Source organism: Perna viridis, chromosome 3 (assembly GCF_037379345.1).
Source record: "Perna viridis isolate PV_CMFRI_1.1 ecotype Kerala chromosome 3, ASM3737934v1, whole genome shotgun sequence".
NCBI classification, from domain to species: Eukaryota; Metazoa; Mollusca; class Bivalvia; order Mytilida; family Mytilidae; genus Perna; species Perna viridis.
In genome coordinates, this window is record NC_142447.1 from 50,947,773 (window position 1) to 51,090,725 (window position 142,953).

Genomic DNA, 142,953 nt, shown 5'->3' on the forward strand with positions numbered 1-142,953 from the left:
ACCAAGTCCCAAACTATAAAAAAAAATTTAAGATTGTCACGTAAAATTATAAAATTGTAAAGCGGGCTTACACCAATCGGAATCAACAATTCCCCAAAGTTGTATGAAAAATGGCATTAGTGTCTTTATGCGAAGTGTGAATGACAGATCAACAGTATACCATATTATCCCTGTTCTAGTTAATTTCTAGTATTTTCATTAGCTAGGATGTCCCTTATACTCGGTTGTAACCAACCCTTTACAGTGGTGTGTCACAGGCTATTTAGCACTAAAATGTCCATTTAAAATATACCTGTGAGATTCATGTTTTATGTTGACTGTTGGGTAAAATAGGAAATGCTTGAAACAAGAAAAACATTTTTGAATGTCCTTTACTTGAATCATCTGTTACAATACATGTTGTCAACAAACTGTATATTTCTCCCTAGTATGTGAGAGTAACTTTATTATTAATGTCATATAGTTATGACCACATTAGCTAGAAATAATCTGTCAAATCTAAATAGTAAAATTCAGAAAAAGTGACCCTTTTAAAACCTGGTATTTTCATAACCCATATACTTCTATCTAAAGTAGATCCCTACACCTGAATAAAAATAGCTCAATTTTCTCACATTAACAATATCAAAATAATGCAGAAGAAAACGTTACTTTCAGGTCGTTTCATTTTGGCCCTTTTGAGTGAAAAATCAGGGATGATTGATATCCGTAAATATGGGGAATTTTTACACAGGTCATTACTCAGTATATCCTTCAGGTATGTCTCATGGTGAACTTAAGCAGATATGAATGTATGCAACTTATTAAGGTTTCTGTCTTTTAAAGATGGGTGTACAAATACAGCATTGTGTCATCATAACTTAGGATCAATTTTACAAATGTTGTAGATATAAAGGCAATAGAAATCAAGAGTTGATAACTGTATTTTAATCACAGGTATCTTTATAAACTATACCAACATATAAAATATACACAATGTAATAACAGATGTGTGTAACCCGTTGGTAATCCCAATTTTCTGGTTCTACTGAATATTTTAACATTGTATGACTAGAATATCATTTCTGTTATGAATGCAGTCTGACAGAAAAATGAGAAAGAGTAATTATTAGATTTTATACTGAAGGCTAGCATCATAGTTATTTATCCTTGAATTTTTGTCTAACATTTTACTGCTTCATCTTTTTAATCTTGGACACTTATCATGAATTCTGGATTGAAATTAAGACCAATAATATGTAACAGTTTTAAGTAACTTCTATGAAAATGAACCCTGTGTCCCAGAAAATTGAGATGTACCTATCAATTTGTTGTAACAGTCGATGCTACAGACAAAAATGTAAGTGATATATATCTGTATTGCTAAATATTATGCTTTCAATCAGCCTAAATAAAAATCACGTTAAATAAAGCTGCTATTTAATGAATTGAACACAAATTATAATAGCTAAGTAATGTCACAGGAATATCTTATCGTGCTGCTGAAATGAAATAGATTTGAAATAAATTAAGTTAAATAGTAAACTCGGGGAATACAGTTAGTCTGTACAATTAGTTATACTGAGTGTAAAATTAATAGCCTTAATTTGTACAACACTTTAACAAAAGAGATGTATTTTTTTCTGAATTATGTTCTTGTCCTATGTACATTATTTAAGACTAACAATTGTTTCTATTAGTTTTTTCTTGAAAGGTTCAGAAAGTTAAACAAAACGAGAAGGGCAACAACTACTGTAACATTATACTTTTTATAAATGCAATCAGAGTTATTATAATAAATGAAATTAATCAAACTAAATATTATTGAAATTATGCTCTTTATCATACTACAATCATGTGATCACCATTAATTGCTTCATCAATCCTGTTTAGATAAGGATAGGTTTTCTGTCATAAAATATTTACTATCTTGTTTGAAAAATAATTTCTATCACTCCTACCTGACTACCTGAAGGGAAATCTATATGTACACAATAAAGAAACTGGTACCTGTTGATTTTCAATAGTGAATATCATTTAATAACAAAATAGAAATTATACTGGTATACACAGGCAAAACAGAGACTGAAGTGTTACAGATGTTTTACATCCGTAAACCATCTGTACCGGACAGATCGTTTACAGCCGTTTAGGACCACTGCATTTTACTTCTGTACAATTCATCCATAAAACGGATGTGATGTATCCATGTAATGATTGACAAACAACCGTATATCTATAACCTATTAAGAATGTTTGAATACTCATGTAAAAAACCATGGCTTATAGCAATTTACATTTATGAACTGCAATGAAATATTTTCATGATCAACATACTTTGTTTTTTTTAAAAACACTACCAGTTAGTAGAACGGACGTTTAACACACGTGACCTTTTTATCCATAAAACATATGTAATACAGATGTAGAATGGATGTTATTTTACATGTCTGTAATACATATGTCACTATTTTGGCTGTATACATCAACTTTCACGAGTGTTTGTTTAATTTAAACAAGATACAGTTTCACTTTGTAAAGTAAATCACTTGGGCAATGAAAAAAAAATTTTTAATCTTAAAATAGATCTGGACTTTGTATTAAAGAGAAAGATTGCGACTTAAAGTATGAAAAATGAATAAATCATATCAGTACAAAAATTGTTCTTTTATTTTTATTTGAGTAAAATGTCTCTATTGCATAACTAAATGCAAATTTGAACAGTGAAAATACTTCAATGACATATTGTAAAATTTCAAACACATTGACCAAATTAAATGTATTTACTCCCTTAAAAACAATTTTCAGATGCTTCTCATTGTAAATCTTTAATCACTTATCTATTAAACTGAAGTTCAAAATAATTTCCAATGTTGCATTTCCAAAACATCTTGCATAAACCTACGAACAGGCTTAAAGGCACTTTCTTAAGTAGACAATGAAATGCTTCATTAGAACTCCCAATTTCTGCTTAAGTCACAAATACTAAAAATACAGATGACAATGTTTATGTAAATGTTTCTTGTAGAAATAAGTAGGTATATCATAATTGTTGGAAGGATTACAGCAAGTAATATAGCTAACTTCAGTTGGTCTTTCCTTGATTAAATGACTATCACTTGATGATCTTTCTTTAATAGTAAACTGGACAAAGAGATTTTAACTTCTAAACAAACTTAAATTACTAGTAAAGTACTTTTGAAATGACAGAATGTTGTATTCTCTTTGTTAATTATCCAGTTAACTACCTAAGACATTTCATCGTATCATGGTCATTTAATTAAGGGAAGACCAAATCAATATCCTGAAGTTAACCATATAACTCACTGCAAGTTAAGTGAGATAAAATTGTACAATAATTGTGTCCATTAAATATCAAAGATACATATATAACAATATGCTGCCTATTTTCATACATTCTTTTTGTGTCAGAGGAAATATTACAACTTTTGTTTATATTATCCAAACCACAAACCAAGATTGGTACTACAATAAATACAGAATAATGGCTGTTTTGAGGTCAAGACAGAAATATCACAGCAAGCCCAATAGATCTGATGTTTTGTCAAAACTTTCAAAACTGGTATTATTCTGTTTATTGGTGATATCACAGTTAATTTGACGTAATGTTGTCGTTTGAAATTGCTGATATTTTCTGATATCATGACAATAGCCAGATAGAAAATATCTGGTTGTAAGAACATTAATGGAAATATAGAGTTGTTAGTTTGAATCACTTTTCAAATTTATCATGTATGAAATGATCTGAATCAAAGAAAACTTTCTTGAATAAAAAATCAAAACTCATTTTGTAAAGTTGTGTTTTTTTTAATAGCTTGCTATGAGATAACAATCAGAGACAATTAAATAACAAAAAAGTTTGCCTTCAAAAAATACTTTTAAGCTCTTTCAAATATTATCCCTCCAAAAAGTCCATATTATTTCTAAAATATAATTATCATGCATACTTCAATGTATAAATGGATTTCATCACATCATAAATAAAATCTACATCAGTCTATACATAACAAATGAATATAATTTAACAGAAAAATAAAAGATCACCGTATTTGCACTATAGCTTGTTATATCTCCTATATTTTAACATCACAACTGAATGTAGTTTATCTCACTTTATCATCAATAACTCATTGTAAGTTTGCTAAACCAACATGGAATTCTATATATAAATGGACTAGATGAAAATTGAAACATACAAGTAAATGAGAAGTGTTGAGTTCACAAATGAACAGATTTATCAATTTATATACCATAAATCATTTTCATTCTATGGATACAGTTTAAGCCATTTCTTTCTATGGTTCATGGTTACAGCATAAAATTCTGGATTAACAAAAAGATATGTGACAATACCTTAATTAATCTTTTATTTCTACCCTAAAAATATTCAAAATAAGTTGGTTGATGAAAGTTTCCTATCTTCTGTGGCAGTTTAAAATCATACAGCTATATAATACTATCAGTCATGGAATATTGTAATTTTTCCATTTCTGACCGACATTCAAATTTGCATACATTAAAAATAGTTCCATGTTTCAGTAATGTAAAAAAAACTAAGGTCAACAAGGTCTGGATATAATATCAGTACCAGTATTTTGACCTCTGAGATGTCACCATTTGTATGGTACAGCTTCATAGAATTTGTCTTGGGTCTTTAATAGTTAACTTTTGAATCAAAACAACCCAGCATAATCAGTTTCTGGAAACAATATCTTATAAGAGATTTATTAGGTTAGTATCATTTTGTACTGTATTTCATACTCACAATAACTAAGTGATAATCAAGTACTTGAGTACCTGTTGATATCTTTACAAAAAAAAAAAAGAAACTAAAATGCAAGTTTTAATTATTGCATACAAGTCCGTTTGTTACATTTGTTGTAATATAAAAAGCATCATGATAATTTATGAATTTACAATACTTTTTCCAGATGCATGCAAAATCAAAGTGCTTATAAAGAGACTATGCTAGAAATATTTCCCTGAATAACAAATAGTAACTAACAAATTTACATGAAAAAGTGTTTCTGATTATAGCCATGCTACCTGCATATATAATCTTACTGAACAACCTCTTATGACAGTACTAAACAATGGATAACCTAAATACATCCATTAGAGTAGAACTAAGTTCTCTCAAAATCAAAATCTTGAAAACGGACACAAACAATTAAAATGGCCTATTGCTTCTGCAATATTCTCAGGCATTGTAGCACTGACCCAAGATCAAAACAAAAAAATCTGAATAAATTCAAAAACATGTACCCTTATAATTTACCAGAAACAATTATCAGTTACAATGAAATAAAGAATTCCATATTTTTTAGACTTCAAAGTGTAAATAAATACATGCTTAACAAAACATGGCAATCAATAACAACAAATAATATAAACCAATTAACAACTATTTTGCGTGTGCATAGCTATTTTTATCCTTAGCGCTGTTCATAGGAAGTGGCACCTGTGGCATAAACATAGGAAATGGCATTCGTGGATACATAGCACGGTCTCTTTGCATCATTTCTTCCAAGGCAGCAACTTGTGTGGCTCGGATTTGTGCTTCATATAACTGTTGCAGTTGTGACGGGAACATATTAGGCTGGGGTACTGGTGGTCGTAGGAAGTTTGGGAATGCTGGATGAACTGGAGATAAAACACCAGACTGAGAGTTGGGGGATGGAATCAGAGATGATTCTCTCTACAATGTAAAGTAAACAGTAACAATGATGAACTTGTATTTAAATGCCATTATAAAATTAAATGAGACCAATACATAGAAAATAATACATGGCAAAATCTGTATCACATGCTGTATCATCTCTATATATCTATTTTAGGCCTCTGTCCCAAGGGATGGTATTGATCAAGGGTATTAAGAAATTTTGTACAGAATTTGCCATGTACTATACACTTGGTCATACATTTAAATAGCAGACTATCACAGTAGTTAACAAGGAGCATTACAAGCTTATCTAAATTTATCCACTGCTTAGATATTCTCCTTTAATTTGAATAATGCTACTAATAAACATTAGATTTACTACTTACTATATGACAAAAATTGTACGAGATACTCCACAACAAAATAATAAAGATTTCTGAGTATGGGTGCAGTTCAGGTTCAGATAAAGAGGTGATCGAGCTAAGCTGATTTAATATTACAAATAAGATACAACTTCTCATCTTGGAACATATTCTAAAGAGGCACATTCAACAATGATCAAAATAAAAAACATAAATTAAAACATTTCAAATAATGTGAACATCACATCACTAACTACTTTTTAAGTGCTGTCTTAGTTCAAGTTTTTGTTGCATGGAATAGCACAAAAATTAGCCAAATTGTTCAAAAACAACTCCATTTATTGATTTAAGAAAGACAGAGTATATGTGCCAAGCTCATTCATACAACAAAAGACATTCGTATTGTGACTTCTTTGAAAATAGTACTTTGTCAAAAGTATGCACTGTATCCCAGGACTCTATTAGGAAACATCCAAAACCTCTTAGTTTTATAAAAGCAATATTTTTTTAACATCAAACCAACATTTTGTTTAAACAGTAGACAGTAAATTAAGTATTCAAAGGTTCAGTTATTATTTTAACTTGTAAGAGATAAAAAAAATATTACCTTTCAGAATATAACTCTCACAAAATATAAAGCCTGAAACTGGCGCAGGTGAAGTTTTTTTAAACACTACAGCTTACTAAACTTTTTTCCCCTGTGAGTCTAATAAAACATACCTTTGTAGATGAATGAGAAGACATATTGTTAGCTGCACTGAACACTGGAGACTTATTGCTGAACACATCTGGAGGAGAACTCTTCCGTGAAAAGGTAGGAGTCTTCAAAATGTTAGTCACTGAATGTTTTGGCATATTCAAAGTCATCTCAGATTTGATGGATTTCATTGCATTGTCTAAGGATGTGGAAGGTTGCCTCAAATCTAAAACACTACAATCTGTTTTATTTTCACTTTTTTTGCATAATGTTTTCATACTGAGATCCTGAGGTTGGTCGTCTTCCGCTGTATTCTGTTTCACATTCAAGTTTGTAGATGAATCACACTCCTTTTTTATTCGCTTTGGTGCTTCATAATCAAATAACAATGACTTATTTGATAAAGATTTTGGATGACTTGGAATGTTATAGTTTGGAGAATACAATGAATCATGTGATCTTTTGTGATTAGAATGAGCTGCTGGTGACTTTCCATGTAAAGGTGATGGCACATTCACATTGTTTCTGTGACTATGAGCTGGTTGCTGAAATAATGCATTAGCTGCCATTTTGTCCTGCTCATTATGAGCAGATGATACTGGTGAAGGCTTTGATGTACTAGGAGAATTTCTCAAGATGTTTGGTCTGTGAGTCTGTTTTGCTGCTGCTGGCATTGATGATGGAAGATATTGCTGCATTGCCATGGGAATCTGGTGAATAATGGGTAACCCAAGTGGATGCATAGATCCTAATTGCACATATGGATGAGGGAAAAACATTGAAGAAGATGGGTAATGAGGCCCAAGTGGGGACAACATTGGATTCTGAGGGGATAAAAGTTTATCATCAGATTTAGCACTAGAAGATTGCACTTCAGGAGGTCGGAATAGTTTTGATTGGTTTGCAACATGTTTTGATGGTGAAGTTGTAGATTCTGAAGATTCTTTTGCTACAATATTTGCATTGTTTTGGATGTCCAGTAATCTATCTGAATCCTCTTTTGTCTTTTCAGTTTTAATTTCAGTAGGTGACTGTGTGTCAGAGTTTGACTTGCTTGCTATAGCACTATTTAGTATATTTTTCACTGTCCTAGGGTTAGCACTAACTTTCTTTATCTGAAATAAAAACCAATGTGGGATATAAAACAATAATTAAAACATGTGACCTAAGAATATAAAACAAACAACAGAATCAGATTTCAATCAACTCATCAGCTTGTTAGACTTCCAGCAATAAATTCAAGTCTTTAAAAAATTGACTGATTGTCTACTAAATAAATTTTTTTCAAAGTTGTAATTACCAACATTGTAAGTCTATTATCACAACATTTCAATGTTCATCTAAGATAACAAACAATTAACAAGAAAAGTCATGTTGGTAGTTCAGAGTAATTCTCCATTCATTCTAAATTTGTCTATGAATATGTTAGTTTCAGACCAATATAGTGTATTGTACCTTATCTCTGTCTTTGGCTTTCTGAACCCTCAATTCCTCCCATTTCATTGCTTTCTCTTGAAGTTTCATTCTAAATTTCTCCCTCTACAAAAATAACAATGTGATTGGCAAAACTAGATCATTGTTTAAAGGTAAAATTGGACTTACCCAGAGTTTAAGGAATGTTCGAGAAAATAAGACCTCTATTCACATGTTATTTAATAAAAGGGTTCAGCTTGACTTCATCATGTAATTATCAAAAGGTTTTTAAAATAACTCTAGATATCAATTGACCTAATAAAAATAAATAGGACCATTTAATTCATTAAAATAAGTTGTAATCTGTTTGAAGCTTTGGTTAATTTGACATGATACTTTGGATGGAACCTTTAATGATAATTCTTTCCACAAAATTCATAAACTTCAATTTTTCCAATACATTGTACCTTACTGGTCTTAAAATATAACTAACAAAATTAATCTACACAATTTAAATCTATTGTTATTAACTGTAAACATCTGAAGATACCCTTACCATGTTGACTTTCCTGTGTTTTATAACTCTATCCTCATCTCCATCTTTAGGAGATTCATTCTCCTCCTTGGGAGTCTCTTTACATTCTGGTGTGGTTTTCTTGTCCTTTGGTGGTCTACCTAAAGGCTTGCCTGGAGGTCTACCCATTATCTTGGACTTTTTACTTTTCAGAGGCAGAGGTTTGTTCAGATTATCACCCATTGTATGTCTCTCATATGGCAACAATAACCTTTAAAGGGAAATAATTCTACTTTAGAAATAAAAGAAACATTGAGACATTTGAAACACTTATCAACATGAAAAAATCGAATTCATCAAATTTAATTAAAGGTTAAGTGTTATTCCTTCTTACTGGTCCATTGGAAAGATTATAATCTATAAGTTTTACTGACAACTATATTTTCTTTCAGATTTTACTGATTTGTAGATGGAAATTATATTCAAAACAATATTATTAAACACATACTTTTTCTTGCTTTATAAGAAAGTCTATATTACATTTCTTGCTTTATAAGAAAGTCTATATTACATTTCATACTTTATAACAAAGTCTATATTACATTTCATACTTAATAAGTAAGTCTATATTACATTTCTTACTTTATAAGAAAGTCTATATTACATTTCTTACTTTATAAGAAAGTCTATATTACATTTCATACTTAATAAGTAAGTCTATATTACATTTCTTACTTTATAAGTAAGTCTATATTACATTTCATACTTTATTAGTCTATATTACATTTCATACTTTATTAGTCTATATTATATTTCTTACTTTATAACAAAGTCTATATTACATTTCTTACTTTACAACAAAGTCTATATTACATTTCATACTTTATAAGTAAGTCTATATTACATTTCTTACTTTATAAGAAAGTCTATATTACATTTCTTACTTTATAAGAAAGCCTATATTACATTTCATACTTTATAACAAAGTCTATATTACATTTCATACTTTATAACAAAGTCTATATTATATTTCATACTTTATATAATTAAGTTATCTATTAGTACGAAAAATCTGTAATAAAAAAACTGAAAAGAATTCCTTACTTTTCATAGTGTCTCCTTGTACAGGTAGCAGCACTTGTACTTCCAGGATTTCCTCCCAGTATATCATATAAATGCTTCCACATTCTTTTTTGAGTTATCTGTAAAAAATAAAAGACTTTTTCTGGTAAAACATATCAGTTTTTTATATTTAAATTGTACCATGATGCTCCACAAAGAATTTTTTTAACATACCATAATAATGTCCTAGTTGTTTGCATAACAAATTCTAAGTTACAGCTTTGAGCTAATTTCATACTTGCAGAGTTGGAATATGATTTTATTTCCCTGCACTCATTACCCAAACAATAGTTTGTGAGGAAGTTTCTTAGTTTCCATATCACTAAATCCATTCCATATAACCCATATAACTCCAAAAACTATATAACACGCTCATCTAAGTGATTATGGTAGCTACAGAAATAGCTATGGCAACTTACCGCTTCATACCCTCCAATCTTCAGAGCATGGGACCAAAAAGTGTAGAGATCAACTGAAATAAGTAGGAATTCCATATTATATCAATGTAAAACCTTCATAACAGAAGGGCACTCTATACCATATGATGTGTTATTTTGGCAGATATATTTTGTGATTTTTAAGCAAAGTGTACACAAAAACTGTTGGCACTTTTTATTTTCTTATTAGTGTATACTAAGTACTTAAGCCCAAAGTAAATATTTTGCAAAATATTTTTGGGGGTTTATAGAGAGACTACTAAAATACATCAAAATTGGTACCCTGTGAAAATTATCCTCTATACAGTATATTCTTAATGTAGATACATATTTATATCATTATAGTACTATTTTGAATGGAGTGGAAGGTATGAAATATATATTTTTACTGAAGTCATAGCTAAAATACATCATGTAAAGTTTCATTAAATTGGTGCTGTAGTTTAAGAGGTAATCAGAAGCTGAAATAGGATACTTTGTTCATCATGTTCAAATTACTTGGGTCTATCTGAAGATCATTTGTAGATCTTGTAAGAAGTAATGACTTCTATACCAGTCTTACTTTGTTTGAAACCTAAGGAGGGGATTCTTCCTATTGGCGTATTCCTTTTTTTCATGAACTTGTGGAGACTAAAGAGGAATTCCTGTTCGTCCTTACTGACTTTCATCTTATCTAATCTAAAACCATTCCTTAAGGCCGATTCCCTCTTACCAGACTGAAATACAAAATAAGAAATACATTGATGTTGTACAAGGAGAAAGAAAACATGCATAAATCATCTGTACAATGAGTACAGTTACACTGCAAAAACAAATGGAAAATAGTGTCTTGGACTGAGACGAAAATATATAATTGTGTGCGTACAAAACACATACTTTCCCTATTCCTGCAAAAACACTGCTCTTTTTATACAAGAAGTCTTATGGAGAACAGATAACAATAATTACTGTCTGAATTTTATTAACATGCTTTTCATAAAATAAATAGTAAGTCATAAATATAACTGTTTTCATGTATTTTCGAAGCATACAAGAAACATGTGTTTAAATTTTTTCCTGTTCAAGGTATATATTTAAGTACCATGACATAAGAACATGAAGTTGCATGCATAGCTGTGCTAGGCACACTCCCATTCTAACAGGAAGTTGATATCACTTACTACGTAAGTCTCATCTATAAAATCCATCCATTGGGAACTACGATAACTGTGATGAAAGACAAGGTGATTCCAATATACCAACCATTGATTGAGTGGATGTATAATTAAATTTGTGTGGCATACAATTGGATCAGATTCCTTTTTATTGTGTTTTAACATTTTTTCATAAATTTGAAGTTTTCCGATACACTTTTCCCTCAGAGATAACTTTTACTTAGAATGCACTAGGAGTTTGTGTTCGATCAATATTTTGTGAATATTCTTTGGAAAATGTTTTTGTTGTAGAAGGGAAGCTTTTGAAGAACACATAATAATTATTGCAGATGTTTGCTTAGACTTGTTATACTAAATACTATCCTCTTTAGACAAATACCTTTCTGCTCTTTTTAGATATATTTTACAAAGAAAGCACTAGGACACTATGTCATGAAAGGAGATTATTCAGAGAACGAAGAAAGCACTGGGACACTATGTCATGAAAGGAGATTATTCGTTGAACACAGAAAGTTACTACAAATTAAACTGATTAAACACTTTAAATTAAGTGGTACATCATATTGTCATTTGCTAATATTTTAATCATTTTATATCATCAATTAAAAAGCCAATTGAATTACAATTTGGAAAGCATCAAATTAAAAATTTAAAATAATTTCTTATACCAATACAGCACATTCAATTCTTCAGATTGATTTTATAGAAGTACAGTATGAACTTATAATAGCGTATAGCTGATAATTTTTGCTGGGTGCTAATTTTGGGGTATTTAAGCAGTTTGTCTAAAAATGCAAAAATTAATTCCGCAAAATTTTTACCCTGAGATAAAGTATTTAGTACACTACTTAGCATACACCAAAATCAGAATCTGCAAAATGTTTGGAATACTTTTTTGTCTCAAAATTGCCAAATTTTACACCCACAAAAAGAACTTGTCATATGGTATCATTATAGAATGCACCACTGACACAACAATAAATTATCAGTGCTTGCCTTTAGCCACTAGCCCAAAACCCAGGGCTAATAAAAATTGGCTCGGGCTAGTGAAATGATATGTACTTTTCATGTTTTGGACTGGTTGAATCCTATTCAGTCTATTTTTCGGGTTAGTCATTGAGAATTTTGAAGGAAAGGACTGAATTATAATTGACAACTCTGTTTTAATTTCATGTTTCAGTAAGTATGTATCATGCATTTGGTTTACTTGTGCAATGAATTTGCTATCATTATTTACCTTAATAACCTTATCTTTTTGATCTTTATCCTTTGTAGATACTGAGTACTCTGATGATACATCATTACTATCAGATTCAACATTCTCTCCTGTCACTGAAAGCTTCTTTTTTCTTTTTCTCCCTTTTAAATTTGGTGCTGAAAAAAAATCTCAAAAATAACATGTGAGGTTTCTTTTGTATTTTCAATTTTGTATTTTTTTTTCAGAAAAATGTAATGCATTACTGATGACAAAAAAAAATCAAGGGAACCAAGATTCTAGCGGAGACACAAGAATGTCATTCAGGGACAAAGACCAGATGGGGAAAACAGACACACGTAACAAAGAACATAGAGTAACCAAAATAACACTCAACAAAAGCAAATGAGCAACTCGGACTCATCTAAAAACTGGACAAGTCACAGCTTAAGGTATAATCTTAATTTCTTAAAGTACAGGAAAAACACTCAAAAGGAAGACGATTTTTTTATAAACAAGTGAGACATTGAGTGTCATGAACCTTCAGATATTGAATTTTTTAGTACAAAAATTATACAAGCACCATCGTGAAAAATTTACCTAAATGTTCACAGTTAATTTCTAAATCATCTAGATCAGCATCATAGAATGTATCACGACAGAACATGATACGGTTGTCTTTGGACTTAGATATAATTCCACCAATGGCACAGATAATTGTACTTTTTAACCATTTGTCTGTCACATTCTCTAACCTCCTCATCACAGCACGGTAACGGCAATACTGAGGATAAGTCAGAATCGTCAAATGTGTTGACAACTCACTTTTCTCATACCCTAAAAATATATTAAGATTTAGTCAATCAGAAAGCTATAACAAAATGCAGGAATTTATTTCTTCCATCAAAGTTACATGTCATGGTAAAATTCAAAGGTTAAATTGACAGAGAGCCCAACAATCAAGTTTAATCTATATGGCTTCAGTATATTGCTCTTGAAAGTGCATAAAAGCAGGCTTTCAAATGATTTTTTTCGTTGATTTTTTAACTTACGAGTACAAACAATGATTTTAGTTTGTAGCTTACCTGTGACAAGACTATACCTAAAAATTTCCTTATACCAATTTAGCATGGCACTACACCATACTGCCCTCATCATGAATTTTACAATGTATCCAATATTGGCCAAATCCAGGTTTCAGTTTTAAGATTTTACCTCATATGCAATTAAAAATATATCCCTGTGGGGTTGGCACCAATTTATGACAATTTTATATTATACTAAATTGAAGGCTGTTTATTGCAGGTTTAAAAAAAATAAATTGCCCTCATGTAGTGGGATGCCCCAAAATAACCTTTTGTAAGGTTTAGTGCCCTCAAAATACATACAGGACCATGCCTTCACAAATTACTAGGGAAAACACTAGTACCATAACAACATGTACATATAATATAACTATATGATATATCAATGAATGGTCACCATTCCTAGAGACAACCGAGAGAATGTCAAGGAGTCTAATGTTAATTGCTACATTATCTTAGAGCTGAATTTTCCTTTTTTCCCCCCGATTGTTATCTTACACATCTCTGCCAGAAATAATACACGTACTTCTATTTAAACATATAATTTCATTTATCTTGTAAAATATTTCCTAGATCAGTCTTATTTTTATTATCAACAGGAAATTTTACATACCGGTATTAATATAAAGGGGATTATGATTGCCAAAAATATTTTTTTTATAGAGACAATAGGATCGAATAATGTTGACGGGTTTATTACTACATGGTTTTGGCGCTAGGTGGAAAATTAAAATCTCCAGTTTTAACCAACATGATAATCATTCAATAGGACACAACATTACATGATAAAAGACAATTATAGCTGTGTTGTCTTAAATTATCTGGTCAGGAAAGAAGTAAATCTATCCTTCTACAGAACCTCTTATGTTTAAAGTGATCATTTTACACAACACATTTGACAAAAATCATTAGAATTAAATGCCCTTCAGTAATGAAATGACAAGAAAATTTACTAGTAAACAAATCAGGTATTCCTACACAATAATTGAAATCCTGCTGTTCTCTATAGTGAATAAACATCTACCATGTCCTCATTGTAAATATAAAATTTAAAGTGTAATATACAATATGTCATTTAAATTGTGTTGCAGAACCCAAAAATATTACAGATTATATGAAAACCAATTTTATTTGAGTTTTATATAGAGTTACCAGAAAACAAATGTTGTAATAAAATGACTTTTCAATTCACTTTTTATCTATTTGATTCTAATTTCAATATGAGTATTTCAATCTGGCCTTAGGGAGCTCAGGTGGCTGATTACTCTTGTGTTATGTTACAGTGATCATAATATATCACCATTCTATATGTAACATACAGTACACACCTGCTTTATCTGTAGGAACATTTTATGATATGTATGTAACTTGAAACATATAAATCATATACAGTACAATAGACATTTATTAAACATGTTTTAATCAAACTTTAGTGGGAGTACCATATTTATTATAACACAATGGACTTGCTAACTCTTTTTTGTAGCTATTCCTAAATCAAATGTCTTAGTTTTCATCAGACTTCATGTGTATGCCCCGTTGTATTTGAATCAGATTTTACATTTATTATACTGTTTTATATTTATTATTTTTCTTATAGTTTGGAAATGCTATCATTTCATCACTTTGTATATTGACTCATGTGACCGGACACTTTAAACCTAATGTAAAACTAAGCTTTCTTTTAACTTTAAGTGCCAGATGGTGATTAGATCTTTAAAGAGAGCTTGCCTGACAAAACGTAAACACAGTGTTTGATTTCACAGAAAGTCTTAGAGAGGTCAGAAGTTAAATCTTATATCCCTACCTATAACTTCCTTTTCTTTGTCAACATCCATCATGTTGACCCCTAAATCTCGTATTGTCATTCGTTGATCAAGTTCTTCGCTGTTAGTTATTTCCCCTTCCAGTTCCTGCTCATGATACAGCCTTCGCCCCCATGTCCACCGTACTCCATCCTCCAAGAGACCAACCAAATCTTCAGCTTTAAGTATAAGCTTCTCCGAAAATGCAAACAGCTCATCCTGCAATTACCAAATTGTATTGTTAATGTTAATGCATTTTTTTGTTTGAGTGACATGATAGCTATGTTCTACTACAAGTTGTGAAATCATGACAGACATTGTAACAGTACCTAATAGTTAATGGTAACTCAAACCAATCTTTTTTAAACCGGGCAAAAAATCTGAGTTCAGGAAATAACAACTAACCTTAAATATAAACAACATAAGGAAAAAAATTCATTGCAATTAATTTGTTAGATATTTTTAAGGCAGTAGATATATACCCTGTACTCAGATGCATAATAATTTTAATCTTTTTTAAAGTGTCAACAGATAGGTCTTTTTAATTAAAAAAAATAATCTATATCAAGAAGTCTCATAATAATATGATGTAAGTTATACATTTATAATTAAATATTTCCTTCAATGTTCTCCTTGATAATAAAATTTGAACCCTTTCAAACATACTTGTAATTTACAAATCATAGTTACACATTAATGTAGTTGTTATGAAATCATTCAACAGTAAAATTAAAAACAAGTCTTATTTTACATGTTAAATGACCTCTCTGACAAGAACATTATTTATAGTTTAAGAGACTTTTATATTATTTGATACTTGTCTAATTATGCAACTTCTTACGTTTCATGGGCGAAAAAAAAAGGGAACAACAGTGATCAATTGAATTCAGAAAATAAAGGAAGTTAAAATGTCTTATAATGTACACCAATTAACATACAGTTAATGATATCATACAAATAAGTTAGTAAAAACTTAATTCAATGCTTGTTAACTTATATTTAACCAAGTAAAAATACCTCACGTTCATATACATGTACATGTAGCTAATATATATATATACACATACAAGAATTGATAAAGCTAATGCTCATTTGCTGATTTCCAAGCAATATCCATTGGACCTTGATTTCAAGTAATTTCATTTATATTTTACAGGCTGACAATAATTGATAAAAAAAAAATCATCTCATTGGAGTAAAACATGGTAACAGGTGCTTGAATTAGTCGACATGATAATTCAGAAACAGACTATAACTAGTGATAGTAATCCAATTGATTTTTGCCTCAAGGAAAACTTTAACCAGATGTACAAGTCTATAAAATAATTATAAATAGCTATTCTACAATAATGTGATTAAAATATGCAACAGAAGTTGTGTGTAAAACATAAATTAAATTATCAAAGATACAAGTATTGCTGGCAAATGAATTCAAATTTAAAATATCAAGGACAAAAATTTTATGTCACAATCATTTAAAAATTGTACTAAGTTCCTTTATTCTGAATTTCATGAAAAAAAACAAAAAACAAAAAAAAACAAGGTAAAAACCAATAATCCACTTATCAAGAGGATAAAATCTACAACAGATATGAATAATGTTTAAGCATGAAATAGAGTGTGTATGTCAATGTACCACTATAATTAACTTAAGTTTACATTTCCCTTACATATATATAATTTATTCTGATAAAACCGATGTAGTACAAAGGTATGCAGAAAAACATATTATTACAAATTGCATTGAGTTGTACAGTTTTGGAGGGAAATACAATCAGTTTTTTTAGAGGTCAGAGGGAATCCAGAGTGTCATTTATAATTCTAATGAATTTGCACAATTTTCTTAGTTTGGATTGCTGTTTTTGATTCATAACAGCACTAAATTTTAAAATATTACAGTTAGATATGAATTTTTTATCAATGTAAAGCTTTCTATCATTTTGAAAATTTGGACATTCCATCCGGTAGTGGTACTTGTCACCAATATCAAATAAGCACAAGATGAACAATAGCAATGTCTGTTTAAATACACACTTGTCACATATGAACAGACAAATTGAGACAGACTGACTTACTATGAACCAATTTTAATGTGACTGATATTCTTCTCAGATTTGCAGACAGACAGACCAGGTAAATGCAGTGAATTGAGTCAAATTGAAAACATTCCCATGATGCTTTCAGGGGCAGATCCAAACAATAAGTCAAGAGGGATGTGAGAATTAAATATTTGTGGAACAAAGTGAGGTGGGAATTTTTATGGGTAAAACCATAGAAAAATTAAAATTCCATTATCAAAATATTTTTGGTCAATTTGAATCATTTACTGGCTGTAACTACCGGTATCTTGAGAAATAAAACACATATTAATAAGTCAATGATTTCTAAACTGATCTCATCTTCTGTGATATAGTCAACTGCAATGCTTTAAATATCACTGGCTTTCTCAGACATTCATGTACATGTAATAATATCTGTATTCAGTTTCAGAAATTTGTGTAGACCAACCCTAAGGTATGTAACAATTGAAATGACCTTTTAAATTCATGTTATAGCACATTTGTTTCACAAGACTATCATTTCATACCATGTAATTTACTGAGGATTAATGCACAGATCAGAGAATTAACCTAACTTTAGATATCATTTATCAATTAACTATAATCCTTTAAAAACAATTACTGTAAAATATCATAAATAAATATAAGTTACATATTTGAATAAAATACCTTATTATAATAAGGCTGGTATATTTTCTATGTAAATTTGAATAGAATTATTATCATTGAAGTTGAGATAAACAGGTCTGTGATCTCAGGTAAAAGACAGGTAACTTGGGTGTTATCGGGAGATTTACTTTACACAATTGTTTGATAGCTAATAGCTTAAGTAGAATATTTACATGTAAAAGTAAAGTAATATTTAAGTATTAACTTTTATTCCTGAACATCAGTGAAAAAACAGGTTTGGTTAACAATATAATCATAAAAAAGACTTCTATGAGTACAAGGATACAAATGTCCTACTAATATTGAAATTTATTGGTGGAACATAAATGTGAATAAAAACAGTGTGTTAAAGTTCTCAGGCAGTCAATAATAGAGAAATAACTCAAATAAATGATCTATCAGGAACAATTATCATAAAAACCATGAAAAATACAGAGAACAAAGAAATATTTGTATCAACTATTAAAACATATAAAAAAGGAAAATCCAAAGATCAATGATCTGTACTCTATTGTTGTACATGTAGTACATGTAATAAATTAGATTAAGTAAGTTATCATATAAATAAACTCCTAAGTAAAAAACCTGAACTATGTTTTGATCACATCAATAAACCTAATACATGTATAACTAATATTTCCATCTAAATAATTAACACCACATACATAAACTTAATCTTGTGAATTCCTTTCCTAAAATCAATTTTCAAAATATAAAAATGTGAACAAACATTTGTGTAAAAATCATGTGAAAGCTTAAGAATTTTCTTTATTTAAAATGTTTATGCTGTAATAAAGCACATCCATATGTGACTAAGAAGAATTTTATAATGATTTTGACACACCAATCAATAATCTGCTGCAAACAAAGTGAAATTCAATTTACTATAAGTGTTAATTATCTCAGATGGAATTCCTCATTTACGAAATGTCCATTATTTTCTTACTAAATCAAATCTTCTATTCAAAATGTACCTTATCTTAACAGTTTATATGAGATTGAAATTATTGGTATGGAAAAAGCTTGCACATATTAGGAAGAATTAGTCAACGTGTGTGATTGAGGTACAGAATCAATAACTACAGGTGATAAATAACAACTGGTAAAATATGATAGAACTAACATGTTTTATTAATTAAACATCAAAATATTGGGAAATTAAAGTATTATTTAAAGTCAACCTAACTGAAACAAAAATAAGAATATATATACATTTACAAAGAAAGAGAAAGTCTTACAGGAGGATAACTTACACGTATCATCAGTCTACACTGATAAACCTACATTCATATGGTAGAGATATAGTTCATCCAATTCATAAAAAAAGTATGTCCAGTGCCAATTACATCTTTTCCATCTCAATGCTTTTACAAAATTTAAAAGGAATTATTCAATTTCTCTCTGAAAATAATAATACCAGACTGGACCCACTCTCTCAGAATAATACCTGATTGAGCCAACAAAATTTGTGCCAATTCAAAAGAATCAAAGAAAAAAAACTTTGGTGTTATAAGGGATAAAATATTTGCACATAAAAATTTTTATAAAGCAATATGGGAGACAACTCAGAAATGTTGTTTCAATCACACTTTAAAGAAACAGTTCTGATATAAAAAGGCCACAATTAAAGTAAAGTCAGATGGAAAATAAAAGTGCAGTCATGATATATGCACATTTTTTATTCAGGTCCCTGTCTTGTTAACTGCAAAATGAACATGGAAAGAACAATTAATATCTGGTCTTTGTCAATTAAGTTATAAATTATGTTTCAACACATGATTACATTAAGAAATACCTGAAGGAAATTTACAATATTCACTATGTATCGGCACTCAAGCGTTGAGAACAACAATAACAGACTTAACCCTATACCACGACACGCTGGATAAAAGGATTCAATTCAGATACAAATGCCCTTTTTTATGTATACATAGGTGATTTAATAAATATTGAAAGAAATTAAATGATTGCTAGTAAAACTTAAATATTTTTATTTTATAAAATAAAACCCTTGCTTTCTAAAATCCATGATTAATGGACATAAATATCCCTACAATGATATCATAAATACATACAATTATACATGTATTACAAACATATTAACTTAGTCAGAACATATTATTTTTTTCATAAAGTACAAGCAACCAATTAGAATGGTAAAATATTTGCAATAACTCTTAAGAGTAGACAGTCCCCTTTTTTAATTCTTAAGTTTTCTTCTTTACAGCATCATGCATGGTTATTAGAACAACAAAGTCAACTGATGCAGCTGAATATCAATCAATTAAAGTAATGGATATCTGTATTTCATTGAGACACACATGCAGCACACACTTGATAAATCAGCTGATTAGATTCATTGAGAAATTTCCCTGTACATACTAATGAGAAACTCTGCAGTGTTTCAGTTGATAAATCATCTACTTGATGGAAATATAATCCACATGAAATGTTTACATAATACTAAGTAATGCTGTATGGCGAGGTCATCTGTCTTATCCATTCTTAGTTGGCATAATTTGTGTGCCTGTGACAAAATCTTGCATCCTCTTACATTTCAACAACTAAGTTTTCACTACATTCTCTATAAACAGGAGCACACTTTTTAAAGTACAATGTAACAGTCTGCTTACAGACCCATTAAAATGGTAAAAGGGGGAATAACACCTAAAATTTTTACTCATTTAAAGATTTTCATATCATTATTATCAACTGTATCAGGCTCAATAATCTCCCTCATGTATTAATATTTTTTCTTCTTTTAGACCAGATGAAACATTCACCTGCAGCAAATCTTGAAATATATGTTTGTGAAATATGACTGTTAAATCCTTTTATTTTCACAAATAAAATATAAAGTATTTTAGAATTGAATGAACAAAAATATAAATTTCATGGTAAGTAATAAAAAACAAAATGATAAAATGGAATCAAATTAGACTTTTTTTACTGCTAAGTATAATTACATTTAAAGTCTGAATCAATACTGATATTTGATTCAGTGGTTTATTGTCCAAATGAGACTTCAGATAACATTACCTGTACTCTGCTTTCAATCTATTTTAAAATAGGCTTTATTATTCTCAAGTAAATTCCTTTGAAAACTTGATTCTTCATATGAATGAATTTGTTGCTTGTGTCAACCTTTCATGCTGATTAAACCTCCATCCAAAATTCATAACACGAATTACAATAATTGTTTTTACTTTAAATCTTTAACTTAGAAATTTAAATTTTTACCTACAAGGACCAAGAGCACTATTGTTAGAGCATATTTAAATAAGTGAAGTCAGTTTATTTTTGTTTAAACAATACTTGATTAAATTTTTTCTGATAATTTCAGCAATTATGTTTAAAGTGATATAAAATACACACATGTGACCAAGTTAATCTCCACAGAGGAAATAATCAATACAACAAGATGTAAAAATTCAATATGGCTACATAAATTATCTCAGTGCTCAAGTATACATATTACACTGAAAATATAATTATCTTCTTTGCCACTTCAGTTCAGTCATGCTTCACAAACTCAAATAAAATGTCATTTCATAGCAAATTTGCATATTAAAAAAAATATGTTTTTTGAAAAAAGGAAATGTTATAATGTTGATTATGACTTTGTGAACAGTAATTTGATGGTATATTGGGTTGTGTTATAATCTACTGTAAATAGATTTATCTGTTGTTTAGATAGTTGAGGCTCAATATGGGTGAAGTGTTTAATAATGAATACCTGTTACCTTATAACTATTCGTAAGATTTATTAGATGAATACACTAATGTTTTCATTACACATTTAAAATAACCTTGAGGTAATTACCATGAGTAATAAAAATAATTTGAGTGGAATACATCACATTGCAAGTGTAATACAACACATGCTAATACATTACATGTCCTGTTTCACCCCTCAGGGTAGCCCATATAATTTACCATGGTCTGGGCTAAGTCAACAACATCTCCAAGTTAATGTAAAATCATCTTTCTTGACCCAGAATAATTGACATTTAAATAAAATAATGAAAAAACATAAAATTCTTAATCTAAAGAAATGAGATATAATAATGTTAAGGTAGAAAATATTGATAATCAATGAAATTAAATGGTCACATACAGTAGAGATGAATTACATACTTAACAGCAATGCATACATCATGAAAATACAACTGCGTATCACATTAAGTAGTAAACTTCTCTAAAATAAGCTCTTTATGTATTTTATTACCGGTTGGTTTATTGACAAATATAAATGGCTCGCACAAATTGTACTCATTTTTATCTGCTGTGATAAATATCTGCCTTCATTAAATAATCTTATGAAATGAGATATTTTTGTGTTACAATGTAGGTAAGTGTATGTAAATAAAAAATGGGGATTATTTAACTTTTATCTTAAACTACTTTGTGACGTGTCAGTACCTATAATAAAATAAATTAGTTGAAAGATTATTAAATGTTGAAACAAAAATAACCCCTTAGGAGCCTGAGCACTTTAGCAATACAGATTTGTCAATATTCACTCAAGTGTAAAACAAGTTTAATTTCCTGCTTAAATCATCAGTTAAAAAATAAAAAAAATCTATGTATACCTCTCCATGGCTTTCCTGTCTCCCCTCTGGAGTGTGTTCTGGTAAAAAATAGGCCCTTACACTGGCCATAACACTATCATCTTCTTGGGACTTAATAGAATAAATCATCTGTAACTCCCCAACACACACTGGGCTCATTTTACTTATCTTCATGAAGAAAAATTCTCCAAGTGTCAAAATTTTATATTTCCCATCATGAAAATATTTGAATGCTTTATAAAAAGTATTTTGTGCATGTCGTCCACACGGCGCTCCAACAAACTGAAATAAATACATAACTATTACAATTGTTAGAATCTTGTTAATTTTCCACAATGTAAAATAACTCCACTAAATCGGTGATAAAATACTGCCACCTTCTTATCTAGGTCAATTCAATAAATATCAATTCTCATAAAATTCACTCACCTTTAAATTTTACGAAACATTTGTAATAATGTTAAAAAACATTTTAATAATAAAATTTCGTTATTACCTGAACGTGATGAGAGTCCATTTTCCTGAAATTTTATCTTTTCATTATCGATATTTTCTCTTGGCATGCACAACAGCAACAATACTTTATATTTAGGACCTAATTAGTGACGTCACATTGTTGAAGAGTTTCCTCATTAGCATAATTTATTCATGAAATAAAAATTCAATCAAAACATTATTTTTATTCGATTATTTAATACTTTCTCGGTTAAAAATTATTGTTTTTGATTATTGAAATGTAATATGATAGATTGTACATTTTTAAAACAGATAAAATGTCGATTGTTTGGGTATTGATATTTAGAGATTGAGATCAAGTTATTTTTGTTTTGGACGGAAGTAGGGAGTTTGAAGAGAAGTCACATGGCTGTGAAGTCCTTTATCAGAAGATTTTTTAAATCAGATGTCATATGAAATTATACAGATCTGTGTGCGATGTAATTGTATGTGTTTTAACACAAAAGTCTATAGACGAACAAAAGCAATTTTGTCTTGCATGATTTGTGGTAATTTTTAAAACGAAACTTTAAAAAGGGGGAGGGGCAATTGTCAGAAAAGTTATTTAACCTACTCGGTAGTTGAAGAGAGTAAGACAGTCATTTAATAATGATATACGTTATGTTTTAATCTTTTCACTGTATGAGTGTTAAATGGTTGAGGGAAGAACAAAAATAAAATGGAACAATTGGGGGAGATAACACACACCAAACATGTTTATATTGAAAACATATACAATGTTAACCCTGTGCCTGTACCAACTTTCCCTACTACTTTGATGGTATTTTGCAAAAGTATTGCAAAATTTTAAGGTATGAAAATTGCAAAAGATATGCAAATTTAGTTTATTTCAAAGAGTAATCAAGGGAACCAAGATTCTAGCGGAAATCAAAAGAATGTAATCCAGGGACAAAGACCAGACATAGAAAACAGACAAACACAACAAACACCTTAAAATAACCAAAATGATACATACAAAGTAACAAAAGTAAATGAGCAACTCAGACTCCATTAAAACTGGGAGTATGGACCAGGTGTACCGATAGGGTAAGTGTCCTCTGCTTTTCTAGAAATGCTGGCTGAGTTGCTCATAGAAAGTCCAAGGTAGATGAAAGAGAAAAAGAAAACTATAACATGTTGAACAAAGCCGTTTTCATGGTGCAGATGGATACACCGTAAGATTCACAAGTTTATGATGAGGACCATAAACTTTGTAGTGATAACGTGTAATCTTGTAGCAACATAACCCTGTTCCAGAAGCTTAGTTGTAAGATGTCTAAGGCGATACAAAAAGTCTGCGAATTTATGGTAAGCTCTGGCATAACATATGAGGTGTGTTATGAAAACTCCATATGCAGGAGTAATCAAGGAAACCAAGGTTACAGCGGTAATCAAAAGAATGTAATCCAGGGACAAAGACCAGACATGGAAAACAGACATACACAACAAAGAACATAAAGTAACTAAAATCATACATACAAAGTAACAAAAGCAAATGAGCAATTCGACTTTGCTAAAAACTGACAGGTGCTAACAGGTTACACATTTATTTTGTAGCCTACTAATTGGATTACATTTGAAATATACCTCTGCCTCTCACACAAATGTTGCAGTCAACTGCAGGTGAGACAAAAGAAACTCTCAATTATAAGTGAAATGGTACGTATATCAAGCAGGGTTTGACACTAACTTTTTTAGCTAGGTAGCCCAAAGGACTTTCTGATCAATAAATTAGGTAGTCCTTACAATTATCTTGCGGCCCTGTCTTTAGATATAGCAAAATTTTAAGGATTAATTTAGGTAGCCCAAAGGACTACCAATTAAAATTTCTAGGTAGTCCTCTCTCACATTTAGGTGGCACAGGACTTCCGGACTACTGTTAGTGTCGAACCCTGTCAAGGCCTTCAAAAATTGGCATGGTTGGAAGTTATAAAACAACTCTTTAAATGAAATCCCTTGCCGTTTTCGGTCTCCATCTTGAAAGTATGATATAGACTATCCAATATTTATTAAGTTTCTGGTTGGTAGCTTCCTGTAGACTTTATATAAAGAAATCTATAGGAATAAGATGTTGCTCTATAAGAAAATATGAATAAGAAAAAAATTCAGTCAACTAATGACCTTCTCCATGTTTAAGGCACTGAAGAAGGCTTTAAGCATTCAGCCTTTCCAGGCAGTTTACGTAAATGGTTAGAAGCTTTCAATTTATGTTTTAATCTCTTACACAAATCTTGTTAGTTGAATTGTAAATTTTTGAAGTGTGTTTTTTGTCTTCTTCTTGTCTTTTTCTCCAGTAGTGTTTGATGACATGCTGTTTCTGCATTGTTGTTTGGTGGTATACTTTTTCTACAGTACTGTTTGGTGGTATACTTTTTCTACTGTGTTGTTTGTTGGAATAATTTTATAGAGTTGTTTGGTAGTATATTTTTTCTACAGTGTTGTTTGGTTGCATATTTTTTCTACAGTGTTGTTTAGTGGTATATTTTGTCTACAGTGCTGTTTTGTGGTATACTTTTTCTACAATGCTGTTTGCTGGTATACTTTTTCTTCTGTGTTGTTTGGTGGAATACTTTTTATAGAGTTGTTTGGTGGTATACTTTTTCACATTGTTGTTTATTGGTATACTTTTTTATAGTGTTGTTTGGTTGCATACTTTTTCTACATCTCTCTAAATTTGAATTACTCCATCCTTCTCAATCAGTTTTTTGACCTGGTCATTTATGTCAGACATCCTTGATCAATATAGTTGATAAATTTCTAGAGGAAAGGAATGAGGGAAATATTAAAATTGCAATTCTCCAAGATTTGAAAAAGCATTTGATGTTGTTGACCATTCTATACTGAGGCAAAAATTAGAATTATATGGCCTTGACAAAAGCAGTGTAAACCTTTTTTGAATCATTTGGAAAATAGAACCCAGCAAGTTCAAATAGGGAATGTTAAGTCAAAAAAACTGAAGGATCAATTCTTGTTCCCTTTTTGTTTATTTTATACATAAATGACCTTCCTTTTCACATAAAAAATTGTAGTAGTGATCTTTATGCAGACGACTCAACAATTCATTTATCTGGAAAAGATATAATCAAAATAAAACGTAAAGTACAACAAGACCTAGTGGAAATAGAAAAATGGTGCAAAAGTAATAAGATATTTATAAACTGTGCTAAAACAAAAAGTTTGTTAATTGGAACTAGACAGAAAATTTTGTCACAAAGTGATGCTCCATCATTTACAATAAACTCTAATATTATTCAAAACTCCAATTGTGAGAAGTTACTAGGTGTTATATAGATCCTCAATTATGCTGGTCAAAGCAGATGGAAGATGTATGTCTAAAAATATCCAGTCACATTGATCTGCTATCTAAGGTAAAGAAATTTCTTAATCTTGATTCAAGGAAACTTTTTTTTTTATTCAGGTTGTATTTTACCTCTTATTGATTATTGTATAGTCAACTGTAGAAAATCTGAGCTGCATTTTTAAACTGCAAAAAAGGGCTGCAAGACTAATCTTTCATACCGATTTTCTTGTACTATCTGTACCCTTGTTCAAACAATTAGAATGGTTGACGGTTGAAAATTGGATGATATATCACAAATGTGTTCTAATTTTTAAAAGTATAAGAAATGAAGCTCCATCTTATCTCTCTAATAAGATAAATATATATCTGATAAAAACTCTTATACTCTCTTACGAAAAATGATCAGGGGTAACTTATCTATTCCTAGAATGAAAACTTGACTCTACCAAAGATCTTTTAGTTACTCAGGTCCAACTCTGTGGAACAACCTACCAACAATTATAAGAAATTCCAAAACTGTCAAATTTTTAAAAATAGATTAAGATCCTATTTACTCAGCAAACAGAGTTGATACTTTTGTGTGACTGTATATTAGCATGTATTTTAAAAAAAATATGTATTACTGATATTTTTGTATTTGTTTACTGTTGAGGGCCTCAGGGAAGATTAGTGTATTTACTAACTGTGTTACCCTCAATTATATTATTATTGTTATTATTGTTTGGTGGTATAGTTGTTTGGTGATATACTTTTTCCACAGTGTTTTTTGGTGATATACTTTTTCTACAGTGTTGTTTGGTGGTATACGTTTTCTACAGTGCTGTTTGGTGGTATACTTTTTCTACAGTGCTGTTTGGTTGTATACTTTTCCAACTTTGTTGTTTGGTTGAATACTTAACCTGACAACAGACTGGACACACTGTTGTCTTGTAAGACTGTGATGTTCCCAGATGAGAATCCTAGCATGCTCATATCTGGTATGGATAGTGCCCTGACAATTCCAACAAAGAGTACCCGATCGCATGTTCAGTCTGCAGACCATCTTTTCCAGTAAAAAATTCTGACTATTTCAAAGTAATCAAACCATGTTCCATCACTTTAAATAACCGACGCTTTCTTCACTAGCACTGTTAGGAACAAAACCTTTCACACAAGGAGTCATGATGACTTAAGTTGCAAATTGACAAACTTAATCTACGGATTAGAATGCAACTTATGCAGTCTAGTATATGGCGGTGAAACAAAAGAATGATTAAATAAATGAATGTGTGATCATAGTTCAGGAATTAATGCCACCAAAATCCCAACAGTTTATAAAAAATTTAATCATTCGATCTTCTCTATGATTGTTCATATTCTGGAAAAAATTAACTATCCAACGAACAGTCCTGTCCTAAGTAAAAGCTATCATAGGGAAAGAGAAGAATACTGGATATTCAGACTAGGTACTGCAATACCTTGTGGTTGCCATGACAACACATCAAAAGTATAGAAACCTTTCAAGCCAATATAACAATAACATAAATGTGATGAATTTATTTGACAAAAGTCCAAGATGGATAAGGAGTCATGACCATTGCCAATGTACATGACCTAAAATGCATGATGTCTTCATTGATGGTCTTCTTCCTTTCATACAAAAAACTCTTTGACTTCATCACATTCGAACTAAACTCTATTTTATACCTCTCGCTCTACTACACTCCCTTTACAAACCAAGTTTTGACACTGTTTCTGAACCTACCTCATCATTATACAGGCTTGTTGCTATCATTTTGGATATTGGTTTCTACAAACTCTTTAAACTAGTTTGTATGAAAGGTCAAGATGAAGAAAAAAGATCATTTTTTCCACTACCGTTTATCAAGGTATAGATGCAATTAATTTGGCTAACATCCTCCATTACAAAAACGTAACCAACAAAATTCCCCCACATTTCAAGGAAAAATCAATACCGATTATTTCATATTCCTATACTTCACCCATTGCACCCAAAATTTTCAATTATAAAAGGCTATTGCAGAACTTCAAGATTGAGGACTTCAAGGCTAAACCACCTGACTGTTCTTGCAAAAACTCTCCATTCAAATATATTCCTTCAGGTCACGTCGTGATGGGAGATTTAAGCATCATCGAAAAACAAATTTCTCAGTAAGGTCCTTTTTAAAGGTCCCAAGTATCATGAACTATGCTCCATAAATTGGAGTTATAACTTGAAAGGTCTTATGGATGCCATGGAGGACTATGCAAGAAAATGGATAAAACATGAAAACAGGAAGAAATTGATTCTCTGTCTGAATGGGTAAAGGCAGTATGAAACTTATGAAATGTATGAAAGTTTTAAGTAGGCCTATGAGTGTCAATGTTACATCAGTTTTCAAAGACCCCGATGTAGCAAAAACATTGTCAACTATACATGACAAATATGTTGTCGTACCAGCAGACAAAGCCCCAAACAATATGTTTTTGTCTGCAAAAGGTATTACATCTAATGTTTACTATCAGAGGTAGACATATAAAATAATAGCAGTGATAAGACCTATACTGCCACTGCACTCTCCAAAGAAGAGATAGTGGAAAACCATAAATCTTTGCTATCCTCTAGTTTTCTCTACCAAAGACAATGATTGTGATTTACCGTTTCTGTACTGGATTCCTAAAGTCAAACTTATTGCTCTGGTAGTGGTATTAATTCAATGTGGAACCTGAAAAATTCTAAAGATCTTCTGGAAGCCCTCAATTCAAGATTACTATCAGAAAATAATAGCATTAAAACGTATGATTTTTCAACTCTTTATACTTCTATTCCCCATACTCTGTTAAAATCCCAACTCAAAAACATAATACATCGTTGAAACTCCAAAAAAGACTTAACACCTAGATACAAATATATAGTTCTTGGTAGAGATTCCTCATACTTTGTAAAAAATAATTTCAAATCATCTATATACCGAAGAAGATGTTTTCAAAGTGCTGGAATCTTTTATTGACAACATATTTGTCCTGTGTGGTGGATGCGTTTTCAACAAATGGTCGGTATTCCAATGGGAACAAATTGTGCTCCTCTTCTTGCTGACCTATTCCTTCACTGTTATTAGGCTGATTTTATAGCTGATCTGATCCGAAAGAAAGAACATTATTTAGCTAGATCCTTTAATCTCAGTTTCAGCTATATAGATGAAGTATTATCGTTAAACAATCCTAGTTTCAGGGATTTGATCACATCTACCCCAAAGAACTTAAAATAAAGGATACTACAGACACTGTGAATTCAGCCTCATATCTTGACCTACACTTAGAGATCGATGGTAAGGGAAAACTATTGACCTAACTATCTGACAAATGAGATGACATTTCATTCTGTATTGTCGACATTCCTTTCATCTGTTGCAACATCCCTTCAGCACCTGTATATGGAGTTTTCATATCACAACTCATACGTTATGCCAAAGCTTGCCATAAATATGCAGAGTTTTTGTATTGCGCTTCTTACAATTAGGCTTCTGTATGTTGCTACAAGATTGAAGTCATCACTACAGACTTTTTATGGTCGTCATCACGAACTCATGGATCATTACAGTGTATCCATCTGCACCATGAAAACTGATTTGTTCAGTGGGTTTTAGTTTTCCTTTCCTCTTTTTTCTACCCTGGCTTGACTTTATAAACAACTCAGCAGGTGTCTCTAAAAAAGCAGAGGATGCTTATTCTGCTGGTGCACCTAGTCCATGCTCCGAAGTTTTAGTGGAGTATCGTTTACTTTTGTTACTTTATATGTATTAATTTAGTTATTTTATATACTTTGTTGTGTTTGTCTGTTTTCTATATCTGGTCTTTGTCCCTGGATTGTATTCTGTTGATTTTGGCTAGAATCTTGGTTTCATTGATTACTCTTTTTATACAAATGAAAATTACTTGCAGCTGAATAATGGTATTATCCTGTTGCTTTATCTGCAGCATTTAATTTTGTTTATTTTTGATAACTCGACTCATTCTTTTTTGAAATTTCGACACATTGTTCCTGATGACATGGCAGAAGGCCTGATTGTGCTAGAAAATAAGGGGCTAAATGGGGGGAAAATAGATGTTGTCATTAGAATTGATAGAAAAAGTTTATTGTTAATCTGATTTTTGATGATTCTGATGTCAATGTGTTCTTTCTAAAATTCTGTTGAGAAGAATTTTACATGGTAGACTTATCTAAGATTGTTTTGTAGTTAAAGGGGTACAATATTGGGCAATACCAAAAAAAATAACTCTTTGTTCCCTGCAGCTATGTGGAATGGATCATACCAGTGTCTATGTGTCCATCCGTGTGGTGACACTGGTCACAGTTTTGGATGCAACTCCTTGGAAACAAATCGTTAGTCATCATAACTATGTGTTGATCATCTTACACTGCAATTTTGTTTTGACAAATTTTACAGGAGTTACACTGCAATTTTGTTTTGACAAATTTTACAGGAGTTATGGGGCTTTTGCTCTTCAACTTTTTTACGGCAATGGGGACGTATGGCTTTGAATAGCAAATTTGTTTTTTGAGAATCCTCATAAAACACTGCCTGCATTTTTCAATTAGGTTTCAGAAATCCTGTATGGTTTTTGAGTTATAAGGTGCCCAAAAGGACCATACCTTTCATTCAAAAATCATTGTTTAAAATTATTTTTGTCCCGTTTTAATTTTTTTAATTACATTCCTTATGAAAATCCTGCTTGTGTTTTTCTATGAAATATATCTCTAATGAGTTTTTTTTAGTTATAAGGAACTAAGAAAGGTCATGCCCCAAAAAATCACTTTTTAAAATTTTTGCTTCCATTTTATTTTTTTTACTAGATTCTTAATGAATGCCAAAACAAATTGAACTATGTGAAATTATTAAACTACAACAGCTAAAAAAAGCCAAAAAGCAACTATCTTTAAAAAAAAAGAAAGCTGACACATGTTGTTCTTTTAACTTAAAATTTTCTATATCTCATTCAAGAAGCACGCAATTTCAATTTCCGATACAGTTTTTTTGAACGCCACTAAGTTATCAGTATTTGGCCAATCTGGAAACAGAATTGCGATCAGGTGACTTGCATTTCCATAGAAGAGCATCTTTAAGGTCAAAGGGTAAAAAGTGAAACTATACTGACTGCGTTGGAAAAAAAACACTGAAGTTTCCTAATTAGCTGAATTTTTCATTTATTTGTTAACCTGAAGTATATACAACATTCAAAATATCAACATTGTTGAAGTCAAGGCAGGAAGCTGTAAGTTCCTTCCAAATATTCAATGCATTTCTATTCATTGATGATGTCAGAATTTAAAAAAAGATGTCACATTGTCTTCGGAATTAAATCAAGGCATTAGCTTTAGATAGAAAACATCTGGTAATGACACAATGTGAAACAAAACAACAATTGTGAAACAACTCAAGTTGCAGATAAAATAACATATTGTGTGTAAACTAATGCATGTTCATATACATGTACATACTCACCTGTAACCACTCTCCAAGTCCAGTCACCTAATGCCGTATGAATCTTGGGATATACATGTACCGGTACTTGTCAGAACCAAAGAATTTAAGACTGTCAGATGTATAATATTCTAACAATGCTGTTGATGTTGGTGTCTTTTTGTCTTTAGATATTTGGGTAGTACTGTAACTGTAGTAGTGCAAATTGTTCTTTATAAAATCCTTATCACAATAGGGAGCTTTAATTTTGATGGATCTATTCATTTAGAAATCAATGGAGAAAAAAAACTACTTTGTATATATATGTAAACATAACATGACCATCATACTTGTTTGTAAAACATTAAGTTATAATTTTTTTTACCAATATCAACCTATACAGTAAAGAGATGTGGCCTTTCTTTTTCACCAATGTTTTACATTATTTGACTTCTACCCAGAAGTATGTAATGGTATAGAAAGATTTAAGTAGCAGTTTTTATAAAAGATAAGACAGGAGGTGATTCATGTTGAAAACCATCAACATAACTGTTATTTCTAATTCAGAAGCAGTTATAGACCACATAACCAGTCTTAGTTTGTCATTCTGTTATAGACCACAAACCAGTCTTAGTTTGTCGTTCTGTTACAGACCACATAACCAGTTTAGTTTGTCTTCCTGTTACATACCACACAACCAGTCTTAGTTTGTCTTTCTGTTACAGACCACATAATCAGTCTTAGTTTGTCAGTCTGTTACAGACCACATAATCAGTCTTAGTTTGTCAGTCTGTTACAGACCACATAATCAGTCTTAGTTTGTATTTCTGTTACAGACCACATAACCAGTCTTAGTTTGTCATTCTTTTATAGACCACATAACCAGTCTTAGTTTGTCAGTCTGTTACAGACCACATAACCAGTCTTAGTTTGTCTTTCTCTTACAGACCACATAACCAGTCTTAGTTTGTCAGTCTATTACAGACCACATAACCAGTTTTAGTTTTTCATTTGGTTTTTGCACTTTTGAGATAAATTTTTTTTTAATAAATTGACACTTTGTAAGAATTATTGTTCTTAATTGGGTTGATTGAAATAGGAAATGAATGTATGGTTTTGTAAAAAAATACAGATTTGTGTACAGAAAGGACTGTTTAAATCTGTATACAGAAAGGACTATACAGATCTGTATATAGAAAGGACTATAGTTACATACAATTATAGCATATGTAGACCAAAAAAAAACATAATTCGTTCAGTAGATTTTTCTGCACCATGAATCACCTCAGCAGTTGGCAGTGTCTGAATTTTTATGGATTGGTTGACTCTATAAATGAAATGTTTCTCATGACAAGAAATATCCATTGAGTTGTTGTTATAAGTTTGGAGTAATACGAGGTCAAAGCTCTTTGGGGCCCAGATCAAGTAATATCATTTTGCTTCAGTAGGAAGAAATATTTAGATGTTCAATTAAATTCAAAGATTTTTTTTACATTCACAATTATTGTGCTTAAGAAATGATAGTTAAGTAGGTGTTGCTAAATGTTTGTGGTAGGCATTGTCATTAAAAATGTTATTCCCTTGCATATGTTTTATGGTTTGAAGTCTTATTCTTACATAGTCTTCAGAGATGAATACACAACAAAGCACTTTTTTAGAACTGACTATAGTTTATTCAGATTACCTTGAAGTATAAATCTTAATTATTGGAAATATCCACATTATTTTTTTTATTGTTATATACATTCCATTAATAATTCTTTTCACAAAAATAACCTAACATAAACCAAGCCTGAGCATTTTTGTTCTAACATTTACTACCAAATGACAAAGTGACAAATTAAAACCACAGTAAAAGAACTAATATTACTAAGTAAAGAGGGAAGAACTCAGAAGTTTGTTTACATTAATTTAAAATTAGGTTTAACAGAAGGAAATGTTTTAAATTCTGGGGTCTTTGTTTCCATTGAAATTCTTATTTAGTTATAGAGGAGAAATTGATTGATACAGTATAATTACATTTCAGATGATGATAAATAACCAATTCAATAATCAGATAGCTACATATTGATAAAACATAATGACATGTTGGGACCAACAGCTTTCACTCCATCCTGTCAGTAGATTGAGAATTTATGTATAGGAGTCATGGTTAATTATCATATCTAAGTTTTTTTCTTACATCCTTCATACCTTCATACTGGTATAGTGGGTTTTCATCATTTTCCTTAGATATATTTTATGTAGCAGTATAATTAAATATTTTATGATGATTTCCTTTTTCACTTAAATGTACAGCTATAAAAAATAAATCTAAGTTTCCTGTACAACCATACAATATAACATGATTTTCTGTTGAGAATTTCTTTATGAGTAAAGTCATGATGACCACACTGGTAATGGTGTGCTTAGATCATTTATAATCCAGGATCTGTATAAATGGTTAAAAATATTAGTTATAGCTCACTTGGTTACTTAGTCAGAACCAGGATTCTATCTTCTCGACTTCCTCTATTGTTAGATCCGAGGGTGAGAATGGCATACATTTGTCCATCCTTCAAAACATTTTATCATTTTCAAAGGAATACAAATTTCAGCCAATTTATATTTGGTATGGAAAAAACCAGAAGTTCCATTTCACTCTTATTGATTGAAGGTCTAGCTCTTGTTAGAACCCTTGCCATGGAAACTGGTGGATTCCATATATTTTTCACTTTGTCTTTCTACCTGTCTGTTGTCGATCTTTTAGTATATCCGTCAACAGTTTTTTTAATGCAATATCTAAAAAAAACTACATCCGGTATAAAGCCCTGAATATTTTCATTTACTTATTGATGTATGGAGATGTACATATTTAATTTTATGTAATATAGAATAATGATTAGATAATGCTTCATTACTTTGTGAACCCAAATGTTGTAAATTATTCAAGTATTTAGTACACAGCTAAAACTTTATAATGATGTGAAGATATAACAAAGGGTACACAAACAATATCAAACAATTAAACCATCACAGACAAAATCTATCACTATAAATATAAACCTCTCACATCACTGATCGATCTATACAGATATCTTAAAAAAACAATTCCATGAATTCTAAGACTGGAAATGCAGCAGTGCTCTTTTTGACTTGGTCAGTCTTCTAGTATTCTTTCTATTAAATTTTTATTGACATTCAGTAACTTTAGTAAAACTAATCTGATCTTTTTAAAATTTTAACACATTGTACCCAGGGACAATGAGAAGGGCCCTATAGTTTGTGGAGGTTTTTGTCCCGCACCTTCAAAAATAAGGGCTAAAAGGGGGAATATAGGTGTTGTCATTAGACTTGAAAGAAGTAGTTAATTGTGTATCTGATTTTGATGATTCTAATGTCAGTGTGTTCCTTTTTAAATTCTGTTGTAAGAGGTATTACTGAAAAGAGTTATCTTATACCATTTTGGAGTTATAGGTGGCCAAAAGGTGGTCCCGCCCAGAAAAAAATCAACTTTTTAATTTTGTTCCAATATAAAAATATTTCTGTTATTAGATTCCTCATGAAAATCTCTGCTTACATTTTTCAATCAGATGTCTCTTGTTAAAATTTTTTAGTTTATAAGAATTGAAACCAATGGTCTTTGATATTTCAATTTTTGCAAATTTGTGTCCATAACGAACTGTAAGTCTCTATGCTTAAGTTTGTCAGAAACGAACATTGTGTACACACTTGCCCCAAGTGAACAGAGTTCAACATGCTGTGGTCTTGTCATGCTGTCCTCCGTTAATCTTTTAATTCAAACATTTATTGTAATGGGAAAATTTCTGTCAACTACTACAATTTTCAATTTTGCCTTCAATAGCATGCAACATAGATACGGGTCTGATAATACACTCAACAATTTCAGATCAATTGCAAGTCAACTTCCTGTTTAATGACTGCATTTTTTAAACATTTAGAAAATCTTCAAAAATACTGTGCTTACTAGTTTCAGAATTTCCTGTTTTTGGACTCTTAAAAGCAGGGAGAACAAGGAGGTTATGCAGATGTCTTGTTTTAAAAATCCAAACGAAAGACTTTTTACATTTTATGGCATTATATAAAGAACTCTTTGCTTTGGTTTATTCAAAATATTGTTATTTTTTTTGAATTCCCCAAGGAATATTTCTATGGTAAATAATTGTCTCTTTCAACAAAATATTGTAACAATTAATAACATCCCTTAAATGTATCTATGATGTATAGTTTAAACTTTTAGTCAGATTATAATTATTACTTCGGTATTGGTACTTCTTCCAATGGCTAAGATTAGTTTACTAATGATTTTTACATGAACAAATTTTCTTTATTTTCCTCATAGAAGAGATCAAACTGATAACAGAAGAACTAACTTGTTTCTCTTGTATTATTTTCCTTATAGGCATCACTGAAAGGAACTAAAGGCTGGCACTTGGTCCCAGCCAGTCAGTCCCTCAGTCAGTCTATCACTCACATGGTGGGTAATAGACGTCACTGAAAGGAACTAAAGGCTTGCACTTGGTCCCAGTCAGTCAGTCCCTCAGTCAGTCTGTCACTCGCATGGTGGGTAATAGGCATCACTTAAAGTAACTAAGGGCTTTCACTTGGTCCCACTCAGTCAGTTCCTCACTTAGTCTATTATTCACTTGGTGGGTAGACTTTTTCTTTAATTGCTGGCAGAAATTGGGATGATTTTTAGCATACAAGAGTATCTTCTCTTCATGGGTAAGAAATTAAGTTTATGTTTTTTTTAAAAAATGTGTATGCAATTTTAAGGTAAATTTCATTTTTCTATTTAATTTTTGTACAACACTTACTGATGTAGAGCTGATATTTTGTATGAGAGTGTAACTAGACAGGCCACAAATTATGCATTTATTCTGCTCCATTTGGTAGTTGAATTCAGAATCATTGGGACTTGACTATAAAGGACCCTTTCTGTAAGAATAACACCTTTCATGGTATTCTCCTTGTTCACCTGTTGTTGGCTATTTTTTTTTTCTATTACCAGATAAACTACTTTGATCGTCTAAACTGAAAGTTTGCGTTATTTTTGGCACAGTTAAGGTCGTTTTAATTTTTTTTTCATTTTGCAACTGTTCAGGACTATGTACTACTATGTGTAATTCTCTGATTATCTTTTTTTTTTATCTTATCACATTCCTTTTGTTTGTCTCAAGTACAATGTTCTTATGGTTTGAAGTTACACATGTAATTTATTCTAAGACTGGTTCTAACAGATCAGTTCTAAGAATCTTTTTAAAATGTGAACCATTAAATATGCATGATGGGTATGTAGGAAAGGATAGAATAATATCTAATTATACCTTGGCACATACCTGACTGATTTTTATAAGCCTAGTACATGTATGTATTTTATGACTTAATGTTGCATATATACATATGTTTAAATGTGACTTACTTTGTCAAATACTAGTAAATGACATTATGTATAAAAGTATACTCAATTTATAAGTAAGTTCCAGATTGTACAAAACTTGATCAAAAGAACTTCAGCCATTGTTTTATAAATGTAGTATTCCACTGGCCTAACCATATACCAGCACACCGTGACACACATCCATTGCTTCATCAATGATTGAAACTGGTCAGGCTAATTTACAAGTTCACACTGTATGAAAGAACAAAATATAGAGCTTTAACACACTTCTAAAAAAATAGGTCTGTCAACATGGAAAAAATATTTATAAGAGTGCTTTCTTTTGGAAAGCATGTCAGAGGCACCTGATTATGATAGAGTATCAGCCTTACAAGTTAGTATCATTGGGACTGTTTTTTTTGCTTAATTGCCAGTTTGACATTATAATGCTCAGTTTGTGATGTTTTATTGACATACTAACCAATGATTAAAGTTAAGCTATTATTAAGATATCTAACAGGACAGGCTGCAGTAATAATTTGATGGGTTGCTGTTAGTTGTTGTTTTTGCTGTGGAAACCTAGGAAGGCGTTATAATAAAGATTTAGAAATAGGCATGGTAATGTATTGCCCCCCATATAATACATGTATTTATCAGCTGATTAGATCAGATAATGGTCTCCAATTCAAAAATCTAATTTTGTAGGGCAAGTCTGAGTTAAATGGTTTTTTTTGGTTTTTTTTGCGTCCTGTGCAGGTCCGTGTGTCAAAAGAATAGGCCTGCAGCAGCGCTAAGCTAGTCGTAAAGGTGACTAAATAGTGCTCAAAAACCTAGCCAGGGGCTAGGCACTCTGCCTACAGAGCAACTGGGATGTGTGCCCCAGGTGGTGGAATGGGGTATCCCTGGCGTGTTATGTGCTGGGGTTGTCAGGCTATAATACCGAAAACCTGACCTCAAACCATAGTGGTGCACCATGTTGGGAATGCACGTTAAAGAACCCTGCTGTGGTATTCTCCCTGAGTAGGAACCTTTGCAATCCGCCACAGGAGGCTAAATTGCCCAACCTTACCCATCCCTCCCTTTTTCTAGTGGCAATCGAAATTTTTCGACCTTATTATCCTTGTGTCCCATCCCTTTTTTCATTTCATCATCATCATTTCATGTTCATTTTATCATTCCTTTCATGTTCATCGCCTGAATATAGCTGAAATATTGTTGCTCAGGCGTTAAACCCCAACAATCAATCAATCAATCTGGTTTTTTTTTCTTCAGTTGTAGAAAATGGATGTTGAAGTTATTGTTAGAGTGAACATCTCCAAAGGTGGACAAAGGGAAGTAACTCAAGTAGTATCAGATCAGACTACTGTCGGTAGTTTTATCAGGAAGTTTTGCAAGGAACATGACATTCCAATGAAGAGTAATTATGTATTGACAGGAGGAGATTCGACTGAACCTCTCAGATGGTCAGCTAGACTAGTCAACTGTAATGTCAATTCGGGAATGATACTGGTGCTGTGGGAAAACGGGGATGGTAAGGGATACATTGTGTATATTATAGTATATTGTCAAAGTAAGTATACCAACTCTAAGATGGTATCATATGTAAATATCACAAATACTCCAAATATATGCTTTGATATTGGGTATTAAACTATTGATTATCTTTCCTTAATTCTAAAAACGACATCCCTTGTCATCAGTGTGACCGACAACTTTAAGAAGGGCTAGTAAGTAATACATCTAAGTCAGGTTTTATCTTTGGACTGTTTGGGTATGCTATTTTATCTTTGGACTGTTTGGAACATTTTTATAAGATTTTACAGTATCAATATGAAATTTCTAGTATAATTAATTTGTGAACTTTCAGATGAAGAAGTTACTGAGATGAGAATGATTCACTGTAATTTATGGTGGCCTTTTGCATTTATATGTTTTATGATTGGATTAATTGGTATAACAGCCATTGTAGTAGTCAGACACATTCAAAGTCAGCCAGAATATGAGGTAGGAAAATCAAAAAACTTTTTAAACCTTTTTCAGGTTCTTTAGTCATTTGCCTTATAGGGATAAATACTTGTTGTATCTATTTGAGTTTGATCCTTTATCCTTTTAACTCTTAAACCAGGTTCGTTGAGAGATTTTGAGAGATTGTTAAGTGATTGACTCTTTCTTTTTCGATAACTATTGTAGAGAGAAAAATAGTACATTTTATCAATGACTTTATCATTGTTCTTACTATCTGATATTTTCTTTCTCAGGCTTCTGTCATAATACTTAAATATATTGGCAATATCCAGTGACAACATTATGTCACATTGACTGCCATTATCCAATGACAACACTACGTCACATTGACTGGCAGTATCTATTGACAATGTTATATCACATTGACTGCGATGTTGCCAATAAACAGAATAACACCAATTTTGAACTTCTCGACCGAACATCAAATCTCACTCTGTTTGGCTCACTGCGATATTTATTGTCTTAACTTCAAAACTGCTGTTATTTTGTATTTATCTTGTGAAGAAGTCTGTATTCTTATTTTTCTTGGTTGATTATCATCAAATTTTATTCTAGTTTTTAAAATAAATTCTGTTTACAAAATTATCATCTCTTATTATTTCTTCTCTTATTATTTCTTGCTGCCACTACCTTAATTGTAATCATGAAAATTTTATTGCTGGATTAATTTGTATTGTAAGTAGAGAGTAAACACTTTTTAATTGTCAACTTAACCATGTATCATTCTTTAATGAACAATTTCAGTATAGTATTGTAATGGATGCCGGCTCTTCTCACACCAAGCTGTTTGTATACAAGTGGAATGGTGCAAAAACAGAAAACACTGCCATGGCTAAACAAATATATGTGTGTCCTGTCCCTGGTAAGAAACAGCTTTAAGAACACCACTTAGAACCATAGGTGTTTACCCTCCTATATTCTGCATGAGACTCCTGCAAAATAGTTGTCTTCAAAAAATATTTTCTTTTGTGCAGGAGATGCAAATCTCCTGCATTTGAAATTTCCTCCTGCAAGATCTGCATATTTTTCATATTTTATAGGTGCTATTTTTGTTGCTTTTTACACTAATAGCATTAGTCCCATTTTTGCTTGGTTGATTTAACACCTTGAAAAGCTGATTAATGCTCAGATACTCTCTAGACTTTTCACTATCAACAAGGAACCCCTGCATAGTTAAAATTTCGAATGGATAGTTATGTCAAGGTCATGGTTGACAATTTAATTAAATTCTTCATTTTTTTTACCAAAGGAGGCTTACTCTTAAGGAGGCTTACTCTTAAGGAAAATAAACAATGCCATTTGGGATCTGTTGTGGGGGGAGAAATGAACAACAAAAATTTCCTTACTTGTGCTGTCTGCTCCAGTGTCTGGGAGTGAGATTGAGTTCTTGTAATTGCTAGATTGCATGGACAAAAATGTCTATTGTTATTTTTCAAACAGAGTTGACTAAAACTTTTCCTTGTCATTGTGTAGATTATACCCTTGACATTTTGTTTCTAGAAGTGAATAATTTAATTCACAGGACGGGTTCAAAATGTTTCCTGATAGTGATTTTTATTTGATTTTGAGAAATTTCTTAACAGACTTAGCTTCCTATTTGTACTTTTCTTTGTGCAATTTAAAACTACATGAAATATTTAACACTAATTAGTACAGATATATACTTACTTGTATATACACATGTGATACATAAAAAAATATTTGTCAGAAATGTTGTCACACAAAATCTCCTGCAGTTTGGAAATGAATTGAAGGTCTCCTGCAAAGAGGATCCAGAAGGTTAACGTGTATGCTTAGAACACATATATATGTGTCCTGTTCGTGGTAAGGAACAGCTTTAAGATCACCACTAAGGCTTTATTCTTATGCTCAAAATCAATGTAGGAAAGTACATGTATAAGATAATAGGTTACCATTATCCATACCAAAACTCTGAATTATGTTCTTGTTTTTTTTTCATTATATCAAACAGACATACAAAGTACTATTTGTTTTTATTTTCAGGTGCTATTTCTATTTCATGGATAGAGGTTGTTTTTATTTCAGTTTTTGTTTATATAAATGAACTAAAGAGATGCAAAATTAATCTTGCCTCTATTCTTTCTGTTTCTTTATTGTTTTTTTCTTCCTAAGGCCCAAAATATATGTGTACTCTATGTTCATGGTTTTATGCCTCACAATAACAGCCCAACTTCAGTTGTGAAATATTTGTATCAAACATGGTGATATTCTATGAAAATTGAGTGGCATTGGCTTCTGGACCACTGTTAAGCTTTACCTGAATAGTCAAATATCAGAAGCTTCAAGGTAATGTGCAGTATAAGTCCATTAGCCATAATCTCATGTTTCAGCAGGTTTGAACCTGTAAGTTGCAGTTTCAATAAAAACAAAATATTTTTGATATCATTAAATATTGTCTGTTGGAGCTCAAGTGTATATTATATTTGCTTGAAATATGATTTCTTTGTTTTAGGCCTAGGTATCTCAAGTTATGAAAATGATACGCATGGACTGGTACCAGGTTTTCAGTATTGTCTAAATCAAGCAGAAGCCCAAGTACCAGAAGAGAAAAGATCAGAAACACCTGTGTATCTAGGAGCAACAGCGGGAATGAGGCTTATGGAGTAGGTACACTTGTAGATAAAAGAGTTGTTGTCTGGGGTCAAGAGGTAGGTCTACTGCCAAGAGCATGGGAGGTTGTCAGATAAACTAACTCGGGATGCAGAGGGTTGTTTATTGGCTTTAGTGTTGCAGTTTGTGAGATAACTAGAGTTATATGTTGAACTTGATAGATCTCTGTCAAAGTTGACGAACTCAGAAAAGTTTTTTTTACTTGTCAGGATCAACTCTTAGGTTATTATCAACACTAACGAACTGTTCATCACCATTTGCCGGGGGCTAGGGCACTCTGCCCACAGAACAACTGGGATGTGTGCCCCAGTTGGTGGAATAGGGTACCCCTGGCGTGTTACATGCTGGGGTTGTCAGGCTATAATATGGAAAACCTGACCGCAAACCATAGTGGTGCACCGTGTTGGGAAAGATGCCACGTTCCTCGCACGTTAAAGAATCCTAAAGTGGTATTCTCCCAGAGTAGGAACCATAGGGCTCCACCACAGGAGGCTAAATTGCCCGACCCTACCCACCTCTCCCCATTTCCAGTGGCAATCAAAATTTGTCGACCCCATTGTACTTGTGTCCCATCCCTTTTTCATTTCATCATCATTTCATGTTCATTTTATCATCAATTTCATGTTCAACGTCTGAATATAGCTGAAATGTTGCTGCTCGGACGTTAAACCCCAACAAGCAAACACATTATTGGCTTATGATACAGTGTTAGTGCATAACTTATCATTCACTTTTTTATATTTGTCTCCAATGAACAATTTGACTTTAAATAATTATGACTGCAGCTTATTTTGTTGAAAATTAATCAATTTAGAAAGTAAAATTATTGTAAAAACAATTCACCCAATTAAATCTGTCATTAGAGTAATCTCAGTGACCATGACACTATTGATCCACGGTAAAACATGTAATACACATGCATATCACAGGTGATTAGGCAATGCAGATGGGGATTTAATTGGATTTATTTATAACTTTCGGACTTGAAAAGATGTGGTGGATGATGACATGCAGATCTGGCAGTTTAATGGGGAGATTTCAATGTACCAAGAAAATGGTACAAACAAATTTGACCTAGAGAGCACTGTATACAACTTCAGTAAATGCATATGGATATTTGTATTATTGTTCCAAAATGTTCTATACCACTAAGATCATACTAGCATTGATTTTGGATGTATATATTTAAACTCTTTAGTGGTGAGGGACCAAAAAGAGACAAGAACCAAGCAATAAATATGCAAATGGGTTCCTTTGTAAGTGGAGTACAAAGTGTCATACCGCTAATGAAAAAGTTTGGATTTATTTATGGGGTTTTGACTTTACCATATTAAGAATTAAGTTTAAAGAAGGAACCAGGAACAAGCATTTTCTTGATGTCTGTATGATAAGTTGCATTGAATAGATTTCTTTAAAACCACAGAGTGCCATTTCCACCCAAGAGAAGATTGATTTTAACAAATGTATGAATCAAGGGCCAAAAAAGGGGCCACTTCAATTCTGAATAAATTCTTATACTGGGTCAAACGTCTGATTTGAATCAAACTTCAAAGCTTTATCAAGTTTGAATCATGTTTCCATACTTACCACAACTGTTCTGAGTTCCAGCTCTGTGGTCATATCAAGCCATGCCCTGCAAAGCAGGATGTATCACTAATTGTGTATTGTTTGTGATGTCTTTAATGTTTTTACAAGTTGATTTTTAGTTATGTGTGTCTTCCTCTTGTAAAATCTAACAGAAGTCTGCCTGGCTTCCTTACTTGATTACAGAAATATAAAATATGGACTACAAGTACAAATAAATCAATTAATCCTTGTTTAATTTTGTCTTTTATTATAGATGTAATATTTTTTTAATAACATTTTTCTTACCAGATATTTTGATTTTCATGTATTTCAGGATTTTAATGCACTTATATAATATTACATAAAAAATATTAATTCTTCATTAAACTAATTTTATATTTTGATATGTTCTGTTTATACTTAAAGTTACAGATGTGTTGTGTGATTTCTATTGACAGAGAAGTGAATAGAACCATTACAGATAAAATCTTGAAAACTGTAAGAGATACCATAGGCAGCTTCTCATTTAAATTTGATGACCCAGTGAAGCAAGCTCGTATTATATCAGGTGCTGAGGAAGGGTTATATTCCTGGGTTACTGTTAACTATCTCACTGGAAAGTTTGGACAGGTGGGTTATAGTAATCTATCTCCCTGGATAGTTTGAACAGATAGGTTAGTGTCAACTATCCCCTTGTAAAGTTTGAACAGGTAGGTTAGTCTCAACTATCTCAGTAAAAAGTTTAGTTTAAACAATATTTTATTTTCAAAAGTGCAAAAATAATACAATTATACAATATTTGGACAGGTAGGTTAGTATCAACTGTCTCACAGGAAAGTTTGGACAGGTAGGTAAGTGTCAACTATCTCACAGGAAAGTTTGGACATGTAGGTAAGTGTCAACTATCTCACTAGAAAGTTTGGACAGGTAGGATAATGTCAACTATCTCACTAAAAAGTTTGGACAAGTAGGTTTCTGTCATCTATCTCGCTGGCAAATTTAGACAAGAAGGTTATTAGGTTACTTTTAACTATCTCACAGGAAAGTTTGGAAGGGTTTTCCTGTCAACTATTTCAGTGGAAAGTTTGGAAGGTATGTTCCTTTCAACTATCTCACTGGAAAGTTTGCACAAGTAGGTTACTGTCACCTATCTCACTGGAAAGGTTAGACAGGTAGGTTACTGTCAACTATTTTACTGGAAAGTTGGACAAGTAGGTTATTGTCAACTATCTAATTGGAAAGTTTGGACAGATAGGTTAGTGTCAACTATCTCAATAGAAAGTTTGGACAGGTAGGTTACTAGGTTACTGTTGGCTATTTCACAGGAAAGTTTGGACAGGTAGGTTACTAGGTTACTGTCAGCTATTTCACAGGAAAGTTTGGACAGATAGGTTACTAGGTTACTGTCAGCTATTTCACAGGAAAGTTTGGACAGATAGGTAAGTGTCAACTATCTCACAGGAAAGTTTGGACAGGTAGGCAAGTGTCAACTATCTCATTGGTAAACATAATTTGTCACATGGTTTGTATGAACTAATATTTTGTAAGATGACCATGACAATACTTCCAATATTGGTTTTACAGGATCACATTTGTTATTAAATGTACTTAATTCTTAATGTTAAGTTAAGATTCTTTTTATGTAGATACATCCAATGTCACTTAAGTCAGAAGATAAATGGAATTTTGAAGTCATGGAAGACAACACCTTTGGAGCCATGGATTTGGGTGGAGCCTCTACACAGATAACTTTTTACCCAGGGTCAGAGGTCACTATTCCTACAGATTACAGTGGAAATACAGTGTTGTATGGGACAAACTATTCTGTGTATACACATAGTTATTTGTGCTATGGCATTAATGAAATTCAAAGGAAGTTTAAAGCTCGCTTAGTTAAGGTAATGTTTCATAAATTTCAACTATTGTTAAAAAGACTCTGAGATAAAACAAAAAACAAAAAACAAAAAACAGGTTGTATTAAAAGTTTGTGATGTGATTTTGTGGGCTTGCTATCAAGTGTATCTAAATGATCTATGAATTACATCTATATGCAGTTTTGTTCCACACTTAATTTTAGGTACCAGTATCGTATTGCATATCCCTGAGCAGGTGTACGTCAAAACATGGATGCTACAAAATATAGTGCATTTTCTTTTTGCCTCTCTACAAACTAATGTTTTGTCAAAAGATATGAACAATGACTTATAAAATAGAGCAAACATCACACTGTAAGATGAAGAACTTTTTTAAAAGAACATCTAACATAATATCATAAAAAATGTTCCACTGAAAAGGTTGGTTTGGTGAGTGCAAAACGAAAGTGAAAGTAGGAAAAATGGCTATTTATAGTTCAAGGCTACTTTTCTGTCCGATCTTCGTGGACTCACCCTATTTTCTTTGCGGGAAATTATTTTTTCACATGTCCTTAGAAATGCTATATAAGTGAAAGTCTTATTGAATCAATTTACATATTTTTTAAAAAATCCTAAAAATATGCACTTCACTATAGAAGCCTATGGGAAAATTAATACGATACTGAGACCTTTAGTAAAACTTGGGAAATGTGTTATCTCCCTTTCACCTTGAAAACTTCTAATAGTCATGGTAGAGGTGTTCACTTATATGGATTTTCCATATTTTCCACGGATTTTGACTGCAAATTACGCTCTACAGATTGCGAATATCTCCATAATACCTTTGTTAAAATTTCAGAAAGTTCAGGATACTGTGAAAAATATAGATTGTCATCAAGTTATATAAACAGATTTGTAATGGTCAGAGTTTTTTTTTGATGGAATGAAAATTTCTTGAACAACGAAACAAATACAAGTATTCACTACCCTTAAGAAGACAGGAATTTGGTCAAATTGCAAAATTTTAGCAAAATTAATTTATTTAGAGCAGCCACATTCGAATCAAGACAGATTTTGGGTTGAACCTCATATTATTTGCTGTATTTCTTAGTGTTGGTTTCCCCTGCAAGCCTACTTTGTCCTTTGTTGAATTTCTGTAGTCAAAGCCCATAGTTCTCCACTGTTCTTATTGAATGATATTGTCTATCTCAGGCTAATGCTGTAAAACTAAAAAAAAACATTGTCTATTTCAAATTATAATGTTACATCAAATTGACAAAAACATCAGTTTTAAACATCTGGAGGGAACATCACATCTTACCCTATTAGACTCCCTGTGATATTTTGTCGTTACTTCAAAACTGTCTTAATTCTGTATATGTTATAACCTAATGTATAGTATAAAACATTAGTTCTTATATGAGTTTTTCAAATCTGCCCTTCAAATGATGAAATTTCAGGTTTTTAAAGGTTTTGGGTTATTACAGCAACATTTTTTTTGGGTTGGGTTCTCAGTTCTGTTAATATGATATTATCTTTAGCTAAGGTACTTACTGTTATAATATCTGTCAAGGCATAATGGATTGTAAACCTGAAAATGAATGTTAAGTTTGAACAATGTATTGGTACTACAGTATAGTTTCCAGATAAGTTATTATATGTACAAGTATAAGCATGTACTTGTACATATCTTATGTGGAAAATATCTTATCCAATTATGGATATAGAGGAGCCATGATCTGATGGTTGGACCCCTTTTCGTTTTGTTGGAAAATTTTATTGATTTTGTGCAAACATTGTGCAAATGAAAACCTGGAACTACTTCTATGACCTATAAAAATAAAATGGATTGGAACTCTTCTCAGCCAGCCCCTGTGTCACAACAATTTGAGTTTTTGTTATATACCTACTGCTTATTGATTCAAATTGTTCTTTAGAATAAATTCAGCACTTACATGTACATATATTGCTCTATATGTATTGAGAGAACATATATAGAGAGAGAACATGGTCGCTATTACCTTAAAATGACTAAAATATGCATATTGATTTATGATTGTTATCAGTTGTGCAGAATGAGTTTGATAAAGAGTCACTTTGAAATATTTAAAACTAAATATTTTAAGGTGCACAAACCCGGCATACATTTGTTTATATTTAAAATCATTACTCAAAGTTATACATACAAACATTTTATATGGATACCCTGGAATCACTCAGAAGTCTCATCCAAAGGAACCTGTGGCAACTATTACGGTTTACCATACTTTTAAGAGTATTTGGCATGATTGAGATAATTTAAAGATATATGGTCCCTAATTAAAAAAAAAAAATGTAACCCAGAACACAAAGAAAATAAAAAGCTTCACAGAGCACAGAATGATACAACCACAGTATCACTTGGGCCAAGTGTGGACACAATATTCAAAAATTTTCTAAATAAGACTAAAATTAGAAGTCCATCTGTTGGGGTGTAGCCAAATAATGGCAGGGATTTTCTTAAGGAATCCAATTAACAAAATTTTCTAAATCAGACCAAAAATTGAAAACTCATATTTTTTGGCCAAATCTTGTACCCTTTTAACTCCCAAACAGTTAAAGATAAGTCTACCTTGTAAACAAACCTTTAAAACCAAATTACATAAGGTAACATCTGGATCAGCAATAAATTTTCCTACAAATCCTAATGATTACACCAATTTCCTATATTTTTTAAAATGGGTTAGGTAAAAACCTCCAAAAACTATAGGGCCCTCCAATGTGTCCATAAGGAAAATGTATTGAAATTTTAAAGATCAGTTAAGTTTTACTCAAGTTTTTGTACATAAACTAAAGTTAATGGTCGCCCACACCGACGTCAAAGATGACTAGGTGATCCCATTATATGACAGAAAAATTTTTATGGTCGTATAGAAAAAGAAACTTTCAAAGTAAAAGATATCCCATTACATCCAATTATTCAACACATCAGCTTTTCTCCCATCTTTCCTTATTCAGTGACATTTTTTAAACAACTAATATGCTTCAGTTACAGGTTCTAACTACTAGTAAGACCAAGTCGCATCATTATTTGTTATTCTTTCCTTATTTGCACTGGTATGGAAATTTATGTATATGCAAAAACATATGCGCATGTGCAAATTTGATCATGGGAGCAGGACTTGAAGCAACACATCAAGGTTAACTTATTGGATGTATATGTTTATTAGGTCTAAGGTATATTGTTTCTTTGTCTTTATGAGCCTAAAATTGGTGTGGACATTTATGTTTTATATTTCTATGATTACAGAATCAGAATTTCTCCAGTACAATACAGAACCCATGTGGGCCTGTTGGCAGTACTACCCTGGAGAACTATACTGATGTGTTTGAAGCACCATGTACCAAAGCTGAGCAGCTGTTGGATTTGGATTATATAGAAAAGGTTACTACTAATTCTTTATTTCTGTATTTTGTTCCTTATTTGTTTCTTGTCCCAGCTCCTGATTGATTATGTCAAAAGTTATCCCTATAGTATCAGTGCTATTGTGTTTGAAATGACAATGTTAAATTCTTTTGACATACATGTGTATGATAAAATAACCATTGTTAAAGGTTTTTTCCATGAGACTCAATTATTTTGGCTATCAGTTGAATTATTCCTATGTTTTTATCTAAGCAAAGATGTTTTTTGTAATAGATTTTTTCACTGTTTTTTTTTTTCTCATCTAATTTACTTTTTTAATTGTGTTGCCATGGAAGCTTTGGTAAAATAAAATTATAGTTATTATTATCATTTTACCAATTAAGAAACTAAATGCATTTTTTTTATAAATATACTAAACAGGGAAAAAGTACTGAAACAGGAATTTTGTTTTGAAATCTTTGTTGTAATATGAAGTGAAACTTGGTCTGCTTCTTATTATTAATGGTTACAAATGAAAGAATAATCAAGGGAACAATGATTTTAGTGGAAATTAAATGAATGCACCCTAGGGACAAAGAAAAGACATTGAAAATAGACACACATAACAAAGAACATAAAATAACCAAATTAATACAAACAAAGTAACAAAAGCAAATGAGAAACTTGGACTCCACCGAAAACTGGGAGCATGGACCAGTGACCCAGTAGGCTAAGCATTCTCTACTTTTCTAGAAAAACCCACGAGTCGCACATAAAAAATCAAGTCCAGGGTAAACAAAAGAGGAAAGGAAGACTGACATATTGAACAAATCAGTTTTCATGGTGCAGTTGGATACACTGTAACGATCCACAAGTTCATGATGACTACCATAAAACTTCTGAAGTGATGACTTCATTCTTGTAGCAATATAACCCTGTTCCAGAAGCTTAAAACAAAAAGTCTGCATATGTATGGCAAGCTTTGGCATAACTGATGAGTTGTGATATGAAAACTCTATACCTTGGTGCAGAAGGGATGTTGCCACAAATGAAAGGACAGTTGACAATAAGGAATGAAAAGTTATCACCTTTGTCATACAGTTTGGTCAATAATTTTCCTTTACCATAAGTCTCTTAATGAAGGTCAAGATATGAGTGCAATCAATGTTTTCCTCTGTATCCTGTCCCCAAAGAATGTCCTACATATTGATTTTTCAATGAATAAATAGGAAGTCAGCAAATTTGTACATGTACATTTTTGATATATCCTTAGGACTTGATAACTACCTTAATGTCGAGTCCCATACCTATGGACTTGATAACTACCTTAATGTCGAGTCCCATACCTGTGGACTTGATAACTACCTTAATGTCGAGTCCCATACCTGTGGACTTGATAACTACCTTAATGTCGAGTCCCATACCTGTGGACTTTATAACTACCTTAATGTTGAGTCCTATAACTGTATAGTTCTAATGAAGAAAGTAACAACAAAATGTTTTCAAAAATACACGATTTGTATTTTTGTGACTTTTATGGCAAATAATTGCATGTATGTCCCTGTAAGTTAGGATATAGATAGGAATAGTGTTTTCTTTGAATCTGTCTGTTTGTTCATGAATCATCTTTCAACAACTCCTTAAATTTTCTGGTAATAGAAAGTATTAAATCATAAGTTAGTGAGCTTGAAGTAAGAGAATTATGATATGCTTGCAATTAGATAATTCAACGTAAGGAGTTTTACATGGGATTTAAGTATAAATCTATCTCACCCTGAACTGTTCAATGGATTTTGATGAAAATATGTTGGAGAGTTACCTGTAGGCATTTTGTAAAGGGTTTCATTAAGCAAGATAACTATTGTCTGATAATAGGGATACAGGGATATGCAGAAATAGTATTGGGTATTATGTAGAGGTTATATTTGGTTAAAACTATAGCATGATAAATTGTACTGCTTTATTTTCAGTCACACATCCACTTCCTGCTAATCGAACTTCTATGTGGGTTTGAATTTAAGTGTTCCATACTTTTTTGTCAGCTAAAACCCTTCATAGGATGATTTAGTATTCAGCATTAACATGAAGGTCTTTAACCTCCCCCCTTTGCCGCCCCACATACATAATTTTACAGGTATTACTTTACATAGGAATCAAATTAAGGAGAATAAAGTTTGAGAACTTGTTTACTTTATCATACCCCATGCAACGAGGTTGCAAAGGGTGTAATATTTTTGACCCTACGTCCGTCAGTGCGTCTGTCCATCATCAGTTTTCCAGACTTTTTTTTAAAACGCTTGCAGATATTGACATGATTTTTGGTCTATAAGTTCACTATGATAAGTTCAGGTCATGTTTAACTTATGTTCCGCTCTGATGATTTTTACTGAAATTACAGGTCTTGAACTTAGCAAAAATCACAGAAATAACAGTTTTTCTTCAGACTTTTTTTTAGCTCACCTGGCCAAAGGACATATTTTTCAAAAACCATTAGGTTTAGCTAAATTCTGACATGGGGTCATAGTGTTTAGCATGACGAGATCTGTCTGTAGTCAAATTTTCATTCTAATCTGTTCAGCCATGTTGGAGTTACAGCCCTTTTCAATGTCTTTTGCCTTTTTTAATGTTATTTCTTTCAAAAATCTTCTCCTCTGACACTACCGGACCAATTGAAACCAAACTTGGTATGAATGTTACTTGGGGTATCCTGCATAGAACTGAAGTGGCGATTATTGATCCGTCAAAAAACATGGCTGCCATTACTAAAAATAGAACATAGGGGTCAGACAGTAGTTTTTGCATATTTTATCTCCAAAACCTTTAGGTTTAGCCAAATTCTTTCAATTGCTGAAATGATCCTTACTGTCAGGCCTAAAACTGTCTCTAGGGATAAAAGTTGTCAGACAACTCCTTGTAAGAGTCATTGCCCTTGAATGGTGAAAAATTACTAGGTGAGCGATTCAGGCTCCTGGGAGCCTCGTTTTAAACGCTTGCAGGTATTGACATAATTTTTGTTGTTTAAGTTCACCATGATCAGTTACAGGTCAAGTTTATGTTTTGTTCCGCTGCTATGATTTTTGGCCAAAATTATGGGCCTTGAACTTAGCAAAATTCACAGAAATAAGTTTTCCAGATTTTTTTCTAAGCACTTGCAGACATTGATATGATTTTTAATATATAAATTCACCATGATAAGTTGAGGTCAAGTTTAACTTTTGTTCTGCCCGATGATTTTTCGGAAATTACAGGCCTTGAACTTAGCAAAATTCACAGAAATAGCAGTTTTCCAGACTTTTTTTCTAAACGCTTGCAGGTATTGACATAATTTTTGTTATATAAGTTAACCTTGATAAGTTACATGACAAGTTTGTGTTTGGTTCTGCTCTGATGATTTTTACCAAAGTTATTGGCCTTGAACTTAGCTAAATTCACAGAAATAAACATTTTGGGAACTTTTTCTCTAAACGCTTGCAAATTATGACATGATTTTTGATATATAAGTTCACCATGATAAGTTACAGGTCAAGTGTATGTTTTGTTACGCTACAATAATGTTTACCTTGGATTTATTAAAACTCCAAGAAATCACAGTCTTGAGTTTGAAACTACCATTCTGTGTAACAGAATTTAGTTAAAAGATAAAGAAAAAATCATATTCAAAAATCCTTTTTAAATTTTATTTTGTTGCAATCATTTCTAATGCCTGAAAAAACACTCTAATTCCTTTTTTATAGGGGTCCTTCTACATGTATTTCTCTTACGAAAAAAAATTTACCCTGCGTATCCAACATGGGGAGGTGTGGGATATGTGAGCGTGCTCACTAAGGTTCTTTAATTCCTTCCAGGATACAGTATATAACTTCATAGGCACAGGTAACGGCACCCAATGCACTAAGACAGTGGACCTCTTGTTTAACTTCAATGCTCCTTGTGCATTTTCTGAGTGTTCTTTCAATGGGACGTACCAAGCTCCTGTCTATGGAGATTTCTATGTAAGTAAAGTTAATAGTTCATTGCATTAAGAACTTATAATTTAGATGTCAGCATCACACTCAAATGCAGCAAATTAATATTTTCAATGGAAATGTGGTTTTACTTATAATTGTAATAGCTTTTAAGACATATCTTTAGATGAACAAACAACTTATTATATCTCAAGTAGTGTAAACATTAAATTTACCACATAGTCAAAAACATTGTACATTGTATATTGGGAGATACATGTATTCATATATTTTCAGGCATTTTCCAATTTTTTCTATGAAATAAGCTTCCTGAATCTAACCAAGAACACAACTGAAGTTAGCTTAACAGATTACACAAAGGCTGTCACCAAACTGTGTAATACACCATGGTCTCAGGTATCCTAAACAAACATAGTATATAACAACAGTCACTGACCTGTGTAATACACCATGGTCTCAGGTGTCTCAAACCTACATAATACACAACAACAGTCACTGACCTGTGTAATATACCATGGTCTCAGGTATCTCAAAACTACATGATATACAACAACAGTCACTGACCTGTAAAATACATCATGGTCTCAGGTATCCTAAACCTACATGATATACAACAACAGTCACTGACCTGTGTAATACATCATGGTCTCAGGTATCCTAAATCTACATGACATACAACCACAGTCACTGACCTGTGTAATACATCATGGTCTCAGGTATCCTAAACCTACATAATATACAACAACAGTCACTGACCTGCGTAATACACCATAGTCTCAGATATCTCAAACCTACATAATATACAACAACAGTCACTGACGCTGTAATACACCATGGTCTCAGGTATCTCAAACCTACATAACACACAACAACAGTCACTGACCTGTGTAATACACCACGGTTTCAGGTATCTCAAAACTACATGATATACAACAACAGTCACTGACCTGTGTAATACATCATGGTCTCAGGTATCCTTAACCTACATAATATACAACAACAGTCACTGGCCTGTGTAATAAACCATAGTCTCAGATATCTCAAACCTACATAATATACAACAACAGTCACTGACCTGTGTAATACACCATGGTCTCAGGTATCTCAAACCTACATAATATATAACAACAGTCACTAACCTGTGTAATTCACCTTGGTCTCTGGTGTCCTAAACCTACACAGTTCCTTTGTTTTAATGGCCCTGTGACAAACAGTCAAGGGGCATATTAGTTTACCCCTGTCCGTCCATCGCTCCGGATTACACATGATCATGGCTTGTCCTTCTATCTCCTTGTACAGTTTTTGAACTACATCTAAAATATGTATATAAAATATTTCTACACATGATGAAGGTGTGCATGACCTAAGGATTTTGATTTTCATGAAATATTACGGAAATTGGTGATAGTAAGACAGTCATTTTCCTCAGAAATAGGGCTGTATGGCTTCTCCTGTAGTTTTGAAATACATCTAAAATATTTTTTACAGGATGTTTCTACACATAATGATGGTGTGCAAGGTCATAGGGTCTTGATTTTTGTGGAATATTACCAAACTGGGTGATAGTTGAACTTTGTTATTTTTGTCAGAAATATACCCCAAGCAACAAAGTTAGGGATTTGTTATTGGGGATATTAACATTTTTTATGTGTCCATCAGTCTGTTCATCAGTCCTCTTTTTCTCATCCCAAGTATTTTTGCAGTACTTAGCCTAACATACCAAATATTTACTGCATCAACCAACAGTAACCTTTATGAATCTGCATACCATGTCTTCATACAAAAATAAACGTTACTAATTTGGTAGATCTAGCAAGCAGGAGCATCATTTGTGTCTTACAGACACATTTGATTTATTAAAAAAATCGCTACTAACAAATGAGGCGGGGGCTCCTGTGAAAAACAGTGCTTCTAGTTATGTTATGACTTGTATATATTTTGCATTCATACATATTTATTGCAAGCACAATAAATGCCATGTTTAGGTATATGTAAGTAATATTAATAAATTGAATTTTTTTCCAATTTAGGTTAAAATCATTCCAGCAGTGAACCCATTGTATTTACCATGGTATTGTTTTAGAGGACACTATATACTGAGTCTGTTAACTAAAGGTTACCATTTTAATGAGACAAACTTTAGAAACATCAGATTTGTAAATACAGTAAGTATACAGTATCTGTAAATGCAGTAAGTATAAACACACTGATGGTAAATACAGTAAGTATACAGTATCTGTAAATGCAGTAAGTATAAACACACTGATGGTAAATACAGTAAGTATAAATGCAGTAACTGTAAATACAGTAAGTATAAACACAGTAACTGTAAATACAGTAAGTATAAACACAGTAAATATAAATACAGTAAGTATAAATGCAGTAACTGTAAATACAGTAAGTATAATTACAGAAAGTATAAACACAGTAACTGTAAATGCAGTAAGTAATAAATACAGTAAGTATAAATACAGTTACTGTCAACACAGTAAGTATAAATACAGTAACTGTAAATACAGTAAGTATAAACACAGTCACTGTAAATACAGTAAGTATAATTACAGAAATACAGTCACTGTAAATACAGTAAGTATAAACAAAGTAACTGTAAATACAGTAAGTATAAATACAGTAAGTATGAATTTACAAAGAGTAATCAAGGGAACCAAGGTTATAGCGGTAATCAAAAGAATATAATCCAGGGACAAAGACCAGACATGGAAAACAGACACACACAACAAAACTAAAATCATACATACAAAGTAACAAAAGTAAATGAGCAACTCGGACTCCACTAAAAACTGGGAGCATGGACCAGGTGCACTGGTAGGGTAAGCGTCCTCTGCTTTTCTAGAAACACCTGCCGAGTTGCTCATAAAAAGTCAAGTTTGGGGTAGTTTGTTTGTTGGGGTTTAACGTCCGAGCAAGTCCGGGGTAGACAAACGAGAAAAAGTAAACTATGACCCATTGAATAAATTAGTTTTCATGGTGCTGATGGATACATCATAATGATCCACGAGTTCATGATGATGACCATAAAACTTCTGTAGTGATGACTTCAATCTTGTAGCAACATAACCCTGTTCCAGAAGCCTATTTGTTAGACTTCTAGTGCAATAAAAAAAGTCTGTAAGCTCTGGCATAACGTATGAGTTGTGATATGAACACTCCATACGCAGGAGCCGAAGGGATGTTGCCACATATGAAAGGAAAGTTGACAATTCTGAATGAAAAATCATAACGTTTGTCGTAAAGTTTGGTCAATAGTTTTCCTTTACCATCGATTTCTAAGTGTAGGTCAAGATATGAGGCTGACTTCACAGTGTCTGTAGTATCCTTTATCTCAAGTTCTTTTGGGTAGATGCGATGTATCAAATCCCCGAAATTAGGATTTTTTAAAGATAATATGTCATCTATATAGCGGAAACTGAGATTGAAGGATCTAGCCAAAAGATATTCTTTCTTTCTGATCAAATCAACTATAAAGTCAGCCTCATAAGAGTGAAGAAATAGGTCAGCAAGTAAAGGAGCACAATTTGTTCCCATTGGATGCCGATCGTTTGTTGAAAAACACGTCCACCACACTGGACAAATATGTTGTCGATTAAAAATTCCAGCATTTTGTAAACATCTTCCTCTGTATATTTGGAAGATGATTTAGAATTATTTCTTACAAAGTATGAGGAATCTCTCCAAGAACTATATATTTGTATCTAGGTGTACCATCTTATTTGGAAAAAACAACGATGTATAATGTTTTTAAGTCAGGATTTTAACTGAGTATGGGGAATAGAAGTATACAGTGTTGAAAAATCATTGTTTTAATGCTATTATATTCAGATAATAGTCTTGAACTGATTGTCTCCAAAAGATCTTTCGAATTTTTCAGGATCCACATTGAATTAATACCACTACGGGAGTAACAAGTGTTGTGGTAGGACTGCAGACCCTCTTTGACAGTTGTGAGTATAGAAGTTAAAAGTTTTGAAAGAGGTTTGGTGGTACATTTTGCAGATCCAGCTATGAAACGTTGTTTGTATGGATTCTTGTGAAGTTTAGGAATCCAGTACATAGACGGTAAATCACAATATTCGTCCTTGGTAGAGAGACCAAAAGAGGATAGCACAGATTTATGGTTTTCCACAATCTCTTCTTTGGAGAGAGTGGTAGCAGTATAGGTCTTATCACTGCTATTATTTTCTACGTCTACCTCTGATAATAAACATTGGATATAAAACGTTTGCAGACAAAAACAATGTTGTTTTGGGCTTTGTCTGCTGGTACGACAACATATTTGTCACGTAGAGTAGACAATGTTTTTGCTACATCGGGGTCTTTGAAAACTGATGTAGCCTTGGCACTCATTGACCTACTTAAAGCTTTCATTCGTTTCAAAATCAAAGACCTCATGGCCTTTAACCACTCTGACAGAGAATCAATGTCTTCTTGTTCTCGTTTTATCCATTTTCTTGCATAGTCCTCGACAATATATGTATTGTGATAAATCTGCCTTATTTTTCTGTGAATCTTTTTACTGATAAAAGTTTTCATGAAGTCTTGTATTTGATAAAAAATATTTCAATGTTTACTGTGTGAAAAACGTTATAAGTTCATAAATTTCAACAACTTAATTTTTGTGAATAATTTGTCCATCCAAAAAATACTTTAGTTAACTTTTTATTTTGTAAAACGATACAAATTTGTCTTCTGAACCTAAAATAAAATTGCTTATGTATGTACATGTTATATGTTTCAGGCCATAAGTGAAAATATACCATGTATATATATGTGGTCATGTATACAAATAAATGCAAAATATGTTTTCTGCATAGAAAGCATTGAAATTCATTGAAAAGGGGGGATAACTCCATTTTTGTGCAAAAATACGGCTGCTATGTTAGGATTAATAACGTTTTTAACTGTTCCTTTAAAAATATCTTGCTATTTGATGTACATATAATATGAACATTACATTGAAACAAGAAATTCAGTGGGATAAAATTTACCCTGTGCCAATCATATCACAGGACCTGCCTGATCTTTACATGGACAGTCTCTTAATCATATGTTTAGGAGTGATACTGAACTAATGTTTTTGTGCATATGAAACACTTGAAAAGATAAAACCATTTGATTTCTATTTTTATATGGCTCTCCCTGTAGGCTTCATTAAGTTTTAATGCTGTCTAATAAATTATTGTTATACCAGCAACCTTTGATTGGAGCTATGTGAAGTTTACATCTACAGTTTGATGGTGTCACTTATTGTTTACAGTAACAGCTTTGTTGTTTTTTAGGGTTTTATAAATTTTAACCTAAAACAGACATACCTGAGCTTTTTTTTAGCTCAGTTGCCAAGCATATAGTGGACACATTCTCTAGTTAATGAATGAATTAGTTAGTCCTTAACATATAAGTTTTCATGTTGTCTTAAATATGGAAAAACATATGTAGCCAAGTTTCCGTTGTACTGTAGGTTAATATTTATAATAATATGGACTAGATTGCATATATATGCTGACCATATGTGTATATTTAAGTTAATACAAAATCATATACAAATCAGTATCTGTCAGCAATGGTATAAAATATCAAGGATTTGAACTACTTAAAAAAGACACAGATCTTTTTTTCCTATGCTAGTTCTTATAACTTCCAGGGTAAATTACAGTCGACTCTCTTTATAACTCAAATAATTTAAAAGAATTATGTTAAGTCTTCTTCCTGTGTGATGCATGAATTTCTTGTCCTTTTCTAAAACCAACACCTTAAAAAAATCAGAAAACAAAATAGTGATTAAAGTAATCCAATAAAAAATATGGCAGCCAATCTTTGTACTAAGTATCAATCCATTTTTTTTCTAGAAATAAGTTATGTTTTACTAGTAAACAACAGTTATGTCCCTTTGATAGATCAGTGATAAATCTTATTTCCTAGAATTATTACATATATTATTAAATATCTCTGCTACAAATGTCAGTCATTCAACTTCTACATAAGATCAACAACACCTTATATATATAAAAAAAAAAAAACAAAGCATACAAATTTCATAAAATAAGTATAACTTCAATGCACAATATTACTCCAACTTGTCAAAACCCTTGGATAAACCTGCATTTAGTCTTACCATTATTTATTACACCAGTCTACTCAACTTACCAGGTCAATTATATGAGTATTGATAGCACAAAATTCATCTACTAAACCCTACATAAATACATATATTCTCTTTTAAAACCATTTAGTGTAATGTAACTAAATTTGATCACACATATTTCTGAATTGTTTATTTTATAACTTGTTACCTGGCCAAAGGCCATGTGAGCCATTGCCATCACTTGGCGTCCGTTGTCATCGTCGTTTCCGTTGCCATCATCCTCAGTCTTCCATTGTCTGTTGTCTTGAACAACTTTTCAAAACTCTTCTCCTCTGACACTACTTGACCAATTGAAACCAAATTTGCTGGACAACTTGTGTTGAAAGATGGAGAGTTTGTATAACACATAGATAATTGAAGCTTATATCTCCTTGACATGAAATGCTTTGTTGTAGCTTTAAGAGCATTAAACTTTTTAATTGGTTAAAGTTGTAAGATAGCTCCTTAATTGAATTAATAGCAGTGGCAGGTCATGGTAGGCCTAGATGTTAGAACCCCCTCTTTTATTGGAAAACTATTTTAATTTCCTGCAAAATGAGGGCAATAATTAGCAACGTTTAGCTTGGAAAAACCTGCCATTCACTTCCAAAAACTGAATCTGCTGTTGATTTGTGATGTTTAGAATCTGTCTTGAAAACCATACCAAAGAATCTGTCAACAAAAGTATTTAAATGGGTCAAATTGCTATAAACTCTCCTTAGTATGGTGTATACACCTGTTATTTAGCTATATATGCATTCATCAAGATGATTCATGATAAATGATACAGGCTTTGAACTTTAACTTTTTGTAAACTTTTTGAGAGAAACAAATGTTATATGTTTATTTTGGTGTAAGATCTATTTTATTCTTACATTATGCTTCATCTTGCCAGAGCATATAATGGTACCAGTCTGTAGATTTTATATTTCAGAGTTAGTGAGCTTTAACCAAAAAAAAAAAGGGTCAGTCATCTTCAATGATCTGAAGACACAATATCCTACTTTTCCAGAGGTATAATGCATTGTTTTACGACATAATTCGTAACTGCAATTCTTATTTTGTCTATCGTTAGCATAAACATGTTTTAGGGTAATTGAATCTTACACCAATCAGATTGATTTGAAAACTTAGAAATAAGTACAATATGGATGTATGTTATAGGTGAACAAAGAGACAGAAATAGGGTGGAGTTTAGGATTTATGATCAGTTCTAGCACATCAATACCAGCCTTGTCTCCTGATATTATGTTGACACAGACTGCTTTTTACTTGTTAGCTGTATTATTTGTTATTTTTGTTTTGCTTGGTATAGGCTTTTTGTATTTTGGTGGAAGATATCATAAATTGAAACAAAAAGGAGTGTACGAAAAACTGAAGAGTTATGGAGCAGTATGATTAGCTCCAAGCATTTCTGTGATTTCTAACATATGATGCTATGTCAATGGTTACACTTATGTAACAACTATGATAAGATGTCATCTGGTTTAAACCAAGCATTTCTGTGATTTCTAACATATGATGCTATGTCAATGGTTACACTTATGTAACAACTATGATAAGATGTCATTTGGAGAAACTTAAAAACTTTCATTTCAATTCTATTTAATTTAGATTATTGTGGTCCAGTTCTTAAATGATGTAATGACAGTTTTTGACTCTTACATAGGTCAAAGTTTACATAGTCTTCATTCCAATCCTGTGAATGATAGAAACAGAATGTTTCATGCACTTTCTAGTCATCATCATCATATGTTTATTAAATAAACATTCCTTATAAATAAACTTTGTATTTGAATGGTAATTTTTTTAATGTATGGTGTTTTCATAATAAATGATGTAACAGTTACAATGATAGTTGTTTCTATTTCATGTTTCACTGTAAAATGTTGATTTGGTGACATTTGATAATATAGTTGTTATAAGATAATTATGAAGGATTATAACAGAGATTGGATTTCTTATTATCATAGAAGTAATAAAAATAAAAACATGAACAATTTTTTTAATTTTACAATTTTTAATACATTCTATATTTTTGCAAAAAAGTAAATATAGCTTACACTTTGTATCACGTTGGACTTCTTACTTCGTCCGGAACAGGGTTATGTTGCTACAAGATTGAAGTCATCACTACAGAAGTTTTATGGTCGCCATCATGAATTCGTGGATCGTTACGGTGTATCCGTCTGCACCATGAAAACTGATTTGTTCAACGTGTCATAGTTTTCCTTTCCTCTTTCGTCTACCACGGATTTGACTTTTTTATGAACAACTGGTCAGGTTTCTAGAAATGCAGAGGACGCTTACCCTACCATTGCTCCTGGTCCATGCTCCTAGTTTTTAGTGGAGTCCAAGTTGCTCATTTGCTTTTGTTACTTTGTATGTATTATTTTAGTTACTTTATGTTCTTTGTTGTGCATGTCTGTTTTCCATGTCTTGTCTTTGTCCCTGGATTACATTCTTTTGATTACTGCTATAACCTTGGTTCCCTTGATTACTCTTTGAAAACTCGTAATGCATAAATATATTTCAAAGACCAGGAATAAGACAGAAAATTTCATATATTTGTTGTAAAATTAGTTTTATGTGTTTGGTTATGTAATGTGTTTATTACTTAAATACTGGACAACAACTTTTTAAAGATGACTATGATAGATAATTAGCGCAGGATTGATTCCACAAGTGTGCATGGGGTTTAGATGCAGCGCCCCTCATAAAGAATGATATTATTTGACCTGAATTTAGGTTGCAAAAGATTAACCAAGTGTATCTGGTTTTAGTAAGATTACCCTACATGTACTCAATTCAATGCTTTACTAATTCTTATCTCTCATTCAAAATACATACAACGATATGTTGAAATATATATTAGGTAAAATAAAATTCATTTAAAAAAAATTACAAGAGACTGTTCAATAGAGCATATACTTAGTATACTTTAAGGTTCCATTAAAGTAATTAGCTATGTAGACATTTTTAAGGCATTTTTAAAATGTACATATTCATAAAACTGTTACATTGGAGAATTGAAAAAAATAATGAAATTTCTCTTCATATGTTCGTGTTCTGTTACCAGAAATAGTTATGGTTCAAATCCAAAGATATTAGAAAATTTCAATATACATTAACTTAACCTGTTAAATGGTATAGTCTGATATCAGCTAAAAAGTATATATTGTTGCATAGGTATTCATTTCCACCACTCTCATTTTTAGTAATAACAGGTTTTTTTTAAATTGGAAGCTGAACTATTACAACAATATTTATTAGTGTAATAATAGACTTGTAATTTACAGGTCTATGGTGTAATTTTGCTCATAATATTAATTTAGGAAAAAGTAACCCTGACCAAATGGGAGAATCAAATATTTGTTTACATACTACAGTCCTATCTAGAACTAGGAAACACAATCAACTTGTGCTTTTAAGATCAATTTATATCTTTAAGCTGTGATTATTTTTTCACCAAACTTTTATTTATTTTTAGAAACTGCTTTTGTCAAATTAATCAGACAAGTATTTTTTTTTAAATTTTTATCAAAGAAGAGTATTTAATTAAAGTTGAATAAGTGGAGAAAATGACAAAATAAAGTGTAAATGCTTAATGCTCTAGATCTTGCCGGTGTGCATATGTATTCCTAAATATCTTTCATCTCTGAACCATATATTCTTATTTAGTATTTATTTCGTTTAACTGGTATTATAAAATAACTTCCCATGAAGGAGTGTTCTGTAAATATACAAAAAAAATATGTTTTTTGTGGAAAAATGGTCTCCTAACTCAACATATTTCTTAATGCATGAATCACCTTCTGCCTGATTTTTTTTTATAAAAGAATTTGGATAATTAATTGAATATACTTGGATTATTTCCCTTTGAGCTGTCAATGCTTGGGGTAACATACTATCTCAATTAGTCTTACCTACGCCGTATAGTATTTAAATCTGAAACATGTTGTTGAACTTGAATACTATTTGAACTATTTGTTTGAATACCGACGTGTACAAATAATCACATGTAAAACAAATTGAAAGTAAAATATTGGAAATATATGATGAAAAAAATAATTACATCGGATATTTGTTATCTGCAAGAAAAACTTCGTAAATAAACGAATTTCGTATGTCGATCAGCTACATGTGATACTATACATGGCAAGAAATACGTGCAAAATCGAATATATATCAATATTTGTAACCCCAATAATAGGTACGGTTAAACCCAGTTACATGGTTACACTACACAAAAAAAAACCTCTTTCACAAACCTGTTTTCACCTGCTTCCTCATGCAGAAACACAATTTGATACAATTTTTATTGTTATTTTATGATCAACGATTTAGTTACAGCTAGTAGAAATAGATCAGTTCCAATTTCAATACAAATTTAGGTAGGCTACTGAGTAGTTTAAATAGTTTCCTAGGTAAAATCTGCCCTACATTATACCAATGTGTCCTACTTAACCACTTCAGGACACCTGTGTGATCTTTTGGACACTGTCTTGTAAGTTTGAATACTTTCAATTATGATGACATCTAAAGGTCAAGTAAATGCAACTCACTGAGGCCATTTAAATCGTAGTTAAATTTTCTATACTTAGAAGGACTGTTGCATGTATATTGCAAGTTGAAAACATAACCATAAGTGTAATGAATATTACCATAACTTTAAGCTCTTTAAACTACTTCAGTTAGAAAGAATCTCAGTTTAACAATGTGTGAGCATCACATTCTTTTTAAAAGACGTTTCGGCATTTAGTTTAAGTAACTGAAACTAAAAATAGGCTTGGTCTACGAATATTTAAATAAAATGAACAGTGTTATCCAATCAGAAACAAGTAAACAACTTGTACATAGAGTACAAGGTACCCAAACACAGTGGCGGATGGCATGATATATATAGAGGTTAAGGTCATCATAATTGAGAGCTATTCCAACTTAAAGGCAGTGTCCAAAAGATAGGTAGGTAAGTAGGACATTGGTATAATGTAGATATCTACCTAGAGAACTATTTAAATTACTCACTAGCCTATATAAGTTAGTATTGAACTTGGAACTGTTTTTTTTCAATTGACTGTAATCGCAAAGAACTTGAGATAAAAACACTACTCTTTTGCCGAGTCTAGATTACGGGCAGGAAAATCTTGACAAAACTCAACAACAACGGGGTGATTTAGTTCTTTCTTTATAACGTACATGTTTAGTTTATCCAAGGTAACTCCCCCACCATAACCGCTGTGCAGTTTCTATACCTCTGTTCCTGGTAAATTAAAGAACATACAAAAGTCAAGCATGTCGTTTGAGTTGTTCGAGTTCTGCATCTTTTTATGTTCTTTGTATTTTTTTTTTATCAGTTTTGTTGATTATTGCCTGAAAACGTACCGTAACTTTTCCAAGTTTGATTTTTCTCCTATACACACAGCTGTCAAAGAGATCTCCACACCTACCACGACACTTGTTACTCCCGTATTGATATAAATTCAATTTTTTATTGACAACATATTTGTCCAGTGTGGTGGACGCGTTTTTCAACAGACGGTTGGTGTTCCAGTGGGAACAAACTGTGCTCCTCTACTTGCTGACCTGTTCCTTCACTCATTTGAGGCTGATTTTATAGCTGATCTGGTCCAAAAGAAGGAACATCGTTTTGCTATATTCTTTAGGCTTCTGAAACAGGGTTATGTTGCTACAAGATTGAAGTCATCACTCCAGTTTAACTTAGTTCTATGGTCGTCATCATGAACTCGGGGATCGTTAAGGTGTAACCATCTGCACCATGAAAACTGATTTGTTCAATATGTCATAGTTTTCCATTCCTCTTTCGTCTATCCTGGACTTGACTTGGACGGTTCACCTGGTCCATGCTTCCAGATTTTAGTGGAGTCTGAGTCCATTTATTTTTGTTACTTTGTATGTAATTTTTGGGGGGTTATTTTATGTCGTCCTTTATTTTGTGTGTGTGTGTTTTCCATGTCTGGTCTTTGTCCCTGGATCACACTGTTTCATTTCCGCTGGAATCTTGGTTTCCTTGATTACTCTCTCCCTACTGTGACGGTTCTCAATTTGAAGATACACAAACATTTTTATCAAATCATATGTATAGTAAATTTCGTTATACTGCAAACGTGTGTCAAGGAGTTGCCTCTCAGCACCAGCATTAGGAAGATCTAAATTCAAAACTTAATTGTATACAAGAAGTGCTCAAAACCCAAAACTATCGAAATAGGAAGCCAAATCCATCACCGAGAGGTTTTACCATGTATAATACAAGGAATGAAGTCACAGTTTAAGGTATTTTGAAATTGTGATACTGCAAATTTTGATAAACTTGATAAATAAAATCTGAGATATTACGGAGTCCGACAAGTCTTGCTACTATCATCCACGTTAAACGTTGAAAATTATGTACATATTCTGCTTACAGGAAATACCGTTTGCTTATAAATTCAGTTCTACTATCACGAGATCTAAATCATGTCCTTTGTTTTATTGCTTTGCAACTTTAGAATGGCAGTTGATATATGTACTTGTGAATTTTAAAGGTTATTGAAATTGGTCTTTCAATTATGGATGTTGACAATTATGCAAAGAATAAGGTAAAGTTTCCGACGAAATGTTTGAGAACATAAACAGCATGCATTTTCAAGTAAAATGTTTTTAGTTTTTGGCATCCATCTTAACAATATTTGGAAGTCAATAAGGTTGGTGGAAAAATATTAAAAACATTATTGTGGACCATATTTAGACATAATTTTCATCAGAACTTAAATTTTCAAGTTGGAATTCCTGATATAATGGACTTGTATTCCAACATGAATTTGAATAAGTATAATTATGAGAGACACTTTGTCAAATTTTGTACTTTTTGATTACAGGCCTATCAGTAAATATTTCTTTTGTTCTTTTTTATGATTACCACAAAAACCTTTACTTATAATAATGAAATAAATGGAAAACTCTTTCTGGTATATTGACCTACTCTGTAAGACACGATTATTTTTCTCTTTATTCGTGGTAGCATTCTTTACCTTCCTGTCCGTGGTAGCATTATTTACTTTACTGTCCGTGGTAGCATTCCTTATCTTCCTGTCCGTGGTAACATTCTTTACCTTCCTGTCCGTGGTAGCATTCTTTACTTTACTGTCCGTGGTAGCATTCCTTACCTTCCTGTCCGTGGTAACATTCTTTACCTTCCAGTCCGTGGTAGCATTTTTTACCTTCCTGTCCGTGGTAGCATTCCTTACCTTCCTGTCCGTGGTAACATTCTTTACCTTCCTGTCCGTGGTAGCATTTTTTACCTTCCTGTCCAAATCAAGAGTTTGATTGCCCAGTTCATTGTTTTTCATGGCTTGACATAAATGTTTACTTTTTAATGCTAGCTTTAGCTTTAAATAAGTACTATTTTTTTAAAAAATATAGCCGACACAGTAAAATTTTGTTCTTTTTTACTTCTAAGTTTCTACATTTCTTTCAAGAAAATAACACATGGCACACAATTTTTAAGGTTCCGATAAAGTTTTTTCGAATGCAATTCCAAATTTTCGATACAGATTCTTCGAACGCCATTAAGTTATCAGTATTTTGCCAATCGCGAAAAAGAACTGCGATCAACTGACTTGCGTTTCCATAGAAGATCGCCCTTAAGGTCAAAGGGTAAAAAGCGAAGCTATGCCGACTGCGTCGAAAAAAGAGAAATGTTGCCTTAAGCATACACTCTAAAACCACCATCATGATCTCATCCAATGGTATGGTATCCCCATTTCAACCCGGTCACCACAACCACATATATTTATATTATCTAAAGGTATGGTATGCCATTTGAGTCGTCATGACGTCATATTCACCGCGTCCAGTGGTACGGTGTCTCATCTCAATCTCCATGAACACATATTTATCTCACCCAATGCTATGATGTGTCTATCTTAGTCACCAGAAAGACATATTTTTTCGTCCTACGGTTTTGTTTGCCATCTCATTCACAATGAAGTCAATCAAGTTTTGTGTCCATCTTAGTTGCATGAAAATATATCCATAGCGTCCAAAGGTAATATTTACATCTCAGATAACATGGAACCATATCGTCCTGTGGTATTAGCGTGCCATCTCAGTCACAATAAGGAAAAATTGACGGTTTTCATTTGTATGCCATCAGACATGAATGACAATTAAAAGAATTACAATCTGATAAGATCTAGGCTGTATAGTTAAAACGAAAGTGCGCATAACAACTGGCAATATCAGGGTAAATCGGAAAATTGGGAACCATCGCGATGGTCATGATTTGGTTCAGTCATTTCAAAAATGAAATGTGGGTTAAACCAAGTAATATAGCGTGCTAAACCTCCCGCTTCAATTACAGTTCATTATTTCCAGTATATTTCAACACAAACGAGCAGCATCAAATTCCCACCAAATTGGTTAACTCAGTAGTCAAAATTGTATAAAAGATTTGAACAATAAATATGTGAAAGTTAAAAAAAAGAGAGAACTAAATACAATAGAATATGTAAATCCAAGCCACGAGTTTCAAGAAATCTTGAACTTTGTGGGGAAGGTGCGTCAAGTTCAAGATGAAATAATACTATACAAATAAAACTTAAGAAAATTAATATGTAGACTTTATGAAAATCCATCACCTGTAATCTGTTTGACAGGAACAGAATATTTTTCAATAAGATGTGGATATCGGAAGTGAAACTTTTTTATGCAGCGTATGAGACGTATTTTCTTATAACCTTGGTGCAAACGCCTGTCTCTGTGGCAACGGTGGATTCTTAAGAAGTCAGAATAGTCGTTTATAGCTCTGATATACATTAACAACTGAGTAAAATAAACATTATATGAAGGTTAAATTGGTAAATTACTGCACAAGAAAGGGAAACTGATGATTTTAAAATCGTCTTGCTTGTCATATATTTTTGTACTGATATGAATACTGTCGTCAAATTCGAGGTAAAGGTCTAAAATGACGCTGGGGGAGCTGTGTCGGTAGTCGCTTTAATTTCTTAATTTCTAGTTCTGGTGGATAAATAGACGAAGCAATTCTCTCAATTTAGAATTATTAATGGGTAGAACATCGTCAATATATAGATATGTGATTTTAAAGTTTCTAGACTCTTTAACTTTTCCGTGTTTTACAAGATGTCGGAGGAATTCAGTTTCATAAGAATATAGAAACAAATTGGCTTTGAGAGGGCACATTTTGTTCCAATTGGAATGTCTATATTTGTTGAAAAATTGTTCGTCTAAAAGTGACAAAAAAGGACATATGTTGTCGGGGAGAAACTCTAGTATATTGATTACCCGTTGCTTGGTGTAGTAATTTTTGTTTTTGTTTTTTGTTTGTTTTTTGTTTTTTTTTGTTTTTGTTTTTTTTTTCTAGTGGTAAAATTTGTTGAATTGTAGCCTAAAACAACAAATTTGTGAGAATTAACCATTCTTGCGACATGGCATCGGACATGGCATCGGACATGGCATTATGGTGTTTCTTCACCACTTATCTAATATGTGTTTATCGCAGTTTTACTTTATTTGTAGAACACACGAAGAACGAGGTCGTATATATTTGTATTCTGTATCACGAGTGCGGGGATCACCCATATCAAACGAAGTTCCGCGCACGAGTTAAATCTTCAAGCGTTCTTGGCACGAGTTTTTTTTCAATAATTCATTGTTATTTTCAACATATGAAATTTAAATTATTTTTGTTGTGACGTATCGGCGGATGAAAGTCCAAGAATGAATTATCGAAATTTATTACATCGGAAACATTTTATAAATCACTTACTTGTATAGTAATATTTGTGTATCTCTATACAGATATGATTTGGTTTGGGGGAAAATAAGGATTATAATATAGTAAGACTGAAAATTTAACCTAAAATACTGGAGAAGTTATTTCTTTTAGATAAGTTATGATTGGGTCAATTTCAACTTCATAATTATTAAATTTTCTTTCACTAGTTTTATTTCAGGAGTGACGTGTTGTATTAATTCAAGTATAGTCTCTCAAATGTTTTTGTGTTTTTAGAGTAAATATGCTGATCTTTGATATACATGTATATGAATCGAGACTTTTAATAAAAGATTGTCCTTCAGCTTTCTGGTTCAATAGAATTTTCATCAACCATTTTCCATATTTTACCAGGTGACTCTGGCGTGATGTTTATTTACTCATTATATTTCAGTGTTCCAACACTAAGTCTCTCTCTAATAAAGTTATAAGAATTGCTTATCATAAAACCTAAATGCCCTGCTCTGTGGCTTGTTTATATGTGATTAAGGTCATTTCTTCATAACCCAATTAAACACACACTGCATTCCTTTCTTGAAAAACACAATCAGTGTATTCATAAGTGTAAAAATGTACTACTCTTTGTTTGTTGTTTGTTTGTTTGTTTTTTCTTCGTTTGTTGTTATTATTTTTTTTTTGTTTGTTTTTGGCTTATTTTCTGTGGATCACCGATGATGAGAAAGAGTTTCCATTTACGTAATATTTGTTTATGTCAAGTGAAGGTGTCATTTCCATGTGTTGTGCTTTTATGTAATTTCTTTCATGCGTATTTGTAGTTTATATATTTAGTTGATTCCTATTGTTAATATGTTGGCGATAATTTAACACCTTTGTTAAATTTGTTATTGAAAAGCGTGTCTTAGTTATACAGGCATTTCGTACTGTGCTTATCTTTTTAAAGCAGAGATGTTTTACCTCACGATTAAAGGGAAATCAAGCGAACCAGAATGGAAAATCAGAAGAATATAATCTAAGGATAACGACTATGGGCAGAGAAAATAGTCATACCAACAAAGAACATGAAATAACTAAAATAACACATACAAAGAAAAAAAAGCAATTGAGCAGTCATCTATCCATAATTTATACAGTCGCTATCGTGTGTCTATAACGGATTTACCATGCGAGATTTACATTAATCTTTTATTATACTTGACAAAAGCGACATGAACTTGGCGATGTTTCTAGTTTCCGGAAGCAAAGTATGCTAACTCTACCGGTGCACCTGGTTTAAGTGGATTTTAGTGGAGTCTGGGTTAGTTAGCTGCAGTTTTCTGCGTGTTTTCTATTGGATTCTTAATATTCTTTCTTATTTCAGTTATAACCTATGATTTACGAGCATTTTCGCTAGTTCATCGGATTAGCCTTGATTTAACTTTAAAACTGAATGCATAATCATTACATTAAATTATTGACTAAAAATTTGAATGTTCCTTTCATACACACTTTTTCAACACTTTCACATGAAATATATTTTTACCAAACAGATTTGAAACTAAATATTGATACTATCTTATAGAAAAAGGCTAAAATGAAATACACGGAATTGAAGAATATGAGAACAAATGCTACATTCAAGTCGTGCTGCGCAAATGATAGATGAAATAAGAGACATAACGGTATTATTACTACACATTTTGACAATTCAGTCGTTGATATAGTTGGACACAGATGGCGGTTTACTACGAGACCGTTATAGCTTGTTTCTATGTCAATTAAATGAGGAGCGTCAGGTTCTAACTATTGGTCACCTTTATTTAAAGTTCTGTATAATTGTTAGACTGTCAGTCAATCTCACCACGGGTTATTACCAGCCCCTTGTATTTATTTAGCGCTAATTAGAAGCCGTTTCGCCTTCAAATGTGACTTTTTATTGTTGGACCAGGAATTTTCATCACTAAGTACAAGAGTATAAAAGATAATAATAATGAAATTAAATGCATTTTGCAAATAAAAGCTTTTTCTTGTTTTCTTTGTTTTAGCCTGCAAACAATACACAAAAACAAGTGTTACTTACGCAATTGGCATTTTTGCATGACAAGATAATCTTCTTAAAAAATCAACATCATTCAAATATTTTTTTTATTATAATAGACTCTGATTGCGCATTGTAGATATCATATAATGAAAACTAAACATAATGGAACAAACACTGCAATATCATTCTTTGTGTACGTTTTCTTAGTTATAGTTCTCGTATCAAGAAAATGTCGATATCTTAACGCCCGCCGTATAGAATTCCAGTTTTTTTCCTCTTAAAATTTTCTCTAAAATTATCAATTATAATTTATTGACACCTTTTAATTCCTGTTTTCACATTCAGGTCATGCTTGGATTTTGATGTATCTGGATTGTCCTGTTATTGACGCATCGGTATTTGTATTATATTTATTTATATCTGTAACAAAATGAATACGATCACAGTTCATAAAAGAAAAAGGAAAGAAAGGGGAAAAAACAATACCATACGCACAAAACAGAAAATTACTTCGTCTGGATTATTTTTTTTATCATTTTTAAGATTTGTTTTTTAAAGAGCCAGATTCAATTTACGAAAAGGAATGGAAAACTGAAGTCTTGAGACTTTGAAAGTCAAATCCCTAAGGTTTAATGCTAAACCCCATATAATGACCGTTGGAAACAAGAAAAATAATCGCTTAATTACTCTGTGTCTCTTGTTGAAACTAAAGCCTTTGAACACTTTTGTTCTAAAATGGTTAGATAATGAAACGGTAAGTTCTTCTATACCATGGGATTAACATGAAAAGACAAATCATTTCTGTAATATGCCTTATAATGGGGACTTATTTTTTTATTGATATACATGGACAAAGATAATATGAGAATATAAGCTCTTTAACCCATTGTTTTGTTCTCTTTCAAGAACACTTAAAAATCACCACAATCGTAACCTCAAAGAGAAAAGGGGGAAGTATTATTAAGAAGAAGAAAACTGAACACCATTCTTTTGCGGAGGGAGAGATATTTAAAGAAGAAAAAAACGAGCGCATGAAAAAAAAAAGAACAAACCCAGTGTGACGCTTAAAATAAAATGTTTATCTAAATATTCCAATTAAGCTGGGGAAAAGTAGTATTGAACAGCATTACTTTTATTTTAATTTGTCTTAGCTGGGAAAAAGTAGTATTGAACAGCATTACTTTCATTTTAATTTGTCTTACCAGTTCTATTTTTCTTTCTTACATTTTCCCCTTTTTCGTTTTATCACGTTTTGTTTGTTTTGGATGTTTTCTTTTTTATTTCGATTCATAAACGCGTACTTGTGAAAAAAAACTTCTTAAAATCCACTATATTTTGCAAAATATTATCATTAATACCAGCAATTTTATGTAATAAAAAGAAACTGTAGAGAAACAGTGCTATATCAAGACAAAACTGACCAATGATTTATGTTGTTGTTGTAACTAAAATGTTTTCACGCACAACATTATCCTTATAAAGTCAATAGAACATTCCCTTTGTAAAATGTGAAACAACAAACACAAATTAAACTGATAATTCAACAGGGGCTTCAAAATCTCATTAATTAGTTTAAACTAATGTGAATTATATTTAAAAAAAAGTATTAGAAATTTTAGAAGATATACTACTAAACCATTGAAAAATGCTCATTCATACAATTTAGCTCAGTTAGTTATTGTTGATCCTAGAGTATCTTTGGAGAGCAACTTGCAAGTTATAATTAAGTTTACTAAAATATACATATATATAAATACAATTTATTATCATAAACATCTTACATTTAATTCCATTAAAGTTGCATTGGAATAGTGACATCTGTTATAACAATCCATATCATCAATACTGATTCAACATATTTGTTGCCCGATTAACTTTCAATTATACCAACCCTGTTTGGAAATACAAACATTATGAAGTACCATTGGACGATCAAATAAAAGAACTTAAGTGATGCCAAACGTATTTTCTATAATAATATTTTGACACTGACCCTTTGGGCAATCGAAGAAATTATTTCAAGTAATGCGTAATTATTCGCTCTTAATTTTGCAGACACGCGTCATAATTAGATTATGCTTTTCCGGGCACGTGCTCATCAAGTTTTATTCGTGAGATATTTTCTAAAATATTCCTCAAATATTCACCAATCGGCATTTCCCCTATTTAAGATAATATTTATACCATTATTGAAAATAGGACAATTTTTGTTAGAAAACTTTTCTTCCCTAAACGTATTGTTCGCATATTTCATATTTAGTTTATATCTTTAAAGGAACCAGTTGCTTTTTATTACGTACGTTATTTTCTTATCCCTGAAATACTAGTACTCTTAACGTGCTTTTAAACTGATCTTTATCCTATGAAATATATTTTTCCCTTAACTATTTTTTTTTGCATATCTCACCAATTGCATTGCATTAACAATACTTAGATGTATGACAATATACAATAAGAACTTTTGGCGCCCAGAACTTGTCTTAATATATTTATATATTTTCTAAATTAATGTAGATGATTAATGTTTATTCATATTTGTTTCCAATCGTACTTGAGTCGACATGTGTTAAGAAAAGCCTACTATGGATCTAAGACTTTTTTCATATCGAGGTTAAGGATATATTCCGAGTTAAAAAGTTACAGTTTTCCGAGGAAGGAGTGTAACAAACGTACTTGGAAACAATAAAACATGTTTTATAATTACTGAAAAAAATACAGAGATAGAGAAATAATTGCATTAAACCCCGTCCCTAATTAATACATACACAACAGATGTTACCGTATTTAATTTCATTAAAGGGTGTCATCCCATTTTTCTCAAATTTCATCATCCATCAGAACCATTAAAGCGACCACCAAACAAAAATTATATGAAGCAATAAAGAATTGGAGTATAACCTTTCAGATGATTCTAGTGATTGCCGAACTGTCTTTCACTTTGTATCCCATTATATTTTTCCGTGTTGAAACATCATGCAATCAAACAAAATGCTTGGTACTTTGTAATTTTACGTCTTTAGGTTTTAGTATGTAGTTTATGGGATGATCAAGATAAAACTATTTATCCATCTCATTTGGGAGGGAAGCAATATAGTTTACAAAAAAAATGTAATTCAAGCCAATTAATTTGCTTTTAATGATCTTATGAAAGATGAAAATCAGTAATATTATGAATTGTTATGAAGAACTTGTAGAAGAAATTGAGGACTAGTCAGGTTTTTGAGTACCTGATTAGTATTTCGATGAATACCATATATCATACACGTTTGATCTATGAACAATTTATTAAATAAATATAGCAACGTAAAACATTTAGCCTCATGCAAATTTAGACAATGTACAAATTGCTACCGGTAAATAAACTATAAAACTTCTTCAAGCATGTGAATCGAGAAATAAAATCCTTACCACATTTTGTTTGGAATTGGTGTGTAACCAGTAAGACTCATGAACATCTTTATTTAATTCTTTTTTTAAATCATATATATTGTCAATCCTGGTCTCCTTTTGTTCATTATTGAACTGTTATATCAGCATCCAAAACCAATATAACCAATATATAATATAATTCAACAATCAACAGGAGTATTAAAAATGACTTCTCGTATACAATACAAGTATTAGAAAACAAAAGGAATTAAGTTGTGTTTCAGTAATTCTTTTGTCTGATGAAAGCAAAAAAAATCTTCCCATGGAAATCAGAGGAGGGCAATCAGAAAGCTATAATTTCTTCACTTATCTCTTCAAATATTAATTTCTCCTTTCATTAGTGGCACCTTGAGAAAAAAGTTCAAAAATGCCGTGCGAAGGGCGCGTTTTCTTCACACCACAGAAGAAACATTTATAGATGATTATTAAATTTTCTTGTCTTAAGAGGTAATTAAAGTAACGTATCTACAGAAATGTTCCAACAATATGCTTTGTATGTGCATCCTATGGGATATATAATCATAAAATGACCGACCTTCCCAGTCTAAATGATTTCTTCATTTGATTAGGATTGACTAACAGGTATAGATTGAGGAATGGATCCAATAGGGAAAAGTCAACATTTTCCATTAATCAAATTTTGTAAATCCCTGCTGTAATTAGCCCCTTACATATTGCCTCACGGTGTGAAGTTCCCTGCTTTTACCATCATAATTTCTATATTGTGATTATTCGGCAATGTTTTCTGAAGATAATGATGTGTAAAAAATCCAAATTCTTACAAGCGATTTCTTTCCTTAGAATATTAAAAAATAACATGTTTATTTAAAAATACTAAAATGGTAGTGCGTTTGATTCAATGGTTCCATGTATTTGAATGGTGTTTTTTTTTATTTTCCCTTGGCTCTGGATAGAAGTATTTTACTACTACAGAAAACCGCAGGGAAAACTTATAATTGACATTCAGTATTCAGAACTTATATTTCATATGATAAGTACAGTTGGCTAGAAAGATCAACGTCTATATGCCATCCCTCTTTCAAGAGCTTTCCATATTTAAAAATATGCTGCATTCAGAGGATTTTTTAAAGTAAATTTCATGTAAAAATACACTGATGAGCATTCTTTGTTGACTTTCAAATTGAGACTGAGAAATCAGTTTTTTTTTTACATCTTTTTGCCAATTTCTTATTTAAATAACAACTTACAAATCTATAAATTAAGTGGCAAAAGAAAAACAAAATTTAGTTCTGATTATATAAACGATCTCGTCCGGCTACAGACACGGTAAAAATAAATGTGAAACAATAAAAGAAAACACACGACGAAAATATTCCAAAATCTATCTTATATGATCGTAATGATTCATATAGAAGAGCTGGAACTCAAAAATTTAATAAGACAGTACTTTTTCGAGAAAGCGCATTACGGGCTTGTGAGTACGAAATTACAAAATTATGAAAGAGATACTCATCGCCGGAATAAATCATTTGTCATTCTTTGAACTATAGATTCTTGGTTCCCTTCATCCTTTCTTAAAATGATATGAAATATTATTCCTAAATGATCACTATAAAGTTAAAAAATGAGGAGGTCATGGATTCATAAATAAATACTTAAGTGTAACCTTGTTTTTTTTAAAGTACTTTTTTCTTTTTTTCTTGTTTCAACGTCGATGCAATATTGTTCATTCCGCATATTTAACATTGCATAACTCTCTATGTCATTCCTATTTATTTCGAGACGTCAAAAGATACTTTAATGTAAAAGGCATACAAGGAATTACATATTTCAACATTTATATCTAGACGGATAAAATATATACATGCTGCATATCCTCAAGCAAAGGTGTTATAAATCATATCAGAATGTCAGAACACATACATACAGTAAGATCCTTCCAAAAACTTACAGCACACAAGGGAAAAATAACATTAGCTGAAAAAGATAAACAAAGACATTATTAAGTAAAATATTAAGTAAAACTGAAAATATAACATCTCCGTTCTTATACATAATCGGTTGTAAACGGTAAAGATAAAAATTCTGCAAAGAGAACTTGTGATTCCATTTGATTTGAGTAGAACTAATAGTACAATGGATTAAGATAATTTTACTGCTTTCCAACTCTATTTTATCTTTCCTTTAATCTTTCAGCAAGTATCAACAAAACAATTAATTTCTGAACAAGAAAATGAAGAGGAATTGACTGCATGCAAGATAGGCTGCAATTTGTTGGTGACATAAAAACATAATCACTTAGAAAAATTGCCATGGACATACTCACGGGGGACATTGTTTCCGACATGACGACAAAACGGAGTCATCATTCCCGCGTAAAATACAGTCTTGCGGGACACGACAACAATCATCCGTTATCTTTACAAAGCATGTACCTTGTCTTCTGGGATTCTTCTTGATTTGTACCAGAAAGAAAATAATTTGGCTTCGTTACACTGTCTAAAGCAGGATAAATAATAAAAATGTCCTGTCGCTCGATTAATAATATTTGTAAAGTCATAATCAGACCACGAATTTTCTTATTATTTCAGAATAATTGCATTTTATTTCTCACCTCGAGATTGCCAACGTGTCATGTCTTTGTAGTATAACTATTAAAAATAAGATATTATTCTGTACTTCTAACGAAATGCAAATAAAATGCTTATACTTGCGTAATTTATTTATCATGCTGCTGTATCAAATGAAATACATTTTAAAATAAATCCCAATTTTGAAAGCTACAGTCATACATTAATAATACCAAACAATATAAGGAAGCGAATACAGTACAATTCATCTTTTTATACATATTTTTTGTTTTATATTTTTGACAATAATGATGATTCACTCTTATCAAGACATATTCTGCATTACAGTTTTCATCTTCCACTAAAGCAGTGTTGATTTCATGATCTAAACTCGACGATAAAATGAATTCAATTTGTAATTAGCATGTATAATTTGTAAGGGAACCCATCATTAGTTCCAAATATATTTTCTTTCTTAAGTGTTTGATGCCAGATCTAGAAAAGGGTCATTCAGAACGTCATACGATAGATCGACAAAGTTCCTTTTGACATGATCTGAGTATAGATGATGGCGGTTTGGATTCAATCACTTTAATAATTATTGACATATTTGGTAATTTTATATAGTTTGTCTCTGCAGTCTCAATTGTTCCGAGATATGATGAATTTTCATGGTTATTGTATCTTCTGGTAGAAAGGTTATTTGATGGACGTCGTTTATGAACCCGACAAATAATCATTCATTCTTTGATGGGGAGGTTATATTCAGTCAATTAGTTCCTCGGTAAAATCATTAATAAATTGATAAGAAAAAAATTGGGGTTTACTACAAGACAAATACTACAATAATAAAAAGATAAATAACATATTAACAATTTGTATGTATGAAACATTTTGAACTAAACTTGTTATCATTTTTTTTTGTTTTCAATATTAATGTGATTTATCACTGTATTTATTAACTTTCAAAAAAAACCGCAGTAGTGTTCAATTTTCATATTTCAACATTACAGGGGTTAAAAAACTATTAAGATCATCATAGAACCTTTATCATTTTACTAATATGCAAATGAGCTTAATATTCATAGTAAAATATGAAATGATCGAAGTTTCTTTAAAAGTAAAAAAAAATAAAAAGTTTTTGTGAGATCCTGTACACGTACTTAATATGTAAAAGTTTCTTTTATACATACAAATATGAATAATTGATTTGCTATAAGCCTTCTGATTGGTAGGTTCTCCCTTCGAAACATAGGTTATTTTGTATAAAAAAAATTCTTGGTAGTGTTGCGTCATTAACGTCGATTAATTCCCCGTGATTCAAATAATCCCATATCGAATAACATTTTGATTAATGATCAAATCTTAATTTTAGATAGAAAGCGATTGAAATTTAAATTATAAGGATGTTAAAAACAATTTGACCGAGTTATAATCGCATAGCCAACTTTGAGAGACAAATTAGGCTTTTCATGAACCGCGAACGTGAACTGACCCAAAGTTGGTGACTAGTATTTTGCATAACTTGGTCAAAAATTAAAGACAAAACTTAATTATGTAATCTACCATAAATTATTCATTAAATCCTACTTTAAAGTTATTGAACTTTATTTAAAAAATGGATTGGGTTCCCGTTTTTAAAGTATGTAAATCATACAGCGCTTTCGATATTTTTTTTATTGGAATCAGAAGCAATAGTTTGGGATACATAGAAGTTACACGTTTCAAAGCTATGCTTTAAGTTTAATGTGCCGTCTTGTTTGTTATATGTAATGTGTTTTAATCTGTTGTCTACACTGTATCTGAAGATCGTCTCTAATTCCTGTTTTCACGTTTAAGCCATGCACATTGGTTTTAATAACTGAATTTGTCATCATTTTTCGGTTTTCCTTCCATTTTTTTTTTGCATGATATATATATGTTAAGGGCTTCATAATCTATGATGCTGGAAATTGAACCTCGCTATAATGGGGAGTTCGTATTCACCCTATCTCATAAGCCAGCATTAAAACATCCCTAGTGTCAACGGGTTATGTCTCAATACACACTAAGTGCCAGGATAAGAACCGAACTTTTGTCCAGATCATATCCTAAGTGCTGATGTCTAGAAATGTCCGAATTCATCCTATCTACAGTGTGTAGTAGAACTGCAATGTTCAAATATCTTAGATCGGTATAGCAGACACTATATCAAATAGATTGATTTCAATTTGATTCAGGGTAATCCAGGATTTGGCTATCGTATGGTTGTCTCCAGATCCAGAGCCTTCTTCATTGTACTTTGTCATTTCTTAATGAAGAAAAAATTGTCATTTAATAGTGAACATTTTTCAAAGGGGATTTACAAAGATTGCTGGAATCAAAAGTCATCTTTGTTTAACCGGGAGGACAGTGATTTCAGCCGGAAACGATCTAAATTAACAGTATTTTTTTAGGGAAAGACAAATGTTTCAAAATGCAAAATATATTAATGGCATGCATAGAACAGGTTTTTTCCAATAATTTGAAGAAGTTACCTATGTGTGTTTTTTTCGTTGGGCTCTTTTGTGAATTAAATATCAAGTCCACAATTAAGGCAAAGTATTGTGATGTGTTTTCATATGGTAGAAAGTCTATTTACCTGTAGGTAACAAAGAAAGTTAAAAGAATAAGAGATAAAAAAAAAAGAAAAGAAATGAAGATCTATTTTGACAAACGATCCATTCACCAGGAATAGTTTCAGAATATTAATACACAAGTCGTTATTTCGGCTTTCCTACATGACTTCGATGCAATGGTGAAATTCTTCTATTTAACAATTTTCACCCTGTTTTGTTTGAGATAATGCATTATGATACATAGACCGGCTGCAGAATTTCCATTAATCGTTCAATAGTGATACACCATAGGTCCCAAATGAACAAAAGTCAGATTCAATTTCTGATAGAGAAAGAATAGCACGAAGGAGTCGTCAATTAAAAATTTAGATAAACTAGGCCTGACCATTTTTCGTGATCAGATAACTTATCAGCCTAATGTTGCATACAAAACTGTGACATTAGCAACCCGAAGTCCTAATATGGTGATGATACGATTACTAACATGCATTCAGAAATAAGTTTTCTCTTAGAATTTCCAGAAATTTAAATATATATTATGCTATATAAATAGTGGCAAACAATGGATATGTTTTTTAAATGTTTTCTATTAAAAAGTTAATTGTTTGTTTGTTCTTTGTTTGTTTTTTGTTTGTTTGTTTGTTTGTTTGTTTTTTGTCTTTTGTTTTTGTCTCTACAAATAACTCAAGTAGTGTACAGTCAATAGTTACTCCAGGTATTAAAACATCAACTAGTTCGCTGATGAACATATTTATTTTAATAAAAAAATATTCGGTTATTAAATGCTTCGTGATTTTTATTTGATGTAAGAGGCTGCCATTAACAAGTGCAAAGAAATTATTTCAGATAACTATCTTAACATTGATACATCTATTCATTTACTAAAACATTGTGATGACATAAAGTTAAACAAAAATAATCATGAAATTTTATTATTTGCCGTTTTGATTGCTATTGCATTGATTACACCTTGGCAATATGCAGAAAAGTTTAATTATGAAATGTACAACTGTAAAAGCTTTGATCACGGAATGTTCAAAGCAGTAACCTGTCAGCCAGTAACTGTTGTGGCTCCCTGGCGACCACCGTAACCAGAGATGATGTGTACTGATGTGCTTGTGGGTAGAGTGTTTCTAATCCTCATAACTGATACCACATTAAATACTGTATGTTCTCTTTTGTAAAAGTTCACTTAATCATTTGTTTTATTTGTAGAGTGGTTTGATATGATGTTTAATTAGATGTCAGGGATAAGACTGGCAATATCGTTAAAATATTGTTGTTTTCTTTTCTATTACCAAGGGATATCCATTCATTTATTATTCAAAATGATATTTCATCTTACAGTCGAAAATACTGATTAGTTTTTACTTTTTATGTGAGATTTGTCAAAATTAAAATCATAATTGTTGCAATTCGGTTGAAGAGAAAAATTGTGATTTCATTAGGGAGTAGAAGAAAAATTAAACTTGTTCATTAGGCCATGCCTGATGTCTTTATCAAATGATAAACGACAATAAATAATAGATGAGAATTACCTGTTTTGCCTCTCCTACCATAAAGTAATTGTGTGGAACGAATCACTTGGAAAATAGGGTCTGTCCGGTTTGATCACATTACTATAATTAGTTAACCCGTTGATCAGTCTATTAACGGATGGCCACTTTATTCCAGATTCCTACCAGGTGGGTTATCTAAAACAGGTATTATATTTTTTATCCATTATCCTAATTCAACTAGAGAGCAAGAACTTTATACAGATTGACTTTTTTTTATTTGAAATGCCAACTTATTACCCTGATGATTTTTGAAGAATGAATAAATATTGAATGATCAAAGAATTGGAAAATAACTAGTTCATCTTGTAATTATGTATTCTGAATGTTCATTGTCATTAAAAGAAAATAATTTTTAAAAATGAGAACACCTGCATTATGTACCTTATTCCTGACCGTAGTTTATTCTTTGGTTCCCGTTGACATACAAATCTTTTAACAAATTAAAAATTGAAATAAAACGCATAATATTTTATTGCGACTGATATGTCCAATTAATTGTACAAATTGTGAAATTATGAAAAAGACATGTACTTTTTACTTAAATTTAAGTTTTAAAAATAGTAATGTATGATAGAGAAACACTACAGATCGCACTTCAAATGGACAATGTAAATTACTAAAATATGATATGAATTATAAAAAGGAAACATACACTGAACTCATGAGAATTTACATCAGATATTCATCTTTTCTATATTCAGGCTTTACCACCCCGAAAGATCATATGCTGTATACACATATTGAAACGCAAGTTACGAAAGTACGAAAACAAAAACGATTGAATTTGAGTAAATTTTAAATTACCGTAAGTGCAATGCTATCAAATTTACATAATTTCATACAAAAGCTTTAAACACCAAAACAAATTAAACACCTGTCGTGGAATTACAAGAATGATAACCAAAACCATGATGGTCATATGTACTTGTAAACATTTCAATGAGACAGTCCGCAAAGTTACGGTCTAATGATTCTAACAATATTATCTGATCAGTACGACACGTGAGCCGTTAGGCAAACGTGTGCCGCAAAGCATCCTTCTCTATTGTTCTCCATCACCATCAATCAAGCGTTTTAGCCAAATTAATTCTTTCAATTCCATCAATTTAATAAAACACCAACACTTAATATGAGGAAATAAGGTTATTTTACCGGGAGTTGCATCCGCCGTGTGCATCTATTTCACAACAGTACATCAAAAACGGAGTGAAACAATCGGAAAGCTTTATACTTCCTGTGGTCTGACTGATACACCGATAACTATTTTGCCGAACACAATAAACTAAGGCCGTAATTGCACTCTAATATAACGTTGCAACAAGGAATTAATTTCATAATTGATATTGAATTGGATAGTTTTTATGAAATGTCAGCAGAGTGACAATAGTAGTTTTCTATTTAGTAAATGTATATTCCATACCATTAAAGTGATATTAGCCCTAGATCGATACAGATTCTATTATTATGGTTTTGTAAATGGGCAATGAAATTTTTCATCCCATATATTTCCATTCCCTGTTCATCAAATGTTAGTTGGAATGAGCTAAAGCAAACCAAACAGGTTATTTGATTACGGTATAAGTGTGCCAAAAAGTATTTACAAATTAATTTGTTGGTAGGTGCAATGGAAGGTATTTGCGAATATTAGTCTTGAAAATGTGCAGAAAAAATATAGCTGACCTTTACGTTTATGGTGAAGTTTTACATATTAACCATAACCTTACTTTGAAAATTAAATCTTGTTACTTTTTAATATTTTAAAACAAACTTTCGTTTATCTCTTGAAAAATTTACAGATTACTTTTTTCGTTACGAGTTTTATTTTTAACCAACGTAGAAAGAATCCTTGATTTGGTATGAATTAGAAAACAAAATCTGTTAAAACGTTATAAAAGAATAAGCGATAACGAATTATCTAATATAAAATACATATCTTACAAACGGTCTCATATCTGGGAGCAGCTGAACTCGGTGCCACTCTAGTAATAAATTTCGTCCACATAGAGATAATTAGGCAAGAAAAGTTCTATGATGTCATTTAACAAGATGGAAGCCATCCTGATTTTATAGTAAAAGCGTGTAAGTGACACCAATCTGGATTTAATATGATTAACATGCTGCCTCAGACGCCATTCCAATAAAATTATGAAGTAAAGCACGTGCTCCGGGTGGATTATTTTATATCAACCCAATATAGGTGACATGTTAATGTTCTGTCATTGTGATATTCCAATATCATGCCGTAAGCAAAACTATCTTTGTTCGACAATTAGTGGAAATATTTAAATAGTGATATGTGTATATGATTAGTTTTGATTTCAATTGCATGCTTCCTGTCTGAACATATACTTAATTTCCCCTTCATTAATATAATACAATTTAAGTAAAAGACAATCAAAAAGTCATCCTAAAACATTCATTGGGGTCTTTTTCCGAAAACATACAGAAAAACGACTTCTTTTTTTGACTTGATATACTGTGCAAGCATATATCCGACTCAATATGAAAAAAATGTTATTTTGTATTTTATACATGAGACTACAAGAAAATGTATATAAGGGAAGACGAGTTGATAGTTCATCCCTCTTAAAGTTGTATCTTTTTTTCTGAGTATGTATATTTATTGCATATGTATATGTAAATCACAAATTTAATAACTTGACTCCTCTGAAGGAATTCATCGAGTTCGGATACAGAAAATGACTTTCTTGTCTTCAATCTGTACTATTGACCTCATTGTTAATATTAACTTGTATTGTGGAGACCACATTAGATTGTATATTATACCGTTTATAGTACTCCTTACAGTTCTTGTACATAATAAAGACGCGAAGGACTGAAAATTGAGGTACATTTTGCATACATTCTATTTCATTTACAAACGATGAATAAATGATACAAAACTTCCTCTTATAATCCTTACTTTTCATGACAGCACATGTAGAGCAATCATATGAGGAATGTTTAAGTGATGGCGCATGTTTTACCTCTAGATTCAAATTTACTAGTATTTTTTCTCGCTTGTTTAACGCACTTAAGAAATCTAACTAAATTTTGTAATGTTCATTTAAAACTGTTTATATATACCATCATTCTTTTCATCCATACAATTGGAGTATTATTTTTAGTTTAACGATGACATTATTTTACTGAATTGTCCATCGCTTTTATCGCATTTGCAACAATGCCAGAAGAACTCATACCATAACAGACAAGTAAGGCTCTCCTTGCATGTCTTAGAGGATATTCGGACATCGACAAAGAGCGAAGCTAATATCTTAATTAAGAGGATAATTGCTTGTATAAACTCATGAACTTGCCTTTTATTGAAGTTTATTACCTGCCTGCTTGTGTGTATTATTATAGTATGTCACAAAATTTTTTTTTATCGAATAACGAATACAGATGGATTGCGTCAATTATTTTGCCTACCTTATTCAACACAAAATGGCTGTTGTTATCTGCATATCTCTTACATTTGGTCCTTTACCCATCAAAATGTCATAAAAACAAAAGGAAGTCATTTTCAAATTTAAAGTTTAGTTTTCTATTAAATCTTTTTGTAGCGTTATTTATGGATCTTAGATTGACTGTATTGTCTGATATACGTTGACTTTCTCTGTGTTTTCATTATGTCTGATTGTTTGTGTCTTCATGTTCATGTTTGTATTTGGTTTATGTTTGTGTGTAATCGGTCTTTTTGCGATTTTTCTTTCAACTCGTTTAATGCTTATCAGGAACTGTCATAATAAGTTATAAGGTTATAAGGTATAACGCAGGATTTCTATTTAGCAAGTAGAGCTATAATAAGTTAGTATATACGAAGATCTATCTTGTACAGCCATAATAAGTATACAAAGACCTATCTTGTAAGGCCATAATACGTTAAAAATAAGAAAGACATATCTTGTACAATCATAATAAGTTGAGAATAAGAAGACCTCTCCGTTTCGGTCATGATTAGATACTCAAGTGAATAAGTTTGACGGTGGTTAAGCCTTTGCCTGATGTGAAATTTTTTTTTGGTCATATTTTGTTAATTTCAAAATGATTCTATTGTGCTTATTTAAAAAATTGTGTAAAAACCATATTCACTGAAGAATGTAATGTAATGATGTGATAAATAGTGCAGGTAAAAAATGTCAGAATAAATAAATAGTTTTGTCTTTTTCTATCTATTGGTTTTGATACATATTATGTTCGATTCAAGTCTTTGATGTTCGGAATTTATTTATATATATATATATATATCTGTAATGTATAATTGATCAAGCAGAAATATCATCTTCGCATGCGAAACACAAGTACGGGCAATCGCTAAGGTATATAAAATATCTTTGTAAATATTAATTTTGATAGAAGTTAATTTATAAAACTATCCAACGTCTAGCCTAACCAATGATAAGTAATTCATAATTTTGTTTTAGATAACATTTATGTTGGAAAACATCTGTCTACGGGACTATATCACACAATATAGATCCTGACTGCACGCGAACGTCCCCCTCGAGGCAAAAATGAATGGCTCCCATATGAACTACTTATTCAAATACCAAGCATCATAAAGTCTCTTTCGTTTCTCCAAGTTTAACTGTCTTAGTAATTGTAATTTGTCTATCAGAATGAATGTGTTTAGACAACTCTCGCGAGAACTGAACTTATTAGGGAAGGATTTCTTTGTAATTCGCCCTATAATGTAAACAGTTTTTCTTTTTGCATGATCTTTCCTTTCTTTCATGTAATTACTTTTTGCACGGAAGGGTCATCTGTAATATACGCGCAGACAATACATTGAGTCTGGATTATTTTTTGGTAGAAGCACTAATTGCGTTTTAACTTGTCTTCTATTTCAACAAATTAAATTGATAAATATGGTATTAAATGTTGGTACCAAATGTTTAAACACATTCAATATGTCCTCTTCAGACCAAAAAAGGCAGATATATGCAGACAATTATACAAGAAGTTTTAAATGTCTGTGAAAGCAGCAAACACAGATAAATATGTGTATCTTTTTTTGTACAATATATGATCATTTGTTTATTTTACAGAACGATTCTTTACCATTTACAACATCTCATCCAATTTATAACGTTGGTTGCTATGTAATAAGAACAGTTATATAAGAGATATTGAAAGATTTTTTTAAAAATTCTTTATTGTTCATGTGCTATCACTGATTTGTCACTATTTTCTACACCTTAAAACAGGATAAATTACAAATTTGAAGCAGTTTTCATACTATACTTTTGATGAAATGATATTTATTTTGAATTCATCGTATTCTTGGATAGAAGATCGGAGTGAACAAAAAGTTAAATGCATTGAATAGACGACCCCTCCCTTTTTTAACAAAATTGAATATAAACGATATGAAATAATAAAGCAAACAAAACTATACTAAAAATATGGAAGAAACGGTATTTACTTTTTTTAAATAATTTTATTTTGTCTTAAGTATTCGACGACGGCAACTTCTTCAATGAAATTTTCTAAAATTTTGTTTAGTAATAGCTAAAACTCTGAATTTTCTCTGGAATCTACATAATTTTAGATGCTAATCATAGCACGACGCACTAAATCTACTTTACATATTGTAAAGCAATTAACAAATTTTCTATTGGTGACTTATCGAACATTTTCATCTGAAATTTACGTTATATTTGTAAAAACTTTTGAAATATGACAACACCAGGGGAATTTATCGCTACTGATAGAGAAGTATGATGGTTTGGACTGAATCTTTACCTTATCTTATTCATCAGTCTTCTTGGTCGTTTCTGTTGCTTAGTATATCTTACCGATAAGCAACGTCATTAAAATGCTTTTTGCTTTCAATTGAATAATTTTTATGCAAGGTATGTTCCGGTTCATTGCATTGACAGTAGTAGCCAAATAGTGAACAAGGGTAGACCAAAGGGAATGGTTCTGGTAAAATCTAATTTGACAGCTGTTCAGTTGAGGTATCAGAAGCTTATCTTTTTATAAGATATGAATGCAACAGAGAAATAAATGACAATACCTTGTTTCAACGAGGGAGATTGCAAATTATAACTACGGGAGTTTTAATCTTATTACTTTACCAAAACTGAAAAATGATAAATTGGTTCGACTTAGGATATATCATATACTTCATTTAATGAACGACGAGTATGTTACAGCAATGTTTAAAACTATATTTCGTGAAATATAATGTCAGAAAAAAAATAGACCTAACCTAATAATGTGTAATCTAATAAGTTAAATTAAATCTTTTATATCCAGAAAGAAAATATAAAACAAAACTCTGTCAACAACCAACTTTGCTTCACCGCATACACCAAATTCAAGAAAATAATTAATATCCAATTAGGTAATGAAGATAAGGTATCTTAGTAAAACATTCCGAATGAAATAAGTTTTGTTCCTAATAACAACTAAGTTGGTGGTGACAGTGATAATTGCTTAGTTGTTTTAATTTGTTTTACTTTACGAATTTAAGGTTGTTTAAAGCTATAAACATTATATGCCGGTGTAAACTTCAAACTTTTATGGTAGATATTAGAATATTGCCATCACATGTTAGGACACATGAAATGACTTCATTCTACTATCCATAAGTTAGTGGAAAGAAGAATCAAATAAAGAGTTTTGATGGTTTCATAATTAGACGAACGAGATATTGAGAATGTATAATAGAACAAATTTTTCTTATGAAGAGAATGGTGGTCTCATGGGTGTAATGCAATCCCTATAACCTATACAGATCGTTTGAATATTTTATTCACTTGCTTTTATGGTTATACTTGATGCCTTTTAATTAGGTGCTCGCTTCAGGACCTTGTTTAATGGCCATGAAACAAGTGAATCAATCAATAGTGATGTCATAATATACAACCAAGTTTTTTAGAACTCGGAAACGCCTCCACTGATAACCAGAACATACTTTTGCAACCTAGTAAATGTCTCAAGTACTTTGCAACAAAAATGATATATCATACTAGTATATATGTTAAGCACATCCTATCCCATTTGTTAATTTATTCAGAGAGGTTAGTATATTTGACTTACTCGACTCTAATTCTATTGCAAAAAATATCACACTCAGTATTTAATGTTTTTTTTAGAAAGATATTTCTAATTAAAAATATATTTATTAAACTGTGCTTGTTAAGTTATATTTTTAACTTTCACGTAGAACGTTATTTTTTTGTTGCTATAAATGTTGTTCTTATTATAACACATATACACTTTGGTTTCTATATAAAATTGTGAAATTCCTTATCCTATGGTAAACTCGATCTAATGCTACCTAGTAGTTCTTTTTTTAATATTAACTAACCCCCTAAATTATGTAAACTGTGTTTATTTCCTCGGTAAAAACATTCTGGGACAAATATAGGTTGCTTACAAGTTTGAGTGATGCCTGCAAAGTATGAAACGAGCTGTACTTTTAAAAGCTGTTTTCTTTCTCGTTTCATTCCAAAAAGAACATTTGCCCAAAGATTTTAGCCGAGTCAATGTTGCGTACTTGCTTCTTTCTCTATTTGTTGTTTGCATTGTCGTTGACCATTGGTTTTCATTGTATTCATGGGTAAAATTTAATCATGGTTACCCTGTGCTCCTGATCTTCTAAATGTTTTCAGTTTTGGAACCCTAGTAGTTCCTTTGAATATGTTTCCTTTCTATCATTGGCATGTACTTGTTCAATATTTTTTTCTCATTTTCTATCCGAGTTTTATGAAAAGCCAAAAGTGTAGTTTAATATTTTCAAAATTGTGATATCCTTTTTTTAAATATATTTATCTGTTTTCTGAACATTGTTTCCAATTTAGAACCAATCGAAATATGTTTAAACTTTTATAATTTTTTACTATAAAATGCAGATTCGACTTTCAGCAGAACCTTTGTCATCTCATTTTTATTGCTTTGATTTTTAATGTATAAAGTTTAGTGCCCCACATCAATGAATGTTCCATTTGATGCCCTATTTTTATCATGTTCACATTTATTCTGTTCTTACTTTCCTTTTTAAATTTTATTTCGATTTTCAGCTTGTTTCTATCTAGAAAATAAAGTCCAAAATTTAAACTTCACTAAAACAAACTATACCCGTTTTTTAATCACTTTCGTTTTAAGTAAGTTTTTCAGGTACAACTGAACAATAACAGATATTTTTCCATTTGTTTATTTTTTTTTTGGGGGGGGGATTAAGATCGTAAATGTCTAGTATATTTTAATGTATCTTATCAAGAAGTTTGCATTTTAACTTTGACACCTATAAATTTCCACAAAAAACATAATACACACACTAACATTGTGAAGTATTGTGCCGTTATTTAATTCTTATGTATCTTGAAAACAACAGGAAAATTACAGAAGGAAAACATGGCTTAATAAACAGTTGCTTTGTCATAAACATATCGTCTAATGATGGTTTAGAAACAGTTTAAAATATTAGCAGAGTATGCTTTGGTATGTTTAGTATTTTTTTATTTGTTTAATTATTCTTAGTGAATGTTTTTTTTTTCTGCGCCAAGCTTGAACGATGGTTATATTATTCATGCTACTCATAATTAATACGTGTACATGTATATCACAATTCTAAATGTAAATGTATCATTGTCTACGAATTCGATTCTGAAATGTGTGTATTTGCTAAAATATAAATATCACTACAAATAGTATACTAAAACTAAACTAGTCCAGTACCATCTTTAAATCCAAAAGAATCACAAATATCGAATAGAAATCGACAGCAGAAAGTGAAAATAATACAAACAATAAAATAATAGACTGACAGACCCACCTCTCTAGTAAATGATAAATAATGTTTGGAGCGGGCCATTTTTATTCGACTTAATTATATTCTTAACATTACAGTATATTATTGAAGAGATAGCAAAGCGTTTGTTCGCATAGACACATATGTATATACACATATATATAGATCATGGTTTTAAACTTTTTCTTTTTTTTTTTAATTATTATTAGTCGAACAGATCCATGATTTCATATGAAATTTGATATTCTCGTGCATTAATCTATATTATTTAACTCCTATTACAAATAGTAAAACTTTCCAGTTCAATTTTTTAAAATCTTATTTGAAAATTTTTTTTCTTTCTCGTCAGACTTTATTGACGACATATTCATACCATTTTATTTTCAATGAATCAATTAATATGAGTGCAAATAGAATAAGTGCACTTTGTGTCAATTAAAACATCAAAACCGTATCATTGAAATGATTCACATATCTTACTATGCAAAATAATTTTCAAATAGTAATACTTGTAAGATTTTGATGAAAGATAATGTCAACCTTTCTGGAGTGGGCAGACAATTAATATGTTTATTTTCATGATTACAATATTAGACACTTGACATTGACATAAGAACAATTCCGATGAGTTTTGTTCAAGCGTTGGTTGACATTAGTTTGATTTACATAATAAAAAACAGGAAAATTGTATAGTATGTTCAAATACTAATGCACTTCTAAAGCAAATAGCTGTTTGAGATTATATTTACAAAATAGCCATTTCTGTATTCATTTTAATTGACAAAAATAGAGAAAATATTCTCCGAGGATCGCTTCGTATCATATTTGTTTACTTTTAGTATCTTTTACATCATGTAAATTTTGTGGGCTATTGTTTTTTTAAGTAATAAGAACACTGCATAATCCCAAATGCTTCACAAAAAGAAATTAATTGTATGATTTCCTTTCAGTTTATCTACATCCAATACATACGATTAAACGCACATTTTTTAAGTTTTATACAGTAGTAATAAATACATTAATTTGGTTTGATCGTTTATCTTTTACACAAAACACACAATAAATCGTTAAACAAACTACCCATTCCCGTTACATTACACCACATTTGGTCATTTCATATAAGGTGTAGAGTAGCTTTTTTAAATCATAACCCCCGTTTACAACATATATTCCAAATATCTAAATACTGAAAAACTGAACTCACCCGAACATTATAATCCAAGTATGAAAAGAAAATAGTAAATTACAGAAGTAAACTTCTAACCAGAAGTAATCTTTCAAATGAATGACTTGTGTTGCTTACTCAATTTTGTTTATCATCTAGTTTTAGTGCATTATGCGCAAAGAAAAACCCAAATGAATAGTAATTATTTCAAAAACTTGTTGTAGAGTTATCTGATTCATCCCTTAGGTACTATACCATATCATACAAACCCGAGTAAAGACATTTAGGGACTACGTTAACATCGGCCATGATTAAGTCCCGGATGGGGAGTACCTCACGTGCCGCTATAGTCGCCATTAACCATCCAATTCGCTTTTAATTGAATTAAACATGAAATTTTAAATATGGGAATTGAAAAAATCAAAGCAATTTGTAGCGATTTGATTTTCAGTTTTTTGTAGCTTTTTGAACTATCTTTTGACGTACTTGGGATAAATGAGATCCCAGAGCGGTATGAAGTTACAGTTACAAGAATCAATACTCCCTCATCAAGTAGACGATCTTTGCTAGAACTGCCAGGGATGGGCGATAAATAAAAATGGAAATAATTTAAATAAAAACTATGTCCAGATGACATAAATCATTTTTATGAGTATCTCAATTAAATATATACGGAAAGTAGAATTCGTTGCAGAAATGTCTACCGATTTCCAGCTTCACTATGCCTAAGGCTGGCCAATAAATTGTCACATTTTGATAATTGATTTTGGCAGATTTGCATAAGAATTTTCTCCTGTGTCTTTCGACGTTTATTGCATTGAAGAAAAGTCATAAATTTACAAGTTCTGAATTTCCAAGGGAAATTAAATATACAAACTCGAAACAAAGGTGTCATTTTCAATTTGACAACGTTATTAAAAAGTCGATTACAAAACGATAGATCGGCTTTGCTTTTGTTTTTGTCGTTAACGCGACTGGATTAACAATAATATAATGCTTCTCAGAATCATGGAGACAAGTTTCAGTAGAATATTTTTTCGTCCGATTTTAACATTTGATAGGATATTTATCACCCAAAGGCAGGGTAAAGATTTACGATATGATCATTCGTGTGTGTGTGGTTTTTTTTTTTATATTTCTCTATCCCATAAATAACGTGCATTTAGCTTATATGAAAGGTACATCTATTTATACCTAAATCAATTTCTTATATTCCAATGATATATATTATATGTACTGGTGAAATAGTGCTTAGTTCTAAAAATCATTTAGAGAGTATTTTTATATATAAAAAAAAGAACATGAAAATATCAAACAATAAAATAGCAAATAGTATAAAAAATATGAAAAAAGAAAAAGCAATACCAAACATACAAACAAGGTGGACAAAACAATGCCGGGAGCAACCAAGAGAACAGAAAAATCAATGCCGGTAGCACCAAAAAGAACGAAAAAAATAATGCCGGGAGCACCCAAGAGAACAGACAAAACAATGCCGGGAACACCAAAAGAACAGACTAAAACAATACCGGGAGCACCAAGAGAACCAAATACTAAGAACAAATCGTAAAACACACAAGAACCAAAAATGTACTCAGAAAAACAACATAAAACCCGGGTGAACTCTGATGCTTTGGAAGGGTGTACAGTTTCTGTTACTTGCAAGATATTTGAAGCTAAAGTCTTATAAAAATTAGAAGAATTCCTATGATCGATGAAAATAATTGGTCATATTTAGAACGGACATTAAGTGTCGACAGTAGAACTTCTGAAATTACGGTTTTAATTAAGGGCATATATCTAAGAATTTTAATGGGATGGGGAACTCCACTATCGTTACTATATAGACATATGGCATACACGGCTAGGATCAACATAAAATGTTGATGTAGGGATTCATATACATATATAATCAAGTCTAAGGTACACTCAAACCATGGACTCGATGCGAGGCTGCAAATTTGCGATGCAGCGGGATTCGAACGCATTCTCTGCTCGTACATCTTTGGCAAAATACTATGCACTAAATCCAACGCTCTACCGGACTATATTATAATGTAATTTTATTAACCAAGTTATGCTTCCTCAAAGTAATTCTAAAGCGTGAACATTAGCACATGATGTATAACTGGATAGCGTTTACGATAGGACAATCTCTGATGGTATCAGGTAAAATAGTAGAGAATATGCATCAAAATAAAGATACATCAACACCAAGTAATATAACAAATAAGAAGCATAACCGGACATGGGGACTATAGATATATATATTTTGAGTAACAATGACCGTTACGCCAAGATATACTCCAGCAAACCAAACTACAGTTGTTTTTTTTTACTCATATACGGACTTGAAGTAAGTTCGCGTGTAGAAATCCGCAATGTAAGAAAATTTGTTATATAAAACTGAACTCATGAGTTTGACCCTAAATATTTTTGATTTAAATTCATGAAAATATCCAGCCTTTGATTGACTGCCATGAGGTATTTCTTAAACATCAAGAGAAACTATGGTATATAGATAAACCGACTATACCTAGAAAAGGAAATCCGCTAAAAATGGAATTCAAAAGCTTTTGTTGAAATAACACGGACTTTGTAATACACATCAATTGATATTAGCAAAGAGTTGTTGTATAGAAAAGCTTTTGACATTTTAACCCCTGATAATGCACTACTCCGATGCCAACTCGATAAGTTGTGGATCTGTTCTCTGTTCCCTAGATTTTGATCTGCTCTGTGACCTCTAAGATTTGGGCGATTGCTGAAATACCTGTTCTAAGATATCTGATCCCTAGGTGTTTTACCTGTTCTATGAACCCTAAGTTTTGGACGGAGTTCGGGTTGCTGATGTATCTGTTCTATGATCCCGAAGATTTGGACTGAGTTCGGGTTCCTGATGAACCTGTTCTATGACCCCTAAGAGTTGGACGGAGTTCGGGTTGCTGGTGTATCTGTTTCATGAATTTCGAGTTTTTGGTATTTCTGTAATAACTTGAGATTTAGTGCTCTCTCAATAACTGTCGTTACTTTTGATTCAAGTTTTGTAAAGTATTTCTATAATCGTCGTTACTCTTGGTTGGTACATTTCACTTTCGAGTTTTTGGTATCTCTACAACCTTGGTTACACTTGGTCGAACTTTCAATTTCAAGTGTTTTTGGGTTTTTTCATTTGGTTTAATTATCACACATTTTAAAAACAACTACGTTACATGAGGTGAATTAGTGATCCGATGTCTCCAATTTAGTTTTCCTTCGTCTTTGCTCGGCTCATGAATTTCCACAATTTAAAAAAAAACCTCAGGCTCCTTGATTATATTGACGTAATTTCAGCGTACATATTCGACAGCAATAAGAAATACTAAATTTCATAACAATGCCATTTATATTATTTCTCAGTTTTTAACGTACGTCCTTCCAGAGTATATTTCATCCTTCAAATCTTATGAAGTAATATCGTACAATTCGTGATGATTCAACTTGATTTGTATGGTTGTAATAAATCGCTGGGAGTCTTTGTGAATGACAATGACGCCGAGTCTCATATGCCAGATATAAAAATAGATCAGAAATATCGAATTATATCTGTTTAGGACGAAAAACTTTCTAGACAAAAAGGGCAAAATATTAACATGTGCAGTCAGTGCCTTCTGAGTGAAAAATATGGTGAGATTAATCTAATTAAAATTAAATCTTAAATTAAATCTACCATGTCAGATCATGTATTTTAATCAGATTACAAAGAGATGTTCAGCGCGACTGAATAGACAGGCGCGTAGCTGAGGCCAAATTGAAGAGTAGGCAAAATTACGGCAGGGGTCCCCCCCCCCTCGAAGCTCCGCGGAGATAGCGTTTTAGAGGATCATTTATGCCTCTCCTGGATGTATATTATCTCAACAAAAAAAATTGGCAAAATTAAGTGCAGGCAAAAGCTTTTTTGCCTAACGGCAGCTTCGCGCCTGATAGTTTTGTCGGGTGTCGGTCATCTCCGAGCTCTTTAGTTGGCCCTAGTTGCCTAAAAAGCGATCCGGTCATCTTGTCTGACACGACGGTAGCGTATATCGAACCTAAGGTCCGGTCGGTGCAACGATTTTCGACAGCTCTGTCATAAGTTGAATTGAATTCAAATCATCTCTTAATCTGGAGTTATGTTGTCATGGAATAGTCCGTAAATATATATGTATATTCCTTCTTTCTGCTGAAAACTGGTTTATGAAAAATATGGTCACGAAAATAAAGAATATGCTTTACTTTTCTTTCATTATACTCTTTTGTAAAGTTAAAACATAAATAACGCCATATTTGTTCAAATAATAGGTAATCAGACTGTTAAAAAGAGAAAGTTGTCAGTTATTGTTTCAATTTTCTTTAAAAAATGACTTCATTGTAAATATCACATCAGTAAGTGAAAAACTAATACTAAAAGCCCTAAAAAGAGTAATTCATTTGGGAGCCCTTTGAATTTTTACGTCAAATAATCAGTTGGTAAAAGTATTTTGTAGGTAGAAACGTCGTTTTGATGTGTCTTCTGGTTTTATAATTCACAGGAGATTTTCTTTTTTCGAGAATTAAGCCAGCAATATTTCCATCAACTTTTTCTCTTTAGTAACTGGAATCCACACTAAGTTTGAACCATTTTGAACCAATGTTTGCGATGAATTCGGTGGTAAAAATATGATACTGTTGCTAAGTAATGGCTATTGAAAATATGATGGAGAAAGATCATGCCTTTGTAATATTGAAGGTATTAGAACTTTGAAAAAAGGTCTGCATTCATTAAATCATAAAAATAATATAGTGTATTCACCAAAACTATACATATAGTAAAAAAAGAAAAAAAAATGTAGTATGCAGAGTACTACTATTCAACAAAGTGGTATTCTATTGTAGTTTTTTTTTCTACTTGTTTTTGTTTTTGTTTTTTTTGTTTTCGTTGTTGCTGTTTTGTTTTTTTTTTTTTTTAACGAGCAGATTTATGTGATTTTACCATTTCGTGCATAAGAAAATACTAAATAAGGTTTTGTTTGTAAAGTGGAATTCTGGGAAGCCCTGTAGAGGCAAACAGAGGAGTATAATTATTGCACGGACATGGATAACGTCATTGTTACAATTGTACACATGGAGGCACGAGCATTGTGGGAATGGGACGATGGTGTAATCACTTGCCCTCCATTTCGATTGTTCGTAAATAAGAAAATATATATGTTTAAATTATAGTTCACAAATTCATCTTTAGGGTAACGCTACCTACATCTGTTGATCTCTAGTAAGATTTGTCAACAAATATACATCTTATGTGTCTTTACTAATTCCAACCGACAGATACCCGCCGAGTTTGTTCAACTTATGTTTTATATAATGTCAATTGAACTAAGCTGTATTTTGGTGCTTAGGTCGATCATTGAAAAGTATTGTTATTGTTATTATTATTATTATTATTATTATTATTATTATTTAAACTAACTGAGCTTGTTTAATACATTTAATATTAATAATGTATAAGACACTTTAATATCACTTTCGATTCCATTAGTTCTATTGTAACTGTATCAATATTGAATGATAATAGAAGATAAATGTCTGTGCCCGCTGGTCATATCATTATGACAATGCTCGTTAGATTTCGTATATTAAATATAATGTTTTTATCTTTTTTTTTCTTTAGATTTTGACAAGTTTAAATATCAAGGTGCAAAATGGTGGTGCATTGCCTTAATTTTAAGAATTAGCCAATTAGATTTGTTTTTCTCACAAATTTCTGATGACGTCTGAATTTCTCATTTTTCTTTAAATCAAAAATATAAACATGTAGGTTATCATACTAATATATCAACGATTAAATAAGTTACTAAAGGTATTCATCAAAATTTTGATCGTAGTGCTTGGGATTGTTTATTTAGTCAAAAATAAAGGCAGAGAATTGTGAATTCTACGGGTTACGTGACATCATTTAAAATTTTAACAGAATAAATAAGAAATTGTGATGTTTTTACATGAATTCTACAAAAAAAATGTTTCTAGTATAACAGTTATGTTTAGATAATAGTCTCCAGATGGTTCTCGAGTCGCTGGCGGAAAGGAGGCGTGGCTTTCCAGTTAAATACACGTGCTTTTGTTTTCATTTCATTCGTACATAATTCTGTATTTTGAGAAGAAAAACGAAATTATTGTTAGATACTGTTATGATTTATATCAAAAAGATTCAAATAAAAATGATAAAATATTGCTGTATTTGACTTCATATTTACTGTTACTGGTGGACTGATGTCGATACTATGTTCTCTTTCTTGATGAGATGAAAATAACATGTGCTTGTGGAATTATCAATGACCCTAAGTATTCATTGATTGGTTTCTACATTCCCTTAGTTGAGCTGCTGTTACAAAGGAGGCGGGTTGATTCCGAATGGCGAAAGCTGATTGGTCGATTGAGTACCGTCGTAATCGCAAAACGGTTTCCCGTGGGATATATTAGTATCCTTGGGGACACGGTAGTTACACCATACACAGGAAAGCAACAAAAGCCGTACCCGAGAGAGTTTGTACCATAACCCGAGTGAGACGTCAACCAGTGTAAACAATAACATTACCTTTTACTTCATGATCACCAAAAATATTCTGCCACTTTTTATCTGGATGTTAAATATATATTTTGTAGTTTTTACAAAATAAATGTGTATATTGTGATTAAAAAAAACGGAAACAAACGTATAATATTATGACAACATATAATTTTTGACGAAAGGATTTCATGTACGGAGTGTCCGAGACCGCTCCATCAAATAATTTAGTCAACGGCCCGATGAAGGAAGAACCGCACCCCGCCAGCCAAAGTAACCCCGTCAGAAACTGGATGCAGCCCACAGTCGTAGATCAAACTTCAAGGTACTTTATTATTCTTTGTTAATTTTTAATTTTGTTACGATTTTAATTTTCTATCTTTGTTACAATTAATTTTTCCATCTTAATTAATATTGAAAATGTATGAGATAGTTTTACAGCAAATGACAATGAGAAAATTTAACTATTACATGAAAAGCCCAAGAGGGTGTTAAGTTATCCGTCATTATAATGCTTCTATTCCCAGTACTGAATGTTGCAAGAAATTGCCAAAATTCTCCTAGGACTCTTCTTGTTACTTTTCTCTAGATGTTGCCCCATAGGAACTTAACTATCAATATATATTTGCAGCGTTGGGTTTGGCAGAGCTCACTTTGAGAAACAGCCTCCCAGTAATTTACGGAAAAGCAATTTCTTCCATTTTGTTTTGGCACTATATGACAGGCAAGGACAACCCATAGAAGTAGAAAGAACTGCTTTTATAGACTTCGTTGAAAAAGAACAAGTAAGTTTCCATATATTTTTTCTCACAATTTTGTACAATTTCAATCTTATTTCGCAATACCAAATAATTAGAATTCACTAATATTCTGTGTTAATTTGTGAAGTTTGCAACATTTAACGGAATTTAAATTACTATTTTATTTTTTTTATTTACATTATTTACATTATTTTCCAGGAATTCGAAGGACAGAAAACAAACAATGGGATTCATTATAGACTACAATTACTATACTCTACCGGTAAGTCTATTTTGTATTGTAAGTTTTCTATTGAGCATTTTTTAACGATTATCGCTTCCGAATTTTACTAAAAAAATACTACTAAAAAGGAGAACTAATAAAATTTAAATTAGTAAATTTGTTTTGACAAAAATAATAAAATTGAAATAAAAATGATTATCCGTCGAAGATAGCTTTGATGACAAATTCTTCTCTGTGTGAAAATCAGTTCGATGAAAATAAAATTTTTTAACCATTATTGCGTGCAGTTAATTTTCATTGTAGAATTATTGACATTGTATCTCTATTTTACTTTATACCGCAAGATTATATTTTGAGGGAAAATGAGTGTGTTGAAATAAAAATCAGTAAAGGCAATTTATATCTTTTCTTAGTCTTTCTCTAATTAAAACTAAACATGCAAATTATTTCATCCTTACAGTTATTTGAACCGTTATTAAAATATTTCATGCCACAGACAGAATAACATGTGGTATATTGAAAATTGTTCGGAAAACATGTGGAAGGTATAAAATATTTATAAATATCGACGTTCCATCTTAAAAGGCAGAGTTGATATATTTTAGCTGTTCCATATGTGGTCGATGGAAAAGCCATGGCTCTAGCTTTTGCAGAATTTTAAATCAGTCGTAATTTTGCTTGTTTATTTAATAGCATATTAAATGAATAATATTTCTGTTTAAATAGAAAATAGTATATAGCTGCTTTGTGACTTTTTATCTATTATCCGTGTTTTTTATCAAATGGATATGTATGTAACATTTTTGTTGTTGTTATTGAGAAATCTCTCTTAATTTTAGGCGTCAGACAAGAGCAAGACCTGTATGTCCGACTCATTGACTCTGTCTCAAAGCAGGTGAGATTTTTATCTTAATACACCAATTAAGCACAAGCCTTACGAGAAGTTCCCTTTATTTTATTTACTGTTCTTGTATAATGGACAGTATCAATCGATTTTCAATGACATTGCAAATATTTGTTTTATTTTAACTTATTTTTCATTTCTATTTCCTCACTTGGACACATTATTCACGATTATAAATCATAATTATATTTCAGAGTTGATTTGCAGGGTTAATCTGTATAAATGGAAATATAGTTGACCTACTGATAAAAACGTCTCATTCTTAATTTTACTGTTTGTCCAAAAATTTAATGATGATGACCCTAGTTAATTGATCACTATGAACAATAATTTAATCACTTTGGTTCGATACGAGACATTTCTGTTTTGTATTCTGGTAATTTCGGAACATATGGCAATAAAGACGCGACTTTGTTAAGGATGTAAATGAAATTCCAAACAATTGTTTAATTCTGACTATTACTAGTAGCGAGCGCGTGCCGAGTTCACACAATCCATCCATTTGAACATAACTACAGGCCCAATTTGACGGAACTAATTCAGCGGTAGAACGTGATAGATATAACCAGCTTGATTACCAAATGGCAAGATATTGGTCCTCAAATCAATTAATTGCCACAAAATCTTTATACTTTTTATTGAGTGCCGATTATTCCTCTCAATCACCTCGGCTATTCGCACCAATCTAACATTAATTTTTTATTCTGACAGCGTTCTGAAATAAGATGTCGTCTACCAAACTATGCAATGAATAAAATATTGTCGATTTCTTCTCCAGAAAAAATGAATTTTAAGAATCTGTCACATTTAAGGCTTTCTAAGATTGAAGCAAATGGAGAATTGTCATAATTTAAGTTTTGTTTTTTTTAATTTTAGGCAATCATTTATGAAGGTCAGGATAAAAATCCTGAAATGTGTCGGGTTTTGCTGACACATGAAGTTATGTGCAGGTGTGTACATTCTTAATTTCTACTTAAATATATTGGGATAGTTTTGGGGGTGCGAATAATATTATATTGACCACTTCCGGGAAGAAGTTTTAAATTTTTATTTTATTATTGGGCTGTCAAAACAGTTCCAAATTAATTTATATTACAATGAATTAACATGTTATGATCTGACAAGGAGGGACTTGCTATCTCGACAGGGTTCGTTTAGATACTGTTAAGAAATGGTGTGGATCAAACTGTGATTGTCACGGATAGAAATTAAAGCACGTGTAAATCTTGAGAAGTAATTAACCATCCATTTATTACATAGTACCGACAATTAGAGTTTAATCAGAAGATTTTTGTGACTCTTTATCTACTGTACCACCTCCCTGAGTACCCATCTGTGGGTTAACAATGAACCCACTGCTGGCGGCAACGCGATATCTATTTCATTTGTTCTTATAATTAAAGAACTCTTAAGAGATACGTTAGAATATTTACATTTCATACATGAGGTTATGAAATAAACACATGCGTCTATGACACTCGGTTATAACAATATTTTCAAAAATATGTTAAGTATTACAGTACCATATATTTTGCAATTATTCGAAATATGACTATAAAGCTGTTTTGTAAATAGCAGATTCTGGAGTCAACTATTTTATTTATATCCCAATGTCTTTCCGCTGTAGTATTGTTGTTCTAAAGAAGTCCTAAATTATACTGTTTTAATTTTCAGTCGTTGTTGTGATAAGAAGAGTTGTGGAAACCGTAATGAAACCCCTTCAGACCCTGTAATCATAGATAGGTTAGTCATCTTTGGTGTTTATGTTGTATTGTTTTATGTGATGTTTTTTTCTATTATTATCATAATGTAAGTAATAATAAATTAGCGACTTTATCTGAATTAATTTCTTATATATAATTTCCAGTTTACCGAGAACATGCATGTCATGATTTTGATGATCTTATAAACTTGTATACTTCATTTATTCATTGCTTAAATATCGAGATTCTGTTATAATAAATATCCCTAATTCTTAAAATTGTGATCGGAAAGTCAGTTGGTAAAAAAATAAGTTTTCTTTAAAATTAAGTTTCAAACATCTCTGAACCAATTTCTAAAAGCAATTAAATTTGTTTTAAATGCTTAAAAACAAAATTATTTATTGATCAGTTGATAATTGTTAGCTTGTCATTAAGAGTCGATTTGTTCTTGCTTTAAAAGACACCGACTTGTCAATGTTTTATAAGTTTGAAAGACTTCACGAAGCGATGCAGAAAGAGAGCGCGATACAATCTTAATGCTTCTCTCTGAATATTAGTCTCGGCACTATATTCTATGGTCTATGCATTCATAATGCGATAAGAGATTATTAAGAAATAATTTACGATCCATTTTACACTGTCATGAAACAACAGATCGATGCATTTTGATGAGTTTGTATCGCCATCTATAACTCCCGAGTTAATCCGGGTATTTACGGGGTTAATACAATCATCCCAGTTCAGTAGCTTGTTATTAACAACTAAAGTTATCATTTTTTTAAACATACAGATGTCACTTTCATATTGAAAGAAGATTACGATTTTCCTATTTTTATTTTTTTTTTTAAATTTATTATTTTAGAAAAGTTGTGCTAATTCCTGAGTGCTATTTTTATACTAATCCTTATAATTGGAAATTTATAAACTGTAAAACTGTATATGTAAACGTACCTTTACAATTCAATTTAAAATGAAAAGTTGAAACTATAGCTTTACCGCATAGAAGGTGGGGGATGTGTGTCATGCTTGGCGCAACACTTCAGCCGTTCCATTAGAAATGGGGGATGTGTGTCATGCTTGGCGCAACACTTCAGCCGTTCCATTAGAAATGGGGGATGTGTGTCATGCTTGGCGCAACACTTCAGCCGTTCCATTAGAAATGGGGGATGTGTGTCATGCTTGGCGCAACACTTCAGCCGTTCCATTAGAAATGGGGGATGTGTGTCATGCTTGGCGCAACACTTCAGCCGTTCCATTAGAAATGGGGGATATGTGTCATGCTTGGCACTTCAGCCGTTTATTGTGCTACAGTTGCATATACCCAAAAGGAGTTCTCAAACCTGTATAAACATGATTGATATCAATATGAGTATTGTTGAAAACTGTACAATTATTTTCACTTAGCTTATCAAATGATTTTAGCCTAATGTGGCTACTTTGATGTTTTCAAAAAGATCTCTTGTATTAAGAAGTTTAATATTTTTTTCCGAAAGTGCACAGACCATATATTTTTTTCTGATTTTTTCTTCACATCATTGCCCACATTCAAGTATTACAACATTAATTTTTGACATCGCTGATTTTGTTCTGACAAAACTTTTAATTGAAAAGGTAATTTAATAAATGTCATGTTTGCGAATCCTTAATACACATTTTAATCAGAAAATTTAGACTGTATCTGGACCATCTATTATACAATATAGCGGCTTGATCAGAAGTGTACACATCATATAAAGGCGAACCAGTACAGCATCATTGTGTATCACGGATGAGCATATCTGAGTGTTATCAATTCTAGTGAATTGAAAATGAATTAGTTATGAATCTTTTATAGTTCTCTATTGTGCAAATGGATTCCGGGGCATGATAGAAATTGTAGGCATAGATATGGTTATTCCCCGGGGTGGACTGATCGTTGTTTCCTCTCTGTGTGTTGTAATTCTGTTAATGAAATATTTGACGGGTCTGTTATACTTAACTGCAAGCTAAACTCATCGATAAATAGGTGTGAGTGAGCATAAGGCGAAAGTCATTTATAGTCTTGGCTTTATTGTTCAGTTCAGTATTGACATCTGGCTCACGAAACTGCTTCACACGTATATAATCAACTATTTACTCTCAGTGTAAATTTAATTTCATATAATATTTATTTCATTATTTTAATTAAGGACCAATTATACGAGTAAAAATCCGATGTTTTGCAAAACGTTTTCTCATTTTTTTTTCACAAAATACGAAAATTCCTTTATCTAAGTAATCCTTGTAATAAGGAAAACATGCAAAAAGATTGCAATATTACTTGTAGCGGTGCATGGACCAAACTCTTTGTTTTTGTAAATGAATTTCAGTACTCTGTCAAATTACACAGAGAGGTAAATGACATTGATCTTGTTCTGCTGCCATCAGGCTCAAACCGTAACAACATTACTATAGAACGTGATGGCTGATATCAACAATATAAAGGAATTATATTGTCTGAGTCGTTCTGATGGCAGCATGCTATCTCTTGCACTTTGTCAAGATCTCTGGTGTCTCTTTGTTTTATCTAGATGTGGCTCAGTTTTAATTCATTTCTTACGTGATTAAGGGCATCAAAACAAATGAAAACTCTTAGCTTGAAAATTCTCGTCCTGACTCTAAGGCATTTAAACCTTCATTAAGACAAGTTTTCATTCAGACTCTTTCAGAGATAACAATTTTATTGTTTTGATTTCTGATAAAAAGATCGTTTTCCGAATGATACATGAGGTCATTTTTTCTACTGTCTTAATGACATGGATGAAATTTGAAGCAAATGATTTCCAGTTAGTATAACAGTATTATTTTAATCAATAAAAAAGTTACATTTGCCCAAAGCAATGAGTTTTATATCAGAAGATGTGTCTTTCCACTGTTATGTGTGTGTTGACTACTAATATTTCTCGTAATAAAGGCCTTTGAAAAACAAAAATGACTATATTTTAGCTTTTAAAATGATATAAAATACGCGTGAATAAAAAATATTTACGGTCGACAATAAAATATACGTTTTGTTTGTAATTCAGTGTGATAGCCATACAGCCCTCAGCTTGAATCAGTTTTGCATCATCTGTAATAGCCGTAAAATTAGATTACTAAGAACAGTGTCATCTTAATTGACAAAAATGAACATTCACTGTTTATCGAAAAGGGAATAATTTTATTGTCCGGTTCATGGAGTTCTATTTTCTGGCAGTAAGATCGTTTATAGCCCGGCATGTCTTTCATCGAGCTAATTTATAAGTACTTAAATGGAAGCCAGAAAGTTTCAGCGCTGTGACCAAGCTTGACTGGAGTGAAATAACCGACAAATTAGATCTGACAATATTACAACAATGATACTAACCGACAAAAGGACTGTTCGTCTTCTGCATTTTTTTCTGCATAGTAATATAATAAAAGAAAACCCTTGACGGATAAATATTATCGACATGCTCATTGGAATGCAAATTTTGTTGTTGGTACGTAGAAAATCCACTTGTTATTTTCATAAAAAGAAAACCGAGGTTTAAGGGTCTTAAACATTGTTTAGACACAATTTTTCCATTTTTACATCACGCTATGTAACGTTTCTTATAGAATGTTATTTTCCGAAAGAAAAGAAAAAAAATGTCAACTTCACACAGCCTTCTTTGTAATTTAAGTTTACCACAATTCCGATCTGCTAAAAAATCGAAATCAATCAACATCTCCTTTAAAATGAGTGAAATGATTTCTTATTCATCATTTTTACAGAGCTTTAATTTTTAAAATAAAATAAAGAAATACAAAGGTCGTGCAATACAAAATATTCAAATAAAAATAATAATAATTCATAAAAATCTGACCTTGAATTCTGATTTAGGTTTTAGTCGATACATGCATATCTTATTATACAAACGTGTATATCCAAGAAATTGATCTAGGATTTTCTATTTAAAGGGAATTACTCGTTTAACAATTATTTCTATTCATAGTATTACATACAACTCCATCTATAATTTTAACTTCAAAAAATGTTGTAAATAATGTGTATTGCTTTTTCTATGAAAAAATCGAATCATAACACAAATATCAACATCTACTTTCTATTCGTGACATTACAAATGCCTGTAACGTGCGTTGTACCGGATCTGATAAACAATCCCCTCTAGGGAGCTCCTAGTTAAATAATAAGTTGTTCTTTCTTCATGTAAGTAAACCGTTTTCGCACTAGATTAGAAAGTTATATATGGTCCCAAAGGACTATTCTGTTTGTATTGGAGTACGGTATCAGAAAGGGCTCCCACGCATCAGATGCTAATTTTATTTTCTGGATTAGTTTAACAAGGAGACCTCTTGGGAACCCTACTCTTGAATATTCATGGTGATCTCGACAAGTTTGCATTATCAGGAGAACTGTTATCCTATTAGGGAGAATATTCAAATATATTTGGACAAGAGTCTCCAGTGGGAACTTTAAATGCCTAAATCGCTATTCTAATAAATGTTTATTAGAAGGATATTTGCATAAGTTCTGTTAAGCAGACGGGACGAACTGCCTTGTTCATCGGAAATATAGACCTGTATAAATGTATTAATCTTCTATTGAGAAAAAACGTATTAGTTTTAACAAACAAGGCGGTTCGTTTTTGTATCTTTAAGATAATTTCACTTGTTTCTGGCGAGTGACTTCTCAAGAATTTCATAATGGATTATTGATTTTGAAATTCAGGACAGGTGACAAGTTGATAGAATCAACCTCTTCACAATTAATGGTATGATATTATATCACGGTTTCTGTTTTCATCAACTTATTTTTATAATGGGAATACACAATAAAATTTACGGTCACATGGCAGTGAATAAGCTACCGTTACAGAAACCTGGTCTGAAACTGATACGAATTCTATCTTAGAAACTATCGCATGGTGGAAAAGTTAATTGCATTTGCCAAATGACGATATTCGTTCTTTAATAATTTAACGATTTGCAGAATCGTGAAAGACAAGGATTAACACTTTTAACGTTGCTTATTTTACACTATTGCTTTTTATAATACATATTCAGTTCTGGACTGAAATTTATAAAATATTCATGTGAAATGTTGCAATTATTTTCAGGAAAAGGGCTCTTCAAATAGAATTAATAATGATGATGCCTGATACAGCAACTAAATCAATAATTCTTAGTAAATCATCAGTATCAAAAATATATTCAAAGTGGAACTAAGTATTCTAAAACCATATCTGGTATTCTAGTGTTTATACGACAGCATAAAAATGCGGATGTATTCCTGGGCGAAGCCGTCGTTTCTAGAAATTTCGGGACAGTTATTATGTTTGGGGTGCACACAATAGATTCGCCACTGTATAAAATATTCTATGCTTGTTTGTGGAAAAATTGCTATATTAACCCGCACAGACACGGAAAAAAGGTTTTTCTCCCAATATTTACAGAAAGTATTCATATTTCAATTTTTTTCATTATGGAGATCCGTAAAAATAGATATTTTATGTACTAGTATTTAATTCATCATAAAATCTGTAGTCAGAGTATCATGATGGGAAAAAAATCAGTTTCCATGACTTTTGGTTGCCTTCCAAAAATTAAAGTGTCAAAAAATGGTTTTCTGAAAATATCAGGCGGTTTAAAACAGGAAAAACGAACAGACATGGTATTGCAAAAAAAAAAATACAACAAAACGAATGAGATTCGAGATGAGCGTTGTGGTCCTAACTGTTTTGGAATTTTGGATCTTGAGGATGCGGTTGTAAGTTAATGTGTAACTATAAGGGGATCAGAAAGTTATATTTTTATGAAACTTTCAATATTTGCAATAAATCTTTTGATTGATGGGCTTTGTTTCAGTCTGTAGTATAGATGATATTTGTTGTTGGTTATGTCTTGGATGTTTGATTTAATACCTGTTTCGTTCTGTCATAAAAAGTATTATACATCAGACTTATTTTATACGGATCAGTGTTTCTTCTCAAAGCTTTATCGGCTAAGTAAAAGATCACACTTCGGGACATTTCAGGTCTTTTCATCTAATGGACTGAATTTCATTTGGTGACCAGCATTAATCATTTTCCTCATTTTGTCTCGCTAATGTGATTAAGACTTCGATTCCTTTGCTGATCACCAAGCTCAGCAGTCGCCATCAGGAATTTGCGCGCGAATGACAGAATTTATTGTATCGTCTGTTCGGGTGCAGATGGGGTCTTTTCGCCTATCAGATGAACGCAGTAATTGAAAAGCGTAAATGGCATTCATTTTTCACATAACTGTTTTAGGATTTCTCCTTAATTACCATTTATTGTATTGGACGGCTACTATTGTTTTGAATTTTGACCCACCGTGTGTACTTCTGTGACTCCTTTATTATCAACGTTAATACAATCATCTTCTGCTTCGATTCAGAAATGCTCACAACGTGTTGAAGGTATTTAGATATTGCCCGTTGCCCGTTTATGGTCTAGGAAACGGTATTAAATAACTTAGTATGTGTATACAGTTATAAAACATTGGAAATCGATAGTCTTTTTTATAATACGCTATGGCGTTAAATAAAGTTTTAAATGAAATTCTGAAAATAGATCCAATTGCAGCCTATAGAAATCCAACTTGCAGTGCTGAAAAAAATAATAACTAATTAGGAAGAAAACTCCCAATGGCTTCCTAGAAAATCTGGAACAATTACAGAAGAAATTGTGCATTCAGATCAAACTCTTGAGTGAAAAGATCATGTCTCTAGATAATTACAGTTCCTGTTGTCAATTGACTAGTCAAAATTACAATAAGCAATGTGCTAATTCCGTGAAAAAAAAGATGCCTTTTCTTAAAACTTTGACCAACAAACTCGAGATTGACCAGTAAACATAATGCTATTATACATTAAGAAGCTATATTTAAATAGTAAAAATCTCAAATTAAAATCAATTTGCAAATTTATTCAGGAAGCAAAATATATAAAAATATATATATAAAAGTATATATATTACTTGTTTATAATTTTCGTACATTGATATTTGCATAAGATCTGTTGTATGATTTTTACTATTTTTGTATTGTGTACAGTTGTACACTTGTTTGTATTATCATATATGATATACAATTTACTCCATGATATAGTTTTAACATCAGTAAAGAATTAGAATTAAAATTATGATTTTAGAATAGGGTGATTCTCGCTTTTATCATGACCGTTGAAAGTATGTATGTAGTAATTCTTCACTTACTTTATAATACGTTTTATAGCTTTTGATAGTAAACTAAGGTCTTTAGTCTTATGCCGGCCGAGTCTTATATTATTACATGGCAGCATATGTTCTTATGTCTAACAAGCTCATCAAGTTAAAAATAAAGCGAGTTAAACGTTGACGAGAGAGCTTTATAATGCAATATATTTTAAACCGACAAACTGTTCCCTTGTGTGCGTATTATTAAATAGAGCAAACGGCAGATAAAACATTTAGTTACTATTTAACCTCTCTCTCTTTACCAATGTTCAATTCATGACGAATTGCTCTCCACGGGAATTCTAGACTTGTCAGCGAAACCAGCTTAGTAAATTATCTAAATAGGACCCTAAAGAGATGCACTTATATTTATAGACAGAGAGTATAATTAGTGTTATGGTGCTTAATTGACTTGACTGTCGATTAAAGGGACAGGTTCAATTCTGACAAACGGTAGAGTAAACAGGGCTTATTGCTTACATAAAGACGTAAGATTGTTATCTGATGATGACAGTGATCACCTGTGACACATCGTGTCATCCTGAGGGGGGGTCTACCTTTTTCCATACTTTACATTTCTTAGTTTCTTTATTTGCGATTGTGCCTCCAATAGTAAAAAAAATATAGAATTACTGTTCCATCAAAAGACAGTGTAAAGCACTAAGACGGAACAATGTGGATGAACTTAGGAAGGATATTTTGTGTTTCACATGAAAATGTTTGCAAAATTAAGATAAATCCGAAAACATTTTCTTCATTTCTTATAAATTGTAAAAAGAAAGACAATTTGTTTATTTTCCTTGCTTTTCACTGGCAAACCTAAATTGAGCGCCACTACTTTAGTCTTATGTTATGATTTATCATTATCGAATAATCCTGTTAGATCATCAATGTGAATATGCTGGAGTTAACTTCGCTCCATCCTGAAGAAACAAGCAAAAATGAATATAAAATATTATATTACTAAGTTATAAATTAACTTTGGTTCAAACTATATTTTCCGTTGACTATCAAGGTGTTAGATTGTGTCCGCTTTGTGTTAAACAGAATCACCCTTTCGGCCAAAGTTCGTGATGCAATTTTCAGTCTCTTGAGGAAAATTATTCATTTAGCGAAATTTACATCATTCAACTAATCAACTGGTATCAATATTAAGTTGATCTGTATGCTTGATAAAATGTCAATAGGCAGACGGAAATAATAAACCGACATTTTCTCCATATTCTTTTGCCTTCAATTGGAACAATTAAGACCACTGACAAATGCGTGATCCATTGTATCAATTGTATAGATATTCACAGTTTTAGGGTACAAGTTTGTATTTAAGAAAGAGAACTTCTACATGGCTTTGAGCAACCTTTGACTACACACAACGGCGTTTTTTTATTGGAAAATTCTGCTACACAGTCCTCGATTCTCGCTATTTCATCCCGACGTTCTTTGTTGTTTCTGACTTCATGTTGGTTAAAATTAAATATCATTGTAACGGATTCTTCCTGGCATCAATTCCCGCCATTGTTTCACGTCGTATACCACTTCCGACAATAGGAAATACTTGTTTAAATCGATTTTCCACCTAACTCATTCAGTAACCTCTGATATCCGAAACATTTCCGGACTCACTTAAAACCAAATATCATTAAATAATCACAGATGTAAACTATTTCCGATCGGCATAAATTGGGCGGCTGCAACATTACTGGGACGTCAATCAAAACTATCCATGCTAGAAATCAGTTTCTAGGCGATCGATGGCTTGCTCATCGATAGGTGAACAATTTTTAAATGGCTTTTCAATAAATTCTGCTTTTAAGTCTTCACTTTGAATTATTAATACTGAAAACATATTTAGTTTATTTAATGTTTTACTTTGTTACTCTATTATTGTACGTTTTGTTGTTATTTCTTTTGTCTTATCTGAATTTGTGTTCACCAGAGTAGTGAAAAAAGAAGTGGATAAAAATATATGACAGACTTGGATGTTCTGGTCCAATCTTGATACCTTACTTAAACAGATTACATTAAACACCTAACAGCAAATCTAATTCTAACTAATGGTTCCATGCATAAAAAAGAAATATACTATATTACAGGATTTGTTGTCCTTTCGTGTGAGTTTTAACTTTTGTTGCTTCAAGCCTAGGAAGATATTTGATATATTTGTTTCTACTTTACACAATTTTCAAACATTATTATTGTCGATCTCCTGATGGTCTTGGACGGCATTTTTTACAGTTAAAATATGCACTGAATTAATTTGGGAACATTTGGAACTAAGGCAGGTCCGGTAGGTCTGTACCAAGCTCACGATTGTATGCAAATGCCAATTATAATGATTCTATAGACTATGTAGTTAAAGTCCTTGGTTCTGTTATTACTCTGTATAAAGAAAGTCATAGGGTGTGTTCTCTTTATTTCCCCATCCTTTTGTTCGTTGATATTTGTCAGGCTTTTGTTGCTTTCAATGTTATTAACTTGAATATTGACTGCATAGAAAATGAATTCTGGACGAGTTGCCATCTCATAAAAAGGCTTTATTGTTTATGAATTCCAGTTGTTGATTTTTATCATTAAACAAATTGATTTTCCCGTGCAATATTCATAACCGAAAAGGTTGTTTTATTATACGTCATCCTAATTAATAAAATATCAGAGAGGTCATGGTGTATAGAAAACCAGCAAAGTCAGTTTATGGTGTTAATTCGCACACAAAAAAAACAGTACTGACAAAGTACACAGATACTGAGGTATTGAGCATCAGCACTAGCACAGTAAATTCAAGGTATATATACACAGAAAATCAGCGCAGGTAAAGCCAGTTTATGGTGTTCGTACCCCTAAAAACATAACTGGCAAATCCAGTTCATAGTGTACAGAAAACCATTACTGGTCAAGTTGGTTCATGGTTTATGAATACAGAAATACCTGTTATATATATATCTGTGTGTGTTAGAACTGTCCCGTACTACCATAGTGTACTAAGTTACAGCCCTAGATTAATCCTACGAGGATGAATGACCCGGCCAGCGAAAGCTATATTTTTATATAGCCTAGCTGGCCGAGTGGTCTAGGGTGCAGGCGGTGTTGCCATAGATGTCACAGCGGTACGAGTTCGAGTCCCGCGAACTTGCTTTATCGCAAATTTGACAGTTCTATCATCATTGGGAATTTTTCTGAGCCTTCTACAAGTTTATACTATCTTCCCCCTATCAATTTTGTTCCGATGGAGCAGTGTAGTGAATAGAGTCGTCACATTCTGAGACGTTTATATATATACATATATATTAAACAGTTTTTTTATTATTACTATGGCGTAAAAATGACAAGGATTTTTTTTAATATTTGCAGATTCTTCCTGAAATTCTTTATGAAGTGCAATCAAAATTGTCTGAAGAATGCAGGAAATCCAAGAGACATGCGACGGTTTCAGGTACTTACAGAAATACTACTTCCGTTGTTTATGAACAAACCAAACCAAATAAACTTTGATGTAGTTGGTCAATATTACACAAAGATTTAACTAAATCGCCTTTGGAATGACATTTTAGAGAAATTATTATCAAATTATAATTTGTATACAACAAAAAGAACATCATAAAGTTTCTGTTGGGTATTACTGTAAATACCACTGAGAAGATTAGTCTTGTCAAACTCCACTGATTATTGAGACGATGACGGCATTTCTCCGAGTTAATCCTTAGCTTTTATTAATGGAAAAGGGTTTTTGTATGAACTGATGGCTCTCCATTATGGTTCAACGATACACCCTGTAATCCCTGGCGTATTGCAAATGCTATTCCACATATTTTCCACAAGAGAGTTCTCATTTCATAAAATCCTAAGCATAAACTTATTGGGACTAATAAGCTTAAGTATAGGCCGTTTACTGAACGGAAAAGTTATAAACTTCAATGGACTGGGCTTAAGAGAAAATAATGGTAGGTTGTTAGTCGAGATCGCAGGGGGATTTTTATGTCATTTGTCAAATCTCCTTTGGAATTATATAGTGGTGACAGTTACTGAAGAACGATGTCTTCTAGAGCTTAATACAAACAAATAAAAATCTTATTGTGATAACAATGCTTGTGTTAGTGACGTTAATTAGCTCTCGTTGTATTAAGAGTAAACACAATTTGTTTACTGATGTGCCACACGGGATGTGTATCGGTTAATTAAGCCAATATCAGTATCATTAATTCTCAGTATTAACTTGTTATTGCATCTCATTACATCGATATTCATGAGGTACACAGAACTAATATTTTTTTCTTTTTGAAAAAAAGGTTACCCGAGAAAAAAAGTATTTGAATTTTTCTAGATGTTTAATGTGAAATTGTTCGATGATACGAGGTTGGGAGAGACGAATTTCATGGACATTTTAATATGATCATATTACAATATATATGTTGTCTTAATTCGTAATCATTAATTTTTTTGTAGGTTGCTGTTTGTACGACAGTTAATTTGGATGGACCTATACTGGCTGTATCAGATAATATGTTTGTTCACAACAACTCCAAACATGGAAGACGGGCCAGGAGGTTAGATCCAACAGAAGGAGGTAAACATCATCTTCGCGAAACACTTGTTTCAAAATGTCTTTTCATGAAACTCTTGAATATTGCACACTTCATTTCCTATTTTTTTCTTTCCTGTTTTTGTCTTTCTGCTTCATAATTTCTGTTTGCTTTATTAGATTTAATTTTGTTGTGTTTCTCTTTAGATACCTTTCGGTGGTGTATGTATTCACGTGTTTCGTTTCATCAAAATTAAGTAATGCCATTACCGAAACAATCAACTCATTTCAGTTTGATATTATTTCACATTTTTGTTACAAAAATTGATCAAAATGATTCAATTTTCATTTTCAATTATTGCTTGTCAAACGTTACTATCACCAAGGCTTGAGTTATTGTAAAGACAATTATTCTCTGATCAAAGACTATAATTTTAATTAGAACAACAAAGCGGAACGTTTGAGTTGACTTTAGGAAACCAGCTGTGTAGAATAGAACTCCGAAGGTCCCATCTGGCTAACACTTCGGAACATCTGTGGTGATAATCAGAAGTGGTAAAACGTTTTATCGTCAATAAAGACAATACCCACATTTCTGAAACATTTTCATGTATTTTAGGAGATAAACATCATATTATAGCAAGGGTTTAACAATTTTACATCATTAAAACAATACAATCATGTATTTCGTATGTTCCCTTTTTGTACCAATTAAACATAAATGATTAGAGAAATTCGAAGGCGTCCGGTTTATAATAATTGACTACCCATCTTATTTAGATACCTGGTTACTGGCCGATCCTTACTCCACCAGGGCATTTTCACGGTACCCAAGGGACTCGGGTATGTTTAGTAAGTAATAATTACATATTTATTTCCAATTCGATGAAAATAGAGAATCGTTTATTAAAAAATGATTTAATATTTTGTGTAATAAGTATTTTATCTTGCTTTGTATTTTAACCTTTTTATGTTTTATTTTGCACTGCCTTCTCCTTTTTTTCTTGTGCACATCTGTAGTTTTGTTGTGTCTCCTTTACGCCTCTTCCATTGATTTCGTATCTTTGTTTCCTCCAAAAAATTCCATGCAGTATATAATTGTTAATTTATATTTCTAGCTACTCCATGCATTAAAGCTATATCTCCTAGTGAAGGATGGACGTCAGGAGGAACAACTGTTATCATAATAGGTGACAACTTTTTTGATGGACTTCAGGTTGTCTTTGGCACTATGCTGGTTTGGAGTGAGGTGAGTATTCAAAACAAAGTTTAATACTTTTCATATAACTAACACAATTTCTTTTCGATTTGAAAAAAAAATTCTAAATGTTTTTTATTGCAAAGATTTGATATATTTTTGCAAGTGTGATCTCTCTTCGCATAGTTTTATTTCGTATCAATACCGTATGCTGTCCATTCGATAGTTTTAAGATTTACTTAACATTTTTTTTTTTTTGGTTTTCACAGTTGATAACATCACATGCAATACGGGTACAAACACCACCACGACACATTCCTGGAGTTGTGGAAGTAACATTGTCATACAAATCAAAACAATTCTGTAAAGGGGCGCCAGGACGATTCGTCTATACAGGTATGTATCTAGTATTTGTCGCTCTATTACACCGAGAAGGTTGGTTTATAGAGCTTGTATCTATCTATATTGATTGATTGTTGTTGTGGTTTTATGTCCAAGCAGCAATATTTCAGCTATATTCAGACGATGAACATGAAATGGATGATAAAATGAACGAAATGGTGATGAAATGAAAAAAAAGGGATGGGACACAAGGATAATAGGGTCGAAAAATTTTTATTGCCACTAAAAAAGAGAGGGATGGGTAAGGTCGGGCAATTTGGCCACCTGTGGCGGAGCCCTATGATTCCTACTCCGGGAGAATACCACAGTTGGGTTTTTTTAACGTGCGAGGAACGTGGCATCTTTCCCAACTGGGCGCACAACCATGGTTTGCGTTCAGGTTTTTTTGTATTATAGCCTGACAACCCCAGCATGTAACACACCAGGGGTACCCCATTCGACTACCTGGGGCACACATCCCAGTTGCTCTGTAGGCAGAGCGCCCTAGCCCCCGGCTAAGGTTCTGAGCACTATTTAGTCGCCTTTTACGACAAGCTTAGCGCTGCTACAGGCCTATTCTTTTGACACCAGGACCTGCACGGGTTATATCTATATTAGTTGCCGCTTTGTTATATTAGGAAAGATGGTCTGTAGAAGCTATATTCTAGTGAGTATCACTATATCACTCCAGGAAGGTTGGTTTGTAGAGGCTGTATTCAGTGGGTGTCGCTCTGTTGCATCTGAGAGGTTTATCTGTGTTATCAATTGTTTATTTTGTTGGATTCTTTTTGTTAAAAAAAGGATAACTTCACCTTATGGGAGTATATTTAGAGAAGATTTGGTTATACTGATATGTATCAATGAAATATTTGATTAAATAGGTTTCTAAATTAAGAAACAATTTGACCTAACAGGCGTATATCAAGGATATATTTGACTATACATATATGTGTAAACAATGACTAAATAGGAATGTGTCGAGAAAATATTGAATGCAACAGGTGTATAGGAGTGGGTTGATGTTGACTTTACAAGTATATATCAAGTAGTTTTTTGTTTTTTTTTAAAGGAAGATTTGCATTAAGTCACCGTAATAGTCTCTTTGCTATAAGCTAACTTCAAATTTGATTTCGAATATCAATTTCAGATAAAAAATGAATTAGAAGAGAAAAGAAATAAAAAGCGAAAAATATGTTTTGCATTCTAAACTTTCTTAAAACGCAACTTTCATGTGAAGTGTAAAACTTTTTATACAATGAAATTAATTATAAATAATGAAAATGATACGTTTTTGACAGTATGTTATTCAGAATTGTTGCATTTTTTTCTGACATTTTTAGTTTAAATGTTTATCATTAGGTTAATAAATGTGGAAGTATTGTTCCCCCATTCTATCTGATCACACTTCTGAAGGATATATGGATTTTCATCAGCTTTTAAAAGCTTTTATACATTAGTTCTAACCATTGGAAAAGATTACACGTGTGTTCCCTTAAAGCATGAAACTAATTCATTGATTAAAAGTAGCGATTTGAAAAATTGCTTCCAAGAAATTCAGTAATAGGGAGATTTCACATGTTTATTGTATTTGTCGTAGTGAAGTTGGTGTGAACAACTCATCATTCTGTTATCTGATGTTGGTATGTAATACTTGGATCTCCTGATCACCATATGGGTTATTAATTTATTGTCATTTGCTATAAAATATTCCGTTTTTAAATGACAAGTGAATTTTTACTGGTGTAAAGATCATCCATCAATTTGACATTGGTTGATGTGAACCTGATGGAAGGTCCATAGTCTTTAACTGAAGTTTCATTTCAAGATAAAATGGCTCTGAGAAATCGGACTGATAATGGATTTACTTGAAGGTTTTAACGCCTTGATGATCAGGATCTTCTCCAGTAACACGGAAATGTTTACTGGTGTATTCAAATAATTCTTTGCCTATTTTAATCATGCTATCCACTGTATCTCCGTTATCCCGTGTAATGTAGCCAGTAGATGAATATCAATGTTCCATTCATTTGACCGAGTTGTGAGGTGCTAAAAGCCGTAATTATCTTTCAAGCGAAAATGGAACATATTTCCAATCGAATATGAATTTGATTGCGCGATTGAAAGAGCATTTGTTTTCTTCTTCTTTGATAGATGACATTACAATTATATTGAAAAGGATTCCTAACATTTAGAACAAATAAAAATATCATCATATTCGGCTCCTAGAATATGAGTATTATTGCAGATTGATTACTGGAATATAAAACACGCAATAATTCCTATAGTCGACAGATCATGAGATTTATCCTTAAATCTTACTTTGACTCCAAGAGTTTAAGAGAAATATCCACCATAAATTCTTTACCGACTAAAATCAAATAACATATATACCTCGTAAGTTTTAGTGTATATATCACGATCACCATTAAAATTAGAAATTATTACCAGCGATTAATAACCTACCAATCCTATACTTTTCTCGTACTCTTCTTGTATTGTAGGCTTCGTTTTTTTTATTATGGATTAAACTCAGGCTGATGTCACTTGACTAGATAGACAATTTTTCATGAATAAATCATTATATAATATTTAAATTTCCCTGTCCGACCAAAATATTTGACAGATATTATTTTTTAAAGTTTTTAATTGTATTTTATCTTCTTGTAGCTCTTACAGAACCGACAATTGACTATGGCTTCCAAAGATTGTTAAAACTTGTACCTAGGCACCCAGGAGACCCTGAAAGATTGCCTAAAGTAGGTCTACAGTATTGAATGGCACAATTGATATTTTATTCCATAAAAGGGCGAATAGCTACTCTATTTAATTATATAGAAACTTGCCAAATTGACAACAGACGGTTTGGTGTATTTGAAATCGGCTAATAATCAATTATTAATTAAATTAATTGCTTATTCCATTTAAATTCAATTTTGCACGTGTCATTAAAGTGTCGTTTATCAGTCTCCTATCTCTATAATGGAAACATATTAACTATTTATAGACACAGCATTAACGCTGCCTGGTTCCTGGCAATTTATAATATTGGAATATTATTAGTCAGGAAAATGCATGATAATGTTTGTGTTTGTTATTACTTGACAGTGATGAGACTGGCGACGATCACTGTCACTGTGATGCTTAATAACTGACCCCAACTTCTTGTAAATTGTTTTATAAAAAAATGTTTGAGATCATTTAAAAATATTTATAGCATCCAATTGATTCAAATGTAAAATACAGAGATAACCTTTGTACACGACATTTATAGGCATCTTCTATGATATTCATTCTATTGTACGAATAGACACTGGAATATGTGAGAATACATAATGATTTTATAAGGGTTTAGTTATTATACAGGATTTGCTAAGTGAAACTACTTACCCCATTATCCTCTATCCAACATAAAATAATGAACTATTTCACATTGTACAGGAGATAGTGTTAAAACGTGCTGCTGACTTGGCTGAAGCTTTGTACAGTATGCCTAGGAATCCTAACCAGATCCTTCCACCACCTAGATCTCCTGCTATCAACAATAGTTCTCCCATGTCTAGTTTCAACACTTATACTGGTCAGTTAGCTGTTAGTGTACAGGATCCTACAAGTCAGTGGGAAGAAGGTAAACTGAAATGATCATGTTGCATGTACTAGTTCAAGGCAGTGTTATAAGTCTTAGTCTTATATAAAAGAAAAGCTTATCATGAAGGGTAATATATATGAGATTTAAAAAAATACATAGAATTAAATTTATTATGATTTTAGCATAGCAGCAAAAATTGAACTGATTCTTGCACAGCTTTAGTGCAACTTAAATTTATTGGTTTTATTGTAGGTTACTCTCGAGGTCAGTCCTCAAGTGTATCTCCCAGAGGTTATACATCTAATGGCTCAACTCCACACAGTAATGGCAGTAGTTACGGCACCACAGCAATGAATGGATATCATGGTCCAACAGGAGGACTCGGAAATATGGGTAGGTGTAGCATTTAAACTGTTTTTCATTTCCCAAATGGCTGTGTAATAAATTTTATAAATCAAGTATGATATGTTACTGAAATCTTTTTTTTTTTCATTTTCTTGTGCAATAACTTTAAATAATCATATATAAATAATCATATATAAATAATCATCTTTTCAATTTTAGTAAAAAGGGAGACCTTAAAAATTTAGCCACAACAAAATAATATTTCCATGCAATTGAAAATTTATACAGAGATAACATCAACAAGTCTCTTGATTTCTTTTTTATATACATTTACACAATTACACTTAAAATTGTACACTTTTATGGTAATATTTTATTTACATTTAAAACAAAACGAATAAGTTAGATATAACAAAATTAAAGTTGCATGGTTAATTCGAGCAGAGAATCAAAATACAGAAAACATATTACAAACAAAGCGGATTAATGAGCATGATAGAATTAATTTTACCTGTTCAATATTGGTATCTATTTCGGACAAGAAGCAGTAAAAATACTTTGTAAGAATCTGACAATAAATGTAAATTGTCATTTCAATAAATTAAGAAACCCGGGTCAATATTATCAATGTTGTTCAAACAAAATTATTTTGAATTTATTTGGTTTGAATGTCGACACTATCTGTGGCATACAAATGTATTAGCTATTGTATTATAGAATGGTCCGGGTCCCTTGTGTTTTGTGTTTTATTAGCCAGCAAACAAGTTTGTTAGTTAGATAGAATTCAGTCGGGAATCGTGATGACACTGGTCATTAACTAATACGGAAATGTTATTTACGACTTTAGGTTAAATATTGTGTTATGGGTCGATACTTTGTCACTAACACAGTAGTCCTGGCAGATATCTCAATTCTCATCAAATCTCAATATTTTGTGAAATACAAAGATTTAATAATGTCAATGAAATGAACTTTGTAAGGAACGACTAACAGAGCATGCTGTATACAGGGATTTCTACACTTTATAATTAGATTCAGTTTACTGTCGTCGTTGCTTGCATAGTTGTCATATGTTTTTTATAATGAATATATGGATGATTGATGCCTCGTCTTGTAAATCTTTGTGTTGATGTTGTAGTTAGATCCCTTTTAACTTGTGTTCCTTCTTTTTTTTGTTTTTCTAGTTGCACCTTCACAATCTCCCTCCCTTCCCCATTCTAACGCAAGCTTCCAGGAGGCAAGTCCACCAGGGATATTTTCTTTTTCACCAGCCAATATGATCAACGCGGTCAAACAGAAAAGTGCTTTTGCCCCAGTGATGAGGCCTGGGTATAGTCCTCCGATAGGAAGTATAATGACTACCGGGTGGCCCCAGACAGTCATCAATGTTAGTATGAATAGTATAGCTATAAAGAATAAGTACTTGCAGCTATTGCTTTATCTGAGCTATAATAGAAAAAATAATAAAACATTTTGGAGACATGAACATATTGGCTGTGACACGATAAGTTTGTTTTTAGTTGTGCATGATAACTTTTTGTATTTTATAACATTTGATCTAATTCCTGCCTGCTTACTAAACATAACTCTTTATTTCTTGCATGATTTGTGGGATACAACTTTCCTTAAATAATTTACACTCTTGGCGACTAAATAGTAAAAGAGAATTATTTTGTTTTTCAGGAATGAGTGGGATTGTAGCCTCACCATTTTCAGCAGTAAACCCGTTCGCACTACCTACATGTAATGGACAGACATATGGAAGTTCGATAATATCAGCAGCAAAGTGATGTATGAATCATTTACATGAAGGTGAAAATCGTCTTAAATGGCAAAAAGTAAATCAATGTGACAATGGGGACCTCATAATTATTGAGCCTATGGCCTTACAGAAAACTCAAAGAATTATTGCTCATGAACTTTTTCAATTATTGACTGAAAAATCAAATTTACAAAAAGTGTGTTTCGATATGCATGTAAATATTACATAAACGATGCACGTGAATCATATTATACATAAATCGGAGGTAGTCTCTTTTTGCAAAATGTACGATTAAAATAGTGCAAAGAAGATTTGTGAATAATGAGCAGTGCTGCATGTAGATTTCAATTGTCTACATTTTTTATATTGTGATATTGTTTTAATAATACTCGAATGTATTTTACGTTTTTTTTATTTATTACTTTGTATGTTTTTGTTGAACATGGCTAGTCTCATATTTTTATTTTAATTGCTAGTAAATTGTTTATTATTAATGCAGATCATACAAATGTGCATAATAAGTTATGAACAAATTACGTGTATATTTATTTGATGATATATAAGTCAATTTCGCCAGTCTAGTCATTTAATGTTACTCTTTGTTTTGCTGTGTCAAGTTACACGACTTTTGTGAGTATGTGAGTTTCTTTATGCACATTAATTTGATTTTATAAATCGCTTACCTTGATATGGAACACTAATTGCAATGTGAAATGCTTTATTGCATGAGTTTTCATTTTCTCGTTTGTTTGCCTCTTTTTTTTTTTGTTTGGGGCACAAACTGCACATTAATTATGTATCTAAGCCGTAACTTGGATATAAACTCATGGCAGAGAGATTTTTGCATACTGTTATGAATATTTTAACTTTTTTGTCTGTTGTGAGATTTTGGTGAGTGGTTGTGAACATTTTGATCGAGAATTGTAGTAGCACAGTACCATAGTACTATTTATCGTTTGAGGAAGACATTCTGATGGCTTATTATTTAAAAATGTCTCATCTACTGGAACTAGTTTCCGTCCATTTGTCTTTACTAATTAAGCCTATTCTGTAAACATTTCATGAGACTTTTTTTTCGAAACAATACCAGTTTTATGGCCAGTGTTAACATTATTAGTTGGTATCAATAGTAATGATTCGTGGGGTTTATATCAAATTCATCAATAGGAAGCCTGTAATCTTACATATTTTGACTCTGTTCTTATTGTCTTTCAGAATAAGAATGATATTTATGTTTTGATACAATTTTTAAAACTACACAAAAGAGGCTTCCCTCGAATTTCGATGCTTCCTCAGTCATTCTTAACTTGTCTGTCAGTGGTCATTCGATTATTTGATCCAAGTTGATATTATTAATTTTAAAGTTGAATTGTAGAAAAATCTTGTCTTGTGCGTTACTTTTATATCCATACATTTAATGAGTCATGAGACATGAAGACAATACTCAGGTCTTGTGGTTTTTGTCACTGTATTGTCATGTCATTGTGTTCTTTACAAATTTTTATGGAGAAAAATAAATCTAAATATTGTTTACTTCTTCCTTCTACCATCAAATGTAACTAAGAAATGCTTTCACGAAACCAGCCTTGATAATTTTAATAACTAAATAATCATCACATAAAACCCAGACTATGAAAGTAACTCGCGTACAGAAACAGACTATCCATGTTACCCACATAGACTATCGAAGCAACACACATACATAGAACACCGACTATCAAAGTTGTCCATGACATCAAAGTTGTACACACAGACTATCCAGTTAAAATACACGACGAAACAAGTCTATCAAAGATTGCCTAACCTTTTTTTTAACACTCAATACTTTACCGTTATGTAGAAAACAATACCGAATCGAGAAAATATTAATTTTTGAAATTTTTTACGAGAAACTGTAACAAAAACTACGTCTCAGATAATTCCTGGACAAAATACGGACGGATCAAAATGACTATCCGGAATTTTAATTTCCAGAATAAAATAGCCGAATAACAGCTGACCCGAAATTATGTTGGTATGACCACCCTCTGGTAGTATTGTCTGCACTTAAGGTCCGGTCCGTAAAAGACTTATCGCACACTCTTGATGTTATGACGACTTACGGCATCTCCAGTCCTTTTTACAAAAAAAAATCGTAAGTTTAGAATAAATCGTAAATTATCAAAAGATTCATTTTGCATCGAAAACACAAAATTTAAGTGGAAGACACGGCTACAGTGAAAAATAATTGCGATTCAGTTATATTCTTTCGGTCATTCTCCTATTAAAGATGTCAAAAATATCACCAGTAAATTTACAGAATGTGGCGCAAGAAATCATAAATGGGTTAGAATTTGGTTTCTCATTACAATATTCCGGCACAAAAATGCCCATAAAATCACAAAACTCAAAAAGTATTTCCGAGTACCCCGACGTAGCCCGTGGGAAGTAAAACTATGTAGAATTGCTGGACCATTTCCTTCCTCTCCCCTTTCCACCATGCGAATTCCCCAGATTTTTTGGCAGCCAAAAAGAATGGCGATTTTAGATTAATCCATAATCTCTCTTATTCATCCAAAAACTCAGTGAATGACTTCATTGACCCAGCATTGTGTTCAGTGAGCCACTCCAGAGTTGATGATGCAGTAGAAATGATAAAACGAATAGGGAAAGGCGGGAAATTAGGTAAGACATACATCAAAAACGCATTTAGATAGCTTAAGGCCTCCCTCTCCGAAAACACAAAATTTATGTAGAAGATACGACCACAGTGAAAAATAATTGCATGAACAGGATAAAGCAAGATGACAAAAGTTAGACCGCTTATTTAGTAATCTGGCAATCCTAGCTCCGCTTTCCTGGTACCAGTAAAAGCTACAATCCTCCTAGACTCATGTCAACACACGACAAGAGAGACCACGGAACACGAACTCGGATACGATAGCAAATATTTACCCGAACTCTCCGGTGTTTTCAAAGAAGTACGAAGATTCCGAATTCATGGAACTGGTCTCCCTGGTAACAAAGAAGACCACCATTTTACATATCAGTAAAAAACCCATCTCTGCGGTAACACTGACAATAAACCCCAAAAACATACATAAGCTTCTGTACAATCTTGGGATCACGACATGTCTCATTTATCACCTTGCCAAATCCCGTCACATGAGCAGCTCGCCTGCTCACCGCCACGTAATTCCCCCTTTTTAATTCCAACCCCAGCTTCCTTTTACGACTTCCTATTTTAGCTTTTGATTATCTATAGATGGGAAAACGAGTGATCCATGCTGCACAGATATAAACTTTTCAAGAGCACCTAGAACATTATTCAGGTAAATATCATTACTAGAGTCGGATAAGTGAGTGAATTATATTCAACAAACCAATAAGGGATGGTAAATATCCATCTACCTAGAAATCTGCCAATGTACTAGCTCTTTTCAAAAAAGGGTCGAAGTCGTATGAATAACTTTCTGGTAGATAAATTTCTTAATTCACCGGTTCCAATCAGGATTGATGCATAGACACTCTACAGTTCATCAATTGATTGAAATTTATCGTAATATTAGCCTAGTTCTTGAAAGGAAACAAATTATTTGTACTGGTTTTTTAATTTTGTTTGTGAGATTTCGAAAGCGCTTGACCGCGTTTGGCACCAAGGCTTAATTCAAAAGATAAAGGCATATGGTATATCTGGAAATTTATTAAAATGGATTGAAAATTATATGGCAAACAGGAACCGAAAGGTATTGATAGGAAATTGTCTATCAGATAAAGGTACTATTAAAGGAGGTGTTCCTCAAGGGCCAGTGCTGGGACCTATTATTTTCTTATTGTATATAAATGACATTGTTGACAATACCGCAAGTCTATCCGGGTTATTTGATGATGATACATCACAGTCATATGCCTCCGAAATATAAATTGAGTTGAGGAAAACATTAACTCAGATTTAGAAAAAAATCAATAACTGGTAAAAAAAAACTGGCAAGTAAATTTTAAAGCTGCATTAGCTGTCATTTTCATAATTTTTTTGTTTTCTGTTGAAGTATACCTTAATTGAATTATTTTTACTAAATTGTACTTTTCCTGTATAATTTCATTTGATATCCACAATTAAAATGCATTAAATACATGAAATAGGTGCCTATATATTTATTGTCTTGCAAGACAAAAATCATCCTCCCAAGTCAGGGTTTTGAGGCCACCCTCGCTCCATCAAACTCCTAACGCCAGTCATTCATATTTAGCGGGTATCGTCCAGCGCCATCTAGTGAGTTACTTCAATTTAACCCGGATCAAAAGTCCAGTCAAATCGCTCGTAATAGGAACTCTTCGATATAACTTACAAAGTGGCTACACATAACGTCATTTTTTTAGTAAAGACTCTAAATAGAATCTACAGTTATCATTTTTGTTCATATTGCATCATTTGTGAAATCATACAACTTTCATTTACTATGTCGGATCGTCCATTACCTCGTATTATTACCTAATTATAAGGTTTTATCTTGTTTATTAAATATTCACATATTTTTCTCTACTTTCAAAATTTATTCAGGACAGGGCGATCTATTACACTGTCGATGTACTATTGCACGGTGCAAAAATCTCCTTCAGGAGTCTATTGCACTGACCCCATAATGACCTTTATCTAAGCCTTTTGATTGGTTGAACTTTTTTAAGCGCTTCATTGAATTGGAATTTACACACAAAAAACTCGTGTGTAAAAACGTAGATGTGACTCTCGTCTGCCAATTCGTAAACATGGAGCGGTCAATTTCCTATTCCTGGTCGAATGGTTGTCTCTTTGACATATTCCCCATTTCCATTCTTTATTATATCTCATAGACAAATTAGGTAATAAAACAGTTATTAAATGGGTTGGATGGAATAGACCAGAACATTTGTCCTGAGGTACTGAGAATGATCAAGTATTCTATTGCACGAGGCCAACGGCCATAAAAAATGGAAATGGGGAATATGTCAAACAGACAACCATTCGACCAGGAATGTAACTGTATCTTATTTTTTACTGTATATTATTTTTTACCTTTCCACAGAAATTTTATGCTAAATCGATTTCCATTGGTGATTCTCACCCGGAGAAGCAACCAATCAGAATTGGCTGGACGATACCCGCTAAATATGAATGAGTGATGTCAGGGGTTTGAGGGAGCGAGGGTGGACTCAAAACCCTGACTTTGGTGGATGGACAAAAATCGACCTAGATAAATTCGTATGCATGTGACTTCTGGTGACCTTATTCCGCGCATGTGCTGTTTGGGTCGCTTCATTAATAACAAATCTGATTGCAAAGCGAAAGTGGTTATTCACCGGCAAAGAAGACTGACTCAAGCCGTAAAAGAAAACAAGACACGTGCTTACCTGTGTATCTGTTATAGTGGTTTTTAACCCAGGTATATGTCCTGTCGACAGTCTTTGGAAGTAATGGCGAAAAAAATAATTAGATCAGAGCTATCGATCTCCGATTAAAAAAAAAACGTTTTCACAATATTCTGTATGTATTATCGACATTTATTGCTTCAACTGCATTACTACAAACTTATTTCATTTTATCAGCAAAATTCAGTAGAATCAAAACTGAACAAATTTGGCAGCTAATGCAGCTTTAATCCCCCCAAAAACTGAATATTATTTTCTACAAATCGGCAACCAGATAGACCAAGTATTAGATTCAATGATCAATTGATTGAATGTATTAAAAATCATAAACACTTTGGTGTTACATTTCAATGGACTTTTCATATTCAAAATAAAGTAAAAAGCGCTTCCAATCAACTGTCCATGCTGCGTAAATTTAAATTTACTCTTAGTAGACAGAGCCTTGAATAAAATTTACTTTGCCTATATTGTACCCTTTTTCAGTTAACTATTGCCACATATACTGAAATGACAAGTCCATCAAATATATATGTATAACTTGTATCCTATTCAATTGCCTGTAAATTTTAGCAATACAATATGTTTAAATTAAACTAAGTGAGTGCCATCTGCTCTTTACAAATTATTTTCTCTGGCACGTATGTAACAGTGTCGTATGACTCAACCCCCAATTTCCATCACAAGATTTTGTACAGCAGGTTTACTCTTTTCTCCGCGTTAAAATAACAGACCAAATTATTCGAGCATTTGGGCGGAAACGTATCAATCACATTCTATTTTGGTATATAACACGTAATCTCTTATATTACCAAGATCTTTTGAACCCATCTGTATTATTATGAGAGACGGGAAATGAATGTTTTCAAAGTTACCCACGATGACCTTGTTCAATTGTTCCAACCTAACCCCCCTATTACCTATCCATGAAATATAACAAGCTGAATTTCGGAAGTTAAGCTGTTGTCCCCAGGTCATCTATACGAACGTTTGCTTGCCCTAAAGACAATCCACATTCTCTTAGGACCTAATAATATAAAGAAATAGAAATTATATGACATGTATCTCCGTAAAATATAGTTATTTTACTTGTTTAAGCGTATGTATGTTTTATATGCGTCCTATGACCAACGACCCCATTTCGTAATAGTTTCATAATCAAAACCGAGTCGTTCAGCTTCAGTTGCACCTCCAATTCTGAATGAATGTGGTCTATAGTGACCATGGATTTCCCCAAAAGGCTAACGTTTTTTGCAGCATGGAAGAAAATTGGCAACATGTCAAATTGCTCTCCTCGAAATGAACATATAGGTTTGAAGTTTGTGGCACACAATTACGGATTTCTAAATATCATTTGAAAAGTCTAACCGGGCAAATAGCGTGGTTTGAGTGCAAATGATAAGATTTGTTGAACAGAAAATTGGTCGGTTTTTGAGCTTCTTATTTTTAAGCGTAATTCATCAATGTGATCTTGTTTTTTGAAAAATTGTTTGAGAGTTGTCCCGCGCTGTGCTATCGGCCGCAATCTCCCCAACACGAAGCAAGGCGAAAAATGCTAAACTAAATTCTGACGAGAAGAGTGTCGATTCGAGTACTGAATGACAAACGTTCGGGTGGGAGTGAATTAATTGGCTCAATGCATCGATCGAAATGGGGACACGGATATCCGTTTTTTTTATTATTATTTTCCTTCGGAATTCCTCTAACATTTTCTGACCTATTTACAATTTGCTACTGTCGCTATATCCGTTTATTGTGTAAAAAATATCGTCTAATTGGTACAGGATTCTAAAAGTTTTGAGAGATTCAGCTGCCGTTTTGTAAACTTTCCAGGTATAAGAAGCCATTGACTTATTTATCAAACCAATGATTTCTGAATCTTGAGCATCCATAGATGGTCTGGAATTTCTTCTCTATGTTCGTCCGCTTCTGGACAAAGGGTTCTGAATTTCTGCCAATCAGAACGAGATAAATAATCGGCCATTGTATTAATTGAACCAGGGATATGTTCTGCTGTAAGCATGATATTATATGTAAAGGTAGCAAAAAACAGTTTTCTAACACCAGGCATAACTCTAGGCGATTTTGACGTTCTTCTCCAAATAATAAACCACACAGATATATTATCAATATTAAAAATAATTTTCTTGTTCTTTAAGAGATGACACAAAATGTGCATAGCTACCCCTACGGGGAATAATTAAAAAAAAACGTAATGTCCTTAAGGATAACATTTTCAACCTAATATTGCGGCCAGAGAGACTGTACAAATTTTCCTTGAAGATATATTTCAAAACCCCTATTTTTTGTCTCCAGCACTATCACTATAAAGCTCTATAGAGTCGGTCTGTATCCAAGACGAATCGAGCACGACTGTAACGCCGTTATACTGAGACAGAAATGATTTCCAAACTGTTACATCCTCGCGATTGGCGTTTGATTATCTGGGTTTCTGAACGTTACTGGTCGCATCGATCAACCGCCTACAGAAAGCCCGACCCGGTGATATTACCTGACTTCCGCAATTTAATTGTTGTATTAGAGGTTAAGTTCGCGTAATGTTAGCTTTTTAGCAGTTACAAAATGGTCTAGTGCTAAGTTCCTCTGGAAGTCGAAGCTCCAGTTTATCGGTGTCGAATTAAACTCCAGCTAAAGGGACCACAACGCCATGAATCGCAGACGTTTTGGGAAGTATCGAATGTGGTTTGATACTTTTTGAGTTTTGTGATTACATCATTCCTGTACCGGAATATTGTAATTTGAAACCAAATTTTAACCCACTAATAATTTCTTGCCCCACATTTTTTTAAAGGGTAATTTACTAGTGATTTTTTTACATCTACCATTATAGGAGAATGACCCAAAGAATATAACTGAATCTCTGTAGTTTGTTCATATCCCTTTGCAGTATTTGACGGGGTGGTCCCCCATGCATTTTGAGCATGATAAATGATTAATGTGGAGATCTGACCTTACAGAGCCTATACTCCTCGTCGTATGATACCCAACCGAGTGGTGTGCCCCTTGTAGTAGCGAGAAGCCCATTGTATGTGAACTTCAAAAGCTCCTGGCCCTTGTTAGGCCATTTTTTAAGCATGGCCCCATGAATGTCGAAGTCCATACATGTATGTTTGTCAGAGGTGATTGCTTTTGTTGAACCACTGTGAACTGGTACCCATATATTGTAATATCCCTATCAAGATGAGGGTCTGTAGCGAAATCTTTTGTATATTTTGATAGAATAAGGAGATCTATTTATTCACCCGCCCATATTTTTTCTTAGACTTTTAGAATATGAGCGCCGATGGAAACAAATACGCTCGTTGATTAATCTGGTGTTTGGCTTACATGCATAATATCCCGGCCCAGTGATCCCTGCATTGTGCTTCCCCAAAATCTGATGAAATTGCTGGTGGCCCTTTTGTCAATGCCAAGTTGGTGGATGTTGTGGATTATTTAGCTGTGAGTGTAACAGCCAAGTTTTGATGAGGAAGTTCTCCTTGTGACTGCGCTTGTATCGCCGTGACTGGTGTTTCACCATTTTCCATATCCCCTCTCCTTGTTGCCTTTGGGGTCAATTTCCTGCGCTGCCCGTTGTTTTGTGGAGGCATATGTGACATTACTGATGGTTTAGCTGCCCCTTTTCCGGTTCCGTCAAAACCGATTGTTGAGATGGCTCTGGAGTTTCACTGAGGACGATTTTTCTGAACGAGAACGTTGATCAGTAGGACAACAGAAAGTCCTGCATAGGAAAATATCTAATCTACGGAAGCCCGTTAGTGCCAGTTGTTCACTTAACGACTTAGTATCTCGTTAAACGACTTAGCTTACTCGTTTAAACGACCTAGTATCTCGTTATAACGAAATAGCTAACTCGTTTAAACGACATAGCTAACTCGTTTAAACGACTTAGCATCTTACTCAAACGACTTAATATCTCGTTTTAACAACATAGCTAACTTGTTTAAACGACTTAGCATCACGTTTAAACGACTTAGTATCTCGTTTAAACGACCTAGTATCTCGTTATGACGACATACCTTAGTCCTAACTCGTTTAACGACTTAGTATCTCGTTGAAATGACATAGCTAACAACACTATTTATGTCGTTATAACGAGATACTAAGTCGTTTAAACGAATTAGCTATGTCGTTGAAACGAGATAGCCATGTCGTTATCACGAGATACTAAGTCGTTTAATCGAGCTAGCTATGTTGATAAAACGAGATATTAAGTCGTTTAAACACCATATGTAGTAACTGCCATTCTAGGCTATTGAAGGAATTCGTATATAGAATACAGACTCTCCATGGAACCCATCTATATAACACAAACTATTAAAGTTTCCCATATAAACATGGGAATATCCTTATAACCCGCTTGAAGTTCTAAGACTTTCAAAGAAACTCAAAATATCAGACTTGTATAGAAAATAGAGTATCGAATTAAACCGCATATAGAATACAGGTATCCAAGTAACCAGCATACAGAAGGAAGAATATACCTAAGTAGCCCACATAAAGAAAACTATTCAAGCTTGTGGCCACAGCACATGACTATCCTGATTATTCACTTTTAGAATTCAGAACAGGACCCAAAAGAGTAAGTAACTTGCACATAGAATATCCAATGATCGGGGGCAGTTAACAATAAAATTACTAACTAAAAACAGGGGTATGGACTAGGTGCTCCGACATGGTACGCATTCTCTGCTTTTCTGCAAGTCTGCTATAAGGTCCGGCTCGTAAAAGTAAAGGAACAAATTGCAGAGATACAATTAGTATTAGCATACCGACTGTCCTCCGAAACTTGTCCAATGGATAAATATGTTGTCGTTAAAAATTCTCACATTTCAACTTCTTCGATATAGTACGTGTGCTGAGATAACCCCCCCCCCCTGCAACCCCCACTTATCAACCAAAATATGATTTTCAGGTACCCTTATACCTCCCATTTAAGAATATTTTTCTCGCCAATTTATACATTTATACCTCGTTGAGGCAAAATATCATTTGTTAAGTTTTTTTATTCTTCGAACTTCTTATTTGTACAGAACGAAGAAAACAGACACATGTATGTATTATTATGTAGCCCAATGTCTCAGCTTTACAATGGTACCAAGAAAGTTGCGGTAATACATAGGATTTTGCGGTAAAAAGGAAAAAAAATGTATTCCTATCCCGCCGAAAAATCGCTTAAATTGACTTAAATTTCAATGTCTATACCCCTAAAGTATTTATGCTTCAGTAAAAAATGGCTTATTTGGTATTTTCTGTTTAGTATTATCACAGTTTATACTTCTTGGCTTCTTTTGATGATTTTTTGACGATCTTCGTAGTAAGAATTTTTCAAAACATGCGAAAAATGGGATTTTCGATTTTTCGGTGTAAATATCACATAAATTCAACTCTTGAGTCACAAAAATCTTGCCTTTTTTATCCAGTGGGGTACAAATATAGGCTTATACTGCAAAAGAATCCGAGAATATTCTTTGGCGACAAATCGATTCGGTAATGGGAGGTATAAAGGTACCTAAAAATCACCATGAAGTTGATGAGTTTGGGGGGGTGCACGGTGGACCCTCCCAGCCCATGGACTAATATACCCGATAATTAAACTGTTGTCAATATTGTCCACGGTGAACATTATAATACGATAACAAAACGTAAGTAAAATAATACATGTACATACAAAGTAACAAAAGTAAATCAACTCTGACTCCACTAAAAACTGGGAACATGGACCAGGTGCACCCGTCGAAATCCTCATAAAAAGTCAAGTCCAGAGTAGACGTAAGAAGAAAGGAAAACTATGACATGTTGAACAAATCAGTTTTCATGGTGTAGATGGATACAAAGTAACGATCCACGAGTTCATGATGACGACCATAAAACTTTCGTAGTGGTGAGTTTAATCTTGAAGCGACGTAACCCTGTTGCAGATGCCTAATTGTAAGAAGTCTGGGGCGAAACAAAAGTCTGTGTAGTTATTGTAATCTCTGGCATAAGGGTGCACTATACAGTTACATTAAGGCGCACTGTTTCGCACACCAAGTTAACCCGGTCAAATTTTGTAAAACTTAAAATTAAAAGTTGAAATTTGGAGGATATATTGTTTAAAAGTAGTTAAACATTTATACATAGACAGATGTAATATATGTAATGGTAAACAGGCGTAATTTAAATGAAGAATGGTATCCGAAACGTTTCAGTCCCCTACCGTATTAGCTTCTCTCCTCAGCATCAGATGGCTGATTTTCAAAATACCTTATTTCGCAAGAACTTTTGGAACTAAAATTGTGAGAGAGTGAATCGAAAAGGGTTTTATTATTTTTACCCTTTTTCCACCTACTCCATGCATGCTTTCATCCTGTGGTAGTGTCTAAGTGCATGATATTTTATAAAACATAGTAATTGGCTGTTAGTTTTGGGAAGGCACCCCTGAGTTGTACTAAAACTTAGTAATATTTTTTTCAGTATGTTACTATGGCTACTGGATTTTATAACAAAAATTACTTGTAAATGACTTGAACCTCCACACACCAAGGATTTAAAAAAATTGCACTTTTTTATGACAAAACACTAGAAATTTCTGTGCGGACTGCCTCAAAACAGCTTTATTTCAACAAAATGAGACCAAATTTTCAGAAATGACCTAACTGTATTGTACTACCTAACGTATGAGTTGTTATATGAAAACTCCATACGCAGGTGCTAAAGGGATGTTGCCACAGACGAAAGGAAAGTAAAAGATACGGAATGAAAAGTCATCACGTTGGTCGTATAGTTTGGTCTATAACCTATGAGGAATCTCTGCCTAGCACTACGTATTTGTATCTAGGTGTACCGTCTATTAAAGTGATAAAATACAGAGTCCACATATAGGGAATAAACTATAGAAATGTGTCCGCATATAGGAAATAGATTATTCAAGTGTCCGCATATAGAAAACAAACAATTCAGTTGACTCCTTTTAAGGTACAGACTATTCAAGTATCTGCACATTGTATACATGCTACCCTGGAAACGGACTATCCAAGAGTCCACATATAGTGAACAGATTATCAAAGTTTATTAGAAAGAATTCAGTCGGGAATCGTGATGACACTGGTCATTAACTAAAACGGGACTTTTGGGAGACGGACATAAAACAGATTATCAAAATGTCGGCGGTTATATATATATGACAGGCTATCCAAGATTCCGCATATAAGAAACATACTATGTAAGTGTCCGCATATAGAAAACATATCAAAGTTAGATTCAGACGGGAATCGTGATTACAACGGACGTGTTGTGTTGCCAGCTCAATGGTCTCTTACAATAACCAGTTATTAATTTTTGTCTCTCAAGGTGATGAAAGTCTATTAACCCTATAAAATCTTTAAAAATTCACTATTTTCAGTAGAAAACAGTAGCTGATACGAGAAATCTTGGTAACCATGGCAACCGTGGCAAAAAAAAAATCTACTGTCTTTTCGTTTTGTTATGACGTGAACATGATGTAAGCACAATATCATGAATTTTCAGATCTATGTCTGCCAGGATGTATATATGGAATTTTGGTGGTTACAGAGAATTTTTCAAACCCTTCTGTAAGTTTACGTTATCTTCCCTGTATCAATTTGATCCGATGGAGCAATGTAGCGAATAGAGTCGTCACATTCTGAGACGTTTGTATAATATTGATTTGTTGTGACATGCATTATTAATTTGATCCTCTATCCTACACAATAGCACCTAAATGAACTATCCCGTACTACCATACATCGTGCACTTAGTCACAGCCCTGGATTAATCCTACGAGGAGGAATGACCCGGCCAGCGAAAGCTATATATTTTTTATATAGCCTAGCTGGCTGAGTGGTCTAGAGCGCTTGACTTTGTGTAGGCGGTGTTGCCATAGATGTAAAAGCGGTACGAGTTTGAGTCCCGCAGAGGGAACGACCATAAATTTGCATCGCTTATTTGACAGTTCTAGCATCGTTGGGAAATTTTCAGACCTTTCTATACGTTTACATATCTTCACTGTATCAATCTGATCCGATGGAGCAGTGTAGTGAATAGAGTCGTCTCATTCTGAGACGTTTATCATGGGCGTAGCTAGGCCTGTTTTATTTGTACGCAAAATTACGGCGAGGGGTCTGGGGTGGGGGGGGGGGTCGCTCAAGGCCCCCAGTGAGTCATTATATAAAACATTTATTTCATCTTTAAAATGTGTGTTTTTATTTTTGTTACTTTTTCCGAAAGTAAGCAACTGCGTATTTGCGTATAGGCAGCTACGCCCCTCTTTATATATATTTATATCACATTGTCAAAACTATCCGTAAGGGTTATCTTCATCGTATCATTCAATGTTAAATCTTTGAATAATGTTTTATTGGTTCTAATATTGACTCTTTGGTTAATAAATTAAATATTAAGTAGCTCTATTACATTTCGTCCTACTTTTTTTTATCTTGGCATTTGCACGATTTGTTTTTCTTAGATATTTTATGACAGCTGGTTAACATACAGACAACTGTATGATCAATTGAATCAATCGGTTCTTTATAAAGGTACTCTATTCCATGTTTCCTAGTATGTCGGTGGTATTTAATGGTTCTTTCAAAAAGATCAAGATAAAGGAATCCCGCGTAACATTGTTACATTAAAGTGCCAAGTGAACGCTATTGGTTTTTATCTTGGCCTTTGCACGAAGATCTTGTTTTACTTAGAAATATCATTACTAAATCCTGTTGGACGTTTTTTATATACTTTTGTTAAAACAACATTGTTTTTGCCTGCAAAATGTTTTACATCCAATGTTTATTATCAGGGGTAGACGTAGAAAATAATAGCAGTGATAAGACCTATTCTGCTACCACTCTCTCCAAAGAAGAGAATGGAAAACCATAAATCTGTGCTATCCTCTTTTGGTCTCTCTACCAAGGACGATGATTGTGATTTACCGTCTATGTACTGGATTCCTAAACTCCACAAGAATCCATACAAACAACGTTTCATAGCTGGATCTGCAAAATGTACCACCAAACCTCTTTCAAAACTTTTAACTTCTATACTCACAACTGTCAAAGAGGGTCTGCAGTCCTACCACAACACTTGATACTCTCGTAGTGGTATTAATTCAATGTGGATCCTGAAAAATTCGAAAGATCTTTTGGAGACAATCAGTTCATGACTATTACGGTAATATAATAGCATTAAAACCTATTATTTTTCAACACTGTATACTTCTATTCCCCATACTCAGTTAAAATCCCGACTTAAAAATTATACATCGTTGTTTTTCCAAATAAAATGGTACACCTGGATACAAATATATAGTTCTTGGTAGAGATTCCTCATACTTTGTAAGAAATAATTCCAAATCATCTTCCTAATATACAGAGGAAGATGCTTACAAAATGCTGGAATTTTCAATCGAGAGCATGTTTGTACAGTTTGGTGGACGTGTTTTTTTCAACGAACGGTCGGCATTCCAGTGGGACCAAATTGTGCTCCTTTACTTGCTGACCTATACCTTCACTCTTATAAGGCTGACTTTATAGCTGATTTGAAAGAAAGTATATCATTTGGCTAGATCCTTTAATCTCAGTTTCTGCTATATAGATGACGTATTATCTTTAAACAATCCTAATTTCGGGGATTTGATACATCGCATCTACCCCAAAGAACTTGAGATAAAGGATACTACAGATACTGTAAGGTCAGCCTCATATCTTGACCTACACTCGTAGAAATCGATGGTAAAGGAAAACTATTGACCAATAGTGATGACTTTTCATTAAGAATTGTCAACTTTCCTTTCATCTGTGGCAACATCCCTTCAGCACCTGCGTATGGAGTGTTCATATCACAACTCATACGTTATGCCAGAGCTTACCGAAACTACGCAGACTTCTTGTATCGCGCTAGAACTCTAACAAATAGTCTTCTTGAACATGGTTATTTTGCTACAAGATTGAAGTCATCACTACAGAAGTTTTATGGTCGTCATCATGAACTCGTGGATCGTTATGGTGTATCCATCTGCACCTTGAAAACTGATTTATTCTACGGGTCATAGTTTTCTTTTCCTTATTTGTCTACCCTGGACTTGACTTTTTAGGAGTTACTCGGCAGATGTTTCTAGAAAAGCAGAGAACGCTTGCCATACCGGTGCACCTGGTCCATGCTCCCGATTTTTAGTGGAGTCCGAGTTGCTCATTTGCTTTTGTTACTTTGTATGTATGATTTTAGTTACTTTATATTCTTTGTTGTGTATGTCTGTTTTCCATGTCTGGTCTTTGTCCCTCGATACATTCTTTTGATTACCGCTATAACCTTGGTTCCCTTGATTACTCTTTCACACCAATGGGTTGATACCTCTGCTGGTGGATTTTGTCCCCGAGGGTATCATCAACCCAGTAATACAATTTTTAAAAAATTATTGTTTTAACAAGAGGAATGAAAGAAAATCTGGCTCGGACGTCGCCCAGTATTAAAAGGTCCTGACAGCTGATCGGACACTCTGTTGTCTTGCAAGAATGTGGTGTCCCCAGATGAAAATCTTAGCACACCCACATCTGGTATGGAAAGTGCCCCGACCAATTCAACTAAAAGTACCCAATCACACGTTCAGTCTGCAGACCATTTATTCCAGTACAAAAAGTCTGACTATTTCAAAATTATCAAACCATGTTCCATCACTTTAAATGATATATTTGACTACAACGATGACGAACCACATTGTACCATATCAAAATATGGTATTAAAAATTGCAAAACATGCAACATTCATATAACCGACTCTTACTTTTCCAGTTCCCTTACAAAAAAAACCTTCTATACAAGAAGTCACGATGACATAAGTTGCATATCAACAAACTTAATATATGGATTAGAATGCAACTTATGTGGTTTAGTATATGTCGGAAAAACGCAAGAACGATTAAAGAAAAGAATGTGCCGTCATCTTTCGGGAATTAACACCACCAAATTTCCGAGAGTTTATCAACACTTTAATCAACAAGATCATTCAATCCTCTCTATGGAAGTTCGTATTTTAGAAAAAAATTACCATCCTACGAACAGTCCCGTTCAAAGTAAAAACTATCGTAGGGAAAGAGAGGAGTACTGGATACGCAGTCTAGATACTGCAATACCTTACAGATGCAATGACAACATCAAAAGTATTGGAAACCTTTCAAGCCAATATAACAATAACATAAATGTGATGAATTAGTTTGACAAAAATCCAAGACGGGAAAGGAGTCACGACCATCGCCACTATACGTCACCTAAATTACATGATGTCTCCATAGATGGTCTCCTTCCTTTCATACAAAAACCTCTTGGACTTCATCATATTAGAACCAAACTTTATTCTATACCTCTCACTGTACTACACTCCCTTTACAAAACAAGTCTTGACACTCCTGTTTCTGACCCCACCTCATCGTTATACAGACTTGATGCCATCATTTTGGATATTAGTTTCCACAAACTCTTTAAACCAGTTTTTGTGAAAAGTCAAGATGACGAAAAACGATCATTTCATCCACTACGGTTTGTCAACAATGGTATAGATGCAATTAATTAGGCTAACATCCTCCATCACAAAAACGTTACCAACAAAATTCCCCCATATTTCAAAGACAAATCCATACAAATTATTTCATATTCCTATACTTCACCCATTGCATCTAAAATTTTCAGTTATAAAAGGCTATTGCAGAACCTCGAAATTGAGGATTTCAAGGCTAAACCACCTGACTGTCCTTGCAAAAACTCTCCATTCAAATATATTCCTTCTGGTCACGTCGTTACGGGAGATTTAACCATCATCGAAAACAAATCTCTGCGTAATATCCTTTCTAAAGGTCCCAAGTACCGTGAACCACGCTCCATAGATTGGAATTATAACTTTAAAGTTCTTATGGATGCTGTCGAGGACTATGCAAGAAAATGGAAAAAGCAAAAACAAGAAGACATAGATTCTCTGTCAGAGTGGTTAAAGGCCGTGAGGTCTTTAATTTTGAAACGAATGAAATTTTTAAGTACGTCAATGAGTGCCAAGACTACATCAGTTTTCAAAGACCCCGATGTAACAAAAACATTGTCTACTATATATGAAAAATATGTTGTCGTACCAGCAGACAAAGCCCAAAACAACATTGTTTTTGTCTGCAAAACGTTTTACATCCAATGTTTATTATCAGAGGTAGACGTAGAAAATAATAGCAGTGATAATACCTATACTGCTACCACACTCTCCAAAGAAGAGATTGTGGAAAACCATAAATCTGTGCTATCCTCTTTTGGTCTCTCTACCAAGGACGATGATTGTGATTTACCGTCTATGTACTGGATTCCTAAACTCTACAAGAATCCATACAAACAACGTTTCATAGCTGGATCTGCAAAATGTACCACCAAACCTCTTTCAAAACTTTTAACTTCTATACTCACAACTGTCAAAGAGGGTCTGCAGTCCTACCACAACACTTGTTACTCCCGTAGTGGTATTAATTCAATGTGGATCCTGAAAAAAATTCGAAAGATCTTTTGGAGACAATCAGTTCATGACTATTATCTGAATATAATACATTAAAACCTATTATTTTTCAACACTGTATACTTCTATTCCCCATACTCAGTTAAAATCCCGACTTAAAAAATTATACATCGTTGTTTTTCCAAAAAAGATGGTACACCTGGATACAAATATATAGTTCTTGGTAGAGATTCCTCATACTTTGTAAGAAATAATTCCAAATCATCTTCCAAATATACAGAGGAAGGTGTTTACAAAATGCTCGAAGTTTTAATCGACAGCATGTTTGTCCATTGTGGTGGACGTGTTTTTCAACAAACGGTCGGCATTCCAATGGGAGCAAATTGTGCTCCTTTACTTGCTGACCTATTCCTTCACTCTTATAAGGCTGACTTTATAGCTGATCGGATGCGAAAGAAAGAATATCGTTTGGCTTGTTCCTTTAATCTCAGTTTCTGCTATATAGATGGCGTATTATCTTTAAACAATCCTAATTTCGGGGATATTCGATACATCGCAACTACCCCAAAGAACTTGAGATAAAGGATACTGAAGTCTGCCTCAGACCTTGACCTACACTTAGAAATCGATGGTAAAGGAAACCTATTGACCAAACTTTACGACAAACTTGATGATTTTTCATTCAGAATTGTCAACTTTCCTTTCATCTGTGGCAACATCCCTTCAGCACCTGCGTGTGGAATTTTCATATCACAACTCATACGTTATGCCAGAGCTTGCCGAAACTACGCAGACTTTTTGTATCGCGCTAGAACTCTAACAAATAGGCTTCTGGAACAGGGTTATGTTGCTACAAGATTGAAGTCATCACTACAGAAGTTTTATGGTCGTCATCATGAACTCGTGGATCGTTATGGTGTATCCATCTGCACCACGAAAACTGATTTATTCAACGGGTCATAGTTTTCCTTTCCTCGTTTGTCTACCTCGGACTTGAATGTTTATGAGCAACTCGGCAGGTGTATTCAGGTGCACCTGGTCCATGCTCCCAGTTTTTAGTGGAGTTCGAGTTGCTCATTCGCTTTTGTTACTTTGTATGTATGATTTTAGTTACTTTATGTTCTTTGTTGTGTATATCTGTTTTCCATGTCTGGTCTTTGTCCCTGGATTACATTCTTTTGATTACCGCTATAACCTTGATTCCCTTGATTATCTCTCTTATAGTTACATTATAGCTGTGATCAAGAATTTCATCGTGATCTTCTTCGTCACCAGACTTCTGGTCATGGCATAAGCTATTTGGTGGGTGTTTCGGTTTCCGAAGAAATCTTTTTTTTTTTTTGTTTTACTTCTAGTTTTATGTGTGTTTCATTTCGATTTTTAGATGTTTCGGTTTTCATTGCGTCGGCTTTGCCCGTTTACTTTCGAATTTTGGATTAATTCATTAACCTTAATTCGAATATGTAAATCAAGACCACTACATGACATAATAATGACATTGTCTGCTGTTTCTAGGAACATATAAAAAAAAACAAGCAACAACAACATCAATAAAAACGACAACAACCACAAAAACCATGGAAATTCCAGTTTCAATTAATATCATGTACCAAGAACTTTAACTCGACATGCAGTACTTGTCTAGGCTGCCTATTTAGCTGACAAATGGAGTTTAACAAACACGCCTAGCGATTTTTTTCTGAAATCTATACTTCTTTGAATACCTTATAGTAAAAAAATGTTTTAAGTTAATGAGTGTAATCAAATTGTATTTTTACGCTGTAATGTAATTTCCTTATTTCTTTGCCAATCTTTCTAATCAAAACAAAATTAAACTGTTCCCTTTATTGAATTATCACACATTTTATATTGACGTATTACAAAATATATTTACTTAAGAAATAAGTTTTTGTTCTTATTCTTTGGTTCAGAAAACTACTTTTTATGTGCAGATTTTCTCAAAAAATTTATACGTTGCAAAGTAACCTTTTTTGCCAATAACAGGAACAATTTTAAAAAATTGTGTTTTTCTCGTTAGGAAACAGCAAACATCTGTACTTACAACGCCCGTCCATCCATTTTGTTAAAGATTTGATCACAAATGAATGAACTTCTTGTTATTGCTAATATGGCGAAAAGTGAAATAAATATCAAGAACCATTTAAGGTATTTTTTTTTAATAATTAATGTGTCTATAAATAGTATGTTGTAAGAAAGGAATTATCGTCTCTATTTATGCCTATTTTATACTTATTAAAAAAAAGTGATATCGTATTCTTTTTTTTTTTGTATTAACTGAATTGAATTTTATTATTCTTTGCCCAATTTGATAATTAAGCCTATTTTAGGGTTGTGATATTTGTTTAGAAATATATGTCAGTTGTGAAGCTTGCTACTAGTTAAACTTTCTGCACGAGTTTATCGTTTGTACTTGGGAAGATGTATGGATAGGGATGCACCGTGGATCTCCGTCTAAAGATACCACATCATGTGTGAAAGAGTAAAGGTTTAAGAATTGTATATACAACAGTTAGATTGTTGTATTCAGTGTTCGTATTAAATAATGTTTACATTGCAATAATCACATTGAAGTTTGTTCTGTCTATGATACGGACACATTTCATTGGTATTCTCAACACATCTTCCATGAGAAGAAAAGAATTTCAAAACATCTTTATCCAACAATTACCAGCTTTTGTGTCAAATTAAACGTGTAATTCTCACTGCATGATATCGACCAGTATTATTTAATCAGAACTTGTCAATCTTTGAAAGATTAGGTTTATATTGTATGCGACATTACAGAATACTGATAAATTATTTCATTAATCATTGAAGAAAAGAAGGTCTCGATGTCAGTAGACTGCAATAGTTTGACTGGCATTTCACCGCTGTTTCATTCCATGATTCTGACTATTGTAAGGAACCATCGATTTTTCACTACAGCAATATGCTAATAAGCATAAAGTATCGTTTATATTCAGTTTATAGTGGGCAATGAAACCGTTTTCATTAAGGGCAGCCAATAATGCAACATATTCAGCGAACTGCGATGTTTTGATAGAAACTAATTTTCTAATGACACAAGTCTGCTTTAATCACTCCATTTAAGTAATTAGAATTCGAATTTTTTTATCAGAATGTTTAACTTTTGCAGATTTTATGGTTTTTAATCTGTGGTTTCAATATTTTATCGATTTTAATAGGATAAATTTATGAACCAAAATTTCCTCCTGCGTAAACACCTAAAATCAAATCTCCAACAGAATATATACGGAATATTATTAATTATAAAAAACCCCGTCCAGGTCCGGGTGTTAAAAGAATAGGCCTTGTAGCAGCGCTAAGCTTGTCGTAAAAGGCGACTAAATAGTGCTCAGAACCTAGCCGGGGGCTAGGCGCTCTGCCCACAGAGCAACTGGGATGTGTGCCCCAGGTGGTGGAATGGGGTACCCCTGGCGTGTTGCATACTGGGGTTGTCAGGCTATAATACGGAAAACCTGACCGCAAACCATAGTGGTGCACCGTGTTGGGAAAGATGCCACGTTCCTTGCACGTTAAAGAGCCCTGCTGTGGTATTCGATAGGAGTAGGAACCTTTGCGCTGCGCCACAGGAGGCTAAATTGCCCGACCTTACCCACCCATCCCTTTTTCCAGTGGCAATCAAAATTTGTCGACCCTATTATCCTTGTGACCCATCCTTTTTTTTCATTTCATGTTCATTTTATCATCCATTTCATGTTCATCGTCTGAATATAGCTGAAATATTGCTGCTCGGACGTTAAACCCCAACAAACAAACAAAACATAATTATAAAAATGCATTTCAGTAAATTTGTGTAGGTACACAAAAACAACAAACTTTGCTGAATTCAGTTGTACATGTATTGCATTACGTTGTATTGGGTCATATAAAGACCGAGTCTTGTCGAATCGTTTGTGTCTGTAATTTATAAGACATTTCAGACTGATCGTTCTGAACAAATTACACGGAATTTAAAAAAAAATAATTGTATCACCCCTTTCTTTATGTTCGGGTTTTCTGTAATTTGAAAATGATAAATATAGGAGATAGTAATTACACGCGATGTAGTCAGATATTATCATTTGACCGATGTCATTTTTTAAAGTTCCCCTTTGCCCCTTTGTAATGGATAAAGACAAGGGAGGAGGGAGAACATCTATGACAGCTGGAGGACGTTCATGGTATTGGAAACGGAAACTCCGTATCGGCCAGCCAGGTTATAGTGACGATCATTGAACTCAGTTTTGACTACGGACTTAAAGCTATAGCTTTATCCCATTATTTTTCGCATTATTTATATTTTTTTAAGTACAATATTTTTATTAAATGCATACTTACCAGTATAAATTAAGAGATGGCGCATTTGCACAGCTAAACGACAGGAAGACAAGATAAAATCTTTGAGGCAGCCGTTGATCAGTCACCCTTGACCGCAAAAACCCACTAACTCCCATTCTATTTCCTCAAGAACTATTAAGGATTAAGGATATAAAAGGGCAGACGTAGGGAGGGACGTATAATTTATAGTGGTAAATATTTATTCAGTAAAAATCAATTTTACCCTAGAATTTTTAAATCTTAACAATATAAAACAGCTAAACCATAAAAAAAATTTGAGAGTACCATAATAAAACGTATAGCTGAATCTATGGAACGCCTAAACTGTCTGATGAGATACACATTTGTTTACGTGTTGTCAATTTTATATTACTTGCTGTGGTTTTATAATTACATGTGGTCATTTTGTAATTACGTTATGTAGGAACATCTTTACATTATGTCGTTTTGTCTTTACGTTCTGCCATTTCGTCTTTACGTTCTGTCGTTTTATGATTACGTTATGTCAACATATATTTACGTTATGTGGATTTATCTTTACGTGCAGTGGTTTTCTTATAACGTGAGGTCGTTTCATCTTTACGTTATGTCGATCTCTAAATACTTTATGTGCATTTTCTTTTCTTTACGTGCAGTGATTTCTTCTTTATGTGATGTAGTTTCTTCTTTACGTGATGTGGACAAAAATTTCATGATGACGTGTGACCCCGGACCTTTCGATCCGATGTAAACTTCAAGTCAGTCCATAAAAGGCAAAATAGACGTCAAAACGCCGATTAGAAAAAAGTTTTTTTTTCATAAAAAGGGAA

The 142,953-nt window shown here is 32.4% G+C and overlaps 3 protein-coding genes, 3 long non-coding RNA genes and 1 pseudogene across 14 annotated transcripts; 3 read left to right on the forward strand and 4 right to left on the reverse strand.

Annotated features, from left to right (window-relative positions):
- Positions 1-1,403: 1,403 nt before the first annotated feature.
- Positions 1,404-23,369, reverse strand: LOC148622787 (uncharacterized). Its single transcript, XM_088572985.1, has 12 exons — positions 23,243-23,369; positions 22,768-23,028; positions 15,449-15,665; positions 13,157-13,393; positions 12,599-12,735; positions 10,770-10,923; positions 10,190-10,242; positions 9,753-9,850; positions 8,691-8,919; positions 8,177-8,260; positions 6,745-7,836; positions 1,404-5,698 (listed from the first exon to the last, which is right to left on the reverse strand). The coding sequence occupies exons 1-12, from the start codon at positions 23,261-23,263 to the stop codon at positions 5,405-5,407; spliced, it is 2,877 nt and encodes a 958-aa protein (XP_088429111.1). The 5' UTR covers positions 23,264-23,369; the 3' UTR covers positions 1,404-5,404.
- Positions 23,370-23,555: 186 nt separating this feature from the next.
- On the forward strand, positions 23,556-60,779 carry LOC148622788 (ectonucleoside triphosphate diphosphohydrolase 1-like). 6 transcript variants are annotated; one of them, XM_088572987.1, is made up of 13 exons: positions 23,556-23,687; positions 24,799-24,900; positions 38,636-38,894; positions 39,231-39,367; positions 40,133-40,250; positions 41,862-42,012; positions 44,044-44,215; positions 45,232-45,483; positions 48,728-48,862; positions 52,669-52,815; positions 53,065-53,184; positions 54,819-54,953; positions 60,092-60,779. In XM_088572987.1, exons 3-13 carry the CDS (start codon positions 38,645-38,647, stop codon positions 60,323-60,325), a joined length of 1,851 nt encoding a protein of 616 aa, XP_088429113.1. In that variant the 5' UTR covers positions 23,556-23,687; positions 24,799-24,900; positions 38,636-38,644; the 3' UTR covers positions 60,326-60,779. The 6 variants fall into 6 exon arrangements, with proteins under 6 accessions (XP_088429113.1, XP_088429115.1, XP_088429116.1 ...); XM_088572989.1 differs by having other exon boundaries at positions 24,799-24,864; XM_088572988.1 differs by having other exon boundaries at positions 23,600-23,750.
- On the reverse strand, positions 58,450-59,197 carry LOC148622789 (uncharacterized). Its single transcript, XR_015920690.1, has 2 exons — positions 59,097-59,197; positions 58,450-58,555 (listed from the first exon to the last, which is right to left on the reverse strand). It is a non-coding gene; the product is annotated as an uncharacterized LOC148622789 (long non-coding RNA).
- Positions 60,780-63,778: 2,999 nt separating the features above from the next.
- LOC148622790 (uncharacterized) lies at positions 63,779-76,804 on the forward strand. Its single transcript, XR_015920693.1, has 2 exons — positions 63,779-63,896; positions 76,288-76,804. It is a non-coding gene; the product is annotated as an uncharacterized LOC148622790 (long non-coding RNA).
- Positions 75,147-90,912, reverse strand: LOC148622791 (uncharacterized). 2 transcript variants are annotated; one of them, XR_015920691.1, is made up of 4 exons: positions 90,786-90,912; positions 80,797-80,952; positions 76,418-78,951; positions 75,147-76,068 (listed from the first exon to the last, which is right to left on the reverse strand). It is a non-coding gene; the product is annotated as an uncharacterized LOC148622791 (long non-coding RNA). The 2 variants fall into 2 exon arrangements; XR_015920692.1 differs by lacking the exon at positions 90,786-90,912 and adding an exon at positions 81,970-82,076.
- A 6,309-nt stretch (positions 90,913-97,221) lies between these two features.
- Positions 97,222-121,432, forward strand: LOC148622792 (transcription factor COE3-like). Of its 3 annotated transcripts, XM_088572993.1 has the most exons (16): positions 97,222-97,630; positions 97,937-98,090; positions 98,265-98,328; positions 99,129-99,184; positions 100,070-100,143; positions 100,868-100,936; positions 111,462-111,543; positions 112,554-112,674; positions 113,410-113,481; positions 113,748-113,878; positions 114,097-114,223; positions 116,876-116,964; positions 117,647-117,833; positions 118,047-118,187; positions 119,324-119,526; positions 119,823-121,432. In XM_088572993.1, the coding sequence occupies exons 1-16, from the start codon at positions 97,497-97,499 to the stop codon at positions 119,826-119,828; spliced, it is 1,710 nt and encodes a 569-aa protein (XP_088429119.1). In that variant the 5' UTR covers positions 97,222-97,496; the 3' UTR covers positions 119,829-121,432. The 3 variants fall into 3 exon arrangements, with proteins under 3 accessions (XP_088429119.1, XP_088429120.1, XP_088429121.1); XM_088572994.1 differs by lacking the exon at positions 113,410-113,481; XM_088572995.1 differs by lacking the exon at positions 119,324-119,526 and having other exon boundaries at positions 97,224-97,630.
- A 4,936-nt stretch (positions 121,433-126,368) lies between these two features.
- LOC148622793 (uncharacterized) lies at positions 126,369-126,992 on the reverse strand (annotated as a pseudogene).
- Positions 126,993-142,953: the final 15,961 nt, after the last annotated feature.

Excerpts from the sequence above, each read along its gene's own strand:
- LOC148622787 (XM_088572985.1), bottom strand. The coding sequence starts at position 23,263 with ATGGACTCTCATCACGTTCAG. Across the intron at positions 15,666-22,767 it reads GACAGGAAAGCCATGGAGAG|GATGAGCTGTTTGCATTTTC; the intron begins GTATACATAGAT and ends TGGTAATTGCAG. Across the intron at positions 8,261-8,690 it reads AACACAGGAAAGTCAACATG|AGGGAGAAATTTAGAATGAA; the intron begins GTAAGGGTATCT and ends TTATTTTTGTAG.
- LOC148622788 (XM_088572987.1), top strand. The coding sequence starts at position 38,645 with ATGGATGTTGAAGTTATTGTTAGAGTGAACATCTCCAAAGGTGGACAA. Across the intron at positions 44,216-45,231 it reads TCACTGGAAAGTTTGGACAG|ATACATCCAATGTCACTTAA; the intron begins GTGGGTTATAGT and ends CTTTTTATGTAG. Across the intron at positions 48,863-52,668 it reads ATTTGGATTATATAGAAAAG|GATACAGTATATAACTTCAT; the intron begins GTTACTACTAAT and ends AATTCCTTCCAG.
- LOC148622792 (XM_088572993.1), top strand. The coding sequence starts at position 97,497 with ATGTACGGAGTGTCCGAGACCGCTCCATCAAATAATTTAGTCAACGGC. Across the intron at positions 97,631-97,936 it reads GTCGTAGATCAAACTTCAAG|CGTTGGGTTTGGCAGAGCTC; the intron begins GTACTTTATTAT and ends ATATATTTGCAG. Across the intron at positions 112,675-113,409 it reads GTTAGATCCAACAGAAGGAG|ATACCTGGTTACTGGCCGAT; the intron begins GTAAACATCATC and ends CATCTTATTTAG.